Source organism: Oryza brachyantha, chromosome 6 (assembly GCF_000231095.2).
Source record: "Oryza brachyantha chromosome 6, ObraRS2, whole genome shotgun sequence".
In the NCBI taxonomy this organism is placed as follows: Eukaryota; Viridiplantae; Streptophyta; class Magnoliopsida; order Poales; family Poaceae; genus Oryza; species Oryza brachyantha.
In genome coordinates, this window is record NC_023168.2 from 4,407,010 (window position 1) to 4,544,283 (window position 137,274).

Here is a 137,274-nt window from a genome sequence, read left to right on the forward strand (position 1 = left end):
GTTCCCTGCGAAACTATGAAAACCATCCACAGGAAACTTCGATGATGGCTCTGGAAATTTGAACAGGAATGCTACAATGGCCTAGCTTGATCTACAACAGAATAAACATGGTCTGAAGAATAACACTTCGACGAGGATCCACTTCTGATGGCAGTCCAACCCCAACAAAAATAACAGCTACAAAATTTTCACAAATGGCGGTGCATCATTTCTTGGCCCTGCTAGTGACCGATAAAGGTACAACTTATCAATAACCTCAGTTTCACCGCCATCATCAGATTGGTCACCCATTACTTCAACAACCAAATTAGGCATCTGTTGTGCAACTTCTCTACAACCCCTCATGGTTAGCCTGCATGAGTTCATCCACAGAAACCTCATATTGTAAAAATAATCCAGTCCTGATAGCAATCCCTTATCACTGAAAGGGCTATCCCTGACCTCAAGCTTATTCAAACTAGTGCATCCCTCGAACAAATACTTAAGTGACAAGTCACTGTCCCCAGAGAAGGCAAGTGACAAAGTCTTTATTAGTTTACCATATTTCCCTATGTATTCAAATGCCTTATCTGTGAGCAAACCAGAAACAGAAAGCCTAGTGAGCTTTGTGCAGTTCATCACTATTGCCCCAAAACCATCATCCATTGGCTCCCCAGTGATCCGATCAGGGCGGTGGCGGCCCATGATGCAAAGACGGAACACCACAAGGTCAGGGCAGTTCTTGGACATAGCTATAACTGCAGCGTTGGTCATTCGCTGGCAAAAGTAAAGTATAGATTCAAGCTTCCGACAGCCTTCTGAAATTGCCTGAAGACCAACATCTGACACTGAACCCTCAGAGTCCTCGGTAGCATCCAAAGGAAATACTCGCAGCTCACGGAGATCTGAGCATGTCTCAGCCACGGCATGGAGGCCTTCATCACCCACTGTATCAAGAACCTATAACAGGAAGCAGACCAGCAATTACAATTAGATGAGAGAAAGAACAGCACCTAATTACCAGGGAGACACAAAAGGGGGATGTTCCTACCCAGAATGTACGAAGCTTGTGGCACTGGCGAATGACTGGAAGGAGTTCCTCAGCAGTTACATTTGCGAAGCTAAAGTTAAGGGATGTGAGATTGGCACAAACAGGGTAGATTCCAGGAAGGTATTCCGGATTGACCTCCCGGAAACCAGAGAGACTGGCAATAGACCTTGAGGCCGCAAAAGAGGCTGAAAGTTCCGACACAGATATGCCCCCACCACCTGCTGCAGTCTCAGGCCGGAAGGCCCCAGTGCCGAGGTGTGTGAGCTGAGGCGCCCTCGCCATGAGACGCCGGAGCTGCTCCACTGAAACATGGTGGTTCACACACAAACGGCGAAGAGAGGGCGAACGTGCAACAAGTGCCTCCAGGGCCTCAAAGTTGAAGGGAACACCAACACAGTCGAACACAAGTGACTCCAGTGATGTGTTTGACTGTGGGAACTTGGAGATCCAATCTACCAGTTCGTCTTCCTCATCCTCTACATAGTCCTCAATCAGATCCAGAACCCGCAAATGCCTACAAAGCAAAGTGCATCAATAAATGAGATGTCACACTCAAATCCCCACATATGTTTGCATTCAGGGGAAGCAAGAATAGCAAGTACATTTGGAGACGTCCCAATTTGGGACTTACTAAAGTAGATAAAGCCATAGCAAGAGGTAACAAACATAACGAGTTATCAACCTGTCTAGTGTCTACCATAAACGGAAGGTTAAGGTCAACCTTTAGCTCAACAAACTAAAATGTTCCCTGCCCAAGAGTAGAATTTGGTTCAGAGAAGGTACTCTCTATTGCCGTCAACGCTCAAATGTGACTAAATCTAGCAACATAACGCAGCGACAATTAGTTTAAATTCATCCGTTGGAGCCACCAAGACTATTTACTAGGACCCTAATAGAGGGAACTGCGATACTCAATACCAGCAGGTGTAAGATGTTTCAGATCCACTCCAAACTACTCACACCAAACCAGCCCAAATGCGTCAGCAGCAGCCCATGGCGAAACCAATAGAAGACGAATAAGCACTGAAACATACCGGCATCGCTCAGCGATGACGGCGAGACCCAGGGTGCTGAAGCCGTCGCAGCACACCATCGAGAGCTCCTTGAACTGCGGGAAGGACAGCGCGATGAGGCCGAGGTCGTCGTCGCTGACAGTCATCCGCTTCAGGCAGATACGCTCGAGGCGTGGGTAGGCGGGGCCGAGCGCGGTCACCCAGGGCGACACGTAGGCGCCCCAGCCGTAGGGGACGAGGCTGAAGTCCGCGAAGCGGGGCTTCCCCTTGAGCACGACGGCGCGCACGCCGCCGAAGCGCTCCACGGCGCGGCGCGGCGACACCGCGTAGCAGTTCCCGATGAACAGCTCCCGCCGCGTCTGCGCCTCGGCGCGGTACCACGAGCGGCACACCAGCGACGCCGCGTTCCGGTCCCGCGCCGCCGTCAGGAACTCGAGCACGCTCTCCAGCACGTTCTCCAGCACCTGGTCCGGCGGCGCCGCCGGGCACCTCCCCGCGCCCCCGTTCCCTCCCCTTAGATCCGCCGTCCACCTCCCCCCGCCCCCGGCGGCCTCGTCCTCCGACATCTCCGACGGCGGCGAGTCCGCCTCCTCCGCCGCCGCCCCGCTCATCCCGGAGGCGGGCGGAGGAGGAGGGTGGTGGCGACGATGGTGGTGGGATCGGAGGTGGTGGTGGTGGTTGGGGGATCGGAGGGGGAGAGTGGGGGTGGGGGTGAAGTGCTCATGCGAGACTGGAAAAAGGATTAAATAATGATTAGATCGGAGAAACGGGGCAGTAGACGGGGGAAGGACAAATTTTTTTTTTCCTTTCTCTCATTCACGAGCGTTGTAATCAGTAAATGCTACGGCTACCATTCACCGAGTACCAACAACTGCTGTTGCTTACGTCAAGAACAAAATCTTGCGGTAAAAAGACAACTTGCATGGCGTTCATGGAAAGCACAGGAGAATGGTGCTCTGCAGGATCACTTGTGTCACAAGCTATTACCAGAAGTCCAGAACAGATGGTGGAAAATCCTGATGAGAAAGTTTGCGTTTTATGGATACTAAAAAAGAGAGATTTCGTTGGATTAGTCACAGTTTATGGCGCATTAGGGCATGTATATTTTTATAGTAAGTGCTAAGGATGGATATGTCATGAGGTGTTAGCTTGGTCAAGTATGCTCTAATGTTTAGACTTATGTAGCTTAGACTAATGTGGGACCCACTAAGATAAAAAGATGTTATTCTTCTCACCTTTATCCACCATGCAACATTAAATATTTAGCTAAAATATTTTTTTAATCTTATCATTAGTTACCTAAATAAGCAATGGGTGCTTAGAAAATTTAGCTTAGCACCCTCGCTCCAATGTATAGCATCCATCCCATACATTTCTTTCTCGTCTATACACCTTCTTAGTCTATACATTTAGGGCTGCTCTTATCACGATGAAAACAAGTGATTCCGATGTTCTCTATCTATTTAGAGAGGTTTAATAAATTAGATAAAATTTTAACTCTCTTTTTCATTCGTATTTAACATATTTTATGGGAGGTTTTCGTGGGGCTTTCATGGCTTTATATTGGCCATCTACGTGTGCCGCAATTTAACTTTTGATGGTTGCTCCACACATTTCGTTGAGTAAGCTAGAATCAAAGAATCTGCGATATACATTTGTAGGATCAAACTCTATTTTTCCCCGTATAGCCCTTACAATAAAGGTATAAAGTTTTCCAAATTTTAATAAATACACAAGAATGCCATGATGTATATAAATTTTAAAGGAAAGTTAGCAAGAAAATCCAATATTTTGAAAATATCATTTGGGTCTATCTCTCATCTGATTTCATACATTTTTCGTGTGGTCTATTCAACGATCATTTGTTTATTTCTCATATGTTTTGTGATCCCTTATTTTACACCTGTTAAAATCATGTGTATTTCATATTTCTTTGTTTTTTTCATTCATACGTATATCAGCCATAAAAGGCTTCGATTGTTTTCACTAAAAGATTTTGGATTTTTGCGGAGCGCTTTCTAAGCTATTCAACAGTGTATTTTGGATAAAAATCTACTATATAGAAAACCATCATCAAACCTTTTTAGTACGATTTTTTACTTTGCAGTCATTAATTAATTATTATATGTTTTTAAATAGTTATTATAAAAATCAGACCACCATCCAAACCCTTGACCTCGCTATCTCAGACACCACCTAAATCTAATAACAAAGTTGAAAATTTCACATATATGAACTAGAACCATAAATTCATCCCCAAGCTTAGTTGATTCTTGTTTTCGCACTACTCGACACACTTTGTTTCCGAAATCTTAGCTGCACTTGTATGGCCATTAAATCATTGACCACATTTCATATGGCACACAATACCTCTTAACAATGGTGAAGTTAATCACCACCAATCAAGCATCGCCATATATATTATGACGCAAAGGATCGAAGGCCGTTAATACTTGTATTCCCCACCAGGCGAGTGCAAGACACCCCAGTGAACTCATACCTACACGAAGCACGTACTCCCATTCATTTTATAATATTTTGTATTATAAGATTTTTTAAATTTATCTAGATTAATTCATATATCGATATATATGTTTTTAGATTTATTAGCACGTAAATAAATATATACAAAATCACTTTTATTATTATCAAACGTTTGATTTTTTATTCTTCTATCAAACACGCGCGCATTGTATGTAGGACTGCGACGGAGGTGTGTATGAATTTTTTGACTTGTGTGTATGTCTTCGATTTATCACCTAATGATACTGACGGAATTTGTTCGATGGATTAAAATTTATAAACATGGGAACTGTTGTCTATAGCAGTTGGTTGGCGAGAGCAGCCATCAAGCGTCCCGGCCACCAGACGACACATAACACATCCCACTCAAAAGTCTAAGCATGCTCATCTTCTTTAACTCATCGGTGCCAAGTTCCATTTTGGTTGCTTCCTGGCTGACCCACGGACATGTGACAGACAGAGTACATGCAAATCTAATCTAAAAGATCGACGTCCAAATCCAACAAACAGGGTAGCCATCGGACGCATGGGAGGGAGATAAGCGAGACACATCTATAAACGCACTGTTAAACACCACCACCCCGGACTCCCCCCGGGGGCCCCGTACGCTGCATGCGTCACGCCAGCCGCCGTCTGACCGCGCGGCCGCGCCAGTGCACTGTCGCCTCGACCCAAGTCGGGGCATTCGGTCATTCCAATTTTTTAAAAAACGTCACGTCGAATTTTAGACACGGTTGAAAAAATAAATTTTAGATTTCGTCTGAAAACCGTTTAATGAATTTTTTGAGTTTAATTAATCTATTATTAGCACATATTAGTTACTATAACATTTATGACTAATAATGTTCTAATTAGACTTAAAAAATTCGTCTCACAATTTCTTCATAACTATGTGTAATTAGTTTTAATATTTATGTATATTTAATGTTCTATTTATGTGTTCAAAGATTCAATGTGATGTTTTTGAAAAAAAAATTTCATAACTAAACAAAGACTTAATTCGGTGTTTGAATAAATTTTTAGACCTTAAGGTTTCAAGACAGATCGGTCATTCCCTTTCACGTTGCATGCCTTTGCTTGCGCTTATATTTATAAGCTAAATTTTAAATTTTTATCATAATTTTGAAGTTCATTTTAGATAGTTTTTCATAATATATTATTCAATCTTGTTTTAAATGCTAATAATATATGTGCATATATATTTATATATTTATATTATATTCTAGATTATTTAATTTATAAATATTTCATTTTCGAAGTTAGTAGCTGCGAGTAGTTAAATCAAATCAGGTAAAACATGGAAAACCATTAGTACATAATTAATTACGTATTAACTTTTGCAAATTGGTAGCCAGCTTCTGAGAATCTGGAAAAACTCATAAACCTAGCTTCTCCAACTTTTGAATTCTTAGTTCATTTTTCAGAATCTGTACGTATAGATTCTCAGAAGCTATAAATCATTCGGAGTAGCTTTTGGCAGCAACAGTTTTTTAAAAAAACTACAGGCGAAAGAAGCCGCTAAACATGCCTGTAGTTTGTACTGATCCATTGATCCGAGTCATCTGTCACCTTGGTCACGGATGTAGTCCACGCCCCGTGCCGGTCGACACGTGGCGCTCCCGCTGTGATAACAGTGTAACGGTGGCAGTAGCCACTTTCTAGCCAGTTAGGTCAAGATTTGCATGGCTGGACTCACAGATGCACGGCCAGTAGTATACTAGTACTAGTACTATAGCAGGAGTATTGTTTTTACAAGAGGCTACAGCTACTAGCTAGTAGCTCGTCACTCCGTAGAAAAAAAAACAAACACCGGCAGTGATGGCCGGCCGTTGCTGAAGCTGATCAAAGTCAGAGGCCCTTGCAGTTGCGTCGTTGGTGGGCCGGCCGGCAGGTACGCTTGCCGAAAGCGACGTCGACGTGGCTCCCTGCGTGCGTGCGTGCGTGGCGGAGGCGGGGCCGTGCCACTTGGCCGCCCGGCCGGCGCGCGCGTCGGCCGTTCCCCGGTTCTGCGGCTGCACGTACGTACGTCCGGTGGTGCGCGCGCTCAGAAGCCTCCGACCGCTTGCGCGTACGTGGGGGCGGGGGGCTGAAACGAAATTGTTGTGTTTTGTTTACGTGCGTGCGCTCGATGTGCTCCCGCGACCGACCGACCACCGGAGCCGGAGGAAGAGAACAGTAGGGGGCGGTGGTCGGCAGCCAGCCGGCTGTCGGCGCCGCTGATCGATCCGCACGTCGTGTATCTTGCGTGGAGTCACACACACTATGAAACAAAAAAATAGCACTACTGGTAGTACGCAACTATAGTTTGGAGAGTATATATAGCTTACAGTTACTCTGTTCGCTTTTTACAGTTGCTAAAATACAAGTAAAAACTGTACCCAAACTTATTCTTAAGATTCTAACTTTAAAAATAGTTTCACTATATTCCTTAGCGGAATGGGTCTAACTTATTCTAATTCGAAAATGATCCACAACACATTTCATTTGACGGTAGTTTTTTTTTCTTAATGAGGTTCTTGGACATCAAAAAGCGCACACATATATAGCGTCAACATTTTAGCATTCTATCAAGAGATTGACTTACAGAACTTAGGGTGTGTCCGGGGAGGGATTTAGAAAACTCTCTAACACATAAAACGGGTTGCTCATTGGCATAATGAATTAAGTATTACAATATCCATCCTAAAATATAATGATTTCTAGTTTATTTAGCTAAAATTAATACTGAGAAGAAAAATAATATATTGTCTCTTAATAAATAAGGAATGAATTAATGTAAGATGATAGATAAAGATAAAATGAGAAGAGTATTGTAAATAATATCAGAAATGCTTATATTGTGATAGAAGATCAAGCTTCAGAAATGATTATATTTTGGAATAGAAGAAGCACATATAAAACTTGAAAAATCTATCGATATGATTTTTAAAGTAGTTTTTTCTAAGATTTTTTTTTTTGCACAAACACATTGTTAGATGTTCAGAAAACGATGGAGTAGATGGGAACTAAGAACAAATATAATACTACATGGAGGAGAGATGAAATAAAAAATAAAGAGAGTTGACGCTTACGCAAGAGCCAGCTAAACATATATTCCAAGTATATACGTTAGTGATAGAAAAAGGTAAGAGAAAAAAAATATTGGTGCTAACCTTACAACTAATCTACTGTATATGGTAGCTCTAATATAAACCAATAATCCTGACCGCACACTTATTACTCATGATGACTTGGTGTGAACCTTATGTGGTTTTAGAGGTGGTCCATATGATCACTAGAATATCCTCAATTTTAGCACACAAGGACCTTATCCCCAAATCTACTCTATAGGTATGTCCTATTGAACTGTTTATGTTCTACTTCTGTACTTCTGAACTTAGGCCCTGTTTAATTGGCCAAAGTTTTTGTGGTTTTGCAAAAAAATTTGGAACATGCCTGGTTTTGGCATTTTTGGAACTAAACACCCAAAGAATTTTACCAACAATACCCCTATTAAATACCCAATGTGAACATCATTTAAATCACAAATAGGTGACACATGAGCAATTTTACAGTCATTGAGAATGTATCATAAGATACCAAAATTTTACACTAAAATTTTGGTACTTTTTGGTACCGTACCATGAGATACTAAATTTTACACTAAAATTTTGGTATATCTTAGTATCTATTAAAGAATGTAAAATTGCTCGTAGCACATACATGCATGCAGATTGTAATCAGAATGGGAGGGGCAGCCTGTCCGAAATTAAATCCAGCCATGCACAGTAGTATGAACACCCTCTTTTTTGCCTAGCCCGTTTAGTTGCCGAACTACCAAAAAAACTCAATCCACCGAAAATTTTTGCTACAAACCAAAAATTTTGTCAATCTAAACGGGCACTTAAATGTTGGTTTTAGTGTATGTTTAATACTACGAAACTTTAGAGCATAGAGCAGACAGCAGAGCAACCCAATAAAACAGTTTGTGGAGCCGCCACTGACCGAATCATTTGACTAACCGGATCATCAGCTGCACCGAAAGACGGGGCGGGGGCAGGGAATCAATCCGACAGTCCGACGAGGCTCGAATCAAACGTATGTGACCGGCTCGCACGGCAGCGAGCAACCGGAACTGCGCCTCGACCGCAGTCAGGCCCAGCAGGGAGGGCCCACTTGCAGGATGTAGAAGAAACGGACCTGCATGCTGGACAAATCCCCGAGGCCCACTGCTCCATCAGACAAAATGGCCCAATTCAGTGTAGCCCGGCCTACTCGGCTCGTGTCACGCATCCGTCCATTCGAAGCTGCGGTACGTGCCGCGGTGTCGCCGACGCCGACGCCGACCCGAGCCGAATCCCCTCCCATTTTGGCCGTTGCGACCGCGGAATCGCGTGCGACCCGCGGGGGTTTCCTTCCTTCCTCTCTGGAAGAGGAGAAAAGGTTTGACCCCGACCACCACTAGCCAAGCCAAGCCAAGCCAGCCCTCCCTCTCCGCACCGAAACGCGCACCCCATTTTCTCCCTCGGTTTCCTCGCGCTCCGAGTCGGGGAGAGGAGGAGCCGGAGGGGAGGAGGAGGCCCAGATGCAGACGCCCGCCGAGATGCCGCCGGCCGCCGCCGCTGACGACGCCGCGGCACCCAGATCCGACCCACCGCAGCCGCCCGCCGCCCCCGATCCCTCCCCCCCGCCGCCGCCGCCGCCCGTCGCTGCCGCGGCCGCCACCGCCGCCGATCCACCGCCCCCGCCTCCCCCCGCGCCTGCGCAGCCGCAGCCGCAGCCGCAGGGCAAGACCGTCACGTGGAGCGAGAAGCTGACGTCGGAGTCGCCCACCCACGTGGCGGCCGCGGCCGCCGCGGAGGCCGCCGAGTCCAGCCAGTACGTCTCCCGCGGCCCCGCCGCGGCGTCGTCCAAGGGTAACGCGGGTGTGTGTTCCGACTTGGTGCCGTGTTAGGGGGGTAGATTTTGGGTTCTGATCTTTGCTTTGGTGCTGGGAGACGCAGGCGCGGTGGAGGCCATGAAGGAGACGCTGTCCAGGTGGGGGAAGTCGATGGGGGAGACGACCAAGATGGTCGAGAGCCTCAGCCGCGACACGTGGCAGCACTGTGAGATCTCAGAACCCACTCCAGCTACCCAATTTACCTTGTTTCTAGGGGAACCTAGCCTTTCTTGTTCCATTGTTTGCAAGATTCATTTCTTGAGGTCCACGGATTGCGTCCCATATGCCCTAGGCTCTTTTGGCTTTATAATGATCGAAGAAAAGAATGGGAGGCAGATAAAGTTGGAAAGTGAAAACATAGGTAGATTCCTTCAAGAGTTCGATGATGGTTGTAAAAACTGGTTAGGAAGTACAGCATCTTTGGCCAGTGAAAAAATTGGCCTAGCTTTCTATGTTTTGTACCCTCTGTTTTACGGGCATGCCTTATAGGAGTAAGTTGTTTTTACCTTCTTTAATGCTAGATGCACAGGCTCCCGTAAACCTATTGTTCTTCTAATGTCGTTCTTCATCTTTCTCCAATAGTTGAATATCTATATCTATAGGAAGTTAAGAACTAATAATTATGTAGTAGGCTAAATCATTCCTGGAGAGTTGGTGATGAAGGTGGTTTTGTGTCCCTTCTGTTTGGCTGATTTCCTCGTTGCTTTTTATGTGCTTTACTGCTTTGCACTGATTGAATGATCATGACGGCATTAATAATTTGAGACTTTACTGCATAGTTTTTCTTTAAAAATCAGCTAATGAATAATGAACCTTAGGAAGAATGGTAATAACTTTGCATAATACTGATGATATTAGATACTGTTATACCTGAGGTTCACCCCTTTTGTTCAGCTGGTTAGCTCTAAATAGCTGGCTCCAAGGAACCTGTGCGGCAGGGATAAATTTTGATGCCAACTTGCCCTTGAAGTAGCAAACCTTGTAAATATCAACTCTGCATCTAGATGAAAATTCAAAGAACTCACACATTTGAGTGCACACAGCATATTTTCACAGAACCTACAAACCTTCAACTCACATTTTTTTTTAAAGCAATGATCATGTGCCCCATGAATAATCTTTACAGTTTATTAAGACTCATTTGTTTTGGAGGAAAAGCAAAGGATTGGATCCCTAAGGAATAATTCCTATGAGTATTATTTGGTTTGTAGTAATAAAGTATAGGAAAACCAAAGGAAATTTCCCTTTACTATAAGTTGCACAGAGAAAACAAAGGAAATTTTACGTTCACTCCAACCTCTTGGAAAAATTCCTATTGATTAGTGTGTGTGTGTGCATTCCTATTCCTATGAGTAGAAATTCCTCCAAACTGAATGAGCCCATGTACCTTGGAATAGTTATTGTGGTTGGGCACTCTGCAAATAAATCACTGTTCTTATGCAAAAAGTTGAGAGAGCCAAACGTTACTTTATCATGAGTTAGAAATATATGGCTTCTCCACATGATCAAATTGATGCTGTGCAAGATACTATATTTTTTGCATAGATGCAGAATATCTACTAACTCAATGTCTGACTGCACTTTTACCTCTTAACCAGTCAAGACAGGACCTAGTTTTACTGAAGCGGCTATGGGACGGCTTGCTCAAGGAACTAAAGTCTTAGCAGAAGGTGGCTATGAAAAAATATTCAGGCAAACGTTCGAGGTTCTTCCAGACGAGCAGCTGAAAATATCATATGCATGCTATCTATCAACATCTGCTGGTCCTGTCATGGGAGTCATGTACATTTCTACAGCTAAAATTGCATTCTGCAGTGACAATCCTCTCTCTTACAAAGCTGGAAATAAAACTGAATGGAGCTACTACAAGGCAAGAATTATGCATTTTCTTGTAGCATCTATGTGCTGCTTATAAAATCATCCATCTTATCTTTTCATTTATTTTAGTTGCCTAGTTTTTTTCCTAAGTCTCAAGTTGTATGGTTGGTTATTCCTTTATTTTGTGAACTGTGAAGTGTAGCTTACTGCTGGAATAGTTAGCATGACAAGAATATGTATCAACTGTTAATTTTGCACTTTGGAAGGATGAGACAAAATTAGAAAAATCTGAGTTTTATTAGTTTTCAAGGATGACTCATTCATGACCATTTCTACACTTAGTGGACAACATAATTTTTTTGCTTAGATAGCTACAAGTGGAATCTGGCATGCTCATAATGCTTATTGTTATTCCTGTGCCTTGGAGATGTTTTCTGTTACCTACTAATGCTTAGTAGTTCATAAATTGCCTAGTGGCAGCTTGACCCAATCTGAACCTTTTAGGTGCATTATCCATATTCAACTGATGTGTGCTTTTTGATGAACAGGTGGTCATTCCTCTGCATCAACTGAGAGCAGCAAATCCTTCAGTGAGCAAAGTAAATCCTGCTGAAAAGTATATTCAGGTTGTCTCAGTTGAGGGCCACGAGTTCTGGTTCATGGGTTTTCTGATGTATGACAAAGCCGTATCTAGTCTTCAAGAAGCCATGGATAGTGCTCGTGACATGCAACCGTAGATAACCAAAACAGAAGTTTCAGTCGAGTTGTCCTGTGTAGCATCCTGAGGGGTACCTCCATTTCTACGATCGATTTCTTTGCTTCTGAGTGGCTCCTGTTTCAAATCCTTCGCAGCTATGTGCTCCGGATCCTATTGAGACGATACACTCACTAGCAGACTAGCTTTGCATACGTGTTCGAAATGTCTTTTTTGTTGTGGCCTTCCGCGTGTTGTAATGATGGGTTGTATGGGAAAACACTGGAGCTGTCCTTTTTGAATGCTTTTGTTATCAACACTTAAAAATGTGGCAGCATCGGATGTTTACGGGAACAAATCTCTCTTCCAAGAGAACATTTTGTATACAACCAAAATTTTCGTCTCCCTCATACAACAACAAACGTCGATATGGCATTTCCGTCCTGCGATCCACCGGACGTCTGGACCGACGACGACGATCCACCGGGCGGCAGGAGAATTTTTTTGATTTTTAAAACTTTTTAATAGGTAATTTTATTACTAAATCTTGTGGAAAAATATTTTTGAATATTTTGGACATGTTACCAACATTAGTATAGCAAAACAACGTAGCATACTATTGTTAGTGGCATGACATTATTATTTTACCACTCTATTGACACTGACAACGCAGCCATACTATTGTTAGTGGCATGACATTATTATTTTACCACTCCATTGACATTGACGTGGTGCCTGTCGCGCAATAAGGCTGCGTGACAGCGTTATCGCCACCAACATTAGCGTATGAAAATATTTTTATCCGAGGTTTAGTAATAAAATTATTTATTAAAAAAATTAAAAAATAGAAAAAAAATCGCGGCAGGACGGCGGGACAGACGACCAGTTGCTCACGCAGTCGGCAAATGGCGCGGGGCGTGCGGGGTGGGCCGTAGAGCGGGGTGATCAAGCGGGCCGGACGAGCAACAACTTTGGGACTTGATGATCTCATTTGCTCGTGCGACCCTTCTCCGTTGTAGCTCGTCTCCCTTGCCCGTGTCGCAAGGTTACCAATGGTCAAAAAAATATGGTACTGCCAATAGACAATGTTCACAACATCTGCCATAAAAACTTTCTGAAAGACGACAGACTAGACTTTGGCACGCCAAATTCTGATGTTCTAGGGAGCGACTCCCGTCTGCAAATACCGAACGCCGGAACCGGAAATTTGAGGAATTCATAAAAGAAAAGTTGAACAAGAGCATGTGCTTCTGCCCCTATCTTTTCGCCAATACTTTTCAGCATTGTTTTTATATCACTAAAAACGTGTATATAGAATTCTTTTACTTTTAATTGTAATAAACTGTTTATCTTATGCTTATAAAAAGAAAAAAAAGATGAGGCTAAACATTCAAGATCAAACTAGTACGACGCAGCAATCAGCATCAAAACTTTGCGTGCTGATTTTGCAAAAAATCCTCCATAAGTAGGCCACTTTTGGCTGACACCCTCTTCTTTTCATTTTTCTTATATAAGCCAAAATTTAGATTTTTACGAGTTGATTCTAGTGTTTCTTCATCGTAGTTTATTTTTCAGCCTTAACTTTTATATCGCTAAGAATATAAATATAAAAGTTATATTCATAAATTATTTTTCATTTACAAATACATCTGGCTTTTTTCCTAAAAAAGCCAAACAATCACAATCACATCTTTGAGTTCCTAGGCATCCATAGAGATCGACATGATATTAAGGAATATACTAAAAAAATATAGTGCATGAATTTAAACTATATTTGTTGGATGTAGCTATTCTCACTATAAAGCAACCAAATTATGCCGGTAAAAAAAAGTGGCATCCATATTATTCTCCCATTATTGAAGCCCTATAAAACAAAACTCCGTACAGCTTTATGATTCAACTGTGACGGGAACCAAAAAAAATAACTAGCACGAGTACCTCTCCAATGGTAGGAGCAATCTTCTGCCATGCGCCTACAAGATCGCAAATCGGTGTGGTTGAAAACAGTAATGATGGCCGATGTCCAGGTTAATGTCCAGAGAATTTATACCGATTGATGTCCCCTGATGTTCCTAACGAAGTGCAGCTTTAGAGCATTAGCTCACAACCTTCGTCAGTAGAAGGTGCATCAGTACGAGGAAGCCAAGCCCGAGCAAGAAAGTTTGCCCCTTCAAATTTTCAACTAGCTCCCACCTGTAAGTATCAACCAGTAGATAGCTGCTGGTAAAGCCTGTTTGAAATTTCATCTTTATTACTACCAGATGATGCAATTAGTAGTAAATAAAAGAAGTTTAACAATGAAAGCTCAGGTCAGGTGAATCACTTGCATCCAGGGTTCCAGGCGTACCAAGCTAAAAAGGCCAGAATAATACCAAACCGACACATTGACCATTACATTTTTTGTGAGTAAACTGATTGATCAATACATGGATATTAATAAATCATGTTTTCAGCCATTTTCCCTGTGATCCCATTCTGTTCAAATATAGGTTCACATAATGATGTGAGGTACTGAGGATTGCTTACCAGTTTCCAGCTGCAAAGGAATTCTGTTCCTTCGTGGCTTCCTCTACTGCAAATTCTTCCAACAATGCACGTTGACGTTCGTTAACCATTCTGTGGATTAAAGCAAGTTGATAAGAAATCAAACTGAATTACAATGCAATGATAAGCCAAGAAAAATACTAAAAAGTGAAGCTAAGGACCAGTGTAAATCCCCTTAGATGAATCAAAATACCAATTTGAATAGAAAGATGCCGATGACTTGAGCTTTATGAGCAAAGGAGCAAAAAGGTAAGGCCAATAGGTGAAAATTATGTTATCTGTATTAAGTTTCATGCACTGACTAGTTCCTTGTGTTTGGGCTTATCAACAAGGGCAGAAACCCAGTACACCTCTTGGGACTATCCTTTCTAGAGTTCATGACCTCTAGGCCCTAGTACCATATGAGCTCCACATGCCAAGTGCCACGTTTAAAAAGAAAGCCATTCAATCCAACCATGACTCAACACCATGTCATATAAAAGGGGCAACTTTAACTCAGCAATACCAATCCTACCTGACCAGCTTAATCAGTTAGACTGGTCTGACTTCAGGTTACCGAAACCAGTATCTGTTGGTTATTTGAACCCATAGCATTTTTGGCTCTCTACTTGTCACCTTTGTCCCTAGTATTTCTTTATTAAGTAAATTTCAAAAAACACCAGGTTTTGGGGGCTTGCATAACGCAAAACCCTAGGTATTTTTATGAGTAAAATACATGGCCGGTCCTTAAACTTCAGAGTGGATGTCATCTAGGTCCGTAAACTTAAAAATTGCACATCTAGGTTCACCATCTTAGTTTAATGAATCATAGCCAGTCCAAACCTCATTCATTTGACTGAAGTTGACCGCTGACATGACACTCCATGTAGGTACTACATTTGCAAACAACCCCGTCCGCAGTCAACTTCAGTTAAATAAGATTTTGACTGGCTATGATTCATTAAACCAAGATGATAGACTTATATGTTTAATTTTTAAGTTTACAGAACTAAATGACTCCACTCTCAAGTTTAAGGAACTACATATGCAATTTAAAATTTTATGGACCTAATGACATTTGCTTTCAAGTTTAAGGACCTATATATGCAATTTTTTTAAGTTTATGAACCTAGATGGCATCCCCTCCCAAGTGTAAGGATCGGCCATGTATTTTACTCTATTTTTATTTGTTTCAATATTTATGTAAAATACTCATTTCCATTATTATATATAGTATTTTTAATATATATTAACATATAAGTAGACCCAAAATGCACATCCCTCCCACCAAAATTATCTTCTTTCCTCACTCTCACACTGCATGATTGCAATAAATCAACACAATTCTCACTATTAATGATAGATTAACTAGTTATATTTACAAAACAAGGTTATACATTAAAGTACATCTAATGTGTATATATACTTAAAAATATCACACAGTATTTTTTACAACTATTATGCATAAATATATTGGCTAAATAGACATAAGCGTAATGTGGTTTCTTTAATATTTTGCCCTAAATTATGGGGTTCCTTGAAACAAATCACAGTATGTGGAGTTTTGTGTTACGCATGCCCCAAAACCTGGGGTTTTGTGAAATTTACTCTTTTTTTATTTAGTTAGTCTAAGTTTACAGGCTGTATAAATTGCAGTCTGAAAGGGACTCAGACAGTAGGTTTATTCAAAGACAAAAACATATGATAAGAGGTAGTGGAATGCCATCATATCAAATAATTTGATCATAGGGCACATCTACGTGTTGCAAAATAGAAACAGATAACACGAAGAGGACAGGTAACTTACGAGGGAAACTGTATTCGGAATCGGACATATTGGTCCCCGAGGTACCCTGCCTGGTTGGGCAACCCTGACAACAATAATATAGTTAGCACTTTATTAAAAACACTCTGGACTTAAATTTAATTTAATAACATAATTTACCTTTGCCCCTTAAAACTATAACCTGCCCTGGTTGAACTCCTTTGGGTATCTGAAAACAAAATTCAGGGATATAAGTCCCGACTCTTCAAAAACACCCTCTAGAAATGTATAGCAACATGGAAAGATGCTTGATACTTCCCTAAAGTCAGGCCAAGCAATTGCATTTTAAATACGAATGGGTACATTGTCTGAAGCATTCCATGGCTAGGTTTGTAAATACAATCTGTATTGAAGAAAATCCACCTTTGATAACTCAAGGCCTCAATCTTACTTGGGTTTAATTTATACTGAAAGCTTAATCATGTTTAGAAAATGTTTCAGCTATCAAAACCATATCAAGGATGACTTTGGTTTATGTTACGCCACACATGGTGTGTATGGTGAGGTGGCTTTGCGATTTGTGAAGAAAATTATGTAGATTATTTTCCCAAATGGGATGATGTTGATGCTATATGCTAAAAAAACTAATGATGTGCTCTGCCAAAAAAAGGGTATCGATGTGGTAGCCACATAAACCAAAACAACTGAAGAAAACTGCTCTAAATATCTCCTGCATATTCAAAAAAAAAAAAACTGCTTTGAAATTTGCACCTATTGAACATTTGGGGTATGAAAGTAAATGATATTGAAGTTTAGGGTGAAATTACACTCTTATGAGATTATTTCTCATGAAATGCTAATATCTATAAGGAAACTATAATATTTGTATTTGACTATTTGTTATACTGCAGTTAAGTTCTGGTATATAAACCATCAATCATGTCAATTGGTATAAACCAGCCCCACTGAAATATGTGGCTTACTGGTTATATCCTTCTCTCACTCTCTATACACACATCTCCCAATAAGAGTTTGCAACATCTATTTTCTATTTTTAGGGTTTATTATTGGAACTTCAAGCCCTTAAAGTTAAGGAGGTGTTTTTATCCTACTAGTTGTTTATATGTACTCCTATACAGGTTAGGTTAACAAATAGTCAAATTCATATGAAATGTTACTGTGACAGAAGTTCCTAATGTATATGTTAGTAGCAGTATATTTACCCTTTTCCACCGAAGATTGTTAGTTTGTTACCTTAACTTCTGCCATCCCATCTAAAGTTGGTACTTCAACTTTTCCACCAAGCATTGCCTGTTAATCGTTTTAGAAAGAAAACAATAAGCAACAATACCATCACAAGCACCACTAATTAATATCACAAATTCGAAAGACCTCTGCGGAGGCGTAGATATTCATCAAATACAGTTTGCTACAAGAGTAATCTTTATAACTATGGAGTCTTTGACGGTGAATAACCAAAGAAATGTGTTCCCTAAATTTAAATAGACTATCATATCTGATTCTCGATAGGTTCATCAGGACAGCATTATCAACCATTCTATAAAACTATACAAGGCACACTCCCCAATATAGTATACTGGAGCAATAAATGAAAAGAACTTTTATTGCGATAATGGACTAGATTTTTCTTGAATTATAATTAGAATGATGACAGGAACCTTTGTTGGCATAAGTTACAATCTATATTAAGGAGGAAGCAAGTTATGTTAGCAGTAGGAAAATATCCTGAACTGTAGTTCTTTCAAATGATTATTTGTTACTACCTGTGTAAATCGAATCTTTTTCTCCACATGGATATCAGCTCCATCACGAACAAACAGCGGATCACTTGCTACCTACGATATACATGGTTGATGGACGAATAAACAAGCTGGGTTGCTTGATATAAGCTGATAGTGCAATAAAACAATATGGGTTATCACTACTACGAAATACGTATACAGCTAACTAATCAGAATACACAACAGAACGAACTATTTGCAGGGTTATCTAGAATAACAGAGGGTCACAGCCCTATATACCTGTTTGTGACTGAAAGACAATGACACCACATATCCTATGGTGTCAAACATGCATTAAAATGAGGAAGCCCATAGCGCAACAGATTACCATTATATTTTTGGTCATTGTCATAGATCGTTTAACATTCATATGTTTGCAAGAGCCAAAGGAAGAAAGAAGCTAATTCGACATAGCAATGTTGGTGCTGAAGACAAAATACATGGAAACTAAGACCTAGCAAAACTCCCTAGGGAGGGCACTTAGTGCAGATCCCGTATTTTGCAGCAAAATCATGAAAATCATGTTTAGATGTTTACATATAAATGCAAGACTAGCTATACCTATGAATGATCCCAGCTAGTGCATGATGTCATGAATTTGCAGAATATAGAAAAATATTGTTCTTTACCTTCATCATAGTAAAGAACAAACATTGGCATAGGTATAGTCCACAAGCACAATTAATTAAACTGATTATTAAGCAACAAACTTTCAACACCGACAGGTCAAATAAGACATGTCAGCAATAAATAACTAGCTTTTTTATGTACGTGCAACACCATATTTACTGAATGCATAGATTCATATTAAAAAAGAGTCTCTGGTTCATGGAAGTGTATTCTCACTTGAAGCTTAATGTATAAACTTCCAGGTAGGGCTCCACGTCCACCACTATGCCCAGCCTCTGGCACATGAATTGTATCACCAGAATCGACTCCTATGTTGAGTTAAACAAGGCCTAATTAATAGTAAAACACAGTTCACCGTCTAACTAAGTTTAAGTACAAGCAACATGTTATAGCTATAGAGAGCTCCAAAACAACATTAGGAAACTATAGACTTATAGAGCAAAACCCTTCTTACAATTGATGAGTTGAAGTAAAAAAAAAAAAAAAAAAACTAGGAGCTAGGATGGAAGCATAGGGACCAGGTGCCAGATGTTTCTTGTACGAGCCTGTCAATGCAAAGAGATGGAGCAATATATACGCAGGCTAACTTTGATTTTATGTTTTCATGACTCATGAGGCAATAATGCACAACTGCACGTGAAGCATATTTGGATGTGACAAAGTAAGAGAGTTATGTTTCAGCATGTCGTTAGTTTAAAGTGTCTGTAAACACTAAAATGGTTTATAAAAGACTTTTAAGTAGAATCAAAGCAAATATAAATCATTTTGGTGATGGCAGAATTTCAGAGAAAAGATCTGGCTACCAAAGATAATTCAAGGTTAGTTGCACAGCACCTGCTGGAATGGTCACATTTACATACTTCATGCCATCTACCACCCCTGAACCTTTACATGTCAGGCAGTAATCCTGTGAAAATAATCACAAATGAGATTGGTAAAAACTGACAAATTTGCAGGTTACTCACAGTCACAGGACCTTTACCTTGATTACTTTCCCAAAGCCTCTGCAAGAAGTACAAATGGATGTGAATGGGTACATTGTAACCTGCGCAAACCACCAGCGCATTGTTTAGAAAGCATATCCACCATTCATGTTAGAAATTGAACATTGAATATAAAAGCAAATACTTACTCTTCCTGCACCTTTACACGAAGGGCAAACATATGTCTTTGCATTTGCCAAGTATCCCCTCCCAACTAACATCAAACAATACATGAGAGTTTTTCAAAAAGAAAAGGGAATGCATGCCAAATCAGAACTAGTGGACTACCATACATATCAGAGTAAATGCTAAATTATCATAATAACAATCATCTAAAGTCCTAACTATTTCAATTAAAAGAACATTGTTTGCCCATCTTATTTAATACACTCAGCTATTGTTTTTAGAAAAAAAAAATATGAGATGGTTATTGTTTGATATATTGAAGTACTAAGTTTGGCAAAAATACATGGTAGTTTCATAAGAGAGCATGCGTTGGCCTATAATACATTCTTACTACTAGTTTTAACCAATCCTTATTAACTGAAAAAAATGCTTTAGTTGGAAGTGTTGAACTCAGATACAACTGACACCCAGTATGCTTTGGAGTAGTTGGAGGAAAAGAAAATATGTCATCATTGATGCCACATTTGTAACATCATGTAACATGATAACTGAATGGAGATCAGGAAAATCTAATGGAATAGGATTTCCCATTTGCCTAAGCTGCAGAAAACAACTGAGCTAACTAATGGTACCTCTTAAACTGGTGCCTATTCAACAGGAGTTAATGCCCATACAAACTATCCAGAGAGTTACGACACATGCACTACCAGTCAGTTCACATCCCAAGTGTCTTCAAGGCTTCCAGCACAATAACTTAAGCGTTAAGCATTTACTGGAAATATTATTTGCAACAACTTGAAACTTGCTTCATGTAGTAAGATTTAATATAAATAAGAAAAATCTGTTCCAGCACAAATGCGCACCACATGAGCCGCAAAGATTTTTGGCACTGAAGGAGACTTTCTTCGTGCATCCTTTAACAGCTTCTCTAAAGGAAAGATCCACCTCTACCTACTTAAGAAAAGATACAACATTAGTCCAATGACTATAGAAAATGTTGCTTGGTAAAAGAAGTATAAGCAATATAACGGGACAAACCTCAATGTCATTGGCATGTACATCTACATCATTCTCGAAAACCTGAACAAAGAGAAGCATTGCACTCCATAGTGAACTTTTTAAGAAAAAACAGGAGGGGAAAGCGGGAAAAAATATGGAGGTAAAAAGAGGATCACCTCAGAGAATATTTTATAAAATTTACTAGAGAAAGGTCCAGTGTTTTGTCTGTAGAATTCTGCAAAGGGATTATGACCTTGCTTGTGGAATCCTGAAAATGGATCTTGATAAGCCCCATCAAACTCCATTCCACCCTTTGTGGAATTTGTCTCTGACCCTCTATAAAACAGCTGTAGTAGTAGAACAGAACATGAACTTCACAAACATATAACCAGGTATCAAACACTAACATACTATTTAAAGATCAATGGTTTCTGGAATGATGTATTTACAAAGAAGTCACATTCCCTAAGAAAGAAGGAAGATGATACAAGAAATAGATCGCAGCAGGTAGGGATTTGTTACCATATCATACTGCTCTCTCTTCGAAGGGTCCCGCAATGTCTAGATTCCAGCATTATCAACCATGATACTGTTAATTTGGCATAACGATTAAGAAATTAAACAGAAAATTGGATTGTGTTAACTTACTTGCCTCGTATGCATCTCTTATTTCCTGAAATGTCCTTTTTGCGGCAGTATTTCCCCTGTTTGTGTCTGGATGGTACTTTTTGGCAAGCTACATATAATTTTTGTTTGGGGTTTAGAAAACTGTAAACAATTGAGGTAGGACATCATTAAAATCTAACAATTTCAATTCATTATTCTGAAGTACAATGATTTCATTTTGAACTATAAACGTCATATAAAAAAATGGAGGGAGTTTAAAGTATACATGACTCGCAAATTGACTAATCCCAGTCTGATCCCACTTCTCAAAATATCTATGTATGGACACTTTCTGTATAAGAACTTAAAATGGTTTTGGGTTTTGGTTGTTGGACTGATTGTTGGTGTGATAAAAAAGATATATGTCAGAAACAATTCAAGACAATGCTTTGATTCTTCACAGAGACATGAAAATAACATTCTCAATGTGTTTTTCTGTCCAAAATAAACTGAACGCGGATCAAGCTAGAAATGAGAAATATTACCACCTGAGAAAGGATATTAACTTTATGGCATGCTCGTGCAAAACAAATTCTGAGCAAGCTCGCAGATTTAAAGAGAACTATACTGTATACTCACCGAATGAAAAGCCTTCTTGATGTCATCCTGAGAGGCATCCTTGGGAACACCAAGAATCTTGTAATAGTCCTTCTCTGGTGAGCTATGCTGACCTGGCAGATGTAACAGAAAATGTTTGATTGGCCCTTGTGTTTGCAATAACAAGATAATACGATCTGAGATTCATGTAACACGAGGATAGCAACCTGTAGCATGAAAGGACCTGCTTGATGCAAATGATGTCAACAGAAATCGTCCATAGCATTTATCACCAATATAGATGCCACTGGAGCTGCAAGCTGCATTTCCAAATGAAAAAAAGGGGAAATGTTAAGGAGCAGATAATGACAGAAAAACAAAATGCTAGGGCTGGTTTTGATGCATGAATTTCACAGGATTATGTTACAAACAATGTCAACATGATTACATGAAGCACCCTGATTGAAATGGTTCAATTCCCGTGGCCTCAATTTAGCCAATAGACAGATATGTCTGATCTAAATCAGCATGAAACCCCAGCAGATATAAACAATTCTTAATTTTTTTTTTCTGGAGAACGACTCATGAAGTACTCCTTATTAGGGTATCAAAATTGTTTCTAATCCCATCTACATTAACTTCCAGTTGTAGTCAATATCACCAATGTATTTTCTTATAAAGTACTGTACAGAAGCTATAATTCTGCAATTGTGGAGCCATGCAGTCCAATTCACTGTTCACCACAAGTTACAAATAAATATGTCACATTTTCTAACTAGAACCAGAATAATGCAAACCACAACTAAAAATTGTGCATTGTTGTCATCATCCTACGGATTCATAAGATTGTACTAGTCAAACAATGTTTGCAAGGAAAGACTAAAAATAATATGCTAATTATTGACAGATACATCGGTGAAGAGCAGAAAATTGCACCTGGATTATGCCAAGTGTTTAAACAAGAAACGACCAGTCCTCCCTGAATATAAATTTATTTTTACCTTAATTATCATTGACCAAAGTTCTACTAGCAGCTACTCAAAAGACAGCAATTGATGTTTTCCTTTTCTTATCTTGAACAGAAATCCTAACTGCTAACAATATCTGTGAACCGAAGTAGTAAAAATGTGAAATTACAGAATGCAACACAAGACTATTGTTGGAAAATCCCTCGCGCTCTTATATTCATAACAGGAAATGCATATGAATTTATAGTATCGTTCTTATTCTATCCAAAAGGGAAATGGAAAGCGTGAGCGTGCAAATGCAATTTGAATACGAAAATTAACAGAACCATGGGAGCATCGACTGCCTTATCCAACAAAAGCCTGTTCCCAAACAAACAAAACCAGGAAAAATGCACCCTATCAAATGAGCAATTCCTGGCAGCTAGTCGTTCTCGGAATTTATCATTTCCAGTACAAACCGAAACAGCATTCCGCAAAACCAAATCAAGGCGGTATCAAACAAAGCCTATTAGATGGGAGGAAATTACGTGTGGAGGGCCGAATCCATTTGCTCCCATGCGCAGGCACCTGCAGGTACAAACTCCAAGCAAAGTAAACAACTAGTACAACTTCCCAAAAATCCCCCAATACCAAATCGGGGAAATGGAGACAGGCATCGAACTGGACAAAATCGCTTCACCTCGCCGGAGTGTAGCGTGAGAGACCTCGACGCGAGCCGCAGCCACCCCAGCCGGTCCATCCGCGGCGGCGCGCGCGCCAAACGGGCGCCCCCACCTTCACGCGAAAAAGAGAAAAAAAACAGCCTGGTATGGCGGTGGCCCGTGGAGACTCCTAGAAGCGCGAGGGGCAGAGGTCCCGAGCCGAGGGTGGGAGGAAGAAGAAGACTGCGGAAGAGCAGAGTGTTCTAGAAGATTCCAGAAGCAGCTCGAGCTGGCTCGCTCGCTAGTCGCCCCAGGATGGGAGGGGATCGTGGATTGGGGGAGAAGAAAGGGTTTTGGGTTTTCATCCGAGATGGGCTCATGGGCTCACGCTCCACTGCTGAAAGGCCGTGTATATATTGACACGATGCCTCGTAGGCCGCATTCATTTGGTAGTTAGATATTTTGCACGAAAAACGGATTGTTAATTATTATTTATAAAAATTTAAAAAAGATTCATACAATTTTTAAAGAAACTTTTCTGTAGAGAATTTTAAAAACACACTGTTAAACAATTAATAATGTGCGTGCGAAAAAGAACGAATCAAGTAAGAGGGGAGAACTAGGGTACAGGGTCATAGTACTTTGGATTGAAGCAGTGGTACTTCCTTTGAATTTTTATGTTCAGACGACCTTTTTAACTTTTGTTTAATTAAAATATAAAAATTACTAGTAAATTGTCTGTGTGTTGCAACAGGATTTTATATTTTAAAAATATCATTAATATTTTAAAAAATAGAGTACAAATAAAAAGAGGAGGTATTATAAACTTTAAAACTGATATGACTCAGTAAAAATAAAAACCCATGTGACCTAAAAAGCCCAAAACCATATTTAAAAAACCTAACCCTACCCTATGTGGCCAAAAGATTCATACGATGCAAATATTTTTCTCCAAAGTTTAGTAATAAAATTATTTATTAAAAATATTTTAAAAATAAAAAATTCTTCACCTAGCCAGCGTGCACGTCCTCGGCATCATCGTGCTCCTCCTCCTAAGCCTCAAGTATGTTGCCTTGGCTCGTCACCAACAGCAGTGTTGTCGTATTTCTAGAAATTATATGCTTGGAATCGCGTGACTAGGCGGGCGTAAATTTTTCTCACGAGAGAATTCCCTGTATGCCACTAAATTTATACCATGTTCCTTCTATGCCATGCAAAAAATCAAATTTCCATCTGTATCATTTACTTAATTTTTTCTTTCTTACGTGTCACTGCGGTTAAGTTTTCCATCCAACTCCGTTAACTTATTTTGCTTACATTCCTTCTATGCCACTATATGTCCCAAATGACCCGAAACATAGAATTAAAAGTTGGTATTTTTGAATAAAATTTGAAATTAAGACATCAGAATTGAAAATTGATATTTTTGAATAAAATTTGAAAATTGAGATTTTTGGATAAATTTGAAATGACCCGCAACGTAGAATTAAAAATTTGAAAAATATCAATTTTTCTACTTAGAATTTTTTCAAAGGTTTTCTGTCACTTTTTTTACTCGTTTAATTTTTTTAGAGATTTAAAACCATTTTAGTTTTTGAAATTTTTCAAAAGGTTTAAAAAAGATACTCAGGCTATGATAGTTAGAGACTGAGATCAAATATTGCTCTTTAGTACTCTTCAAAGTAGGGAAATTGATATTTTTCAAATTTTTAATTCTATGTTATGGGTCCTTTCAAATTTATCTGAAAATATCAATTTTCAAATTTTATTCAAAAATATCAATTTTCAATTTTGTTGTCTTAATTTTAAATTTTATTCAAAAATATCAATTTTCAATGATATGTTTCGAGTCATTTGGCATGTAATGGCATAGAAGAAACATAAGCAAAATAAGTTAACGGAGATGGATAGAAAAGTTAACGGCAATGGCATGTAAGGAAGAAAAAATTAAGTAAATGACATAGAGGGAAGTTTGATTTTTTGCATGATATAAAAGAAACTGGGTATAATTTCAGTAGCATACTGAGAATTCTCTCAACGGATGTTGACTTCGCCGTGCTTCACCAGGCTTCTCAATGGTTTCGAGTACCATTAATTTGTGAGAAAATCAATCCCACTGTGTAATATTGGATTTGTGACTTGCTAATTGCTAATAATAAATTGATTATTGCTAGTTGTTAGCTTGCTATTTGTGGAGTAAATTAAGAGCCATATCTTGACTTTTTTTTACAATGCCATGCCAAATTAAGTTGCATCTTAGATTCTTATGTGATCCTGCTAGTGGCATATATTTTCACACAGGAGTATTTCTAGCTTTCCATTTCATTTGGGAACTAATCTCAGGTTTAGAATAAGCCCTTTAACACTGTGCTTACAACAATTAAAACATCCAACCAAAGCTAAAGGAAAATCCCCTTCACTCATTCTTCCTCACTCTCTCTGTCCTCCCCTCTTTTTTTCCTGGGATCCTAACACCTCATTTTTCAACAACATTCCTGTGTTTCAATTCCTTGTTTTTACACTTTATGTTCTTTACTATTTATGTGTTTTTTTTTCCTATTCACGTGTTTCAATTCCTTTGTCCAAACATGCCCCAAGGTCTAAGGTGTTAAATATCCCGATTTCATAATTTAGCATTGATTTTGCTACAAGTATACAACTGCAGGTGCTTAAGGTCGCAAAAATTGGACCTTTCCCTATCCATGTACTAAGAGAGAGTCACCTTGCTAGTCTGTGAAGCTTAAAATCACAAAAGACCAAGCTTTTGGGAATAGAAACTTTGTGGAAAAATGCTTGCGCCCCATCTTTTCCCTTCTACTTATATTTATAAACCAAAATTTAAAATTTTTAACCTTAAATATGGAGTACATTTTATATTTTTAATCATAGTTTACTTTTCTGTTTTGTTTTTAGATCACTAAGAACCTATATATAAAAGCTTTATTCATAATTTTTATTTGTAAATATTTTATTTGATTTTTTTCTTAAAAAACAAACAATCACCCCTTTAATATTACTCAAATGGAAGAAAAATGACAATAATTTGCGCATAGAAGCCAACTACCCAACTGACCATATGCCGGGTATATTTCTAATTTACTCAGTTCACACCATCAGTATCTAGAAGGATATGGACTCTGAGAGTCTAGGGTCCATAGTTGTTTAATTGGAGACTTGGAGGAGCTAATCCGATGCCACTCGGTCGTTCTCTCACGGCGCTGCCGTCTAGAACATCGAGGTCAACATCTCCACCGGTCGTAGTATATTATAATAGAACCAACATGTTCAGTACTGTACTGCACTGTGAGGATTGGTCAAGCGGCACATCACGAAACGTTGTGATAAGATCACAATTGTGCACGATTGGTTTCCTTTTTTTTTTTTTTCGGTAGCACTCGGAACTGCGTTAGCCTATTACACGAACGACACAAAATTTTTTTAGAGTAATATTTTTTTCTCGAACGCGCAAAAGGTTTACGTGTTAATATATTAAAAGAAAAGAGTATTGCTACAAATACAAACTAGCCTCACGCAGGGCCCTTAAGGCACAACGCTAAAATAACTTAGACTAAAGGACTAAACACGACACTAGAGGGGAGGGGAGGGAGGGGAAAGAGACAGACCGAGATACTCTCCTAAAAGGGTGCCAAGGATCACTACGACATCGCTACTCTCCTCAAAACCGTCAAAGACCGCTACACCGGCGGCAGACCATAACTGGTCCCCTGAGCGGATGGTCTTCAGAGTGGTATGACTCAGTGGAAACAAAAAGGAGAACACCATCCAATCACACGATTCCGAGCCATCGAAGAGAAACGTATACCTCATCTTTTTTGCTTATCCTTATGCTTATATATCAAATTTTTAATTTTTAATCTTAAATTTGAAGCTACTTTTAGGTTTTTTTTAATCAAAGTTTATTTTTTTACATTAGTTTTTAGATCGCTAATAATACGTATATAAAAATTTTATTTCCAAGTTATTTTTCGTTTACAATTATATCGTTCGTCCTTTTCTGTTGATCACAATTGAAAACGAACAAACACAAAACGAACAAACACAGTTGACATGTAAGCTGAGAGGATTCAGTTGGGATTTCAATTGCAGGATGGTGAACACTACTGGAGTACTGGTACAGGTACGGCGTTGAGAATTCAGTTGGGAAGTGCAGCATTTGACCGGCGACACGCTCCATTTGCATTGGTCCGAGCCGATGCAGAGTTGCAGACCATGTCACTGCATGCGTATATCTTTCAGTTTTTGTTATTGGTTAGTCTCTTCTACAACTTGGCCATTAATCATGGTCCTCCCAACTGACTCAAGATGAGAAGAACGAATCCCCATTTGGAGGGAAAAAGTGCTAAAGAATTAGAATTTCTATTTGGAGGGAAGACATGCTAGTATCAGTCAGTGTATCACGTATGCATGATTGAGCTGATTGTTAAGTTTAGCAACCTAAGCTCATGTGAAAAAAATTATAAATAATCACAGGAATCTTTGAATACAGTGCCGGTACAACTCCGCTCCAGTTTTTCAACAAAGAAGAAGGAAAAAAATGGATCTTGAAGGTTTCTACGCCACTTCTCTAGCCAAAGAAGCAATGAAGAGAAAATGTAACAGTCTACTGACTTAGTAGTAGTATTTTTCAACTGAAGTGGGCAATCTTTCTAAGTTTCTAGTGGTCTGTGTGTGTTCGTCCGTGTACGAGCTGATTGATCATCGAAGCTCAAGCCATGGCGGATCGCTGCGAAGATTTATGATCAGATGATGCGCTGATGGCGCCGGAAGAAGTGAACGAACGTCGACGGTCGACATGGCGCGAGCCTCACTTACCGCGCTCAAACTTGCCGGGCGATTGGCTTCTCGTCGTCGTCCTCCACGTCGTCGTTGGCGAAGGCGACGACTCTTGTGCTCGGGCCGCCGCCGCCGCCGAGGCAGTCGAAGCGGACGCTGCCCTTAGCTGAGCTCACTGAGCCATCGGTGGCGGTGGTCTTGTCACGCTTGGTCCTCGCCGTCGTTGACGTCGGCGTCGTGGCGGTGCCGGTGTAGACGTCAGCTCCGGCCTCCGTGTCGAGTGCTCTCCTCGACGCAGACCAGAACGGCACCCTCGATGAGAACGTCCTCGCGATGAACGACGGCCACCGGTCGGACCGCCCGATCCGCGCGCTCCGTGCTCCACGGCTTTCCCGGACGGCGGTGCGGCGCATGCTCTCCTCGCCGGCGGCGGCAACCATCTCCCTGCGCACGTGCTCCGGCAGCCGCAGCGTGAACCGCTCGAGGTCGCCGTCGAGCCGCGTCGCGGCGAGGGAGTGGCCTGTCGAGTGCGACCGTGGCAGCGGCCGCCCCGACCGCGACCGCACGGCGCGGCGCTGGCTCCCGATCCTCTCCAGCTCCATCGCCTCCCTCTGCCTCTCCTCGTCCTCCCCGCCCTCGCGGTCCACGTTGATAGCCACCTCCTGCTGCTCCCCGGCCACCTCGCTGGAGACGACGTTCGCCTCCGCCGCGGCGGCGGGGTCCTCGGGCGCAAGGTTGCACCGGCAAACAGGGCACGTGACGTGGCCGGCGAGCCACTCCCCGATGCAGTCCGGGTGGAAGGCGTGGCTGCACTTGGGCAGCAGCCGGAGCTCCTCCGCGTCGTCGAACTCGCTGAGGCAGACGGCACACTCGAGCACGGCGTCCTTGCCGCCGTCCCGGAGCTCCCTCGCCTCGGCGTACTTCATGGTCGGGAACGACTCGACCACGTCGGGGTCGAGCCCGCGCTGCCGGTTCCGCTGCTCCTGCCTCGACAGCGCCGCCAGCGCCGCGGCCGGGATGATCGGGCCCGTGGAGCCGGCGCCGCCGCCGCACCGCCGGATATAGATGGAGAAGAACCCGATGAAGAAGAAGGCCGCGATGAGCGCCACGAGGAGCACCACCATGGGCGCGCTGAAGCTTGGCGACTGGTTCATGCCGCCGCCGCCGCCGCTGCCAGGCACCATGAACCCCCCGCCGCCGTTGCTCTTGTCCCTCGGCTCGTTCGGCTGCGCGTCCGCCGCCGCCGCCAGCAGCAGCAGCGCGGCGAGCGCGAGCGGCAGCGCATGGCGAGGCGTCGGCATACGGATCGTGCTGCGTTTCTTTCTTTGGACGGGGTCGACGCGGGCGCGCTGTGGTATATGACTTCGGGCAGGCGGGGCGTGGCGCGACTGGCGCGAGCGAGTCGTGGTTCGCGGCCGTCAGATTTGATGGGTTTGGAAGGAGGGGGAGTTGGACGAGACGGGATGGCGTCCGCGACCGGGTAAATGGCGCCCCGCTTCTCGACCGTCCAGGTTTTATGTCACGGAGGCGGAGGCAACGGGAGAACAAGGCCGCCAGGAGGACGTGCCGGACGAGCTGCAGTCACACGGGCGAGCGCCAAGAATGGTCAAAGTCAACACTCGATTCGTTGGGCCGGAGTGGGTGCGTTGAGTGGGCTGGTTGGGCCTTGTTAACTTCATGTATCAAAAGAGGAGAGGGCGATACAGACAAGGTGGCTAGAAACACGATGGCGTTGGTGGCGGCATGTCGATCCGGTTGGATCGACGTGTGTGTTCTTCCTTGTATCGCAAACCTTGTATCGTGAATCTCGAGTTGAGTTGCCTACTCCTTCTCCCATTCTCCAATCTCTGTGGTTTCTAACAACTTGGTATCAGAGTGCCTTACTCCATACACTCTCGGTTTGATTGTAAAATTCCGACGGTGAGATTGGTGGTGATCGTTAATCGCCACCGTGAAAAGGAAACTTGCTCACCGTTGGTTGATCGAACTTGGAGCGCGAGTGAGTCGGTCCGGGTGGAAAGCTAGAGAAACCACGTTACATTACCAAGCAGGCGGCGCAGATCATGGCTCAGGAGGAGAAGCTTGATCAGCTGATGCGCATGGTTGAGGAAAACGAGAAGAAGCGGGTGGAAGCGGAAACATGAAGCCGATCTGATTTCTCCAATCTCCGTCAAGTTCTGGAGGTGAAGATCCCGGAGGTGGAGAAGGTGGATGAGTTGGGAGCGGCTCTAGAAGTTTTGAACGACAAGGTGGAGCAGCTGGAAATTGATGCTGCGAATCACACTCCCTCGGCACAGCGAGCGCCGGTATTTCCTTCATCTAATTCTCCTGGGTTTGATTCGGGTTTTGCGCAAATGGGGGTGGTAGGGCATGTTCCTCCCATGCAGTGTCCACAATTTGTGGGGGAAAACCCGCAGATGTGGAGGGTGAACTGTGAGAAGTATTTCGACGTATATGGCGTTCATCCTAACAACTGGGTAAAAGTGGCCATGCTGAATTTTGGGGGTATTGCTGCTTTTTGGTTGCAATCTGTTCACCATGATTTGGAGGGAATTTCTTGGTCGGATTTGTGTGATCGTGTTTGTTACAAGTTTACCAAGGATGGTCATGAAGCGTTAATCAGGCAGTGGTTTCATATCAAGCAGCTCACTACTGTGTCAGCTTATGTGGAGCAGTTTGATAGTATCATGCATCAACTACTTGCTTATGACCGTAAATTTGAGCCTGTGTATTTTGTGACTAGGTTTGTGGATGGTTTGAGGAAGGATATTCATACAGTCGTGATGGTGCAACGTCCATCTGACATGGATGTAGCGTGTGCCATGGCACTGCTACAGGAAGAAGCAATGGAGGGGGCTATAGTGTCATTTTACAGGAAACATGAGAACAGTTCATACATTAAGCAAAACGATCGTGCTGTAATACCACATCCTTCTTTCAGTGGCAGAAATTCTGGAACTTCTAGTCCTGAAGATAAACAATCAACTGAGTCATCCCGTGCCCGAGATGATAAATTGGTTGCCTTAAAAGCATATCGTAGAGCAAAGGGTTTGTGTTTCGTTTGTGGTGAAAGGTGGGACAAGAAGCATAAGTGTGCTAACACCATTCAACTTCATGTAGTTGAAGAATTAATGGGAGCTGTTATGTCTGACAATGAAGATGGCCCGATATATGATCAAGGGGAGGATGGAGACGGTACTTGTCTAATGGCTGTCTCGCAACAGGTTGTATCGGGTACTGAGTCATCTAAGTCGATTCGACTGAGGGGGTGGATGCAGGATGTAGAACTGTTGATGTTGGTGGATTCAGGAAGTACTCATTCCTTTGTGGATGTGGCTATTGGGAATAGGATGCAGGGAGTTCAGAATCTAATGAAACCCATTGTGGTTCAAGTGGCAGATGGTGGTCACCTCACCTGTACTCAAGTCCTACATCAAGCACCATGGTGGCTTGATGGTCATAGCTTCACTACAGATTTCAGAATGCTTCCGTTAGGAACTTATGATGTTATATTGGGCATGGATTGGTTAGAAGAACACAGTCCTATGCAAATTGACTGGGTATCCAAGTGGATGGAATTTCAGTATAATAATCAAATGGTGAGGTTCCAGGGTATTTCAGCTCAAGTGAATCAATGCAAACATGTTTCATCGGATCAACTGCAAGACATGAATAAGGCCGGTTCTATTATTTTTGAGACTGTACACAATTGACACTGTGGAGACTCCTTCGATTCTAGCTGAAGTGGTCCCCATAATTTAGCGATTCCAAGATATTTTTGAGGAACCAGATGGTTTACCACCTAAAAGGTCTTGTGATCACTCCATACCACTGATTCCTGGTGCTACTCCAGTTAACATGAGACCTTATCGTTATAGTCCTGAATTGAAGAATGAAATTGAAAAACAAGTTGTTGAGATGCTATAGTCAGAAGTGATTCAACCCAGTAAAAGTGCTTACTCGTCTCCTGCACTCTCGGTTAAGAAGAAAGATGGTACTTGGAGATTATGCATTGACTATCGCAAGCTGAATGATCAAACTATGAAAAGTAAATACCCAGTTCCGGTGTTGGAAGAAATTCTTGATGAGCTGTCTGGATCCAAATGGTTTTCCAAGTTAGATTTACGTTCAGGCTATCACCAAATTCGAATGGCTGAAGGTGAAGAATTCAAGACTGCGTTTTAGACGCATTCGGGCCATTATGAATACAAGGTGATGTCATTCGGCTTAACAGGCTCCAGCCACATTCTTGGGTGCAATGAATGACACTTTAGCTCCAATGTTGAGGAAAGGAGTGATGGTTTTCTTTGATGACATTTTAGTATATAGCACTGATTTGGCGACACACTTGATTCAGTTGCAACAGGTTCTGCAATTACTCCAAGAGCATCAATGGAAGGTGAAGCTCAGCAAGTGTGCATTTGCCCAACAAAGTATTGGTTATTTGGGACACATTATCAGCGTGGAGGGGGTTTCCACTTATCCTAAGAAAATTCAAGATGTGTTGCAGTGGCCTATACCAACTACTGTTAAGAAGTTGAGGGGTTTCCTTGCGCTAGCTGGTTATTACAGACGATTTGTCCGGAATTTTGGTTGTATCAGCAGGCCGCTAACTCAGCTTCTCAAGAAGGATACGGAACTTAAGTGGACTCTTGAAACCGATGATGCTTTCAATGCTCTAAAACAAGCTTTGGTGTCGGCTCTGGTGTTGGCATTGCCGGATTTCTCTAAACCTTTCACAGTGGAGACTGATGCTAGTGAGGCAGGTATTGGTGCTGTGTTGTCACAAGACAAACTTCCAATTGCTTATTTGAGCAGAGCTTTGGGTCCAAAGAACAAGGGCTTATCAACCTATGAAAAGGAATATATGGCGATTTTGCTAGCAGTAGAACATTGGCGGCCCTATTTGCAATCTAGCGAATTCATTATATTGACTGATCTACACAGTCTTATGCATTTGACTGAGCAACGGTTGCATACGGTGTGGCAACAAAAGGCTTTTACCAAACTTTTGGGTTTGCAATATAGGATTTGCTACAGGACTGGATCTTCTAATGCAGCAGCTGATGCATTGTCTCGAATGGATGCCAGGGAGGTTACTGACCATGTTTTAGCCATTTCTACTTCTTGTCCTTTATGACTACAGGAAGTTCTCAAGGGCAAGGGCTATGACACTTATCCTGACAGTACTGCTTTATTGGCTGAATTGGCAGTAAACAAAGACACTCGACCACATTTTTCCTTGATGGATGGTGTTATTCGTTACAAAGGCAGGATTTGGGTGGGTAACAATCCTCAAATGCAAACCAAATTGATTGATGGAATGCATGCGTGTCCTCTGGGCGGTCACTCGGGATTTCCTGTTACTTACAGTAGAATTCGGAAGTTGTTTGCTTGGTCAGGCATGAAATCGATGGTTAAAAACCAGCTGCACAATTGCCAGGTCTGTCTCTAGGCTAAACCTGATCGATCCAAGTACCTAGGGTTGTTGCAACCGTTACCAGTACCTTCTGGAGCTTGGCAAGTTATCTCCATGGATTTTATTGAGGGCCTCCCCCGATCTGATCGATTCGACTGCATTTTGGTCATTGTTGATAAGTTTTCCAAATATTCCCACTTCTTACCTTTAGCCCATCCATTTACTGCAAGTGGTGTGGCTAAGTTGTTTATGCAAAATGTTTATAAACTCCATGGGCTACCCCAAGCTATTATCTCTAACCGAGATCGTGTTTTCATCGGTCAGTTCTAGGGACAGTTGTTTGCTAGATCGGGGACCAAGTTAAATATGAGCTCGGCGTATCATCCTCAGTCTGACGATCAAACTGAACGTGTCAATCAATGCTTGGAAATTTACCTCCGTTGTTTTGTACATGCTACACCATCTAAATGGTCTTACTGACTATATTTGGCTGAATTCTGGTACAACACTTCTTATCATTCCGCTCTTGATAAAACTCCTTTTGAAGTACTTTATGGTTCTTCCCCAGTTCACTTCAGCATTACACCAACTGATTGTGTTGTCTCCGATTTACAAACCTGGTTATCTGAACGTAACTTGATCCAGCAGCTGTTGCAACAGCATCTTCACGTGCAGCATCTTCAACGTGCACAGCAACAGATGAAGTCTTATGCTGATAAACACCGCAGTTTTCGAGTGTTCAGTGAAGGCGATTGGGTGTATGTCAAGCTGCAGCCGTATGTTCAGTCTTCTGTGGCACCCCGAGCAAATCACAAACTGGCTTTCCGGTATTTTGGTCCTTTTCAAGTGGTGGCTAAAGTGGGAACGGTGGCTTACAGACTTCAGCTTCCGGCTTCCAGCCAGATTCACCCGGTATTCCATGTTTCTTAGCTTCGCTCGACTAGGGGATTCTCACCGCAGATTCAACACCAACTTCCATCCCCTACGGCGTCGTTCCAAGTGCTGGACAGACGTGTGGTTCGCCAAGGTAATCACACGGTGACTCAAGCTTTGATTCGCTGGACAGATACTCCGGCAGCAGATTCTACGTGGGAGAATTTGGAGGAACTACGGATGCGCTTTCCAGGTGCACCGCCTTGGGGACAAGCCGGTTCTCAAGAGGAAGGGCTTGTCAGGGAGGCGGAGGCAACGGGAGAACAAGGCCGCAAGGAGGACGTGCCGGACGAGCTGCAGTCACACGGGCGAGCGCCAAGAATGGTCAAAGTCAACACTCGATTCGTTGGGCTGGAGTGGGTGCGTTGAGTGGGCTGGTTGGGCCTTGTTAACTTCATGTATAAAAAGAGGAGAGAGCGATACAGACAAGGTGGCTAGAAACACGACGGTGTTGGCGGCAGCAGGTCGATCCGGTTGGATCGACGTGTGTGTTCTTCCTTGTATCGCAAACCTTGTATCGTGAATCTCGAGTTGAGTTGCCTACTCCTTCTCCTATTCTCCAATCTATGTGGTTTCTAACATTTTAGCACACGTGTGCTTACATGTCATTTAAGTAGTCATTAAAAATATAAAAAAATTGATAAGATATATTAATATGATTTATATCACTCCACAAACATATATGTTTAAATTCAACTTCTACAAGTTATAGCAAAAAAAAATAAAACTGAAACTAAGTATACACATATTCATAATTGTTTTTGTTATTTTTGCTACAACTTATAGAAATTGAATTTAAACTTGCATGTTGACGGAGTGATATAACTCATGTTAAACTATCTTGTTAAATTTTTATATAATTTTTATAACTATTTAGATAGCATGCAAACAACGGATGTTCATACACCCGTGTGTAAAAAAACTGCTTCCCGTCCAGGTGTTTCGAGTAGGTCGGGCCGGTGCGTGGGTTGGACTTGCGACTTCTGTGCGTGGCTGTGGGTGCACGACTGCACGCAGCTGGTGGCTTTGACAGGGCCGTGCGCACGCGTCGCGTGGGCGTGTCCGTCGGTACCCCACTCCCGACGAATTCGACTGTCTGCGAATTGCGTGAGCTACGGAGCATGGAGTATTCGCGCCGTACCGGTACCTGAACCTCGCAATGGGTGGTCGCGGTTGGAAACGCTTCATGTTTCATGCAAAATTAAATGTCTTAAAAGGACGTATAGAGCATCCCTAACAGTTTATCCATCTCATCTTCTGTCCTATAAATAGAGAATAAAGAGTAAAAATTGAGTTCCAGCAGAGCATCTATCTCATCATCTATTTTTAGATGTCATCCATATTAGGAGAAAAACTCTATATTTAGATGTTCTCTCCAATACTTCAAATAGATATAGAGGATGCTATATATAGATGATCTGCTAGAGTATAAAGAGATATGAAGGATAAAAGTGTTTTAGATGATTATTCAAATGAAGATATGGATGAACAAATTTAGATTAGCTGTTGAGATGCCCTTAGTTAGGTATCTTGTAAAAAAAGAAAGGATTAGATACGCTAGTAGGCTATAAATTATTCTACCGGGCAGATGGACTTTGGACGGTTTGTCAAGACTCAGGACTACTGCATTTTTGTGAAGATCACATTCACCAAGCAGATCACGGTTCGTGCAATGTCCTCAAGTCAAGAACATGGCACACTTGTCTGCAAATGATCTTCGCAAGTGGCTCGCTCTTCCAGTGTGTAGCGTAATAATCGAACACAGTATATATATCCGCTTCGAGAAGAACCGTGCGATACAACCAAAGCGGTCCGTTCCCTGCGCACCGGTCACCGATGTGCACCGCGTGTATCCACGGACCTAAAAGCTCAAGCCTCAAGGGAAACAGTTTTTAACATACGAGGTAGGTGCACCCGTATATTTGTATGTCATCTAAATAGTCATAAAAATATAAAAAAAATTAATAAGATAGATTAATATGAGTTATATTACTATATAAACATGCAAGTTTAAACTTGTAGAAGATGAATTTAAACTTGCATATTGGTGGAGTAATATAACTCATATTAAACTATCATGTTAAATTTTTCTATATTTTTATGGCTATTTAGATGTCATGCAATCAACGGATATATATACACCGTGTGCTTAAAAATCTGCTTCCCCAGTCTCGAGTCTTTGACTTCGTTTGCGCAGCAGCTGCCAATGCCAAATCCACTTGTCCAGTACTGTCTCACCGTGACACCCCCTCCTCCCTCCCAGCCCAGTAGCCCACCAACCGATCGGGCTCCTGCGCCCCGCGCGCGCGCGTGTACGCGACGTAACGTACGAGCGAGTGAGGCCGCCATCTGCGAACGATCGCAACGCCGCGACGGCTATGGCGTGCCGAGACCGGGGGACCGGGCCGGCCGCACCGGGTCTGAACCGCTGCGTCTTTCGTCCAGCAGCCGGCCGTCCGCCTCACGCGAAGCGGGAAAGTCTTCCCGCTCCACGTGGATCTCGTGCGGCCGGTAGGCGCGGCACGTTGTCCGTCTTTTGGCCGTGTTTTACTGACCGGTGCGAAAAAAAAGTATCGGTGTATTAATATATGATTAATTAATTATTATGTATATAAAATTTAAAAAATGTTTTGGTATGATCTTTTAAGATTTTTTTTAAAAAAATACATCTCGTTTATCAGTTTATTGATGTAAAATTTATACTCCAGTTTAGGACAGAAAGCTTGTGACTCGTTAGCGCATTCGACTCATGACAAACTCGGCTCGACTCGGCTCGACTTGTTTTATTTTCCTAATAAGTCAAGCTATCATTTAAGCTCGTTAGGCTAACAAGGCAACTCGCGCTAGCTCGCGAGCCTTAACGAGCTAGATTAATCGACATGCCACGAGCCAGTAACCTACAACGCGCTGAGTATTTTTGGTGGAAGACCTACTAGCCCAATAGTGCATCACCCCAAAACCCTAGTGTCCTTCCCATACGCGGTCGTGCCATTGTCTCCGTCTGTCCGCCACCACCCAGACGTGCGATTCACCGCCGTTCGTTGATTCCGCCTCGGAATACATGTGTTCGGTGCTTCACGGGTTCACCCTATTATTTGTTGGTTCAAACTTCGATATTTAGATACGTACAATTGCATATGATTTACATATTTGAACTAAAACTTTGCTTGTATAGCCTATTGAAAATTGTTTGAGTCAGCTTTTCATGCATTGGCTCACGAGTCTAACAAGCCAGCTCGAGATTTACAACGAGTCTAGCCAAGCTGAGATTTTAGCTCGTTGCTATAACGAACCGAACCGAACCGAACCAGCTTATTATCTTAATGTTAATGAGCTAGACCGAGACCACTATCCACTCCTACTCACTTGTCTACCCAAGAATACCAATCCTCACCTCGGAGTGCACGCATTTACCTCTTTTTTAGGGAATGAATGGCATGGTGGGATGTGGACAGGCAGATGGGCCATATTGTCTGAATGGCGTCTCTGTTTTCTTTCTTTCTTTCTTTCTTTTTTGTTTTGTTTTGTTGGGGGTGGACAGAGCATGTCTGTTGAGAACCATATTTCTTGAATGATACACATGAAAATTGCCTACTTCGTTAAAAGGAGCATAATGTTCAAACAATATATTTATATCACCGTTGTTATATGTCCGATCCATCATCCGTTCGGCTTGTCGATCAAATTTGAGCTAGATTTCAAAAAGATCACAACATTCATACAAAGGATGGCATGGCTGTCCGAATCCAATTTAGTTCTTTCTCATGTTCTCTTGATTGGGTCTCTAGTTTTTTTTTTTTAGTCCTAACGTATCGATACGCCTAATGGGACCGTGAAAAGGACTATATTCCATGTTAGAATAATTACTTCATATGGATTACGGCCGATTCAATTGAGACTTCACAATGAAATCTAAAATGAAATATTATATTCTTTTTACCTTTTACTGTACATAGGAGTAGTTTAGTAACTTAGACGTTGTCGGCTTGCGGTTGTAACCCACCGTGCTTCGCTACAAGAGTGCAAAATCCTTTGTAGATTTCTACCAAAATTCATTGGGGCAATTACAAACTTGTCACTGGTTTAAAATGTTATTGCGAAACTGCCACTAAAAAATTATAAAAACACCCCTAGAACTAATGAACTATCGTTCTAGTGGCATTCTTGCAATTTAGAAAAAACTAGTGGCAAATTTGCAAAAGTCTTAAATTCTTTCGATTCACCCATAGAACGGGTGCTTATTCCCAAATTGATATTGGCATTGCTAACTGATTTATCATATTTTCGCCTAGGTCAAGGCCTATCGAAGATCACCATGAATACTTAGATGCGTTTTTTGATACTGGAGGCTAAGTGCACGTTTTGCCCACAAAATGAAGTCAACACTCCATTAAGAAAACAATGAGAGAAATGACATCATTAGTTTGGCATTAGCCTGAACACCCCTCTGGCCTGGGCCTATTCGGATTGCTGGAAAAACAAAAGAGTTGGATTCCTAAGGAATAATTTCAATGAAAACAAAATAGACTGGTTATAATTGACCAAGTCGTGGTATGTGAAAATTTCTTGCCAATCACTAATATTCACCCAACCAAAGGTTATAATTGACTGGATATGACAAACAAAATATGCTCTTTGAAAGGAGAGGGATGGAAATAATACATGCCACACTGTGCCAGATAGAATTCACCCGGTGTTTCAATGTATGGTATGCTTAAATCAAGAAATATGAGGAGGCACAAGTAGCCAACTAATGCAAGATGCTACAAACAATAGACGTGCCCTTAGCCCTTTAATTACTACTCACAAAGTACAATACCACCTTGGGCTAGCTTCATTGCTTGGATCCAATATTCTGTGCTGCAAACTGAATGTTGCTCTTATGATCTTATTTATTATGGTTCATGAGGATCCATCGTGGTAATCTCGAGTCTGTGCTCATCCTCAGTTGTTCTGCATAATGAATTCATTGAAAACGAGGGAGTAACTGAAGGCTGAAGCTTCCTGTCTGAGAGGGATTCCGAGAACATATGTTACTTAATTCGTTGGTGGATGATCTATTTTATGCGATAGTTATTCAAGTGTAAAACAATCACATTCATCTTTTCGCTTTTGCTTTTGCTTACTATAAGCCAAAATCTGAATTTTCAACTATTTTTGTGTCTTTCCATCGTAGTTTATTTTACAACATTTTCTTTTGAGTCTTTTTATCATCCTTAAAAAATACGTTGAGATAATGTTTTAGTATAAAAATTTAGTAACTTGAGATAAGATATACCTTAAGATACTAAAATTTTGCATTAAAATTTTTGATACATCAAGATACTTTTCAAAGATGATAAAAAAATCTTTCATTTTAGATCGCTGAGAACATGTATAGAAGTTTATTATAAATTATTTTTGTTTACAAATATACCACCAAGCAATCATCCCCAATGAATTAACTCCTACAAAGTCGACGATTTGCTCTAGGAAAGTATTTCAAGAAAATTTTATATAGATTTTTCAATGAAATGTGCGCAAATGGAAATGATAGCTATTTTCTGTAGAATCTTTTTTCATAGCTCTTCTTGTTTGTAAGTATGCAGATGAATAAGGCAAAAATTCAAAATCAGGAGGGAAAAAAAACAGGCCTTTGACAAACGAAACAAGATTAACAAACAACAGAACTGTCATCTACCAAACCCTAAAGCGAAACTAATCTTTTTATGTTAGGTACGTGATCACCATACACCAACCGGATTAGAGATTGACCTCCGGGCACTGATAGCTAGCTTGTTCCCTAATCTTTTGGACCTCATGCAGATGAATCTTGCCCACAGGCCACAACCACCAAAACTCTCCGTTTGCCTTGGGTTTAGGATCAGCGAGATCACGCAACCTAGAGCATTTCCATCAGCTCATCTATCTCATCCTTCATCCAAAAATAAAGGATGAAGACTACAATTGAGCTTCAACAAAACGGACATTCTATTATCTATTTTTGGATCCAAAGAGATATAGAGGATATCATATATGGATGATCTGGTGGAGTACAAAGAGATATAAAGAATAAAATTGTTTTAGATGATTATCCAAATGAAAATATATATGACTAAATTTAGATGAACCGTTGGGATACTCTTATCTGAAAATTTCAGGTTGCATGTCGCTCTTGCACATAAATGACTCAAGAACTACTGGATTAGCAAATAAGATTGCTTTCAGCAAATGACTATAGAAGCCAGCTTGTTTCACCGATAACTAGAAGCCGTTGCAACCTCTCATCAAATGGGAAAGGGAAAGTGCTTTTAGCAGTCCGGTGAATATCATTCGTTTCTTGTGCTAAAAAAGTTGTTCCCCTCGTCGAATCTCTTGGCAAAATCCTTGCCCAAATGCATGATCGGCGCATTGACCCATATGACGGCATAGATGCCACTCACCAAACATAGATTGCTATTCACTATTTAGGCCCGGTTTACTTCTCAGAAACTTTTACAAAATGCATCACATCAAATCTTTGAATACTTTAATGAAGCATTAAATATATATGAATATTAAAACTAATTACATGGTTATAAGGGAAATCGTGGGACGAATCTTTGGTCTAATTAGGACGTGATTAGCCATAAGTGATACAGTAACCAACCTGTGCTAAGGACGGATTAATTAGACTCAAAAGATTCGTCTCGCGGTTTCCAGGCGAAATCTGAAATTTGTTTTATAATTAGACTACGTTTAATACTTTAAATATATATCAAAAAGTAAGATGGGATGTTTTTGGAATTTTTTTTTAAACTAAAGGCCTTAATTAGGTACAGGCGTCCAGCTGCTACGGCTATAGATCACCCTCTTACTTTGCCCCAAAGCTGATCAGCAGATTACCAATTATTTGCATGGTCTTTTCATTGCTACTAATTAGGATTAGGCAGTATTATGCTACTCCTACTTTAATAGGAAAATAATGTCCTTCAGGGACCTGAAAGGCAGGCAGAACAAATTAATGGCCAGTCTGGTGACATCGCCAAGCTACCCGTTACGTTAATGTGCCCATCGGCTTTCTTCTCCTTCGTTGCAAGAACATCATGCGACGCGTATGTATCATGAGAAAGATGTTGCAACTGAAAAAGGCATCATAGCAGCGAGCTTCAGCCGCAAACAAGAGGGCTTTGTCAAGAAAAACGGTACCTTTTCCAAAAGGTATTTGGCAAAATGAAAATGAACAGCACAGCTAGAGTAGAGTAGAGTCATTTCTAAGGCATTTCGTGCCTATAACACACCGAAGATATCGAGGGCTTTGGGAGAAGTACCTGTCGAAAGCAATGCGTTTTCGCAGAAAGGCATAGGTTCCTGCCCCCAACAAACTCACCGAAAGCCACTTCACCAACTGCAGAGCTGCTGCGACGTTGTATCACTCGGGTCTCATCAGCTCGTCAGTTTCATCTTTATATAAGGGCCCTAACTTGCAATAATCTCTGCATCTCAATAGAGCAACCAACACAGACATACTCACACATTGTCAACTTCTCTCTTCTTGGTTGCTGCAAGCTGCAATGGCTTCGTCGCTCGCACTGGTAGCTCTCCTCCTCGCCAGCTGCGCCGCGGCGGCGTCGGCGACCAAGTACACCGTCGGCGACACGTCCGGCTGGGCGATGGGGGCTGATTACACCACCTGGGCCAGCGACAAGAAACTCAAAGTCGGCGACATCCTGGGTTAGCGCCATGTAACCAAGCCTCTGCGTTACTTAACCTTCTCGTGTTCTAGTCCTCACCTGTTTGTCAAGTGCTGCACATTGCTTTAGATCATGTACTTACCAGGAGAGATTTAGGTCGCTCTAATAGATTTCTCGCCAAACAGTAGTGACAAACACAGTTACTAATATGTGCACTGGCATCATGCTAGAAAGGAAGTACAATATGTGTTTTTTTAGAATTGTTTTAAGGTGCTCCATCTTACCACTATAGAGATAGGAGAACTACTTTTAATCCTGGCCATTCGTTATTTATGATTTATTGTATTGAAAAAAAATATGGGCTCCTTCATTAATACATCACATCCAAAAAAGAAGCAATTATGGCCGGTATAATTATCCTACCAAAAAGTGCATTCCAATACGTACAATGCTATAAAATAGTCAGCCACCGTTAAAAAAAGAGCCCTACTAGATGTTAACAGAAAAAATAAATATTTAAAATTTGGATATTTAATATATTGGAGCATTGAATTTTGTATGGAATATACTCAAAGTACATAAAACTAACCAAATAATTTTATAGTTCAGATGAAAATATATAATTGCATTTCTGAACCTCAAATTAGATATCAACATTTCAAACACCAATAAGAAACTCCATTATAAACTAAAAAAAATCTAATCACTGTCAATTTCAATCCACTACCGCAATATATTTCAAAAAAGAAATTGAAACTTTACCAGGATACATTTTATTATATATGGATTTTCCTATTAATAGCTTAAGTAAACTCGGTGACTTTCCTTGTTATAATTCACTAATTATCATTCAAGGAATTGAATGATAATAAATGACTCTTACCAACTATGAGGTAAGAGATAACATCCACCCTTGATCAAACCATGATGGATGGTTCATAAAAGTTTTGGTGCACCTAAAAAAGTATGTTTTTTTTTATCATTCTTAAAAAGTAATTTGAGATACCAAAAACTTTAGTGCAAAATTATGGTAACTCAAGGTACCAAAATTTTATATTGAAAAATATAGGCAAAATTTGCTACAAGCCATTGAAGAAATATGTAATTAGTCGGTGGACACTGCAAGATCACGAATTTACTGTAGGGCACCACAAAAGTATGGTAATTAGCTATAGGGCACTCTAGCCAATTTTTTATTATTTTTGGAGTCAAAAATTCTAAAAATGATGAGATTGCCCTTGATGGCAAACCCGTTATGTCGATTGGGTCCAGTCGAACCAGACCATATTGGTCTAGACGCCGCACCACACCCAAACCCTAGCCTACAGGGCGAGTGAGCAGTCAGCGACGGCGATGACCCAGCGGCGATGAGGACGCATGACGGGTTGGCCACCGAGGGCAATCTCGTCATTTTTAAAATTTTTGACTCCGAAAATAATAAAAAATTGGTCGGAGTGCTCGGTAGCTAATTACCATATTTTTATGGTGCCCTGCAGCAAATTAATTCGTGATCTTACGGTGTCCACCAGCTAATTACGTGTTTTTTCGATGCCCTGTAGCAAATTTTGCCAAAAATATAATAGCTTGGGATATTTTTTTAAAGACATTGAAAAAGCTATTTTCTACATGATTTGCATCAGAAACTGAACAAGAGGCAGAATAGTGCATTCATGATAATGATTCCTACCAAAAAAAATGCATGATCATAACAGCTGTAAAAACTTGCTACAGTTCACCTGCTGTGTTGCCTGACAAATGCATTTCTAAGCAACGTTTGTTTTTCTCCAGTGTTCAACTACGCCGGTGGGTCGCACACGGTGGATGAGGTGAGCGCGGCGGACTACGCGTCGTGCTCCGCCAGCAACGCGCTCGCCAGCGACGGCAGCGGCGCGACCACCGTCACCCTCAAGACTGCCGGCAAGCACTACTTCATCTGCGGCGTCGCCGGCCACTGCAGCAACGGCATGAAGCTCGTCGTGGATGTCGCTGCAGCGTCTCCGGCCCCGGAAGCCCCATCCACCACGCCGACGACTCCATCGACCACACCAGCGACACCGGCGTCCCCTGGCTCGAGCTCCGGCGTGACGCCTCAGACCCCGGCGACGGTGCTCGCGCCGCCGGTCAAGCAGTCCGCCGGCGCAGCCGGGCTCAGGGCCGGGGCATGGGCTATCCTGGGCTTGGCCGGGCTGGCCGCCGTGCAACTGGGCCTCTTCTAGGTCCGAAGCCAGGGTGGAGGCAGTGCTGTTAGGTTGCTTGTCATCTAGACATCGACAGACACGCATCGTGTCAAGCTGTTTGTTCAGGAAGTGAGTTGAGATTTCTTTCCACGGAGGGAACTGGTGCTTTTGTTGTGGTGGGCTGGCGGTAGGTGGATGCTGTGTTTAAATTGATTTCCTGTTAATTTGTTGCCCTATCTATGTCATGGATTTTTAGCCTCACCTCTGTATGTTGTGACTCATTCCAATCTGGTTATGATCTAGGTACATGTGTAGAAATAGGTTCGGGTTCGTTGTTGGTTCTAGTTCAACTAAATAAGCTAAGTTTTAGATTTCAAAAATAAAACTTAAGATCATTTAGTTAAACTAGAGCAAGTCACGGATTGCCCGCGGCTGACCCATACCCATCCCTACATGTAGTGTAGTGCATGAACACACTAATATTAAAGATATAGATATATACGGTTAAAGATAACAGTTTAATAGAAACTCTAAAAACAAAGATTAAATCCTTAAGAGATACAGTAAGTTTTTACTCTAAGTTTCTATATCTCCCATATACGCTATATATACCTCATGAGGGTTAGGCAATGCATAATAGATCTTAGAATTTCTTCCTATATAATATTTTTCATAGTATGATATCAGAGCCTAGATCCAATAAAAGTCATCAATTCTAAGTTAACGCCGCCAGCGGCAGCTCGCCGCCGACGAGCCCATCCAACCGATCTGTAAACAAACGATAGCAATTGAGCCTCCGCCCGGCAAGATCGTTCCAACTGACTGTTCAACACGAAGATGACAAGGATGCCAGTTACCCATCTTCAATTTTCATCGCACATTGGAGTGCATGCATTTAATTTCTTTTTCATTAAGCTACCTGACCTCCCAATATTATCCATAGATTAGATATTTTTCAATAATTAACATTACATCAATTTTAGCCATTCTAAATCATCTATAGAATATATTATATTTCTATCGATATCTAGCATTAGATTAGTTTCTTCTATCTACAAAACCCCTAGCGGCAGAAGTAGAGGAGCGGTGATGGTATCGATGAGTCTGAGGAATAGCAACATGCAGATTGTTGAAGTCGATAAGGCAAACATGCATTGATCAACTAACAGGCAAGCATTGTATCAAACGACCACTGTCTTCACTGAGCATCTACGTCCGCCAACAACATACATTAAAGTAACACTAATGTACACAACTGATGGTCTTCATCAACATGGTAATACATCACCACCGCTTCGTCCACAAGAATAGACATCTTGCATCCTTTGACAGGAGTAACTGCAAGATGCTTTATTGACGGTGGCAACGACCGCATCATCTACGACAGATAAAGCTGCATCAATCTAGCATCACTATAATGATAACCTATACGACATATAGAGTTCAACCAAAACTTGGTGACCTAACGTCAACAACGTTCTTTGACATCAACCAGATGACCCAAGAGCATCCTTTGACATATGCAAAGATGTTTCCAACAACATCCTCTGACATCTGTAAGGTGCCTCATCTATAATCGCAACTCCGTTTGTATTTTTTTTGCCTTCAGCTATATGCAGATACATCAACTACCATGTCTACAACGACCACGGCTACCTCAACGGACATTACAGTGAAACATACTTGACAACTCCAGTCAAAACCGTCTATGTCATTATTATTATCCATGACACTCCACTATGGCTGCGAAAGGGAATAGAGGAGAAAGATCAAGACAACACAGAAAGGGACATAATCACCAAGGTGGAGAACCGTCCATCAGAGATACAATTGATGATGGTAAAATAGAGAATAGAAGATGATGCAAACACAAGACTTCAAATCCAGTCACAATCGTTTGCTTTGCTCCCGTTACGACTAAGGATGAATGTTAGAGATATAAATATATACGGTTAGAGATAACAGAGTCAATAAAAGCTCTAGAGTTAAAGATTAAATCCTAGATAGATACGGTATAATATTTGGCTTGTACACCAAGTTTCTATCTCCTATTTATGCTATATATACACCCACAAGAATCAGTATAATATACAATAGATTATAGAATTTCTCTCTATTTAATATTTTTCACGGATGAACTGCAAATGTCCTCACTGTGGTGACAAAAAAGTAGCTACAGAAAAATAGACCTGGTTGGCTTACCTTCCAACTAAAAAGAAAAGTGCCACGATTCGAGAGACAGTGAAAAGCCACCAACACAAACAAGAAAACCTTTTTAGTTGCTATTTCAGATTTGCAGGTCCCGGTGCATTGATCTAAAACAATAGGTTACAATTCCAATACCGTTACCTGGTAGAGCCAGACAGATCGTAGTAATCTAGTGCACAACACATGTTTCCTGCAATGTTTACAACATTACTACTCAATTACAATTATTAGAAAACATAACCATAATAGTTAAATGTCCCAAAGCAAGAGTAGTTAACACCTTGTTATATCACTTGATTCATTGTTGTTTTACAACAACGGGGAGTTTTCGATTACTCCTAGTTGCGTAAGAATTTTCTTCTCCTGCTTGATATCTATAACATGTTAAGACGAACAAAGGAATGGGGAAAACTGCTTATCAGTTTACAGAATCTATACTTTCAAAGGTGCGCTTCCATAAGGAAATAATTCACGTCAGAATGAGCCAATCAGCAGCATTAAGTGGAAAGCACAGTAGTATTAACATTTATAGGAAGAACAGATCACCTTTGCTTGCCCAGAACCAAAAGGTCATACCTGAGAAATAGGCAAGAATATCCATAGATAAGGTGCCCCAGTAAAAAAAAAATCAGTTAAAGTATGTGATATTCTCAGATAAGTAAGCTCTAGAATCACATCTCAGGATACATTCCTGGTCAGGGTTCTCTGTAAAATTTGATTGCAGAGCATTCCCGGCAGTATCTACTATTGCAGATGTTGTCATGGAGGATTCGATGCATAATATGGCAGCGATAGCATCAAGTTTCGTGACCTCATTTCTGAACATTAGTCTTGCATGTGCTACAACAGACAAGATAAGCTGTAAGGAGGCGAGATGGGCATCAGAATTAACATATATGGAAGGTGTGCAATTCAGTGTAGATTTCAGAACATGCCTTGTGCTAGCCTTATCAAACTCTCAAGCATGCGCACAGTTGTCCTTGCTGCAGAAGCAGAAAACCTATTTTTGAGAGGCTGCAAAAAACTTCAGGAAACAAAAATAAGACGGCTAACCTGCATTCCGAGCTCCTGATTGCCGCTGATGCTGATAATAACTAGAGATAACTATTTCTGCCTCCTTTGTTAGCACAGGTTTGAACTGCTGCTTCACATAGTGAATATACCTGGCATTAAAAAATTGCTAAGCATCATTGTTTAGCATTGACAAGGAAATATAATGAGAATTTTCAAAGCTATTCGGCCAAATACAATTGGAACTTTTATTATGTTATGATCTGCCAAAGTAGCATTTGTGTGTGTGTGTGGTGGGGGGGGAGGGGTCACTTTGATTGTCTCGCCTTCTCAACATGGACAGCGTCCACATTACTTCCGCATCACCTGTCTTGCCTTTCTTTTCTTCAGTGTTCTGCACAATTTTAAATTTATATGCTTGCAAGTTTCTTTTAGAATGCCAGTATGCTATTCTTTGCACACCCACAGGGACAGCTTATTCAAGAAACCAAGCAATAGAACAAGTCAAACATCAAAAACAATAAAATGTACCTCAGCTAATATATGAGATGAAACTATTTCATCCCAGTCTCTGTCCTTTTTATCCAAGAGAACAAGAACTATATCAAATCTACTCAATAATGGTCCTGACAACGTTGTATTCACAGATAAGGCTGAAAAGAAAAGGCAGAAATATCATGGTCAGAATGGATAAGACCACTGAAAATGATATGAGAACATCTTAGAGGCATATAATGGCACCATTATAGTATTGGTATAGTGAAATACTGGAATGTACAAGTAAATGTGCCTGGAAGGCTGGAACACTGTTATGTGGTCTGGCACAGTTTTAGTTAAGTATTCAAGCTAAATAAGAGCTTGATGTGCAAGGGCAGTACATTCATTTGGATCGTATTGTCCTTTTGGATTAGTGGCACCAAACACCGTAGTCCTTGTGCTGAGTGTTGTCACTAGTCCTGCCTGCACAAAAAATGTAATAACGCTGACTCAAAATACAGTAATTAATGGGTCCCACAGTTCACTAGATGGTAATTTTTTTAAAAAAAGATCAAAGATGCCAGATACCTTTGCAATGCTTATTGTTTGTTGCTCCATGGCTTCATGTATTGTTGTCCTGTCATGCTCTCGCATACTATTAATGACAATTGTTAAACTCAGGTGTTATAGATCCCTAAAATAATGTGTTTCACAACAATTTATGCATTGATCTTAGGATGGTGAAAAGCTACATGTAACAAAATAACAAATCATGGTTTTCAAAAAAGTTAAAGATGAACTATCATTTATTATGGAAAATATATCATATAAACAAATTTAGGTGTATGAGCATATTATCTGGAGACGATTGTTGTGTTTGTAGCAACATAAGGTACATCAAAGGATTATGGTGTTCTAACAATCAGAGCTAGGCGCCGGGTAGCAGCCGCAAGTTGGTATTTGGTGGTGCATTGGGCAGATGTCCTGCCTTAGATGTTCTAGTGATGCTGTATTAATGTTATATTGTCTTTGTTTTATGTGATACGCTTGCTTATTGCTTGGAGGCCCATGGTCAAGTTGGTCCTAGTCGCCCCTAGGCACTAGGTGCTAGCACTGCCAACCATCTGCCATTCTACAGTCTAGTACCTTCTTCAACACTTGCATCATTGAATAAAGATTTTAGATAGCAAATTGGTCATTGGGTGTTTGACAAAGTTGAACAAACCTATCAAATTCATCAATGCAGCAGAGACCACCATCAGCAAGAACAAGAGCACCAGCCTCAAGCATCCATTCTCCTATCATCAAAAATGAAAATGAGCATTTGAGTCATAATGTAAGAAAGATGTTATTAAAAAATCATTGCTAACTCCAGATTTTCAAATCAAGGAAACATAAAAGACTAAGTATAATGGTGACTGAAAATGGCGATGTCAAACATAGGTACCTCCATCCTTGACTGCTGTGACAGTTAAACCAGCACTGGTGCTTCCAAGACCAGTTGTAATCACCGAACGGTTGCTCAGTTTAGCAGCAAACTTCAGAAACTGAGATTTGCCAGTGCCTAAGATTCAATAGAACACAATATAGTTACATAAAATATATATTTCATGTAGTCTGGTTTGTAGCATCTCTATTAGGGGCATAAAAAGCACGTCATGAAGCTTGTGAACCACAAGGATGGATATCTATGCTCTCCACATTTCCACTTGACCCAAAGCCCAGTTGTTGTAGCCTTTGCTATATACAAGTGACAGTGTTGGATTTGTGCGGCTCAGGGGTAACATTTTGGCATACAGGAAATCATTTTGGATGCACTTTTTCACGCAGTGACAAAGGTACTTAAGCAATCAGAGTCCAGCAATGGGACAAGCTAGTTTTCCAGAAGCTTTGAGAAGGTCAGGGTGAAGATATGGACTAAGCTAGTCAAGTGGTAGTTGCCTAGTTGGTAGAAGTAACTACTGCAGTGCATGTTGAATATGTTGTTTTCTGGGAAAAAGTAGTTCAACTTATATAAAGAAGGATGGTTATGATATAAGCACATAACAAATGCTATGGATATTAGTACCTGGATCACCAACAAGAAGCATATGTGGTTCTCCACGAACCTTTGTTCCTGAAGCATCAACACGCTGCACCCCTCCAATCAATGTAAGAGCAACTGAAATTTAAATTGATCATGGAACATTATAAATATAGCTGTATGACTTACGAATACTCCAAAAGAGGGTTAAGTAACTTTTTAGAAACAATCTCCAAGTGGATGCCCAGAGAAAGCTAAACACCAGTGAATATTGTTGGAAATGATTTAGAGTACTGCAAATAGTTTTGTACCTGCAAGCTTCACTGTGAATAACCCAAAAATTTGAGGACAGATGCCTTTCAAAATAGAATTTCTACCTGTGCACCCAAAAGAACAAAAGAATGCATAATTTATAATACAATAACTCAAAAAAAAAAGGAAGAATATTCCTAATTTTAGATTTAGGAACAATATCAAGGTCCATGGTTCAAACTTCAAAAGTAAGTGAAAAAGAAAGTGCAGTACATTGTCTATTGCTTCAATATTAGATGACATGATTCAGGCCAAGATCTAGACAGCAGCAAAGGGAAAATGAACTAGCATTGGAACATAAGTACCTTTTAGTGGTGTAGCTCTGGAAGCTGCCCAGAATTCCTCAAACGTGTTGATAATTTCAACAGGTATGTCCAGATCAGACTTCAGCTCATTGGTTCTCCTGTAGAACGCAAGGCATAAACATTCATAAACACAAACCACAGAAGGCAAGACTAACTGATATGTTTGAACTTCAAAACGAAGGAACAAGAAAGGCACTAAAATTTAATACTGAAGTGCTAAAGATATGCCGAACTACGGTGACATGACTAACATCAACTACCTTCGCAGACAATAAAATAAAAATATAAAAAACAAGTGTACAACATAATAAATCATATTGAAATTACAGCGTATGAGGGAAGCTTTTCCTTCATACAAGACCATACTGTTCTGATGTCACCAAACTGCCTGTTTCCTAAAATGTTTTCAGTTTTTCATCATACAACTAATATAACAGAAGAACATAACATCAAAGTACATTTCACATATTTTCTGGATCAGCAATGAAGTGCGTAAGCTATTGCTGGTATTACTGTGAATCTGTGACAGATCTGCATAAGCATAAATAAGCCTGAAGGTTCGTAAAAAGAACACTACTATGTAATATGCTAAGAAGAAAGCAATATACCTGGTTCACTGCATATGCTAAATTTATTAAAAGAGTCCTAATGTGGCAGATTTAAAGTAGAGAACTAACATTTGGAGAAGAACCTCAGTGTAAGTTATCTATTACCTCACAAAGTTGGCAATCAGCATAGGATCAAGGTTTGAACGGACATCCTTAATGTCGGGAGACCATTTTGCGGATAATCTGCCCGTAACAACAACATCATCTGAAGAAAAAATAAGGTGACTACCATAGCAAAGTATGCTAAACCAACTGATGATTACACAAAAGAAACACAACAAAATTCACTTTTCCGACTGGCATGAGATCAAGCTGGCCTAAATGCTATGCATTACAGCCTAGTTCACCAGGATCAACTGGTTTGGTGTACCAGGACTCCAGGCTCAGGCCATGGTGGTTCAGATTTCAGCCTGAGAGGAATTGGACCAAACACAGCATGCTCTGGTTGGTAATTTGCTCATGTCTACTCCCATTTATCCAGTTAAGCTACTCATAGAAAACCATGTGATTTTGAAATTTTTAAGCTCACTAGAAGTCTAGAACTCAGTCTATGAATCAAGATGTAAAAAGAGTCTAGACTGCTACCTCTAAGACATGAAAGAAGAAAAACAGACAACTGTTACCTCCGCGGAATTCTGGAAATGTATGAGTATGTAAAGGTTGCTTACCACCAGCTTTCACAATATCAACAAGATCATCCATCAGAATTACAGGCATTGAACGGGGTATAGACCCAACGCCCAAAAGTTGTATATTTTCTTGGATTTTTATTTCTTGATAATCATGACAGATTATGGTATCTTGTATGAATTGGAAAGTGCCACCTCCACAACCTTTTGAACTCTGGATCAATAGCAAAATTAGCAAGAGCAACTTCACAACAGTAGCAGAAGTTCAAGCAATTACAAATGTGGCAAACTCTCAATACCAATGTATAGAATGTGATAGCCAGGACATAATAATAGGAGCTCTAATAATAGTGTTCACCACAGGTGAACAGTTATATGTAGAGCTAGAAAAGTAATGCTAAGGAAGTGAAATACCTTGGACTTGCAAGATGCAGGAAGAGTTATACGATTCCCAGCCTCAAGCTCAGGGTGAACTGTGAACCTATTCAGGATACCAAAAAAATCAAGGTTCGGTACATCCAGAGTCTAGCACATTAATATATGATCATGACAATCAACAGTTCAACACACACCTTGTAAAGGTAATGATGACTTAATGGACTCATCATGTCTTAAGGAAGCTCAAAGTGTTCTATTGAATTGTTCATATTAAGGCAATCAACAAATTGCCTTTATCTTTTAATCCTCACCCAATTCCACAAAAACTGTCCTACTGTTTTTAAGAAGGTAAACTATCATCATGCATGTTTTTCCAAATACTTGCAAGATAATATTAACCCTCTGATTGCGTAGATACTCAATTTTACTCCACAGCTTGACTTACAGGCTCAAGGAAGCCAAATAATGTGTAACACGATGACAATCCTGGCACTTTGCCGGCACACTAGAAGTAGCAAGAGCAACCCAGCAACTTTTGTTTTAGAAAATCCAACTTTGAATATTTGCCCCAGAAAAGCTTCTACCTAACCAGCTCAATCAGTAGACCACCGTCTAAATAAACTAATACACATAACAGGGTTATACGATGGTGGAGACAAGATGGGGCAATCAGGGCTTGAGCCCTAAGCTTGGCTCCACAATCCCATTGAAATCTAATCAAATTTTTTAAAGATTTTTGAAGATATAAAGTGCTTAGCCAATGATACATTAATTCAAACCTAGTGCAGCCTATTTCTGGGGTCACCCCTGGTTATACTTCACAAGCCTATTGAGACTCACAGATGAAGCAAAAAACTTCAGTTCAGTCTTCAACCAATACGGTCAAACCTGTACTTGCACTTTCTGCACTCGTACGTCCTTTCGCCTTCGATCATCTTCACACTACCAGATCTGATCACAGTTCCCTTCAAAGTGAGCAGAGTCCCTCTGTGCTTCACCCTCACCTTCCCAATGCTCGGGCACGCTTCTGCAAGACACCACCGTCGCCAGCGAATCACGATACCCAGCATAAGCAACTGCCCGAAAACCCAACCAACTAAACCAGCATGCAAGCATTACGCCGAACACGAACGCTGCATGCGTGCGCTCACGGCTCACCAGGGCATTCGAGTGGCGACCCAGAGGTGTTGACGCGCACGTGCACGAACTTCTTCTCAATTGGCTCGTCGCCCGGCTTGCTCTGAGAATCAAAACTAATGCTCTGAGAAAAAAAATGGAGAAAATCAACAGACGCAAATCGTACGGCCGGCTGGACTACTCACCTTGTCTCGTCGAGCGGCGGCATCGAATTTGTCGAGGGCGCGTTGCGCGGCGGCGTCGAACAACTCGAGCACGTCTTTGGGGTAGTCGTAGAGTATGTGGGCGACCTCGGGGTCGAAATCCAGGAGCTCCGCAAAGCTGCGGGATGAGACGGGGTTAGGGTCTGGAGGAGGAAGAGAAGGGGAAGGGGAGGAGAGGGGGAGGAGGAACTCACTCGATGACGAGGGGGAAATGGAGCTTGCCGTCGGGGTCGGGGAGCAGGATGCGGCGGAGGTCGTCGGAGTGGAAGCGCTTAAGGAAATTGTCGATGCGACTCTCGAGCTCTTCAAGGTCGTCGACGGCGAACTCCATCGGCGGCGGCATTTGGGGCCGTACGGGCGGGGGCGGGAAAGCTGGCCGCGGCGGAGAGAGGAGGAGCCGGTGACGGTCATAGTGGTGACCACAATTTAGGGGAAAACAGTTTGATGGGCTTTCTCTTTTTCTCAATACAAGCTCGGCCTTTCGGCCTGTGGTCTACCAGTTTGATGGGCTTTTGGGTGGAAATTTTGCGTAGGCCTTCCTTTCAACGTAAGGACTCGTAGTCTAGAAAGCTGGAGCCTACTAGATTGAGCCTATCCGTCCTCTCCATTGAGCCGGTAAACAATTTCCTTCTTTTCGTTCGGATAAAGCGCACTTCAGGTCCCTCATCCTGTCTCAAGGTTTAAACAACATCCCACAAACTTGAAACCAGATATACATTATCTCTAATCTTGCAAAACCAGGTTAACTAGGTCCAAAGACAGTATCGCTCTCGGTATTGGCTCACATGTCGTCCATGAGGCACTCCAGTAAAAAGAATAAGATGGATCAGGCATGTCAGCAAAACATTTGTTATTTATGTCCGATTATTATGAATATTTTTTATTTTAAAAATATATTAGTATATTTTTACTAAACCTTCGACAAATATTTTCATTATCTAAATCTTTTTGCCATACCTGATGTGGCAAGACAACGCTATCATATTGAGTAGTTGGCGTGGCAGCGTATTCATATCACGCCGGTGGTGGTGTGACAGACTTCACAGCCAACTTGGTGTGACATTCCTTTTTGCTACGCTAAGGAGGAACGGTGTTGCTAAAAGGTTTAAAAAAATAAACAAATATTATATGTGGTGCATTGTATATGGAAGTGGATACCAACAAATATTACATACTTAGGGCTTGTTTGGGGAGCTTTATATTATGAGAAGCGGTTGTTTGATAGCCAGCTTCTGAGAATCTGGAAAAGCTCTGAAACTCATGTTCTCCCGCTTCTGGCTTCTTATTTCATTTTTCCATAATCTATAACTACATATTCTTAGAAATTATGGACTGTTTGGGATAGCCTATGACAGAAGCAGTTTGGAAAAAAAAACTACAACTGGGAGAAGCTCTCGCAAACAGGCTCCTAATGTTATACAGAAAACAACTGCTAGATTTATGAATATGACTAAGGGAAAGGATAGAAGGTAGTCTTGGTAAGGAAGTTTATATCTGGATTAATCTTAGATACAACTAGGATTGTCCTGCCCATATAGGTAGGATATCCTAGGTTTTACTTGAAGTAGGGATAATCCAAGAAATAAATTCAATGCCTCCTTTGAGAGAAGAGGATCCAATCAATACTTAGACAATATAAGTCGCATCAAGTAAAGTCATCATGAGATATAGTTTTAGTCGTTAACTACGGTCATTGATTACCACTTCTGCCTCATCGATGAGACTAGTTTCTCATTTCTCAACTAGGTAGACACTCTCCCAAATATTGTACTCGGCATGTTTTTTCTAGAATATGGTTCATATAAAAGGGAGTTAGGGTTATTACTCACTTTTGGAGGCCAACCGATATAAATCTCTATGTCCCAAGTTATTTCTAGTTGTATCTGTATGACTATTCTATGTACCACATAATTCTACATCCTCAAAATACTATATCAGAATCTCGCTACTTAACATTTGGCGAAGCAAGTAGAGGACTAGTGTTTTCGAAGGTTTTTGCCAAGATTAAGAGATGATTTCTCATTTGAAGGCTTCTACAGCTGATTTAGATCAGAAGTACAAAACCAATCAACGGGCATGCTCTTCAGATTGGGACAATCACCTTTTCCCGCATGATCGACACTGCTCTAGTTGTCGATTTTCTTCTCATGACCGAGATTTGTTATCGGAAAACCTACGTACAATCGTAACCATGAGTCTTGTTGAAAATATAAGCATGTGTATATTTAGTCATTCATATTAAAAGACTACATCTCCAAATTAAGAGCATCTGCAACAGACAACCCAAATTAAACTCTTCAAATATCTATTTGGTCACTCTCCATTCGTTTGGCCACCCCAATTCGTTTTTTACTCCAACAGTCTCTCCATCCACCCTCTCTATCCCAAGTCTATGACAACTGGACCTGAGGATGGCAATAGGTCGGGTCGGGTACGGGTACGTACCTGACCCGTATCCAAAATGACTCGCAGGCAAAAAACCATACTTGAACCCACACTCGACGGGCATTGGGTACCCACCGACTGCCCGCTTCTACGCCACCGGCCGTCGGCGTGGACAACCCGCCGCCACTGGGATTCCCTCAAGGACGCCGCCGGTCCCGTGCTCCCCCGCCGATGCTGCCATCAACATGCTTCCCCACGAACGTCGTTGGCCGCCGTCCGCGTGCTCCCCTGCTGACGCCAACATCGGTAAGTTAACTAAACTCTCTTGTTTTCCATGGACATGTTTCTCGAACTGCTAAACGGTGTATTTTTTTAAAAAAAATCTATAGAAAAGTTGTTTTAAAAACCATATTAATTTATTTTATATTTTTTAATAACTACTAATTAATTAATATATATTGATCTATTACTAAGTTTTTAACTATGAGTAAGTTAACTTACCATCTCGCTTGCCGAACGGGCCTATTCCGGTTGGCAGACAGTTGAACCAACGTGATCGACGAGGTGCGTACGTGCTAGTATGAAACACAAACCCGTAAAGATTCTCGAAACAAAAATGCGCGGACAATCTAACAACCTCCGCTCTGGCACTCTCTACTAATCAGCGATTACATGCACGCATGTACTACTGTCGTTTGCAAAGCACCCCATGATCAGTGTACGCCTCGTCATTTCCCCTACCTGCTGCAGAAGTCCAGGCGCGGTCACTCACGCGCGCAGAGGCAGCACAGGCACCAGCTCATCACAAGAAAGCAGCAACCGACGCCGCTCAGCGAGACGGCGAGCGAGCGAGCGAAAGCGCGAGCAGTTGCCGTTGCGCAGCCTAGCCCAGACCCTGCACGCACACCGGAGGACAGGGGGACAAGAAAGCGATGGGAAAGCGCCCGTGGGCGTGGCAGCGAGGGTTGCCGGCTCCTGCCCATGTCGCGCAGCGCAGCGCAGAGTGCTGCCGCGGTCGTCGACGACACGACTGGTACAGTAGCACTCGGGCGTGCGGACTGCGCAGCCGATGGACCGGCGGACGCGAGGCGGGGGCCGCGCGTGGGAGCTGACGCGAGCGCGGGGTGCCGGGGCGACGGTCTCGGCGCGAGGGGACAACGTACGCTAGAGGGCGCGGCGTCGCTTGGTCTCCCGAGGCCGCACGCACCGCTGCGGCGTGGCGTGCACGGCGGCGTCCGTGCGGGCGTGCGTGCGGCTGCGGTGCACGGCACGCACACGTTCATCGGACTTGACAATGATAGGTGGTATTTATACTGAGAAATTTTTAGAAGAAGTGTCACGTTAAATGTTTGATCGGACGTTGAAAGGGGTTTTTGACACGAATAAAAAAACGAATTTCACGACTAGCCTAAAAATTACGAGACGAATCTTTTGAGCCTAATTAATCTGTCATTAGCACATATTGGTTACTGTAGCACTTATGACTAATCATGGACTAATTAGACTTAAAAGATTTGTCTCAAGATTTTTTCCGTAACTGTACAATTAGTTTTTTAGTTCATCTATATTTAATGCTTTATTTAGATGTCTAAAATTTAATGTGATATTTTTTTTAAAAAAAATTTAGAAACTAAACGATACCTTAACCGGCTTTCAGCTGAATTTCGAGCTACTAGTACTGTTCGAATGACGAGTTGGCACGTTCCTCTTCCGTACTATGGTCTTCGAGTTCTTTTTTTTTTTTTTTCTAGGTGGTCTTCGAGTTCAGCAAGCATGTGAGCCTCGTCTTGAATACGGGGCAGATTGCAGAGTTGTACACTGTACAAGGTCCTTCTTTTCTCGCTTAGTTTCCAAAAAATTTCTCCAACAACATCACTGAATTTTTGGACATCTAAATAAATCATTAAATATATATAAACATTAAAACTAATTATACAGTTATGGAGAAAATAGTGAGACGAATATTTTGAGTCTAATTAGAACATGATTAGCCATAAGTTAGGGAGGAAACCGCGAGACGAATTTTTGAGCCTAATTAAACCGTCATTAGTACATGTTGGTTACCATAGCACTTATAGCTAATCATGGACTAATTAGGTTCATGCTCTATTTAAATATCTAAAAATGTAATGTGATGTTTTTTTTAAAAAAAAATAGGAACTAAACGAGACCTAAACCGTGGCAGTAGTAGTATATGGACACCGTAAAAACACCTCCAACAGAAGCTAAACAGCGAGGTGTGCTGGTGTGGCGTAACACGCTGATAAGTGCACCGACTAGTTAACCCATTGGGCCACGTTCGTTACCCCTCTAAATTAACTTATCCGCTTGTTTCCACGCGCACGCTTCATAAACTGCTAAACGGTGTTTAGTTACCGGTTACACTTTACCATAATTTAACGCGTCTAAGCTTAAAACAACTTTCAGTAGTAATAGGGTGGTTGTCTCTTGGCTGTTTACATAAAAAACGAGATGATATATTTTTAAATGAAAAATAATTAATAAATAAAACTTTATATATGTTCTTAACGATTTAAAAGCAAAAACTGAAAAATAAACCACGATAAAGAAAACAAAACCAACTCTAAATCTAAAATCTAAATTTAAGGTTGAAAAATCAAATTTATCTTATAAGCGTAATGAGAAGCGAAAAGATAATGTTATAGATATTTAGTTGCAACGACAATTATTGCGAGATTTCCTTAATGCAAATTAAGGCCCACATGTTAATGACTCAAAAAATTATGGTAGGATTGTTTCAGTGTCTATTCGGTTTGGAGGAGAATCAAAATATTGGATTACATAGGATTAAAACCATTTGATTTGTATAGATGAAACTAGTAGGGTGGTCCGCGTATTTTGCACGGCTAGCATCGTTATAAGTAATATCTATATGGTCTCTTATCTATATAATAATTACGTTTTAATAGTTTAATTCAAATTTAAATTATCTAAATTTTATTTTTACATGGAACCCCATACCTATACATAAACTCCTTTTGCATAATATTTAATTTATAATTCAAAATATAGATACTCCTAAATTATATTTATAAATGGACACTTTCTCTTAATTTTTTCAATTTTTAGCCAAAATTTTAGATCTTTTCGAATTGTATTTATAGATGGACTTTTCCCTTAATATCAATTATTTTAAAATTTTTAATCAGGGATTTGAATTTTTCTAAGTTGCATTTACACATGGACTCTTTTTATTATTTTTCTTTATTTTTTATTCCAAAATTATATTTCTAGTATGTTTCTTTTTAACCGGAATTTTAGATGCTTTCAAATTATATTTATAGATGGACTCTTCTCTCAATATCAATTACTATAAAAAATTGTTATCCGTGATTTAGATTTTTGTAAACTTTATTACACATGGACTATTTTTATTATTTTTATTTATTTTTAATTGATCTTTTAATAACATTATCTGTCTTTGATTTTCATTATCCGATTCAAAAGAAGCCGTTCTTTTCTCCTTTTTCTTCTCTTATAGAAACCTATAACTGTTGTCTGATATAAAAAATAACATTAACTTTCTTTGATTTTCATTGCCCGATTCAAAAGAAACCATTCTTTTCTCCTTTTTTTCTCTTATGGAAACCTAAAACCTAATCGTTGTCCGATTCAAAAAAGAATCTCTTTTCTAAAACCTGATCGTTCTCCACGGCCTTGTAACGCTCCACCCAAGCGTTAAATATTGCAAAAACTAACCTTTTTTTTTCCTTTCGTTGTCCGATTCCAAAAAAATATTATCTTGTATTTTTCCCTCTTATCTTCCTTTGATGATTTTTTTTCCTTTCATTTTGATTCCTATTCATTTTTCTAACAAAATTGAATAGTTGTTTTTTATTCTTTCTATATTCTTTAATACATAAAGTGACTATTTTCTATATACTTACATATGAACATAATCTACATTTTATTATTAAAATATATGTCTACTGCAAACCGATGGTTAACGTTTTTCTTTTTAACTTCAATTAACTTGGTAATTGCTAGGGGATTTTCTTTGCAATTTTGCATGGATCTATATAACTATTTCTATGGAATTTATGTACAACTATCCATTATATATATAACTCTTAATTTATTTTCGATTTTGATAATACGGTTATAATTTGGATAGAACATATATTAAAATAGGAATTATATGGCTATAATTTGAGTTGAGATCAAAATATTTCCATTCAGGTATCCCTCAATTTTTTGTCATGCTTTTTTTTCACCCAATTACTTTTTTTTCACCCAATCCTAGTCTATTACGGTTTAATTAAGAGAACATATATGATTCCGTTCTCTAGCCAAATAGATATAATTTAATTGGTTGTGCTATTAGAAATATAATATTTGCAATTTCTAAACACAATTGTACTTCTCATATAACTATAACTATCAATCTACATTGTTAATCTAGATCCACCATGATCTAACGGTGTATATTTTTATAGCAAATCTAGACCTTACTATGTAAATATACTTTTGAATCTATTATACATCAAATCATGTCTATATGAGGAAGTACTATTTGGACTTTTCTTAAATCTAGACAAAGATAAACGTAATCAGAGTTTTATTTTGGCTCTAGCTTCTAGGTCTTCAATCGGACAACAAAACAACACCCGGATAAATTGGTAATCAGGTTTGATTATGGCTGATCTTCAACCGGACAAATTGGTAATCAAAGTTTGATTATGGCTGGTCTGCAATCGGACAACAAAGGAACGCCCGGACAAATTATCTACTCTGACATGGAGATATAATCACTAAATATCAGCCGTTAAAATTTAAACATAATCCGATAGTCCAAATATTTTCTTTTTTCTACTATTAACAAGCCCAGAACGAACGTGGAGCCTCCTTTCAAACTCCTTTCAAACCTGTCTTTATATTATAATAGATAGATAGATAGATAGATATAGAAAAATCAAAGTAAAATTTTCTTTTCTTGCAAAGTTATAGAGAGAAAATATAGAAATTTTTTTATTTATTTAAACCTCTTGAAAAAAATACTATAGATTAACATGAGCATACATTTCTATTTCTCTACTTTTTCTACCTAGTAATGTTAAAATTCCTTTAAACTGAATAGACCCTACGCTTGTCATGATGTGACCAAAAAATACATAACCTCAACTCCAACAAGCGTGACAAATTATGTTGGCTCATCGTGTTAAATTGTGGCTCACAAGCGAACACACCCTTAATTCTCTGTCAAGGCTATTAAAGAAACAACACAAACAATCGTTTATGGACATATATTTATCAACCGGTATATAACCAGTGGTAGACATAATTGAATTGTAAGCTCCATTTGAGAACACATAAAAACACATAGTACTAAAACAAACCACAACTTACATTTTTTTTTTTTTGCAAACGCTCTAAAGCTCCGTTTGGAATCAGTGCATCTGTGCATACAATACGAACAAGGGGAAACACCTCAAAACACGACTGAACCCCTGTACCTATCGTGCAAATGGCGAAAAATGTATAATGTAAATTACCAAACTCCGTACGAAGCAGCCCAAATCAATCAGCCACACCACGTACCGCATGCCTCCCAGTGCGTCGTTTTCTCGACCGGTTTAAATCATGCAACCACTCTCGCTCATCACAGCGCCTGCCTGCCCGGCCCCATCACCCACCCGATGATGATCCAACCGAACCAACACCAACCACGCCTCTCCCAAAGCCACGAGGCCGCTTATCCGATCCGACCGACTCACTCCACCACCTCCGACGCGCGCTAGTAGGCTAATCCGACGCGCGCACTCTGTCACGGCAGCATCCGCGAAACTTCCACCGCGCCCGCGCACGCCGCGCACCTGAGCAGAGCCTGCCGCGAGCGATATATATACACTGTACGTAGCACCCGCACGGCCGCGCACACGCAGCACGCATGCACGCCCGCCCGTTTCTTTCAGCTCTACGTGCCACTACTAGCAGGCCATGCCCATGGCGGGCGCCGTGGGCAAGTCGAAGGAGGCGGACGCGGCGCGGTGCAGGAGGCATCCGAAGCACCGGCACTCGGCGGGGGTGTGCCCCTTCTGCCTGCGCGACCGCCTCTCGCGCCTCTCCGTGGAGGTCGCCAACGCTGCCTCCTCGCCGTCGCCGCCGTCGTCGTCAGTGGCCTCCTCGCCGTGCTCGTCGTCGACGACCACCGGGAGTGCCGCGTCGGCCCAGGCGCCGCCCTTCCGCCGGGCGAGGCTCGGGATGCTGATGCGGCAGGAGGAGCAAAGGGAGACGACGACGACAACGGCGGCGGCGGTCGGCGCTGGTCGTGACAAGGAGGACGCGGCGGCAGAGGAGAAGAAGACGAAGGCGGCGGCGGCGGCGGCGAGGAGGAACGGCTTCTGGGCGAGGCTGCAGCAGCAGCTCCAGCACGGGAGCTGGCACCGGAAGGACGGGTGCTCGATGGCGCACTCCAAGGCTGTCGGTGGGAAGTGCTCCACGGCGGCGGCGCCGGCCGCCAAGAGGCCGCCGGCGTTGGCGTGACGCACCCGCTCGCCGCGCGCGCGCAGGCCGAGACCAGTAGACCGCCATGCAGTAACGTGCAGCGTGAGCCAGCGGCGCGGCGTGATCGTTATTTGGTTGGTAGCTACTCCCGCGTGCGCTGTTTGTTCGCGGGTGATCGCCTGGCTGGCATGTTTCGTTACCTTTCGGTGCCCTTTTTTTGGTCGTGGCTGGTGGTGCGCGCTGGTGCCTGAAAGGACGACCTAATGGCACGCCCATTTTGTACAGATCTAAGATCTGAGAAAGAACCAAAGCAGCTCAGCCCGGCTCGGTTGCGTTATTTGCGTGTCATGATTCACGATCAAATCATCAGCTCGTGATGTTCTTTGGCCTTTTGCCATGCCTGCGAATTACTAGCCACACCAATTGTAGAAACAAGCTCGTAACTACTGGTTAATATTTTCCCTATTTCATATAGCAGTATATCAATATATAATCAAATGACTAAAATACCGTCGGCCTTTTCAAATTCCAATGTGTTTGCCCCCACTTTCAAACTTCAACGAAATATCCCCTTCTTTTCAAATTTCAATGTAATAATTATTCATTTTAAAAAATTTGTCTCATTCTTTTTAAACTTCAATACAATGATTAATCTAAAAATAAAATCATTATGGGACCAGTGAAGTAATCAATGATGAAATCCTTTTGGTACAGAGGGAATATCTTGTTAGCTCCTAGCGAATGCAATTAGATGATGCAAGTGGGGTAAAGAAATTAGAAATCAAATTTGTGGTTAGGGAGAGAGAAAAAAAAAGCTATAAATTTGTGGGATCTCAACAAGTTAAGAGAGAGATATGTGTGCTATGCTTTAGTAGTAGTATACTATTGGATTTGTTCTAAATAATATGTTTGTAATATTTATAGCCAGATGTGATATACTATTGATACAGGTTTTTCTGGATAAGCAATACATCAATTTTGCAATTAGGTAGAATTCCTTTCCTAACACGTGGAAAAATTATTTTTTTTTGCCATTTTTACGGCTGAGTGGCTATAGATTACGTTGGGAAAGTTAAAAGCCCTAGGGACATATTGGCCTCTTGGGAGCTTTTAGAGCTGTCTATTTCCAGTCAGCACTTGGATGTTTTAACTAGATTTATTTAAACACTTAGCAAAACACATGCGAACAACTCCTATAAGGCCACCTCCAACAATATAGATAACATACTATCTCTAACCATCGTAAAACATAATATCTCTAAGCATTCTAAAAGACAACTTCTTCAATGTTCTAGCTCTTAGCAAATAACTCATTGCATAAATAACTCTATAATTTATTCTCACTTGATATTAAAATATGTGTAGTGACTATCTCTTGATTAAGAGATAGCTTTTATCTCCATTCTATTAAAAAATTGTATAGTATACCTTATAAATAGCTTATAGATACAATGGAGGTGACTTTAACAAGTTCAATATCATAGCCAACTACTAGCTCAATTCATCTATATTCAATCTAATAGTTAATTCATACAATATTACCTACAAAACATTAATGCATGGTCCTACATGTCATACACATATCCTGTCTTGAAGCTCGTGTACAGCTGGCTATAAATTAGTAGTCCACGTCTCTTCTCTCTCCTCTCTTATTTCTTTAAAATGTGTTTATAGCAGCCTCATAGCCTGCTATTGTACCTGCTCTAACCTGCGATGCGTCGTAGGAGTACAAAATACCCTACTACCTCCGTCCCATAATAACTTTATTTTTCGTTTTTCTGTGTCTAACGTTTGATCATTCGTCTTATTTAAAATTTTTTTACGATTAATATTTTTATTATTAGTAGATAAATAGTACTTTATACATGACTAATTTTTTTAGTTTTTTGCACAAATTTTTTAAATAGGACAAATGGTCAAATGTTGGAAAAAAAAATAAAAAATAAGATTATTATGGGACAGAGACAGTACAAAATATGAACAGAGTAGCCGGTCAATATTCATTGCTTCTCGAATCTAGTACTACTGCAGTTTTACTCCCTTCGCGGCGAACCTGTGACCTTGCATGCACAGGACTGCTCAATGCTCGTCGCGTCAGACTCGAATGTTTACATTTTCCCAAATCAACCACAGTAATTTGGCTCCTCGGCATGACTGCTTAAACATCTGTACTCCGTACTTTGTATCCTATCTTCCTTTCCTTTTTTCTTTTTTTGGGCGGGTAAGCCTCAATCGGATTACCAGATTTCATTAAGATTTTTGAGAAGAAAAGAAGTTACAAAGAGCATATGAGTATCCTACCGATACTCCTCCTCTCTTTTCATAGGAAAGGGAGGACGCCTGCAAACTTTGTATACATTCTATGCCATTTTTTGAAGAGCTGCTGTACATTCTGCTTCTCCATTCTGTATATACTAATGAACTATTAGGAGTTGGGGCTTCTCAACCTATGTCACCGTTCTTTGAATCTTTGATTCATGTCACTGAACGCTGTCATCATCGTCGAGGTAATCCACACTTGCATTGCTTGAGTGGCGCTTTAGCCCCTGGAAGATCTCATCAAGCGACCCTGAACTAGATGATTGTGTACATGATAGGCTCAAAGGAAGAAACTTCTTGGAACCCAAGTTTGCTTTGAAATTCTGAAATCCCGTCTTCACTGAGGTCCATGTCGATGCGACTCCAGCTGACGAATCTTGTTCTTTACTGACAGAAGAGGGTATTTCAGAGTTTACCGTTTCAAGCAGAACAGAGGTCGACTGGGTTTCCTTCTGCGCTTGCTTAACTGTCTGGTTACTGATGTTTTGTTCTCGAATAGAGGAATATTTATGGGCAACTTTACTAGCATATTCCGACTGGAACGCTCGTTCCGTTTTTGATGTATATGTTTTTGCTTTCACACCTGCAGTTTCTTCATCCTGCGGAAAGCATATGGAACAATGAAAAAGAGAGACAACTAGAGAAACATGAATAACAAGAACAACAAAATCATAAAGATTTAGAGGCTCATATTTTGGCTTTTATGTAGAAAAAGTTAAACAACATATTTACAAATAAAAAATTATGAATAAAACTTTTATATATGTATTCTTAGCGGTCTAAAAGCAAACACTAAAAAACAAACTACGATTAAAAAACTCCAAAATCAACTATAAATTTAAAGTTGAAAATTCAAATTTTGGCTTATAAGCAAAAACAAAAGCAAAAAACTGATACTGTTATCATGCAGGCAAATCCATTCACACCTGTTTTACGTCTCCATATTCAAGGTCATTGCTTATACCACTGAAATTTCTTGCTAATGGAGCAACCAGCTCACCGACTTCGTGTCCTTGTTCAATCCAAGATCTCTCTGAAGAAGAAACAAAATAACCTGAAATCTGTTACAACAAGCTAAAAAATAAAAACACGAAATTACTAAAAAAAAATAAATAAAACAACGGTTTTCTGCAAACTAGTATTTTGACTAGGTGATATGCCAGCAGTTGAGTACTGCTTGTTCACGAGAATGTCAATCATAAATAAAAAGTTAATTTGGGAAAAAACTGGTAAGTTAGATGCAGGATCATATATATGTTGTTGTCAGTTGAGTTCTTAACAAAACTGAAATCCTATAAGAGTAAACAGGAAAAGCAATGCGTGGAGTACAAACAAAATGGGGAAATTCCCCACATGCCTCTAAGAATTTGCTCAATCCCTTACATATCACTGAATTTTCATTTTGATCTCCTCTATTTCCATTTCGTTAATTGACCATCAGTTGATCATTAGATTTTTCTAAATAACTATATCATCTCTCTCTAATGCTTACGTGCTACATACTTCATAAATTGCAAGGTGATAAATTATAAAAATAAAATTTAGAATTTCAGATTAAATCCATATATTAGTTTTAACAACAGGAAATTAGAAAAAAAATTGTTTTTATTGGGTTTAAATTATGATGAAAATGTTATACGTATTTAATCACATTTGATTTTATATTTATTTAAAGTTTGAAATACCATTTTTCAAATGTTTGATCAAATAATTTCATCCTATTTAAGTTTTGCAAATTGATCCTTTTCCCCCGCACACTCATTCAAAAGGTACTTTTAAAATTGTTTTTTTTTTGAAATTTTAATGAAATTACCTTTCAAAATTTTGAAACTCAAACCTGCATATTCAGTTTTTTATCCCTTACTGTATTTTCACAGCCCAAATAATTCCTACGTGGGACATTTCTACTTCTAGTAATATGGCAGGACAATAAGGTCATTTCTTAATAGAAATAACAGTCAACTAATAGTTGACTAACAGCATGGGTTTTCAAGAAATTCAAACAAAAACTTACAGGTATACGAGAGATCAAGAAAATCTCAAAGGATGTAGAAAGGATCATGTGAAATTTCAGGGGCACGTAGGAAATTGACTCAAAACAAATGTCTGGGGAAATACATCATAATTGCTACCTTTCTGCAGAATAATCACTCCAGATGGATCGAACCCATCGGTATCTTCTTGCTCAGTCCAGAATTTGAACCTTTTCCAGCTTCCAAGAAAATCAAGCACATACCCAAAGAAATTACCAGCGACTAGTAGAGTATAAACAACCATAATGAGTGGGTAAATTCTATTGAAGCTTCTCCCAAAGAAGGGAACAATGTCATCAATATTCCCCATCCTCTGTATAATAGAACAACAAATGATTATATCTGCAGTTAGATGGGAGTTACTTATCCAAGATAGCAAGCTTAGAAATGAAGCGCCAGAACATTTGCATTTCAAATGTTAACAATTAACATTCAGCTCCTTGATAGAAGAATAAAAAACTAATTTGTTCTGCATATATCCTCTAGAGTTCATGTCCAGTACCTATGATTCCTTTTGTTTATTCCACAAATTGAGAAAAAAAGATTCAAAACGAGCATCAACAGAATCCACATATTTGGACATTAAACAAAAATGTAGTTAAAAAATACGATGAAAGGCATAAAGAATTATTACCTTCTCAAAGGTAGTTTTAGAATTACCACCAAGGTGAATGAGATTCAGGAGGTTGTAAGAAATAGGAGCTGCATATCTTGCGACCATTCTGAAAAAGGACATTTGACGTAAAGGTTACCTAGAGCGTAAAAAATGCATTTTATGATTGATGCGCTGCACTTGTAGTGCCAGATGGTGGGAAATTGGAAAACTTACGAACAAATCATAAGCAAGCTGACTGAACTAGTTTGCCTCGGGGTCAGTGAATATACCACCATCATCCCTATCTTAAAGAGAGAATAGTATGTGCAAATGCACATATACATCAATGGAATAAATGCAACGACCTGTTAAGTTAAATGGTAGTTCTAATTAGAAAAGGTTGGAAAGGATGTACAGCTGAAGATAGCATCCGATCTCTAAAAAAGTAGTTCTGTTTTAAAGAAAGCTTAATAGACGGTTTCAACAAGCCTACAGGAAACGCTGCCTGTATATTCCGTGCAAAGAAGTTACGTTTGCATAAAAGCAAACTTACACATGAAACTGTGATCATTGTGCAATATTTTCCTTCTAAGTTCTAACTAATACCTTGCACTACTAATATAGATCAGATTATTCGTTTGCATTGGTATGTCTGGGTATAAAATATTTTTTTGCCGGGTTTTTAAAATATTTTTTTGCCAGGTTTTGCATTGGTATGTCCAAAATAACAATGAGAAGCTGGTGGCTATATAAAAAAAACTTTGATGTATTTTGGCTTCAAGGTGGAGGGAGCATTTTTTATTTACTTCAAAGATAACAAGTCAAAGCTATGAACTTAAATAATACTGCTACTTACCTGGACTAGAACTTCTTGCTTTCCTACAGCATTTGCAAGAACAGAGAAAAGCGACAAATCAACATCACTGGGCAGTAAAGTGGCCTCGGCCAACAGTATGGCAGCTGAGATGCAACCAAGGATGATAGCAAGAACCTTCAGGAGTTGCTTTCTCAGTATACAACGCCAAATAAACTCTGATAATGAGAAAAACAAAATGTCTGCAAGTCAGTTTCATGAATTAAGGACTGGCCAAAGAGTAACTCAAAACTATTTGTCTCTGAAACTAATTAAACAGATGTACATCAAAATGCAACTTTATTCTTTATTACCAAAATTTGTCAAGATCCATTGACATGGAAGCCCACCAATAATCCACACGTATAGTTTTAAGCTAAGGAGATACATAGCAAATTTGGATGCATATGCATCAGCACTTGATGAACAGACGCAAGTTTACGAGTATGGTCTCAATCACACGCACATAGCTTCTTGTGAGGCCTTTTCAATTGGTACATGAATAAAGATATATGACTAGACACTTCCAGTCTAGATTGGAGGAAAATACCTATGAAGTCAAGGAACGATCCGAGCGTGCCAGATCTATTTTCCCTTAAACCTGAAGCATATTTCCTGAAAAAACAAACATAAGTTCAGCAGTGATTGAAAATGCTTTCATCAAATATTGTACATAACTTAACCAGTTTGTAACATGTAGATGAAGCTGGTTGGGTAAAATTGTCATGTATCTAATATTGCTAGAGATAGCAGAGTGACCTGAAATGCCCAGAAGTAAATATATAATAAAAAATCCCCTCAAAAGGAATCCACGCAAAATATTCTTATTAGGGTTATTTAGGGAATTACATAAATAGAGTAGTTATTTTGACAATGTCGATTTGTATCCATATTTATGCTATTAACTGCTTTCATCCATCCAAATGTTTCTAAGGTCAATCATGAACTTTGCATCAACACATTAATTTCCATTACAAAACTAACGGCATCTTTTTTATCATGAAATTATCCTTCTGCGTGGAAAATGAAATCATGAACTGAGATAACAGTTCCCTTGTAAAACAATAAAGTCAATTATTCACCATTCATTTTCATCACGTTGCTCATAGTTTTTAATGGTGTCTTCCAATTCAAGGGCTTCCATGACGTAACTTGTATATTTTCTGCAAAAGCACAAAAAGACACAGTAAATAGAAGAAGTTAAATAAACATCCAATTTTTCAAAATATACGAGAATGTGAAATATTGTTTTAATACTGCAGTCGCAGCATGTTCGGTACTATCAACTTGTAATAGTTTAGCCTATAATACCTTTTACACCTATAATATTCCTCATTGGCCCTCCTAAGTTGACGTCGAAGTGTGGCCATTGTATTTTCATCAGTATCATAATCCATATCATCTTCTCCTAATTTTCCACCAGAAGGCTTGAACAGTGGATCATCTCTCAGCTGATTGAATAGATATGAGATTGTGAGTTGTTATATATGCAACCACAGTATTTGAATGTCAGCTTCAAATTGTACCTGAGCATCCATACCATTTGAGCAAGCATATTATCAATTATATCCATAAAAGGCCTTAGTGGGTCACGCTTGGACATTTGTTTCGAGGTGGCTTGGACAACCTTTAGTAAGGAAAAGAACAAGCCTTTTAGCATAAATGCTATGATCATGAGATGATATTTAAATATAATGCATAAAAGTACATACAGCGATTGCATGGCAATATTCTTGGTGAGCATTATCAAATTTTCCAGCTGTGTTTGCAATTCTATGAGAGAGGAATTTTTGGCGATGGGTCCAATCAGAAGTTTTCCATAAATCCTTTGGAATTTCGCTCAGGCCAAAGCCAAGAAGAAAGGCACCCGTCACTAATCCAAAGGTATTTGAGCACGCCATAGCAAACCCCATGATACCACCAGCCCTGCATAGCATTAATGCCATGTTATGTCAATAAAGCAAAAATTAAAATGATCCCATTCTATAAAATTGCAAAAGATACAGAAGATAGGGGGGAAATGGGGAGAAGGATTAAAGGAAGCATTTGAAATGGATAAAATTCAGATTGCCAAGCTAACAAAAGTTATCATGGAGTAAGTATTCCTTCCAGTGGAGTGCACCTAAGCAGATTAAAAGAGGAGCTGCATTTTTTTTCAATGAAGAGAAGAGCTGCAATTGGGCATGAACTCAATTCATATTAGATGGCCCATGTAACTGCACTATCTCAGTAGACATTTGAAACTTACCAATCATGACGCATGATTATAATCAGAATTATCCCAACGAGACCAATGGAGCCCATGATTCTATAATAGACCAAGTTCTTATGGATACTAGTCTTCAGCCTTTCTTTAACTGTGAAATCCCCAGCATCTTCATAGCCCTGAAGTGTAGGTACGATAGCCCTGCACAGAGACATTAACAAACTCTAAAATGCCAACTGTGTAAATTTGTGGGCTACACAAACAACCTAAGAGCGTTGCAATGAAACTTAGAAGGAAAAGTGGTCCCAGTAGAAAAAGAAACTGCAATTAGCAAAGCCAACCTTACATACTTTTGACAGTAATTGCAGAACTATATGCTATCTTATGAAGAAAACAGTGACAGCAATCAAAAACTAAAGGAGCTTCTCATGCTGTCTACATCATAAAATTTTGGGAGTCACGATAAAATATGCAATCATGTTAAAATAAGGTCTAATTTATTTAATATTTGAAAAAATGTTTGGTCAAATAATTGAGTTGTTTAATCTGATATGCTGTGTGCGATCAAGAAGATAAGTATCTGCAACATGGACTAAATTCTCAGTGAAAATCAAGGCAGCAATTTCAGACTACATCCATGTTATGAAAAGGACATTACACTTAGCTCACCGTGACTATACTTCGAAGAAGAACAGAACTGTAATAGATACTACCATTAAAAGTTCACAAATAGCGTGACTACTGGATTGGGAATGAAACACATGTAATCATGACTATGAATATACCATGATAGGAAAAATGTGCTCCAATACGTCCAGCTCCAAAAGAATCCTACGTCACCCTCCTGACTGCCGGTAATTGTCTGCATGTCATATAACGGGATACCATGTCATAACAGAAGAATAAGAACAACTGACCCACTGACCAGTATGGATGATTACAGATGTAATGTAACACCAGCACGACTTGTCTACCTTCACATTTACAGTTCTACCAAACATCTGTACCAACTGTAAAAACCAAATCTTACTCAAATTTTCAAAACACGATTATTTGGATCAATTCTTAAGATCCAGGAAGCCACCAGGCACGAGCAAACTCTTCTATGCACACAAGCCATAGAGTACTCCCACCATGAAAACTTTCCATTACCGCTATTAATGTGATCATGTATTTCACTTTTGAACCATGATTGACTTGGTGTCAACATTACAAGCACGGACATGAACTACCATTCTACCCCCATTTCACTTTTATCCTGCAACTCAGACACTATTCGCATAGACGACTCGTCAAATTGAAAAAAAAAAGAGGAAAGAATATTAATATCTCCAATAGTCCAATTGCATGTTGCTTCCTGAACTCCAAATTAAACACCAATCTGTATATGGATAAACAACCTAGTTTTATCTCACGCCCAAATATGACCAATTCCACGCAGCGCTTTAAGCCTGTAAGCAGAGTAGGCAACAAAGCTAGCTCGAGACAGTAATCGGCGTGGGAGGGAAAATGGCGCGGCGGGGATCGTACCGTGGAGATGTCAGCGGGGACGAGGATGATGAAGGAGAGCGAGCAGAGCCAGGCGTAGCCGACGGTGGCGAGGACGTAGAGCGGCACGGCGGGGCCGGCGAAGTAGCGCAGCGTCGCGACCACCATCCCCACCGTCAGCGGCAGCGACACCAGGTAGAACGCCCACATCTCGCCCGCCCGCTTCGCTCCCCCGCCGCGGCCGCCGTTGCCGTCGCCACGGCCCGTGCCGCGCCGCGTCGCGTCGTCGACAGAGCGGAGAGAGAGCGGTGGCTCCGCGGGGAGGAGAGGCGAAGGTGGTTAAGAAGCAGGGGGCAGTGGGGCCCGATGGATTCGACGGGCCGGCTTACGTGGCCGAGAGTGGGCCCACTGACAGGAGCTCGTTTTCTTTCGCCGTTGACGTGCGTATTCAATTTTTTTTTTACTCGGATAAAATGGTGTAGCATGAGTCCATGACACATGTATATCCTCGTGAATATACCAGTTTAACACACACTCAAGAAATAAAAGGCATTAAAAAATTATGTGGAGTTTTTATACTCTAGTGAAATCGTATACTGTGGACATGATCGCACTAGGATTTCAATCTTTGCATATTGCGAATTTGAGATACATATTCGACTCCATATACAACTTCTGGTACAGGATATAAATCGTTTTACTACGACTGTGTTCAGCAATGGCTTAGATTAGTAAATTATTAATTAGTTATTAGTTATAAAAAGTTATAATAGATTAATACGATTTGTAAAGCAACTAAATTTTCGTAAAAAATATATTGTTTAGCAGGTTGAGAAACGTGAAAACGAGAAAATCATTAAACTTTTCAGAAGTACACTTTTAACTTGCTCTATTTGTTAGACCCAATTTAAATTAGAAAATGCTATATATACAATTTATATGTATAATCTCAATACGATCGAACCCTGAAGGAGGATGTCATGAGTATATAACATGAAGTACATGTATACTGTAATAGAAGTGTTTATAGAATAGAAGTATAGAACAGAGCCATTTCGTAAAAAAAACGTCGTATGTATAGCTATCCTCGTTTAAATTGCATGAGGGCGATATAAACGTACACTACGAGTACTCGTACATTCACGATCACGAGAGCACAGTTTAATACGAACACTAAAAAAATTCTGATGTGTTCTATAAAAAATATACTAACTTACAGTACTCGTGTGTCTGTAGATATGGTACGGTACGTGATTGGTTACCAACTTACCACAATTCGTCAATTCGATGAAAGGTCCAACTCTAATACACATACGTAAGTGTTTTGGTCTTTTTCGGGATGTGCATACACACTTTTGATATGTTTTAATTTGATATTTTGACTCAAACAGAGTCACCCAGATCTTTTGATTGGTTACCACATACCACTTGCCCGTCTGTTGCATGCATTCGCAAAGAAACGGGGTTGGACTTGACCGCTTCTAAGCTCTGCCGTTCCACGGCTGATCACATGGACAGTTCGTGCCAGATCGAGGTCTAATAGCTCTAAACATGAACAAATCATTTATCACCAACTTAATAATCCTCTCGTATATATATGTTCTCCGGTTTTTTATTTGACGTCATTGACTATTTAATCAAGTTTGACTGTTCATCTTATTTAAAAAAGTTTAAACAAATATACAAAATTATAAGTTATTCTTAAAGTTATTTTAGTCATAAATTAAATCATCACAAAATAATTTATAATTATATAATTTTTTAAAACAAAATGATCAAATATCGATCTCAAAGTCAATGATGACAAATAGAAAGGCAGGATGGAGTAATAATTAGCAGGATGTATATATATTATACCATATTTTTATGGGTTAATTATATCCATGCCATTATAAATTTGCTGTTTTGAAATATATCATTACAATTCGACTAATTATAAGGGTGTCATTATAAATTCAGAACTATTAGAAATATGCCACTTCATACCCTTTCTGTGTATTTTTCAAAAAAATTGGACCATATTGTCCATATGCCTTTTACTACGCCCTTGACATGTGCAAAGGACAAGTTGGTCCAAAAATAGCACATATGAAATAGTTCTAAAATTATAGTAGCATCTTTATAATTAGTCGAATTATAATGATATATTTCAAAACCAGCAAATTTATAATGGCATGAATCTAATTAACCCTTTTTTATTCTCAACTCTTATTTTTCCTTTATCTATGCATAATTCTAATGTGATACTCTCCTCTCTTTTATTTGACGTTTTGACTTTTAACTCTATGTTTGACTATTCATTTTATTTAAAAAATATAATTATTAATAATTTTATTGTAATTTGATTTATTACTAAAAATACTTTAAACATAACCTATAATTTTTATATTTACACAAAAGTTATAAATAAGACAAATGGTTAAACATAAATCTAATAAATAATGGCACTAAATAAAAAACAAAGGCAATCTTTTTTATAAGCTGATTATGTCATACTGTTGTACTCTCCAGCGGTAGAGCTACGTGTGCCTGGGGGTTCCGGACTTCCGGTCACCCGGTTCAAAAAAAGTTTTAACTAAAATTTATCTATTTTCACCTTATATGTATCCTCTTAATTTAAATTTAAACATTTGTACTAGTCAAATTTAATCTGGTTTAAAACACTAAAAATAAACTCTTTCTGTATTTTATTTTATTCTACCTCCGCTCCGGTGAATGCTTTGATATAAGTTAGCCGCCGCTGGGACAGGGTACAAATAAAATGTTTTAGCCGCTCCGCAAGTCATCGTTTCGCGTGGACGCATCACGCATGGTGCAAGTAGATATGAATTTTTCGGTTAATGCAGGACTGCGTCAAGAACGCATATGGTCTGAACTGGATGCAAGCACGCGCGCGCGCATTTTGGCGACTCGGTTGCAGATTGCACCTAATCCGTAAGGAGGAAAAAAAAAAGAGCTACAAATGAAAAGAACTTGACTGTTTCTTCAGCTGGGAAACGAGACGACTTTGCTCGTCAACTCTTGGTTACCCCATGCATGTTGCTTCTTTTGTTTTGTTTTCTCTGATTTGATGCGTGATGTTGCCTGTGTTGCTTGCTTCCGTGATGCTGCTGGGACGAATTGACAGCATCAGCTTCTGATCAGTTCTCTCGGTTCATGTACCGAATTGACGGGGATGCGATTGCTCGTCTGATGAGTATTCATCCGCGAGAGTCCGACAGCCGAATCAGCAAGCGTCTGCATGATCTGTTGAGACAAAGCTGAAAGAGAAAGGTCAGTTGGCCTCGCTTAACTATATGGTGTGGTCGATTTTTATTCCTCCATCGTAAAATCAGGTACAACACATCCCTCGTCTCTTAAAACTGATGCAAATAAAATTTCAAGACAGTATTGAGTCTGGTATTTAATAATGTGACGCTGACGTTGAATTATTGAGAAAATTAAAAGACTAAAAGTCAAAGTAAAATAGGCAGGGCCAATGTGCTACTCACAAAAAGAGAAGAAAAATTGTGGAGCCTGCATTGCCAGTGGGTCCCACCTCCTCTAATTCACCATTTCCCTCCTCTCTCTCTCCCCTCATCTTCTCTCTCCCTTTACGTACTGTTCTTCTTCCTCCTCTCAACAGCACGAGCAATACAACTGGGAGTATTTGAGGCGTCTTTCCGGCGAGGAAACCACAATGAGACGTGTCCCACGATGCAGCTCGACGCTTGGTGGCAGAGACTCGCGCGGGAGACAAAAGAAACACCCAGAACGCGAGCGGTTAGTCTTTTACCCTAGCAGAGAGAGAAAGATAGTATGAGAGCTCCGGTGGTGAACGTGGCTGGCTTAGCGCGTCAAAATGCGTTCCCGGTGACATAGAACCTATTTTTGTAGTTGGTGGAGGTGTAGGAGTAGTGGAGAGGGCTATCAACGTCGAGGTGGATCTCAGCGGTGCTGCAGCCATGGCGAGCTTCACGGATGCAGAGACAGAGAGGGGAAAGATCAGGAAGGATACTCCCCACGTTGGGGTGGTGCATCAGGAAAAGATCAGAGGTGATGGAACAACTGCCAACCTTAGAGAGTTAGAGGCCGGGAGAGGGTGAGGGTGAGGGCGTGGGCTATGTTCCGGTCGCCGTCGATCAGCTGTCGCGCTTGCCGTGGCAAGCCAGCAGGATGTCGTCGCCATTTCAGTGCCACGTGGAAGGATAATCAAGTCAAACACAAAAACCGGACTCAATTGACTTTGTTTGTATTGTTTCTGAGAGACGAGCGATGGTATATATCCGGTTTTATGCTTGAGAGATGAAAATCAAACTCATCGTACAGTTAAAGGAGACAAAATGACCTTTTCTCAAGCCGAAATGATTCCAAACAGGCCTGCCTGGATGACCGTTCCGGGCTTACACTGAAATCTCAGCTCGTGCGAATAAGGTCTCCCAGAAATTTTTTCCAAAAAGATGAGATTGAATTTTTGAACACCTACGTAAATTATTAAATATACATGAACATTAAAACTAATGACATAGTTACAAAGAAAATCGTGAGACGAATCTTTTGAGTCTAATTAGTACATGATTAGCCATAAGTGTTACAGTAACCAACATGTGCTAATGACGGATTAATTAGACTAAAAAATGTCTCATGGTTTTCAGGCGAAATCTAAAATTTATTTTGTAATTAGACTATATTTAATATTTTGAATAGAGGATTGTATACGTTGATGTAACTTTTCTCCCAAAAAATTTCACCATCTAAACGCTGCCTAAATGGCCCGTCCTCAGGCCCATATACAAGAGGCCTGATTCCAGAGGTTCCGTTTAGGATGCTGGGATTTCTGTACAAGGAGTAGTTTATTTCTGGAAGAGCATGAAAGGGAAACCATTTTTCGGGCGAGCCAATATTTTTCCTTTTTTTCATCAGAACACTGCAGTGCCGGTGCGTGGCTGCGAGCCTGCGAGCCACTTTTCATCTTAAAGGCCTGGTTTAGTTTTTAATTTTTTTTCCAAAAACATCACATTAAATTTTTAGACACCTAAATAAAACATTAAACATAGATAAATCAAAAAACTAATTACACAGTTACGGAAGAAATGTTGAGACAAATCTTTTGAGCCTAATTAGTTCATGATTAGCCATAAGTGCTACAGTAACCACCATATACTAATGACGGATTAATTAAGATTAAAAGATTCGTCTCCCAGCTTCTAGGCTAGGCGTGAAATTCGTTTTTTTATTTGTGTCTGAAAACCCCTTCCGATATTCGGTCAAACACTTACGTAATACTTCTGATAAAAATTTTATCAATCTAAACACCCCAAATTTGTTGGTCATCGCTACCAAACCATGGCTATATCCGCCTTTTCGCAGAGAATCCACCGCCTTTCCTGATCACTGCCGGACCGCGCCCGCCAGTACACAGCGACAAAAGCACAAACTTCCGCATTCTTGCTGATCTCTCCTCTTGGCACAGCTCATAAAGCGACGCAGGGAACAAGCAAAGAATGTCCATGATCATGGCGGCCTTTTGGCCAATGTCCACTCCACTCCTGTGGCTCCAGCTATCAAGTCCTCTGAACCAGGGTTCGCAAAACCAAGGTTACCGTGATGGTAACCTGGTTTTCGCAGGGTCTGCAGGGAGACGGGATCAGTAAACTACGGTAACCGAGTTTAAATTTAAGAAGAATTTAAAAAATCTGAGAAAATTTAATAAAAAATATATGTTGTATATGTTGATATATAATGTAGTTTTGTCAAAGAAGTTCATGAAAAAAATGTATTTGTGGCGTAATTAAAAATTATAAACGAGAATTTCGGGAAACAAAATTAAAAAAATAGCCTATTGCAAATAATATTTCACAGGAAGATGGTTAAGAATATTTTGTTATTAAGTCATTATTAATTTACAGTAGACACTAGGGTACGTAATGTTAAAATACAAATATACAACGATGAATATATGGAAAATATGTATGGAGAAAAATTATACGTACACTTTAGTAATAATTGGTAGTAGGTATAGTTGTGATGTATCAATTAAAATAAAGTTGTTACTTGTTATTGGTGTGAGTTATTTGGTGAAGGACGATATGAGTCATACGACGGTGTATGTTTGTATGTTGCAATATCAAGAATTTAGAAAATGTTATGTGAAAATTTTCTTGTTTTCCCTAAAACATGTTCTATTTTCCTATTTTTTCAATGTCACAACTCACAAATATAGTCATAAAATATTTTCCTATTTTTTATGTATTTTTTAAGATTTTTTAAATGTTTTTTCATTTGACATCAACACCCGCGGTTTTCTCGTGGTAACCGCGGTTTCGGCTAAAAAACCGCGCGGGAAATCACGGTTTCTGCCATTCTCATGCGCTGTTTCAGCACGTACTCACCACGGTTACCGTACGAAACCGCACGGTAACCGTGCAAAACCGCGCGGTTTTGAATTCAAATTTTTTGCTTTTAAGTTCGTTGCGGTTTTTACGGTTCCCGCAAGAACGCGATACCGCGGTTTTCGCGGTAAAAAGGCAAGGGAAACCCTGCTCTGAACGCATACCAGTATAGGTCCACAGTGCACATCAATTTTACTTTATCCAATAAGGACGAGTATGGGAGCATCACTTTAGTTGTCTATACTAGTCGGTCTGATGGATTCGGTCTTGAACCATAAGAATCGACGCGTGCTGTTTGGGAGGATTTTTTGGGTGTTTTATGCAAAAGTCAAACGTTATATTTGTAAAAAAAATTAATTTATAAATAAAAATTTTATGTACGTATTCTTAACTATCTAAAAGTCAACGCTGGAAAATAAAATTTGGTGAAAAAACTAAAATTAACTTCAAATTTAAAGTTAAAATTTAAAATTTTGAATTATATGTATAAATATAAGTGAAAAAGATGGGTACTTTGAGTTCTCGTCAAGCAAGTGGACTGCTGTTGTGTGATCATAATGTCCAATCTTATTTTTTCTGGCGGTTGACGTAGCAGGGGTCGGAGAGTGAGTGGATTGACCGATTTCTGGATGATCCTTTGATTTTTTTATAATGATATATTTGTAAATAAAAAATAATTTGTTAATAAAATATTTATATACATATTTTTAGCGATATAGTAGAAGGCAAGGTTGAAAGATAAAATTAGGTGAGAAAATCTTAAAATCAACTTTAAATTTAAATTTTAGGTTATAAATATAAGCAAAAGTAAAAAGATAGATATGCTATTTACTCACTGCGATATTGTCTTTCTTTTAAAATATGACAACTTAGTATTACAATAGATACATACTATAAATTTAGACTACTAGATATATTGTCTAATTCATACTATTATAAACGCAGAGCTATAAGTTAGTACATAACTTCTTGACAAAGCAGTGTTCATCTCTAAGCACAATTATATCGTTTAATGAAGCTGACTACGTGGTATTTTTGGCTGGCTTTGTCAGTGTAGTATTAAGATGTATAAAATTTATTACTTTTTTGTTTTATATTTTACAATAGGATAAGTACCTAGCATCTAGAGTAGAATTCACTCATGTGTTGGGCGACTTCGGTCTCGTGCAACGTACTACGAGTGGCGTGGGGAGTGGGGGGGCCGGGGGTTGTCACCTGCAGTCCAGATCCATCATTGACAAGCGTGAACTCCGGATCAAAATACACCGTCAGATGCTCAGCGGTATATTTTGATGCCAGGGCATAGTAGATTAAACATATCGAGACCACGAACAGATGCCAATGCAAAATAAAATAAGTCAATCAAATATAGCAGTAAATGATAAGGATATGTAGTTTACAAGCACAAGAGAAACCGCTTATTAACCATTAAGATATAATTTATGGATAAATTTTTGATATACGTATTCATAGCGTTTTAAATGCAAATGTTGAAAAATAAGCTACAATAAAAAATCTCAAAAGCTACACTAAATTTAAATATTAAAATTCAAATTTATTTTATAAGTATAAGCATTAAAAAAATGCTCATAGTACTTCTTATTACGAACCTTTGCTTGTACTTCTTATGGCGAACCTTTGGATCCACAAAATAAACTATGTGACTTGAATAATACCATCTTGGAAATGTACACAGAATCATATCCTATTTTACCCGAAAGTCAAGTTCAAGGTTTCTCCTCCGGACACCAGTAACGACATAATTCATCCTCTCGCTTTGAAGATAGGTAAGGTTAAATTTTTAAAACTGTGATCATTGATAACTTTTAAAATATTTAGTTTGAAAACACTAGGTAACATATATAGATATGTCATATAGATATTTTAATAAAAATAAACATTTATATATTTTAACAGAAAATAGTAGGAAAAATATATTTAGAAGATTGTAATGGTGTTTAAATCGGCAATAATTATTAAACCAGAGGTAATAATTAGTTTACGTTGACACAGCGTTGCGAGGCCACCAATCAGCAAGAATGCAAATAATTCAGGAAAAATTACAAGGATGTCATTATAATTTTGTAAAATTATAGATATGTCATACTGACCCTATATATCATTGACTCATGCGAACCTTACGTATCATTGACATACCAATGATATATCTCTAACTTTATAAAATTATAATGACACGTTTGAAAATTTCTCAATTATTTCTTACGGCCTTGTCTCACCTGAGCACCTGACTGAGCTCGGGGCCAGACGACAGTTGTGCCGACGAGATGGGCTCGGCACGGCACGGCGATCCGTCGCGTTAATGCATGTGCAACCCACATATCGGTCGTGCACCTGCCGACCTGCGAGTGGCTTAAAAGGAGATTAATGCCTCTGTACTCATATGATCGTATCTGCGTCAGGATTAGGGGCGATAGTTTTTTTTTACAAAACAGTATATTTATAAATGATAAAATAATTTATGAATAAAATTTCTATATACGTATTCTTCGTAATTTAAAGCCATGCTAAAAAATAAACTTCGGTGAAAAAGAATCCCAAAATCAACTCCAGATAAATTTAAGATTATAAGATTAAAAATTTAAATTTTGGCTTAAAAACGAAAAGATAAGGTTTCATATTTAGTGGCTGGCTGGGGTGTTTTACCGCGTTCTTCGCTTTGCTTTGAGTGTGCTACAGATAATAGACATGTATGTTTAGAGACAACATTCGAATAAACATTATAGAGTTAAAGGTATAATTCTATAGAGATAGGATACAATATTTGTCTTATATTCTAAATCTCTATCTTTATATTATTTTATATTATATGTACACTAGTTAAATACCCATGCTTTGCTAGGGATTTTATGATGTGTTATCATATTTATATGAAATAGTCACCTTAATTTAAATTTATATGTAGATCTCAATCTATATTTAACTGGTTTATAATATCAAGAAATTTAAGGACTAAATTAAAACTGTAGTGAGGGTAGATAGTGCCACCACCTCTACTCCTTTTTATAGCTGTATAGATATAAAAGAATTGATTATATATACATATAAAAGAATTGATATAATACACGATAGAATATAGAATTTTGTTTTTTATAGAGCGGGCTAAAGCCTCGAAGCAATCGCATCTCAAGAAGAGTTGCTTCTGCTTCTGAACGCAAACGAGAATTTCAGCTGCTCTTACTACCCGTCCCATAATAACTCTATTTTATATTTTTTCGTGTCCTTGACCATTTGTCTTATTTGAAAAATTTATACAAAAGCTTTAAAAATTTAGTCATGTATAAAATATTATTTATATTTTATCATCTAGTTATAATAAAAATATTAATCGAAAAAATCTTAAATAAGACGAATAGTCAGATGTTGGACGCAGAAAAATAAAAAATAAAGTTATTACGGTACGTACGTACGTACTAGCACCTAAGCAAGAACAAAGAAATTCCAGTAGCTGGAGCCCGAACCTGGAACCTGGATGAGTGTCCGTACAGTTCACGGGCATGCAAGAAACATGGTAAAAACATTCTCAACCTATAATACTAAATGTAGTTTTCATAAACTTCACATCATCAAACTAGACACTACTATTTCAATGCAAACACTACTATTCCATACTTCAATTTAATGCTACTTATCTCACATGATATCTTGAATGTTGTGTAGAATTCATATCTCATGCAAGATATGGTTTTATTTTCTTTCCTCATTTATTCACTTGCCACATCATCTTTTATCCTATGTGACAATTTAATTAATATTATAAACACCATCGTAGTCATTGGATTGGAAATGCATAATAAAATACGCATGATTTGCGCTCTGTAGCTCGCTCAAGCCGTTTCCCCGTGACGGTGACGCCACGGCCATCGTCGATGATTGATGGGCGCGAAATATGGTAGAAGCAATGAAGCAGGGAGACAGGGCCACAGGACACACGTTGCGCGATCTCGCCACCCAAATCATTCCGTGAACTGGCCCCCACCCCCCCCCCCCCCCCCCCCCCCCCTCCCCCAACCAAGACGAGCCCTCCTCGGTGTCGGACCCCAGCCAGGCGCGAGAAAGCGAAGCTCGTGTCAACGCGGAGGCGACAGGGCCTGCGCCGGTACGCGCGCCGTTCGGTCGTGAGCGATACTGAGTTACTGACAACGCCGAACCCGTGGTTGCACGGTGCATCGGTATGATTTGCCTCCGCGTCCACCGACTCGCTCCCCGGTTGACATTGGATGACATATTTTTAAATAAAAAATTTTATATACGTATTTTTACTAATTTATTTGATAAGTCTGAAAAATAAAATTTGTTAAATACTAAAATTAACTTTAAATATAAGATTAAAAATATAAATTTAGATTTATAAGTATAAGAACATTTTTCTCATTTCTCATTCTTGGGAAGTAACATTATTTTCTATACAAAATTTGATATCTTATAGTATCAAGGTAGTAAGAGATACCAAATTTTATATAAAAATAGTGGTATCTCCTGTTACCTTCTCAAGAATGATAAAATTGCTCTCAGTATAAACGATTATTGGCTTGTTGCCAGTGCCAAGTGCACATGTGAGCATGCTCAACGTGCAGCTGTTAGGGGCAATTCCGTCGGACAAACACCGGGTACGAACTCGCAACATGTAACTATTAATGATCAAAGTAGGTATTAGGCAGCGGACCACATGGTTCTAGAACGAATTACGGTTCAGGAGAACGAACCCTTTGGTGTTGTCCATGAATTTGGATGCTTTGGGGGTTAGCAGACGTGCACATAAACTGAACTCTGAAGTGCACACATGGACTACGCTGGATGCATGTGCCGATGGCAGACGTGCTGTAAACTTTGGCAACGAGATGAAGCCCCAGTATTTTTTATTATTGGTGTACATTGGCAGCAATTTGGCATACCACGTACTTCTCCTCCACACGGCATGACTGCAGGACATGTTCGCTAAGGTCACAGGGATTTTCAAAGTTGCACAGTACTAATCATTGGAAAATGGCCATCCAAACAGTCTCGTAGAGCAATGCGAAGTTCCATCCGCAAGCCAACGAGAAAAGCAACCCACCCATTCCACACGGGTGGTCCGGTCCAAAACTCCAAATGGAATAAAGAGAGAGGACGCGAGAAGGGGCGCACCGTTTCGCCGCACGCCTCGCGTTTCGGTGGGCTACTAGCGCCTCTGTCCTGTTGAGCCGCCCGCGGTGTGGCCGGCTGCTGCGGTTGATTGAGTTTGCGGCCGCCACCCGACGCCGGAGGCCCGGAGCAGCACAACGGCTACATTTCGAAGGTGCCGTCACCGCGCGCATAATACCGAGATAACGGGTTGGTGCCGCTTGAACACGGCGAATTCACGATCAGATTGGAATTGTAATTTCGGAACCTGTATATCATTATATGACCTGTCTGGCTGTTTGTATTAGGTTTACTTATCACTAAGTAAAAAAGAAAGGGTTTTACATGTCATGAAGTAAAAAAATTCACCCACTTTATGTATTTTAATTTTTAGTGAAAGAACATATAGCCTAGTGGTTTTGCAGTATGTTTACGTCCTATATCGGACTCACTATGTTTTATGGGGCATTTAACTTTTTGCCACTTTTAGAAATGTCACATAACATATTTGTCACCCGATGTCTATAACATGTGGGCCCTCATGTGTCTATGACATGTGGGCACTCATATGTCTATGATATGTGGACCAGTGACAAATATATTAGCACTATTTCTAAGAGCGGCAAAAAGTTAATTATTACATGTTTTATAACATAAGTGATATTTTTAGCTTTATTATATTTTAAAGACATTAATGAATCTATAGACATAATGTTATAAAATCTTAAAATATGAAACATAGCGAGTTGAGGCTAAGCGCAGTAATATGGACGAGAGATAAGGTATGGTTGGACATAGGTGCTACAGCCGAGTTACACACATACGAGGACTTATTGTTATAACTGCAGATGATTATTCGAATGCCACACAATTTTGAAATATTGGTACTGAACAATTGCTATTCCATAACAGAATGTGAAAGAAATTTTATTACCCTTAATCTGATAAGCAATAAATTTTATTGCTATCTTTTTCGACATGACCAAATATCATTGGAGTTCACCTATTATATTAGCCTCATTCGCATTATTCCTATAGTTCCTCTTTATATGGTACCGCGATACTGAAATTCTAGCTCTCACGGTGTATATAAGGGTGGTTGCACCACCCAAAAAATTTTAACATGGCACATGCTAGTGCTAGCCATGCTAATTCCATCACTATTCATATGTGCCCGGTCGACATGATGACCCTCCTACTTGGCGATGTCTAAGGAAGGGTAATGTCATCATTCCTTCTCTATTTGTTCAAGTCTTGTAGAAAAAAATAAGCACATAAGTTTTTCGTATGAGTAGGCAAAGGAAGGAGAAGTAGCGCCACCAAGCTAGTCGCCTAGTTGGTGGAGGCACATATACTACCCTCACGTGATTAGTGATTAGTAGAAGTCTATAATTTATAATCTTTTCTTGTCTAATGTATGTTAAAATTAAAGTCATACTTCGTAAAAAAGAGTGGCGGGAGATTGTAAATGTGCCACCCTCCCTACCAGACCACCACCCGCTCTTTCATTCTTTACGAAGGAAAAATATTTATGGATTAGATGACCCACATATCTACCACTTATATCAACTCTATTTTCTAAAAAGAATAACTTTATGGTTAATTCGACCCATAGGACAGCAACCAACTTAGGCAGTAATTAAAAAATAATGTACTAACAATAGGTTAATAATAATTTTTTAATTAAAATCCCACCGCAACACAGAGCATAATCACCAAATATATGGAGATCTCCCCGCCGGATAAAACCCCCTCTCCCTCCTCTTCTTCCCCATCGCTGACATTGACGGCACGACACGCAAACACGCACGGAAGAGTAAAGCGGCCCCCACATCCCCTCGCGGCGCAAACCAAACCACGTGCACCGCCGCCGTCGACATCGCGGGGTGGAGGAGAGGGCGGCGGGGCAGTTTTGTTTTGGGGGGAGGCCGATGCGATGCCACTGCGGCGCAAGGTGAGGGGGCCCGCGGGGCGGCGGGCGGCGGCGCCGCTTCGGTGGTGGCTGCTCTCCCTCGCCGCGGCCGGCGCCACCGTCACCGCCGCCGCCGCGCTGCTGGCCGTCGCCCTCCACGTCTCCTCCCCCGTCTCCGGCCCCGCTTCCTATGGCGTGCCCTACCGCCTCTCCAAGGTATGTGCAGTGCTACATTAATGTGCGCGCACGGCCGCTTAGATTGATCTCTCGGGCGTGCTGCTGACGGGTTTCCTTCTCCTCCTCGACGCCGCAGCAGCCGCGGGAGGCCGGGGAGCTGCGGTGGGAGCAGGAGTTCGCGCCGCCGCAACTCGCTTCGCCGCAGTCGCGAAAGGTGATTCGCTGGTCTCTCCGCCGGCGCCGAATCTATTAAACTCAGTTGCCTTCTTTTGGAATTCATGGGAGTCCATGACATGGAATTAATCTCTAGATTTAACAGCTGGACGGCGCGGCCGAGGAGACGGCGGAGAAGAGGTGGTGGCTGCCGGCGCCATCTCGCGGGTTCGCCCCCTGCGTCGCGACGTCGCCGGAGTACAAGAGTATCCCCATTGGAGCTCCATCTAACTGTCCTACCTTGACGTTTTGACTCCAATTTCGTTCCGCATTTTGAGTTCGATCTTACTATTTCAGGTCCTGGGCCATCGAGGGGGTACCTGCTGGTGCACACGAACGGCGGGCTCAACCAGATGCGCGCTGGGGTAAGATGGATCGCTGATCCCTTCTCCCTAGTCTAAATTTCTCCGGTTGTGGCGATGTGCTGGTGTTTTGAGATACGGGGAATACGAATTATTTAGTTTGCAGTAGATATGTTGACTTGCTTGGTGGAACCTGGCGTGCGTGCATGTGGGGTGTTTTATCAGAGTTGACGGTTTTAAGCATCCATTATCGGCTTTTGTAGGCAGCATGTTGGTTCTTTAACCAATTAGTGTGGGTGTTCGGGTGTTAACGTGTCTGCACTCCTTTTCTGTGGGCTTCATTTTGTACTCTAATCACCTGCTATGTGGGGCTCTGGTGACTACATATCAGACTAAGGCTTAGATAACCTACTCTAGAAAAAGGCTTTCCATAAGATGGAAATGCTGGTTATGAAATTATTGCTCTGCTGTGTGGTTATTGCTTAACCGAGTATTTAGTTATGTTGAGTGGATGGCTGAACTGCATTCAGGATAAAATCCTGAGTATGGTTGGTTGGTTGGTGCTGGTCTCGGTACAGTTCAAATTTTCTTGCCCTAGTGTTTCATAGGTGTCACTCTGCCTATTTCCTTTGTCATATTTGTTGGTATGTGCTGTTACCATGTTTGTGCCATCACTTCAAGTTTCTTTCATTTATGGCATAACATATGCTTGTTTTGTTATGTGAGTCCCAAAAATAGCTTTATTCTATTTAGGTAGGCAGATTGTGAGATGCTAACTGACACTAATGCCTGAGTTTTCTTGAGATCAAAATACTTCAACGTGTGAGTTGAATTTTCTGTTTTTGTTTAGGCAACCTTAAAAGCATCTTTCAGTTGATAGGTTTTCATTTTCTTAGAAATCTAATAACAAGAGTGATTTGACTTAAAAGATATATTCACTGTCTGAGATGGATGCTCTGTGTTAAACCTACCAGATGCAAACTTCTGTGCTATAATCAATCATCAATGAACCATGTGTTTATTCAGTTTATATGCAAAATCCTACATGACTGTTACACTCACCAGTTCTATTCTTATGGCAGATCAGTGATATGGTAGCAGTTGCACGTATGCTCAATGCTACTCTCATAATTCCAGAGCTTGATAAGAAATCATTTTGGCATGACAAAAGGTAAATACCATGTAGTTTCTTTTGATTTAGCCTTCCCTCTGTCTGATCTGAAATAACATGGCCACCTTTCAACACCAGCAACTTCTCAGATGTCTTTGATGAGGAATATTTTATTCATTCTTTGGTAAATGATGTGAAAGTTGAGAAGAAATTGCCCAAGGAATTGGTGAAAGCTCCAAAGTTTGTTAGATACTTCAAGAGCTGGTCTGGAATAGATTATTACCAGGATGAGATTTATCCACTGTGGGAACACCGTCAGGTTTGGATTCAACTGCTATATTTCACTCGCGTACTAATAATTTGAAAACAGTAGATTCTAGACGTGATAATTTTGAGCTGTTATCCTGATCAAAGACATCCATCAGGTTATTCGTGTTGCTAAATCAGATTCTCGCCTTGCAAACAACTACCTTCCTCCTGATATTCAGAAGCTTCGCTGCCGAGCCTTTTTCCAGTCCCTAAGATTTGCTCCTCCAATTGAAGCTTTAGGCAATGTATATCTTTCACTAATTTGTTTTCCACGATAATTCCATCAAAATATAAGACTATAGTTCCAAGAGTTGTGCGTGTGACGAGTAAAGACTAACTGATTTTGCAGCTGTTGGTGGAGAGGATGAGATCGTTTGGACCATACATTGCTTTGCATTTACGTTATGAGAAAGATATGCTTGCTTTTAGTGGGTGCACACATGGTCTGTCACAGACCGAATCAGAGGAACTTGCAATGATCAGGTAATGCCTTCAAATTTGTTTCTTGCTTATTGCACATCATGTCTTCTTACCAATGGCTATATAACATTTGCATGCAATTGGTTTTTCTCGTATTCCTACAGAGAAAACACAAGTTACTGGAAAGTAAAAGATATTGATCCATTGGAACAAAGATCCCACGGTTATTGTCCCTTGACACCAAAGGAAGTTGGTATGTTTCTTTCCGCCCTTGGATATCCATCGAGCACTCCAGTTTACATAGCGGCAGGGGAAATATATGGTGGTGAATCTCATATGGTTGATTTGCTGTCACGCTTTCCAATTATAATGAACAAGGTATGGGCACTTCCAATTCTTTTAATCTAACTCTTGCTACACAACTTAATTTGACTTGTGTTCCTTCTATGTCTGCAGGAAAAACTTGCCTCAGCTGAAGAACTGCGACCATTCAGGCAATATGCTTCTCAAATGGCAGCTCTGGACTACATTGTTTCAGTGGAGAGTGATGTATTCATTCCGTCATATTCGGGGAACATGGCACGGGCCGTCGGTGGTCATCGACGATTTCTCGGCCACAGGAAAACCATAATTCCTGATAGGTGACAAATCATGAAACAAGTACTTTCAACATTATAGAATTGGCAAATTCTTTGCTTCTGCATCTCATTATGTTCTTTCTTCAATTAAGGAAAGCATTAGTTCGCTTGTTTGATAAAGTTGACGGTGGATTACTGAACGAAGGGGAGAGACTATCGCAAAGGATACTAGACATCCACCGGAAAAGGTATCAAACTAATAAGCATGGGCATTAAACTGCTTTTGTTTCCATCTTTTTTTTCCCCTCATGTTGCTCCTTTTCTGTTCTTCAGACAAGGATCTCCGAGGAAAAGAAAAGGTCCTGTACCAGGAACAAAAGGCAGCGATAGGTTTCGGTCGGAAGAGGCATTTTATGAGAACCCTCTTCCCGACTGCCTGTGCCAACCGAAGTCCCCCGCCGGCGATGCTTCTTTGGTTAGCATCTAGCCAGGGAGACGGTCATCCTTAACACCGTGAATCACCACTCCCAAGTATATAAACCAACTCACAAACAGAGAGGAAGATTCTTATACTGAAAATCTCCACGGCATCAACATTCTTACAGAGGTTTTGCTTACACGCTCCAACGACTCGTCGGTGCATCGTAGTCTACAGCAGGGGAAGCTGCCAATCATCAAAGATGGCAGCATGACCATGTTCGGAAGAGGTGAAGGGAGAAGGACTGGGCAATAGCTATATAGAGCTTTTCTATGTAGTTACATCTGTACAGGACCTCACATTAGTTATAGTTTTAACTTGGTAATCAAGCACCATTTGTAAGTAGACGGGTGCTAACGAAGAGGAATAATTGAAGCGGCTCATATTTACCACGAGTGTAGTTTCTCTAGCAATTCTTTCTTTCGTGGCATCAATCTGCACTCACGCCTCACTTGTTAACGTTCATATTTTGGTTTTTTAACGTAAAATGTGAAACCGTATATTAACAAATAAAAATGATTTATAAATAAACTTTATATATATATTTTTATTTATATATGGATGAAAAATAAATTATGACAACAATCTTAAAATCAATTAAAAATTTAAATTTTAGCTTATAAATATAAACATGAAAAGATGAAAAGACGAGGATGGATAACATCATGCTGACATAGGGGATGGTAGAACTGCGACTCTTGTCAGTGCATATTACTGCATTTTTTGTTTGTCACCACAGCAGCAATCAGGTTTACCTTGCCACTTCTGTTAGCGGGGCCTGTTTAGTCTTAAAATTTTTTCCCAACAACATTATATCGAAATTTTGAAACCTAAATAAAACATTATACATATAAATATAAAAACTAAAGCAAAACTAAAGCATTAAATATATATAAATATTAAAACTAATTACATAGTTATGGGGGAAATCGTGAGATGAATCTTTTGCGTCTAATTAGGATATGATTAGTCATAAGTACTATAGTAACCAATATGTGCTAATACCGGATTAATTAGACTTAAAAATTCGTCTTGCGGTTTTCAGGCAGAATCTAAAATTTGTTTTGTAATTAAATCACATTTAATACAAATGTATGAATGTATGCGTCGACCTAATCTTTTTACAAAATTATTTTACAAACTGAACACACCTTAAAAATTCATAAAAAAACAGTATAGTTTTCATCCGTGTGCTCAGTGCTCAATCACGCGGTAGAAACGTGACAGTATTGTTCTTAGATGGTGTTTTAGAGTGAAAAAATTTTTAGGAAAAATATCACGTCAAACGTTTGACCGAATGTCGGAAGGGGTTTTCAGACACTAATGAAAAAATGAATTTCACGGCTAGCCTGGAAACCGCGAGATGAATCTTTTGAGCCTAATTAATCCATCATTAGCACGTGTTGGTTACTGTAGCACTTATGACTAATCATGGAAAGCTCAAAAGATTCGTCCCGAGATTTCTTCCGTAACTATGCAATTACAATTAGTTTTTTGGTTCATCTATATTTAATGCTTTATTTAGGTGTCCAAAAATTCGATGCGATATTTTTGGAAAAAAATTAGGAACTAAACAAATCCTTAGAAGAATAAAACACACAAGATAATCACACAAATTGACAGTATCATGAACAATCAGCAGAGCACAACCAGATAATGAATGCGATAGAGGCACATAGCTCAGATAACTCGGATTGCTTATTTACCATTGGAACTTGAGGGTAACTTGCACTGTTACGTACTGTGTTCACCACTATCAGAAACTCCACAGGACGAACGAACAAAACGCAAGCAAGGATCAGGACACAGAGCCAACAACACCCATCACAAAAAGGGGCCTCTTCGATCTAGTCTCAGCATTGCTACTACTTTCTCCTAGTCTCGCTATCCATTAGCACTACTACGTACTTGGTTGGTTGGATTTGGACCTCCTACTCGACCTTGATCTGGAAGACGTCCTTGCGCTCCTCCTCCTTGAGCTTGGGCACGGTCACCCTGAGCACGCCGTTCTTCATCTCAGCCTTGATCTTGTCCATCTTGAACGCGTCGGCGGGCAGGTTGATGCGGCAGATGTAGCGCAGCGGCGCGGCGTCTTCCTCCGGGTCCTTCTCCCCCTCGCCCTTGACCACCAGGATGTTCTGCTCCGCGCACACCTTCACGTGCTCCTTCCCCAGCCCGGGCATCGACACCTTGATGTGCACCGCGCCGTCGTCCTCCTTCGTCACCCACCACCCGCGGCGCGGCGCCGTGGTGGAGAAGCCGGTGGTGCCCGGCGCCGCCTTGTCCTCCATCAGGGGCGCCAGCAGCCGTCCCATGCTCGTCGGCGCGCCGAACGGGTCGACCACGTCTGCGGGAGAACGGACAATACCGATCAGCACTGCGGCCCGCTTAAAACAAGGCGCAAACGAACGGGAAAAAAAAGGGGAGGAGAACGGAACGCGCGAGGCGATGAGGAGGAACCCTACCGGAGGAGGAGAAGTAGTAGGGGGCGGTGACGTCGCGGGCGCGGGCGCGTGCGCGGCGACGGGTGTCTGCGGGGGCGACGTGCTCGTACTCGTCGTCATCGTCGTCGCTGTCGGAGGACTCGTTGCCGTCCCGCCGGAGCGGCCCCGCGCCCTGGACCTTGTACGTGCGGCGGGCGGTGGTGGAGGCTGGAGCAGCGGCGGCGGCGGTGACGGCGACGGGCCCTTCGGAGGCGGCCGGCGAGTCGGTGAGGAGCTGCCTGAGGAGGGTGGCCAGCGGCCGCCCCCTGACAGCGACGGTGGAAGCCATGGATCCCACTCTCTCTCTCTCTCTCTCTCTCTCTCTCTCTCTCTCCTGTTTGATTCTTGCGGTGGAAGCTGAGGACGTTGCAGTGGAGAATGGAGGGGGAGGGAGCCGTGCTTTTTGTAGGCCACGGTTTCTTGTGGAGGTGGAGAAGGTTCCGGACTCCGGAGAGGCTGGGAGAAGCCCGTGAGTGCTGCCAGGTGGGGTCAGGGCGTCAGGCGGAGAAAGCCCGTGACCTGGGGTATGCTCTCATGGCCTCAGTCTTCAGAGCAAGGTGGTGGGGCGGAGGACGCATGCTTTATGATTCGTGCCAGCCGTGTACGATCAGGCTGGCTTTGTTGCAACTCTATAACTTTGACGCTAAAGAGCCCAAAATCCAGAAAAATATTACAAATTCTATCCTAAAACCTCCCTCTGCCACTTTTCCCTTTCTTCTCAACTTTTATCTCTCCCGAAGAGCAAGCATTCACAATCGTGGAGAAGATCCCACATGCGAGATCACCAACCTCCCGCAAGCATAGACTTGTTGGCACCACGTAGACAAACTGCGCGGAGGAGCTCAATGACATGACGGTTAGGGAGGCGAACGGTGCGGAGGAGTTCACGACTTTCTAAGCTCGACGAGAAGACGATGACACATGCAGCTTCCCGAGCTCAGCAAGGAGGAGACAATGCATACAGACAAGTTCGTCGGATCTGGCCTTGAGCTCTAAGCGGCAATATGGTCGACGAACTCCTAGTGGCAGGCATAGATGGGGGCAGGGGAACACTGAGTGACTCCACGACCGCCACCTGTCTCCTCCCTCTCCCCTCTGGTGTCGGAGCCTAGCGTCGGTGGCTCCTCCAAATCTAGCTCCCTTCTCACCTCTTTTCTTCTTAGTTTTTGGCATTTTACGTATGGCTTGTAGAGGCGCAGGGAGCTCATCGAGGGTATGTGTGCCTTGGTAGAGCTATTGGTCCCTATCTTCTCTTATCCAAACAAGCATTTTGCCTATATAGCAAGTTGAGACCACTCGTCATATAAGTGTACTATGAATGGTGGTCACTACAAGCGGGAGAGTGGCAACGTGAGCTAGGTTAATGTGCTGACACTCATGCTACTTCCCATTTCAAAATACTATAAGTATTAATTTTAGTAAATTATTCGTGCATCCTTAAAATTTCATGTGGTCTCTTTTATGACCTTGAGATTTACTCAGGCCACGTTCGGCAATAGTGCTACTAATCCAGATTCTCCTCTTTTTTCATGTGCACGCTTTCCGAACTACTATACGATATGTTTTTTACAAAAAATTTCTTGTTTTACAAAATCATATTAATCTATTTTATATTTATAATAATTAATAATTAATTAATCATGTAGTAATCTATTGCTACATTTTCTGCGCGGATAAGTAAACATCACACTGAACACGGTCTCAATCCCTTATATACTTGTGAGTTCTTATTTAAATCCCTTACATACCCATTCCATTAGTTTGACCATTAGTTCTGAAATAACCTTGTTGACCTTGGTATAGTGCTAAACGTTAGAAATGTTTTCAAATGCACTATTTGGGCTATGAAAAACAATAAGGGATAAACTGTAGAATATTTTTTATGAATTTAAAATCTGAAACATAATTTCATTGAAATTTCAAAAGATAATAATCAAACTCCGTATCAAATTTGAAAAACATTTTTGAAACGAATATGTAGTAAAAAAATATTCATGGTAAAAACAAAGGTGATGAAATTATTCGCTCACAAATATGAGAAAATATATTTTAAAATTTTATATAAATTTTGAATCAAATATGATGAATTTTGTACAATATATTCCCAAGAATTTAAACCCAAATACCAATTATTTTTTGTTCTCAATTTCCTGTTGAAACTAATGTATGCATTTAATCACATTTTTTAATTTTTTTCAGAAATTAACTATCACTTATAAAAATAGCATTAAATGATTATATCTCATTTATTTTATTATAAGTTAATTTTTCCTCATATGAGTATTATTGGGTAGGCAACACATAAACACGAGAACGTTCAACTAAAATAAAGATGACAAAACTCCGAGGAGAGTAAGAAATGAGATAAAATTCAGGAAGTTACTGGGCAAGTTCTCAGTGGTGCATGGATATTTTTCCCCTAAAGTTTGGACTCATGTATAAATCACTAAACAACAAGAGCTGAAATATAAAAGAAGAGGGTTGATATGCTAAGTTTGGACCACCCCTGAAGCTACCTACACTATCGGAAAGGAAATTTGTTTAGTGATTTCATCTACGTGGCATGCTAGAGGTCCTTCACTAGACACTCACGCCGTCCATGCCCTTACCTAATCGACACTGATCGCATGCCTGCAACAATTCGCCTGTACCTTCTTGGTGCTCGGAATGTATGTTCTTCACCACCCCATTGTGCCTTGCCTATGTCACCCTAATGCCACACCCCAACCCTGTCTATGACTGGGTCCGTGTTATCATGATTATCGTCGCAATAATTGCTTGAGCCGCTAGGGCGAGGCTTTCGGTAAGCCACATTACGTATAGAAGTTTCACGAGATTTTAATTTTTTTTAAAAAAATAATAAACAATTCATGACGATATGTTGCTATATCCAAGAAATTATATCGAATAGTTTTCACACCCAACCCGTGACTATCAACAAATATATCACAATTATCAATATTGTGAAAAATATCATGATTATCACTAAGAATACCACGATAAATCGTTGGATACAATGAATTTTCCTACCAAAAACGATAAATCGTTGGATACAATGCAATTTTCCTTCTAAAAACCACGACGGTTTAATTCAAAATTTTAAAATTGTAACTTACGTTGTTTTTAGGGGATAATCACGGTGTATCATCGTCTTGCCGTTTTGGCCCAAAAAAGATATACTGGTCTACGGCACATGAATACCGTCGTGCCAACGTTGGTTAGCCATCACTACACTTGTACCGTCATCATACATTTGTACCTTACTAGAGGTTGACATTGGGTTTTTGGGATAGAGTGGCCGGGAAAGATGGATGTGCGATTTTGTTTTATTTTGCTGATAAGGCAACTCACGCTCCACGTAGAAGTAACGTATGTGATAATTTATACTTAAACCACTTGGAAAAGTATTTGGGGTGTTAATTGTCTAAATTCAATAGTCAAGGATGCTATTTGTCTGATTTTGTAGTTAAAGAGGCGGTTCATACTTTTGTAATAATTGAGGAGGGTAAATCCAGCTCAACCCTAAAAATAGCACATAGTGCAATATCTATAAGCTAACAAAGTTGTTAGCATCCAAATCGCAAGAGAAGAAGACTTGCCAAACAGAAAGGGAAAATAAGAACACAAGAACACGAGAGGGATTTCGAGATCACGGCCAATTCCAACGAATTGCCTTAGCCAATCTTCCGATTATTTCCAAGCCAAGTTCGAAATGTGTTCTGCCAGCTCTTACATAGCTCACCCCCCTTGCGATGTCAACTGGCATGCGCCACACGATACCCCTTACACGGCCCAGTCCGGCCCACACACATGAGAGTTTACCCTTCGGTTCCTCTTGCCGCGGCCCAGCTGCTCGCTTGACGTCGAGACACTGATCACGTCATTTGCCGGGTTATTGTCAGCGCTAACAAAAGTTTTTGTTAAAAAGACATGCTAACGTAAACTGATGGTTGTCTGGTGTTGAGCATGTTGACTTCTATCCTATACGTGCTCACTACGCAAAAAAGAACGGGTAGGTGCATCCGTGCATGCATGCATGGGCCCCTTTTGTAAGTTAGAGGGGCAATGGATTAGGACAAGTTGGCGCACATAAGTAATGTTGTTGTCGTCTTCCAAATTCATATGTGATGACGATGAAAAAAATAACTATAGGATCAAGGAAAAAAGACCATGGGTTAATTTGGTTAGAGCTTCTACCATACGTATAATGACTTCCCCTCTTTTTCGCTACTAAATCAACGGCGAGTAGGGATGGCAATGGGGCACCGAACCCCGATCCCCGACGGGTAAAAACTCTATTAGGGTATAAAAAGGGGTGAAATCGATACCTGTGGGGCTAATATTGGCTAAAAACTGGCCCCATCGGGTAAGGCGGGGACAGGTACGGTCCCCGGCTCCCCGTCCCCGTGTACCGCGGGTACCCGTATAATTTTCGAATATATACGTAACTCAGTAATTCAGCCCATTAGGTCTAGATAGAAACCCTAGCCCATCACGCGTAGACGCAATCACCACCGAGCGACGTCCAAGCCACACGCAGCGCCGCCATTCTTCTCTCCTCCTCTATCGTTCTCGGTTTCTCCCTTTCTCCCTCGTTCTCTTCTCACCACCGAGGGACGGCCGGAGCGGAGGAGCGAGGTCGCCAGGGCGCCAGCCGTTGGCTGCGCCGCCGGCGGGAGCAGCCGGTCGCCGCGCTGCTGCCCTTAGCCTGCATCGCCGCGCGTTATGCCCGCGCAGCTCGCCGCGCCCGTGCCGCTCGTCGCGCTGCTGCCCTAGACCTAGGTCGCCGCACCGCCGTCCTAGCCGCGCAGATCGTCGCTCCACCATGTAGCTCGCCGAGCGCGTTCCCTCGCCGCTCGTCGCGCCGCCGCCCTAGCCGTAGATCGCCGCGCCACCGCGTAGCTCGCCACACGCGTGCCCGCGAAGCTCGTCGCGCCGCCGCCCTAGCCGTGCTGCTCGTCGCGCCACCGCATAGCTCGCCACGCAGCTCACCGCGCCGCTCGTCGGGTCTGGGTTGTACTATGATTGGTTGCCGGGTCTGGGCACCCATCGGGTTACCCGTACCCGCCTGGGGACGGGGACAGGGAGAAATCCTTCCCCGTTTACGGGGATGGGGATGGGGATATTTTCTGTCTATGGGGACAGGGACGGGATGATAAAACCCGACGGATGCAGTCCCGTTGCCATCCCTAGCGGCTAGGGACGTTCGGCCTTGTTCCGGCAAAGCTTGCGTTGGTGGAACGGTGAAGTACCAAGCAACTCCTCTTGCACACTTGCACGTACAGAAGAAGACCTTGCCCAACTACACAGCGCACGGCCCATGAGCGGGGACGGTGGGCAAGCCCAACCTGCATCCATCCGCCTATTTATCGAGGGGAATCCGCGAGTCAGGCCGGCGCCGCGACAGGATTGGCTAAGGTCCCGTCTCATTTGGGGAACTCGCACTCTTCTGTACCAGTACTACCCTAGCTTGCGGCGGCCGGCCATGGCGGACGAGGAGCACGAGGTGTACGGCCAGGAGATCCCCCTCGACGGGGAGGACGTCGACATGGGCGCCCCCGGCGACGAGGCCGCCAAGGTACCGGAGGCGTTGGATGCCCTTCTAGCTCTCTCTCTCTCTCTCTCTCCCGGGACCCCAAACCCTAGCTTTTGGACCTGACTCCTCCCCCTGCCTGCGCAGATGCAGGAGCTCGACGAGATGAAGCGGAGGCTCAAGGAGATGGAGGAGGAGGCCAACGCCCTCCGCGAGATGCAGGCCAAGGTCGCCAAGGAGATGCAAGGTTAGTGTCGTCCCCGTGTAAGCTATGCTCCTGTACATGGTACGGCGGTTTAGGAAAATTTGAGATCTGGGACGATACTAGGGGTTGCCTGTGTTTGACCGGTTATTTAGGATGTAGTTTATGCTTACCAGCGGTTTGAATCAAGCTGATTGTGTAGATGTGCTATATGGTGGTGTGTGCTACATAAGTATGTCGTGTGTTTTCTGCTACTGAAATTTATATATAGGAAAATGTTTTTAAAAATCAGTAAGCAGAGCGAGCAGTCAGCCCACCTTGTAGAGCTTATGCGGGAAGTGGTCATGCAAGCGGTTCTAAGGTTTTCTTATTTGACACATGAAGTATAATAGTATATATATAGTTATATGTGGTTGAACATGCTTTATATTATCAAAAGTGCTATGCATACGACTCTGCATGCGGACGGCGCAGAGGGCAAGTGGCAGCATGCGTGGAGGGCGGCGGTGCATGCCGACGGAGTCGTACGTGGGTCGTACGACTCCGTCGGATGTATAGCAGCGTTGTTATATTATTGTACCAGTATGACGCAACATATTAAGATGTAGATGGAGGTGCACGGTTGGGCTGGGGTTATGTGGGCCAGAGAAGTTATATTCTAGAATCTAGAGTATATGAATATGTGATACCAATACCTTTTAAGCAGCCTTGTACATTCTAAGCGGGCGGCATATCTGGATATGTGGCCTGCTTATCCTTGTGGACCAAGTGCTTAGTTATACTCAGCAAGTCCAATGGACCTGGCACACATATGTGCCCACTTTGTCCGAAGGGTGGCTTTTTAAAACATTGATATGGTATTTAATTTTGTGATACTAGCATATTACCCATACGTTGCAACGGGATCTTATTAAAAAATATCATTAGCATTTTATTAAAATATAGTTAATAAAATTGGTTTAACATATAGGTCTCAACTTTTTTTCTTTTAAAAAATAGAAGGGAGTTGGTGGTGGGGTAGGTGGCAGATTCACCACCACCCACCACCACCACTACTCCCTTTTATAGTAGTAGTAGATACTGATACGGAATTTAATTTTGCTTCAAGATTTGCAGTTGTTATATTAATTTAATAGCTGAGGTAGTTCTATTGTGTTAGGAACCAGAGTATAATTTAATTCGGAAAGTACTTTGGAGCTCATAGAGTACTCTTGTCAATGTTCTCAAAAGCGTCCGACCTTGTAAGTGTGCAAATATGTGTACCATGTCCATGGGCCTTTTTGATATTGCTGAGCGGTTAGTCTAGAATGTTTACAAGTCTAAGTATATTCGGAGACTCGGAGTAGCTGCCTGTTTACCGTGCACAAAACCATTCAGAAGGCTATCCATGACACTATTCATGTATGGTGCTAGCCTGTACATTCTATTTTGGCCCACAGTCTAGCTAATTGTTCAGTAAATAAATATGGATTAATTGTTCATAAATAAGGATGGAGAAGTTGGCAAATTAGCAACGCTGAATATGGGTGTGCCTGTACTGGTGAATGAAAAAATACATGTATGCCCAGGACATGCCCACGTACAAGGCCAGGAGCGCTACAAGGTAGAGTGACCACACCGCACCACTTACTGCTTCTTAGAACATTGACTCGTGTAATTAACGGAACTTATTATAAAGTAATGTTTTGGGGGTATCCATTGCTGTGTTTGGGAAGAGATCTTTGAATTTAGTAACTTGACATTTATGATTGCCACAAAATTTTCTTGCATGTTTTGTCACACATCTGATAATTCTACTTCTGTAGGTTTGGATCCTAATGCAACCCCATCCGAATCAAAAGAGGAGATGGATGCTCGGTCGGTGTATGTTGGAAATGTAAGATTTTCATATCCTTTAATCTAAATCTATGTGATTGATCTGTGATTAATTGCCCAGGTTTTATCATTAAAATTTATATTTTGCATAATGATTCCTTTTAAAACTACAGATAAAGTTTCTGCGCTAGTTATCTGATTGGCTCAAGAAGTTATTAAAGTGCACTGTGTTTGATCTTTAAAGCTTTCACAGAATATCCTATCTTGATCTTGATTTTTCAATACATGCATTCCTCTAGCTCATTAAATTTATTGAGTTCTTCCATAGTTTTAATAAACACACATCATTACCCTATAATATAAGAACTATAGAATGCCTTTATTTTCAGTTAATGATAACTTTGAAAAAACAAGCTCTCTTCTATCGTTATTTATCTTTTTAATTCTCTGGTGCATTGATTGAGCAATGACAATGCTCGCAGGGTAGTCTGCTGTCATCAAGTCTTTGAAATCAAAATTTTGGCGTCTGGTTGAATCTCAGCACAAGTTATAGTGTTAGCTTAATGGGGGAAGAAAAAAATCCTCAAAAAAAGGAAAAAAGAAAAAATATTTTGAAAAATAAAAAGAAAAGAAAAGAAAAGAAAAGAAAGAAAAAAAGAGAAAAAAAGTGATAGGATGTCATCCCCCAAAAGTTATGGCACTTGAGAATCACTGGCAGAGTGCATAGGCATGACATGTAAGTGCATCTTCACATTTATGCTGTTGACTCTAAGTCTGTATTGAAAGAATGACATGTATTGTATCTAATGATGTTTCTCCTGTTGGGAATTTCTTTCTTAGTCTATGGTTTTCAGCTTAATGTTTGCTATTTGAATCAGTTGTGTTCGGTATCTTTGTCTTGTTCAGTTTCTTTTGTTTAATATATCAATGTAATATTTTTCCATCAGTCCGTAGAATCCTTCAACAAAGGATATCCCACTGAGTTCTTAGCATACCTTAGTGATTGCATAGAGAGTGAAATGTATGCATAATGGTGATTTCAGTGGCATTAAATTTTTTGGTTTTCTGATTTTCTCCATTGCATATCTATATTGAATAATATCTTATACATTTGGAAAATTTATCGATGGACATTCCTATTTTCTAGCACATTATCTGCAGCGGTGGATCATAGAAATTTATTTTGTCAACTTCCATTGAGTCCCATCCTCTGCTATGAAATGCATGTGTGATCACTGATCAGTACATTAGACGTGTTTTGCAGATTTCTGGTTCTGTCAGTAGCACATCCATGTGTGCAATATTTCATTTCCACCATTTTGTGCACATGTCAGTATGCTTTCAGCTTATATAGTATGTGCGGCAAATATGCTATTCCTTTTTTTTATATGACTGGCAGCTTGCCAGCTTATATAGTACGTGTGACAAATATTCCATTCTTTTTTAATATGACTTTGAGTCTCTCTTTTATTTTGTATACTTATGAATTTGACTTATATTAGTTTTTCTTTGTATTGGTATTAAGAAAGTTGGTGGAATTAAAGGGAGGCTGTGATTGGTTGAAAGAGAATGTAAGTATAGAAGATGTTATATTTTGGGATGAAGGGAATAGGTTATAAATAGGAATAACCTTTGCGAAGTTGCTGACTTCCACTTGTATCCATTTTATCTATCTGTTCATATTTTGTATTGCATGTGTCTGCCTGCTGCATAAGGTTTGTTGTACAAAATCTGAACTTGTACTATCTCTTAATGTTTGGTTCTGCCTGTTGATCTTTCTTGTCCACATTACCTAGCAATATAAACAATATGTGCCCCCCTCACAATTTTGTTCTTGATGCTGTATGATCACTGCAGGTTGACTATGCATGCACCCCAGAAGAAGTCCAGCAGCATTTTAATTCCTGCGGAACTGTCAACAGAGTGACAATCCTGACTGACAAGTTCGGGCAACCTAAAGGTTTTGCTTATGTTGAATTCCTTGAAGTAGAAGCTGTTCAAGAAGCTGTTAAGTTGAATGAATCAGAACTGCATGGTCGCCAAATCAAGGTGAGATGTAAACTCATTGTGATCAAGCTTAATTGCTCCCTTGTTTGCAGCCACCTACTTGGCACACTGACAACTTAGATGTACTTCATATCAGGTGGCGCCTAAGAGGACTAACGTCCCTGGGATGAAGCAGCCCCGGGGAGGCAGAGGATTTGGTGGCCATCCCTATATGAGGCCATATGGAGCACCGTTTTACAATCCCTATGGCTATGGGTGAGTGTGAATTGGTATTTGCTTGGCAAATGGCAACTTCGCCATCATTGTTCTCTTAGATGATTCTAATGCTCAGTTTGCTCTCCTTGTGTAACAGATATCCCAGATTCCGCCGCCCACGCAGGCCATACTTTTGAAGCTGTCTTTGTGGAGTCTTCAGCACATGACATAGTCTTAAAATATAGCCAAAGAACCGTCGTTGTTGCTGTATTTCGTCACTTCATAGTTAGCACAACTATAAGTTTGCTTAACTTCTTCACAGGGTGTTCTTTTTGTTGTTTAACGATGCATTATTGCAAATTCAGTCAGCAGCGTTATGTACTGTTAACTAAGTATATGTGAAAGTGCGCACACTGTATTGGCTGCATTTTTCGTATCCATCTTTTCAATTCAAATATCTTACTGCTTGTGTTGCCGTGGCCTGTAGTAGGATTAACCTGTTTGCTTCTCTATCTATCTTTGAGATACAATATCGTACTTCAAATTGCAAGCTATGGTGATCATTGCATGTGACCATGATTTCAATTCATGGTCTAAAACTGTAGAGATTCACAGCTCAAGAAATGGAATGTAGGGAGACCATGAGCATAACTGCATACTTGTTCATTCTCGTTTTTGTATGAATAGGTTCGTTTGTGTAGGCGTTGTGAGCAAGTTGATGGAGATAATAACCTCTTAGGATCAATGAGGGAAACTGAGCTAAAGCACCTAATCAGGTTTCACAAAACTTACACCTCTTTCATGCTCGAAGCTATACGACAGGAGGAATTAGATAATGTGTCAAACGTGTTTTCTGTTTCATGAGGCGACTCCAGGTGCGAAGAAAAAAAAAATCCCCATCATCCTGGCCGCTTCCCTTCCATCTCCAGTGACCTCTTCTTCTGGCTCAACAAAGAGAAGGTTGCATCGGCCATTCAGTTCTCCGACGAGCTTCTCGCACTTGGTATCGGTCATCATCTTCGTCTCTAGCGAAGGATCCATAAGATCTGGTAGCACTGGCTATCTCGACTCTTCCCGGCATGCAACAACCATTGCCGTAGGGGTGCTCTTCAACTTATTGGCGACGCTTATTTGTCAAGCATTAAGTTAAAAAGGGTTACGCCAATAAAGCTTTAACCTACACCTTTTGAAAAACCCAACTATGGCCTAGTTCCTGGGCCGATCGGGGCACTGGCGCATCATTTAGCCCTCCCATTCTATTAATCTTTGCTATAAAATTTTAGGGGGTCTTCGTGGAGACTTTAATAGCTTTAACGGAGATATCGGGGCTCGAGCCGCGTGTTAAATCCACCACTGGATCGGGGCATGCGCGGTTTCTATTGTAGCTGCTGGTGTTTCTTCTCCGTCGCTCGTGAGATCGATTCGGCCGCCAGCGATGCTTTCAGCTGCAGCCAACTGAGACCCTGGTGTGTCCACTGCTGCCGGCAAGCGAGTCGAACAAGCGGTTGCCATGGCGTGCAGAGACAAATGAAGGGCCTGATTTGTTTTTCCGATTTGTGTGAAGTATTTATTTGCTTATTTCTGGCCTCATGTATAATTTGCTCATGGTCAAGCGGCTCTCTTATAAAACTGGATGGCTTAAGAAAACCCGAGGTTGTTGCCTCGGGATATACACACTGCACCTATACGGTGAGTGTCGATTGGTCTCAACTTGCCATTGCTCAGCTCACCGCTCACGTGAGAGAGAGAGAATGGGGACCGATTGCTTCGTAAGGGGTGTGGAGCTTTTGTGAGTCACACCATCAAATACAGAGAAGAAAAAAGCATAGAACACGTTCTAGGGTGAGTGTTGAGTGATCATGCCCATGCAACCATTTGCGCTGTCCTCTTCCATGGTCTTCTCCACCATCATCGACCAGCAGGAAGGCATCGTCGTTGAGACCCATTGTTTTCTCCACCACCATCACGAGCAGATGCACGAGCTTGCTGAGAGAGAGACTACGACTTCAATGGAGATGGGGCGAGTGCGTTGCCATGGAGGTGGTCGTCGGATCCAACGAGCTATCTGGTGAGCTCGATGCCATATCTATTGTCTGAGGAGATCCGTCACTGGGAATGCTGCTAAGAGCGAAGAGGAAGAGGATGGCCATGGGCACCGGTGAGGAAGGATCCTAGCAATATCGATGTCCATCTGCGCTCCACCCTGACCTCGATTTATCTCATAATGTGGTGTTCGGCAACCTCATCGACAGAGAGGGCGCATGAGCGTAGCCGGTGGCCAAAGAAGAGGAGATTGTAGGATCGAACAAGATCAAACAAACCTACTAGAGGGGGGTGAATGGTAGGGAAAAACAAAACCCAAAAATCTTTCGCGGAATAAAGGATTACCTCTGTCGAAGAAATTGACGAAGACTTGCTACCTTGATCACGTCGCTCCTGTGTCGCCGCTACCTTGATCGCGCCGCTCATGTGCCGCCGAGCAGATCATCGAATCGCGCCACTCCTATGACGTCGATCGGATCGTCGGAATCCAAAAAAATCACCAGTAGATGAAAGTCGAAAACGTAGATTGAATAATCTTGACTTTATTGCATCAACTGGTATTTACAAAGTGCACCAACAGCACTCCTATCAAAATCGTCGATCTAGAATCAACAACTAAGTCTCACAAAAGCACACCGGGGGCATACCCCTCGATCTCTATTTATATCGAAAAGTCTATCACCAAATAGGAGTAGGACTCCTTATACTAATATGGCTCATCTCTTAGTTTTCCTAATCAAATTTAACTTATCCAAATCAAACGAACTCAAAGTCTATCTATTCCAGCGCGTGGACACGCGGACAGCCGGACGGTCGTATCCGACTTGCACTCTGCCGGCCTGCTATGCACGGACGACCGAACCAATGTACAGCTGCCTGACATACATGCATGCTACAGTACCGCGCGTACCGTAGCATGTATTTTCTCTCTCCTCTTTTTCTTTATTCTTTCTTCAGTTTTCATCCGATTTACTTCACGATTTTTCCGGCGCTTACACATGTAACATGTGAAGCCCGTTACGATTTCATCCCACACGGTGTTGCTCCACCATGTGCCAACTCATATTCAATATCGTCACTTGGCATTCTCGATCGTCCGGACGTTAGCTCCTCCCTGAGCCTAGTCACGATCCCACCGCCATTGACCGATATTGACCTCAAGTCACCTGCACAACTAGAGACAAACCAACCGTTTTCGAGCACAGATATCGCAACCTGACTCACATTAGTTACACACATTCGCACCAACACCTTAATTGTTTCCAAACCAAATTCAATTTATAAACCAAATCGCAAGCCAATTGTTCATCAGAAAATATTAATCATGCTTATGATCTTACAATCTCCCCCTTAATGAACACATTGGCAAACACTTCAAAATTTGTTTTGTTGTTTTTGTGTAGAAACTCCAAAAAGCATGCAATGCAAAAATCTCTCACTTTTGAAAAGAAAGAAAATCCTTTGAGTATGACAATTATGCACAAATTTTTTTTGTTACCTTGTTCTCCCCCTTTTGACAATGAATTCATCAATGAAGGTTTTTTTTATTTTCATTTTTTTTCTCGGAGAGCTTTGCAATGTACCAATAGTAACTCATGAACTTGTATTGCAATAACAAGGTAGAAAAAGACTAACAAGCATGCACTAAAGTAAAACCATGAACTTGAGATATGGCAATTAAGATCAAGTCAACATTAAGAATTCATGATTTCAAAGAGTTATAATGCAACATCGGTACAAGCACATAGATTGAAAAATAAATACTGTACATATATACCCATTGTATTTATCACTCTTTCTCAAATTAGCTCTAGCACAAAATTACCAAGAGAATTTTTAACCTTTTTACTTGAGCCTTTTTGCTCAATTTTTTTCTCTCAATTATTCCGGGTACGTCCTTGTCGTCAAGACTGTCCAAGGATTCGGCACCCATTATTTTTGCTCACATCGAATACGTCCTTGTCGTCAAGACTGTCCAAGGATTCGGTATTCATTTTTTTCTCTCATAGATTTTTTTTATTCTCTTGAGCAATTTAAAAAGCTATTGAGGAATAACAAATCAATAAAGCATATATATAAGCATTTAAAAACAACCCATATGCTAGCATCAATATTGCATATTTACTTAATTCAAGTATAGAATTTAAGTGTCATGCATCATCTCCCTTAAAAGCAATATCAAAAGCTCATGTATAAACCAAAAATGCAGACAAGCTAGATTACTAATCATATTCTCTAACAAGTATTGCAAGCAAGTACTACAATAGACTAAAGGCACGAAACAAAGGTCTTCTTTTTTTTTTGATTTTCTTTTTCTTAAAACACACCATGCATTAATTAAAACATGTATGCAAAATCAAAAGAGGAAAATGCAACACGGAGCCAAAAACTCCCCCTTAATTGATGCCAAAAGGATGAATAACTCCCAATTCTCCCCGAAGAAAAGCAAATCGAGAAGAATCCAAAGGTTTCGTGAAAATATCAGCCAATTGCAATGTAGTATCAATAAATTTTAATTCCACATTTCCCTTTTCAACATGATCCCTCAAAAAGTGAAAACGAATATCAATGTGCTTAGTGCGTGAGTGTTGAACAGGATTCTTAGCAATATTAATAGCACTTGTATTATCACAAAAGAGAGAAACTTTCTCAAAAGTAAGACCATAATCTCTCAAGGTTGAAATAAGCCACAAAATTTGGGAGCAACAACTAGCAGCAGCAACATATTCAGATTCAGCAGTTGATTGAGCAACATTAGATTGTTTTCGAGAAGACCATGCAATCAATGAAGTACCAAGAAAATGGCATGTACCACTGGTACTCTTCCTATCAATTCTACAGCCTCCAAAATCCGCATCCGAATAACCACTCAAGCATATAGAAGATGAAGTAGAATACCAAATTCCAAATTCAAGAGTGTGTTGTAAGTACCTCATGATGCGTTTAACCGCTTGGTGATGTGAAGCTCTCGGAGAAGCTTGAAATCGAGCGCACAAACACACAGCAAATTGTATATCCGGTCTTGAAGCAGTGAGATAAAGTAATGATCCTATCATACTTCTGTATTCCTTTTGATCAACCGCTTCACCATCTTCATCAGGATCCAACACAGTAGCAGATCCTATAGGTGTAGTCATCGGCTTGCAATTGTCCATCTTGAAACGTCGTAAAAGATCCTTGGTGTATTTTGTTTGATGCACAAACGTACCTTGAGGTGTTTGTTTAATTTGCAATCCCAAAAAATAAGTCAACTCGCCCATCATACTCATTTCAAATTCCCTGTGCATCGTTTCAGCAAACTCCACAACCAAAGGGTGAGATGAACAACCAAAGATGATAGCATCCACATAAATCTGAACGAACAGTTGATCATCACCATGCTTAAGAACAAAGAGAGTTTTATCAATTTTTCCCATTATAAAACCTTTAGCAAGTAAAAAGTTTTTAAGCCTATCATACCATGCTCTAGGTGCTTGTTTCAAGCCATACAAGGCTTTAGACAAACGAAAAACATGGTTGGGAAAATCAGGATTTTCAAAATCAGGTGGTTGTTTCACATAAACTTTCTCCTGTATATAGCCATTTAGAAAAGCACTTTTAACATCCATTTGAAATAATTTAAAACCTTTTGAAGCAGCAAAAGCCAACAAAAGTCTAATTGCTTCAATTCTAGCAACAGGAGCAAAAGTTTCATCATAATCCAACCCTTCCATTTGAGTAAAACCCTGAGCCACAAGTCTAGCCTTGTTTCTAACAATTAAACCATCCTGATTTTGTTTATTTTTGAAAACCCATTTAGTTCCAATAATATTATGACCAACAGGAGGTTCAACTAAGTACCAAACTTTATTTCTTTCAAAATTCTCAAGTTCTTCATGCATGGCATTAATCCACGATTCATCAGTTAAGGCATGAGTAACATCTTTGGGCTCAAAATTAGCAACAAAAGCAGAGTTCACATGAAAATCACGAGTGATTACCTTCGACCTTGTAGTACGTTCATCCAAGTTACCTATTATTTGTTCCGGAGGATGTCGTTGTTGAATATGAAGTGGAGCAGTGGCTTCAGATGAATTTTCATGTTCTGTACCCTGTTCTAACGAACTAGAGGTTTCTGGAGGTCCACCACCATCCGCACCTGAAGCACATGAGGAAGATCCTCCGGGCCTGTTTGACCGCTCTTCTGCCTGCGGTCTGACTGACATTGTGCCACCGGTCTGACCAGCTGACAATTCGTCGTCGTCCTCGTCATCACTTTCCTCCACAAATATATCCTCCCCCTGAACCTGTGATATTGTACCTGAAATTTCGGGTCTAGTACCTGGACTAGCCTCATCAAAAGTGACTTCACAAGTCTCAACAATTTTGTTAGTTTCTAAAACAAGTACACGGTAACCTCGAGAATGGGCAGCATATCCTAACATAAGTCCATCACGAGAGCGTGATTCAAATTTATCTAAAAACCCATACTTTAACACAAAGCACTTACACCCAAAAACACGTAAATGAGAAATCTTAGGTGTATGTCCAAAACGAAGCTCATAAGAAGTCTTTCTAAGTTTTGATCTCAAGAAAACACGATTGGAAATATAGCATGCAGTATTAACCGCTTCAGCCCAAAATTTCCTAGGTGTACTGTACTCATCAAGCATAGTCCTAGCCATCTCAACCAAAGAACGATTTTTTCTTTCAACCACACCATTTTGTTGAGGAACCCGGGGAGACGAAAATTGATGTTCAAGACCTTTTTCATTGCAAAACCTCTCAAAAGAAGCGTTTTTAAACTCTCCACCATTATCGCTTCGGATGGTTCTTAAAGATCCAGGAAATTGAATGGCCAACCGAAGATACAAACTTTTAAAGTGTTCAAAAGCCTCATCTTTGGTAACCATAAAGAAAACCCAAGAATAACGAGAGAAATCGTCAACTATAACCAACACATACCACTTTCCTCCAACAGATTGTACTCTAGCCGGACCGACAGTGTCCATGTGTAAGAGCTGTCCTGGTGCATCCGTCATCACAGAAAATGTAGGAGTATGCGAGCATACAACCATTTTAGCATGACGACATGGCGAGCAAACCAAATCAACATCTTTTTTAAGTTTAGGCAAACCACGAATAAGATCTGAACCACTAATCCTAGTTAGATGATCAAAGCCAATATGTCCAAGTCTGCGATGCCAGAACATCACATCTTTAGAAAACTTTGCAACAAAACATATAACTTCAGAAGAAATACTACTTTCAAAGTCAGCTTTAAAAACTCTTCCATATCGAGAAATATTAAGCACAACATCTCCAGAAAAATCAAAAATTTTACTTCCACTTTTCTTAAATAGAACATCAAAATTCTCATCCACAATTTGAGAAACGGAGAGCAAATTGTACTTTAGATTTTCAACCAAAGCGACATCATTCAATGTAAATTTGTCACTTACCTTGACAGATCCAGTTACAGTGATCGTACTAGTAGAAGCATCACCGAAGATGATTGAATCCTTCCTTGATGCCCTCACGAGAGAGGAGAACCAACTTTTATCACCGGTCATATGTCGCGAACAACCGTAGTCCACAATCCACACGTTCTCCTTCCTCGCCAAAAATGCCTATGCATAAGCAGATGCCGAAGTCTCAGTACTGGGGTTAGATAATAAACATTTAGGAATCCAGTACTGAGACACACGACCAGATCTAACAGGAACATAACCAGTAGAAAATTCAATATGTTTCCTTTTAGAAAAATGCTCCCAAGGCTGGTTTAACTGCTTAGGAACCTGCGGTCTGACCAAAGCTTTACCACCGTTCTGACGGGGGTTATAACACCGGTTTGACTGCTGGTACTGCTGCAGTCTAACCGCCTGTCTCGAGGTAAAAGCCAATTTTTGCCATCTTTGTTTTGCAAAAGCAATTTTCTGTTCCTTTTTCTGCTTTCTAGCAAGTCTAAAACAGAAACCAACAATATGGCCATCTTTGCCACAAAAGGAACATGTATACTTATCACGATGAGTTGAAGCACAAGTTGATATAGCAGGTTTAGCATTAACAACCGATGTAGTACTAAAGACAGGTTTGGCATTTACAACAGATTTAGTGTTAAAAGCAGGTTTAGCATTCACAACATGTTTAGCACTCACAACTTTTGATGAAGAAGCACTCAAGGAAGACATGATGCCAGCAGATTTAAATACAGTGGTCTTAGGTTCAGGTTCAGTCAAAATTTCACCATTCTGAACAATACTTAAAACAGTAGGAGGATGTCTAGAAAAGTGAACATGAGGATCAAAACCTAAACCACGATTGTGTGTGCTAACTTTAGATTGATCAAGAATCATGTTGAGGTTCCTTTTTCCATCAGAAAATCTTTGCAAAGAACTTTTTAAATAAGAAACCTCTTGAGTTAAACTAGCACAATTTTTGCAAGAAATCACTTCATCTCTTTTAACAACTTCCTCCATTTGTTTAACACATTCCAAAGCATGTTTAAGTTTCATCTCATTAGCAGGACATGTCAAGCAAGGTTTAGCACTAGATTGCTTGATTCTTTTAGAGCTAATCAAGTTAAACATAGAACTAGCAAACACAGCAACTCGACATTTGTTTAAAGCTCTCTTAGCCAAGAACAATTCATCAACCAATCTAGTATTCATTGTAAAGCTAAGAGCAAGACAGGATTCAAGTTTTCTAGATTTCTTGGTTACAACATCAAGTTTTTTGCAATTATTCTGATTAACTTCTCTTACAGCATTCACTTCAGCAAATAAAACATCACACGATTTGCATTCATCATCATTAGAAGCAAGAGATTTTAATTTACTATTTTCAATATTAAGGGAATCAATAGTAACTTCTTGTTGACTAATTTTTTTCTCAAATTTAGAAATCTTGTAACCAAGTCTAGCAATCACTTCTTGAAAATATTCAACACTAGAAGGACCAGTTACCTCGTTGTCATCGTCAGAATCTTCAAAACTTTTAGCCATGAGACAAACACCAGCAATGTTCATACTCTTGTCTTCTTCTTCATCATCTTCAAACTCAACGTCACTGTTTTCTTGAACAGCTGCAAAAGCTTCATCCAACGCCTTTTGATAATACTTCTTCATCTTCATATTCTTGATTTGTTTCTTATTCTGCTTGGCATCTTTGGATGCATCTTGAGGTTTAGCTTCTTCCTGTTTACCTCTTCCAAGCTTGGGGCACTGAGAACGGATGTGATTCGGTTGACCACATCCAAAGCATCGAATTGGTCCTCCTCTTCTCCTGATCCTGATATTACTCACAGCTCGAGAAATTCTGTTAGCGGCCAAAACCAAGTCCTCCTCACTGATCTCTTCCAGTTGATCATCGGACAAGGCGGTAAAAGCAGCAAAGGCTGCCAAAGAAATATACTCAGAAGAAGATCCAGATGAGGATATTAAAGCAGTAGATTTCAAATCAGTCCTTTTTGAAAGAATATTCATCTCATATGTTTTCAATTTAGTATAAAGAATATCCAAAGTTAAAGCATTCATATCAACAGACTCTTGAATTGAAGTAACTTTAACATCCCAAACTTTCATATCAAGGCCATTCATAAAGTGACGAGCAATCTCAGATTGAGAATAGTTAACATCATAAGAAGCATCAACAGATCTAAGATCACTCAAGATTTTATTGAAACGAGCCAAATAGTCATTTAAGGATTCTCCAAGTTTCATCTCAAATTTTATGTACTCCTTTTTGAAAACATCCTTTCGCAACTCTTTGATATTTGAAGTTCCAGTATGAAAATCATTTAAAGCTTTCCAAATCTTATTAGCAGTTGCAAGATGCGAAACACGATCAAAATCGGAGCGAGAAATCCCATTCAGAATAATATTGCGCGCTTTGCAATTATTTTCAAATTCTAATTTTAGAGCTGGAGTATCAATGCGTTCAGGAATCTCATAAGGTTGATTAACTTTAAGCCAAATATCATAACCCTGAGATGTAATATAAGATTCCATCTTTTTCTTCCAATAGTCAAAATCAGATCCATTAAATATGTGAGGTTTGTTTGAAAACTTTTCAGCCATGGCAAACAAATCTAAAGATCGGTGAAGATCAAATAGAAAACGAGGCTCTGATACCACTTGTAGTATCGAACAAGATCAAACAAACCTACCAGAGGGGGGGTGAATGGTAGGGAAAAACAAAACCCAAAAATCTTTCGCGGAATAAAGGATTACCTCTGTCGAAGAAATTGACGAAGACTTGCTACCTTGATCACGTCGCTCCTGTGTCGCCGCTACCTTGATCGCGCCGCTCATGTGCCGCCGAGCAGATCATCGAATCGCGCCACTCCTATGACGTCGATCGGATCGTCGGAATCCAAAAAAATCACCAGTAGATGAAAGTCAAAAACGTAGATTGAATGATCTTGACTTTATTGCATCAACTGGTATTTACAAAGTGCACCAACAGCACTCCTATCAAAATCGTCGATCTAGAATCAACAACTAAGTCTCACAAAAGCACACCGGGGGCATACCCCTCGGTCTCTATTTATATCGAAAAGTCTATCACCAAATAGGAGTAGGACTCCTTATACTAATATGGCTCATCTCTTAGTTTTCCTAATCAAATTTAACTTATCCAAATCAAACGAACTCAAAGTCTATCTATTCCAGCGCGTGGACACGCGGACAGCCGGACGGTCGTATCCGACTTGCACTCTGCCGGCCTGCTATGCACGGACGACCGAACCAATGTACAGCTGCCTGACATACATGCATGCTACAGTACCGCGCGTACTGTAGCATGTATTTTCTCTCTCCTCTTTTTCTTTATTGTTTCTTCAGTTTTCATCCGATTTACTTCACGATTTTTCCGGCGCTTACACATGTAACATGTGAAGCCCGTTACGATTCCATCCCACACGGTGTTGCTCCACCATGTGCCAACTCGTATTCAATATCGTCACTTGGCATTCTCGATCGTTCGGACCTTAGCTCCTCCCTGAGCCTAGTCACGATCACACCGCCATTGACCGATATTGACCTCAAGTCACCTGCACAACTAGAGACAAACCAACCTTTTCCGAGCACAGATATCGCAACCTGACTCACATTAGTTACACACACTCGCACCAACACCTTAATTGTTTCCAAACCAAATTCAATTTATAAACCAAATCGCAAGCCAATTGTTCATCAGAAAATATTAATCATGCTTATGATCTTACAGAGATAGTAGAGGCGCCATTAGAGAGATGGGAGAGGCCGGGCATGCGACAATGATAGAGCTCGTTCATCGGGTGGGTGAAAGGGAATACGCAAACAACCGGAGTGGTAGAAAGGGGAAAAGTCGCTGCTGGCGACGAGCTCTAGAAGCTCTGTTTACGACGTCGACTGGATTATAGGAAAGATTTTCGCCGCTATCTTTTTGCTTTTGCTCGTACTTATAAGCCAAAACTTGAATTTTTAAACTTAAATTTAAAGTTGATTTAGAGGTTTTTCGCTGAAGTTACTTTTTCAGCCGTGACTTTTAGATCACCAAGAATACATATATAAAATATTTATTTACAAATTATTTTTTGTTTACTAGTATGTCATCTGGCTTTTTTCATGAAAGATCCAAACAAATCACTCATCTATAGTATTCTTTGAATTTTAGGGTGCTTGTTGTAAAATTTTGGACTTATAACATGTAAGGGCTCGTTTAGTTCCTAAATTTTTTTTCCGAAAACATAACATTGAATATTTGGACACATTAAATGAAGCATTAAACATAGATGATAAAAAACTAATTGCATAGTTAAGGGAAGAATCGTGAGACAAATTTTTTGAGCCTAATTAGTCCATGATTAGTCATAAACGATACAGTAACCCACATGTGCTATTGACGAATTAATTAGACTCAAATAATTTGTCTCGCAGTTTCCAGACGAACTATGAAATTCTTTTTTCATTCGCGTCCAAAAACCTCTTTGGACATCTAATCAAATGTCCTACGTGACGTCGAAAAGTTTTTCTTTTCGCAAACTAAACATGACCTAAATTGCAAAATTACCAGGACTGGAATGAAAAATGCTAGGGCTGACTTAGAAAATTAAAGCCACATTTGAAACCATTCTGAACTGTGAGAAATCTACTGGTAGATATTTAACTATGACCCCGGTCTATTTGGCACTTCGAGACGATCCGGTCATTGTTCATGCCCTCAGCATGTTCTATAAAAAAAGGGATCATGTGCCATTGTCCAATACATTCGCTATTCAGACCTGGCAAAACACCAAACGAACATATCGATAGCTGCTCCCATTGGAGTGCCCAGTAGTTAGTGGCGTGCATTGCCAAAATTGCAGAGCCAGAAAGAGACAGCCCCATGGAAGCAGTGATGCATGGCAATGTCAGGTGTAACTTGCCTTGCAAGAGACAGCTGACATGCCATGAAAGTGATTCCAATCCATCTGACAAGAAAACACTGCTTCATCACAAGATTTTAGGACAATTCTAGGATCTGGCACCAGTGGCCATCACCATTGTCTGCCCTAATGCATGGGGGCATCTCATCTCGCTGTACGTTCTTGGAATTGCTAGGGCATGCACATCAGAACAGGTACACTTTCTATACTGTAGTAGTTTCTGGCACACCAGGCCACATCTTTTCTACCACACATCTTGTCCAATAGGAAGGGAGACAGGAGTACTAGAACCGCAGGAGTCAGTTCATCAATATAAAACAGAGTTACAGGTTCATGGAGAACCTCTAAAAACACCAGACCATGTTGCTGTGTTTTTATGTATAAACACCAAACATTTTATATCCAGATAGATGGTTTCAAATATCTGCAAGCTAGGGGATGATACAAATACAAACACACTACTAAGGAAGTTGATGTTCACTAGGTTGAAGCATATGAGAGGAAGCAGAAGGGATACACAGACGCTTTTCTGAAGAACTTGATGCAGCTTTCATGGAGATGGCGGCCAATCAAAACCAGCATGGCTTTCACTAAATCCACCACCATAAAACCTTACTTCTAAGCCCTCAAGACCTTGACCATCATCCCATATGCCCTCATCATCACTCCCGGCTGCATAATAATCATCATCCATGAGTTCCCAGTAGATGGAATCATCCGAGTCATCCGAACATTCCTCCCAGAAGCTGTTTTCATAGCAGTCGTCCACATAGGGGCCAACGACTTTCAGCCCAGGATATCTCTCTTGCAAGAATTTGTCATCAACATTCCAGCAGCCACGCAGATCTAAAAATTTGAGATCATGACAGTGAGAGGCAATCTCAACAACAGCCTTCGTTGCAATGAGCATGTACCCTATCTCAAGATGACGGAGCTTTGGCATATTGCAAGCGATAGCACGAGCCTCATCATGTTGACTGGCCCTACCAACAACATCTGTAGGGTGCATGACTCGCCGAAGCCCAACCAGGGATCTACAATGCTTGCCAAATGCCTCTAGAGCACGAGCACCAATCTTAGTACAGCTGCTTACGTCCAAGAATGTAACATTGGACAATCTTGGTGCAACATTTTCCACTAAGGAGTCGCTGATCTCACTCCGTGGAAGCTCCAAGGTTTTAAGGGACCGTGCCCTTGCAAAAGCAAATATAGCATAATGGGGTTAATTGGAAGTTTCTTGGCATATATCAAAATGGATACTTTTTTTAGATAAAGGAAGCTTTATTGAACTCAGAAAATCATGTAAAAATGTATATGACTTAAACAGATAAAATTTTCCAATTTAGAATATGTACTAAATTACTTCATGGTACACACAATGAAGTTGAGCAATTTAGGATCAGACACTATTACTTGGTAATATCATTTTAAACATGCTTGTTTGCACTCGTGTGCAGGGTATTGTATCTCTGCTTAAGCATACAACATATTCCATGCACAGAAAAAGCAAGGTAAGGATCACTACTACCTCTATTTCATATTGCAAGACCTTCTAGCCTTGTCTAAATTCATCAATTGATGAATATATATAATTTATATATATGTCTAGATTCATTAGTATCTATATGAATCTAGACAAGACTAGAAAGTCTTACATTGTGAAACGGAGAGAGTACTATTTTAGCAACTGGTTGCCCCAAATTAATTGCAGTGGTTATTTTCTGTTTTGTGCTTGTGATGTTTGGATGGACAGAACTCGACAGCATTAATCCCCAAAACATACGTAGGGCACAGTTGTTAGAAAATGGCCATATCTAGCACATATAAACTGAAGTTTGATGTGCAAAGAGCCAAAGACAGATAAATAAAAGGAAATGCCTAGCATATGTCTTATCTAAATCAAGATGATCTAGACCAAATGCTGGCCTTTGTTAACACAGAGGATACTGTATCCCTGTGATCCAGTTCATATCATGCGGCTTCCCAGATCCAGTTATCACCTACTTATGCATCTGATGCCAAACTAGGCCATCTTTTGAGCAAGCGACCCCAGTGCATTATGCAACAAAGAGATGTGAATTAACTGACAAGTTATCTAGCAAACGTATGTTTCCATGTACTGTACGATGCTCCGGTTTTAAGGTATCCTACCATCATAAAATGATTTTGATGAACTCTACTTACTGGTCCCCAATGAAGGCGAACAACGAATCGCCGGGCAGGCCGGACACACTAATGCGGTGGAACGAGCCTCCGCTTCGGGCGATGAGCATATGAACCATGCGCCTGAGATGGTCCGGCTTACTCTGCTGCTGACTCCACTCCTGAATGTCGATGTCCTGCCAGCAGTAAGGTCCTGCAACCACCCGGCCCCAGGATTTGCAAACCCGCGGCACCACGGTGAGCACATCCTTGAGGGAGAGGTTGCGAAAGATGAGGCCCAGGGCGTCCGGCAACAGCTCGTCCCAACATCTGTGCTCACTGCACTCTCCCATGCCTCAAGACTGACCTTGGAAGCGATGCTGTCAACCTGTAGCAAGCTCAAGGATTGAGTACTTCTATGGTAAGTTTAACCTTAAAATTCACACAATTTAAGCTGACTTAATAGGTTACATGGTGCGTCATATTAAAGTGATTTACCCAGAATTTCATGGTGTCTCAGATTATAACAATTGAACTGCTTCTCCCTAAAGAATCGTTTGCTTCCTTCCCCTCCACACATGTGAAAATTATAGTTTCTTTTCATAATTTTCTTTGATGAAATACATGGCAATACGCAATATACATGGAACGAAATGTCAAGAGAGAAAAAGACAAAGAATAAGGATCAGGAAAAAAAACAATAAAAAAGATTCTGAAATTACAAGCATCCCCTCGCCCAAATTTTTTTCTTCGGAAGCGCATGCTGCTGCGAATACCAACTACACAACGCATCAAGAACTGGATGGGTTAATCGAAGGGAAAGACCCAAGTCCGGATGGCTCATCAAGTTGGCGCGAAGGAGGAGGAAGAGGAAAAACCAATACCTTCAGTTCGATTCCAGGCGAGGTGGAGGCAGGTGGGAGGAGGTCTGGTCGGGTCAGCAGCGCCACCACTCGCTGGGAAACCTTATCGCCGGCCGTGCCTCCCCGCCGGCGGGGCGCGAGAGGATAGGGCGGGAGCTAGGAAGGAGAGGAGGCCGTCCCCGCCGCGCCTTGCTGCCTGCCTGCCTGCGGGCCTTCCCGCCGCCGGCCACGCGCGCGCGCGCGAGGGAGGGAGGGAGGGAGGAGGCGACCTACGGCTCGCCCTGCAGGGACAGGGAGTCTTGTCCTGAGAGAGAAGGGTGGAGGTGCGGTGAAGAGAAAAAGGATGGAGGGGAGGAGGTGGCATCTCGGTCATTCGTCGTCTTATCGTTTTTTTTTCTCTCTTTCATGTAGAATTAGAATTAAAATTGAGATGGAGATGTGCTAAGTCAAGGCTGGAAATGTGTTTAATGACTTTAATGTAGTGTCAAATAAGCGTGGGTGTAAGAGTGAGGGATTAAATAAATTAAATATGAGTCATTTAACCTGATTATTAAAGCAACTTATATATAGAACTTCTCCTTTTTTGAAAAACGGTTCAAAAATATGTTCATAGAAAATACAACAGAGTTTCTTTTCTTTTCTTTCACTTACCAACAAAAAAGGTCAGGTACCAATGAAAATTCTCTCAACAAATATAGTTAGTAGACTTACTTAAAAACTTTGCAATAAAATAACACGATATTTGTTGGGACATTATACTTTATTTACTTGTCCTTGCTAAATGTTTTACACTAATTTTGTTCTATAGCTTTCTCTTCTCCACATCTTGTATAATTGTATGTAGAACTAGAGGTGCCTTTAGGTGAACAAGGCTAGACCAACCTCCTCACACCGCATCACTGTCATTCTCAAGTACAAAGTGATCTCCTTGAGGCTAAAATTCCTGAAGTTAGATCTACATACGACGACAATTGCAGAAATGAAAATTGTTAAGGCATCGCTATTTAGTGGATGGATTTTTCATGACATATGAAACGAGATGAGCTATTAGCGTATTATTAATTAAGCATTAATTTTTGCAAACATAGAAGACAAATTTATTTGATTTTTAAAGAACACGTACATATTTTTTTGCAAAAAAAAAACCATTGACCGTTTGAAAAACATGCTAACGAAAAACGAGGAAACATTCATCCATATGAAAAAATGGTACCTAAGGGTAGTCTACTAAAGGTTGTTTGGTTCATGGACACAATTATCTTATCATGTCATAACTCAAGTTAGACAATTTTGATTGAGTTAATTATGTGTCTGATTGGTTCGTAATACACTTGTGGTATTAATCTTTCATCATGATAATGATCTCACGTATCATTGACTAAAGTATTGCAATCTTTCATCATTAAGTATGTCACCCAAAAGAGTCCCTTGGTGCCCTCCTTCCTATTGGGGAGGTGCAGCCTGGCTCATGGTACAAAGGACAAAAGGTGAAGACTGAATAGAGAAAAAGGATGAAGGGGAAGGTGCATGTTATTGGCCTTTTTTCATATAAAATTAGAATCAAAGTGTCATCGAGACTGGGTTTTTATTTAATAAGCAATGAACTTCATAATAATAAACAATTTAAAACTTTTTAAAGGAACACATAAAATATCCATCTAATTAATAGAGAAATATATAAAGGCTTTTTTACATATGTTGTGACTCAGACAACGCCAAGTCTATATTTCACCTTATACTAATTATCTTTGTAAAATGACTCTTACTTTACATCATATTATTCTTCTATCACATTTCTTCTATATCCCCTACACATTTCATGTAAAGCTAGAGATTACTTAGGTGAACAAGGCCTGGCTTGCTACCACCTCACACAACATCTATCAATGTTATGTTTATACAAGGCAAAGTGATCTCTTTGAGTTAGTATATAACCTCCCCAATGGCAAACTCAAGCACAATGTTGTCGTAGAATGGAACTTTTCAATTTCAAGGTTGGTCTATTAGCGTCCCCATTTCTAACACTATTGTTTTTTTGATAGATATATCCAAATTTCAGTGACCGCTGCTGGAGACGCGTGTACACTATATATTATTGTATAGTAGGGTCATGACTATTAGTGCCTCTCGATATAACTTGTTTCGTCGAGCACTTACTAGCTAGAAGTAACTCCTATGAAATGTTGTCTGCTTTGGTCAATTGTGTTACCATGGAGGCCAACAATATGCTTTGGTCAATAGCAAAGGTAACGTCTATTAGTCGGCGAATGACAAAAAGAATTCTTGGCAACAAGTTTTATGGACAGCAAAGTACAATTTCTATGTTGCTAATGAATCCATTCAAGTTTGGTTTTCTTTCTCACACTCATAACATAAATATGGAGATGAATTTTCCTCAAATGGTTGTACATCCACTTATTTCTTACATGTCATCTAAATACAATTTATTTTTACTGAATTGCATTATGAGATCTATTGCGACAATTTTGGTTTAAAGATGCTCGAATCTAATATCTTCAAAGGCCATGTCTGACCGTCTTTCTTACTCGTCAGGACAATTTATAGCAAAAGGTAGTTTTGCTCGATTCAAATTCACAAAATTTATCCATATATATTCATCAATTTACATTTAGAAAGTACGCATAACTAATAAATGTCAAAACACTTATAGACACTTCAAACCAGATACCAAAACAAACCACGCATCCACACCCACAAATATCTCACAAATACACACCTTACCCAAATGCACACATACCGGTTGCACATCTCAATCGTGCTGCGTACATGCATGCGTGCCGCTAATCATTGTCCTCTCCACGGAAGAAACAACCACTGTGCTGCTATGCTAGCAAGCTTCCAAGCAAACAGTGCAGATTCCGGAGAAGCATCCATCGACGGAGACATTTCTCCTCCTCCTCCTCCTCTCCTTTTCGCTCGTCCACCGACCGGCCGCCATGAGGAGAGGGGCATTGCATGCGATGCGATGCGAGCTTGGTGGCCGGATGCACGGCCACTCGCGCTCAATCGAAACCGATTCCGAGTGCGTGATGGTTTGATGGGCTCCTCGATCTGACTGACCTACCTGTCGCCGCTATCTCTCGTTGATTAGCTGCATATGCTTTGCTGTTGCTAGCTCGCCCCTCTACCTGCGTGCCCCATGCATCGTCGATCCGTCGTCGTCGTCGTCGTCCCAACACATGCGAAACTGCAGCCTTTGTCCGATCGAACGCCATGCTGCCCACCCACCGATGAGATGATCGACCGACGCGTCCAGGTGGGCCGGCCGGAGCGAGTGCTACCTTGTGAAGAAACAGAAAGGTGGCGATCATTCCCGACCAAATTAGATCTGGCCGGGTGTCCTTTATACTGTAGTAGATATTTAGAAGGAAATTGGAGGTTTCAAATTGTATGGAATTTGGTGCTATTCACCTTCTTTAGGTTGGAAGTCTAAAGCAGAGGAAATTTGGAGAAAAATATCCTTTTTTTTTCCCTTTGATTTCATATGAATTCCATATCAATTTGAACGTCCATTATGACTTTTTTTTTTATTTTCCCTAGAAGTCGAAGACAAATAAATGCACGTGGTACCAAATGACCACAATTTAAACTTATGATTATGGGGTGGTAATAAGCACCCTGTTTTTTGTCTACAAAATTAAGTGATGGGTTAAAGAAGAGGTGGGATGGAATTTTGTAGATTTTTGAACTAAATGTATACAAGGGCTAAATAGAGTTGTGAAGATATCCTTATGTCTTTAGTTTACCACCCCTCTCAAACTCCTATGTTCCAAATAATATACATCATGGTTTTTTCTAGCTTCTCGATCTTATGTTTTATACATGCATTTGTATCATATTCATACTTTTTTTAATTTAGAAGATGCATAATTGAGAACAGAAAAGGTTTGCATAAATTTTGGAGGAAAAGAGCATAAGTTTGCGTAAATTTCATACTCCATTAGTCCAAAAATAGTTACCTCTAGCTAGGGAGTACATTCTAAAATAGTCATAAGTGTTATGAATAATTAATTAACTTGCTTTGGAAATTAGCGGTAAAAGTTTGACATCCTAAAGCCTGATACATATGCTATACCATTGAATAAGAGTTTTTTTTCCATCCTTGAAGAGGTACCACCCTTTTCTACGTAAAATTTGATACTTTCTAAGTATCTAAGGTACCAAGAGATATCAAATTTTATATAGAAAACAGTGATATCTCTTGGTATCTTCTCAAGGATGATAAAATTGCTCATTGAATAAACCTTAGCTAGCTAGGTCAACAAAATCATTCACCTTCATTGGTCAACAAAGTCATTCACCTCCATTTGACAAACTTGCTCATTTGTGAAAGGAAGAAAGTGTTGTGCACATAAAACCAGTCTTTTGAAAACCAGGACAGTCTAAAATGTTTAGATGCTACTACTCGCTAGAATCAATCATTCAAAAATGCATGCATTATGCATGTGCCACTGCTTATCCGGTCAGTACCCAGTTGGGACCCCCTTCTGAATTCTGAAATATATCTATATATATATATAAGACCAAAAGTTATATTTGCAAATGAAAAATAATTTATAAATAAAACTTTTGTATACGTATTCTCAGTGATCTAAAAGACAAGTTGGAAAATAAATTTCGATAAAAAAATCCCAAAATTAACTCTAAATTTTAGATTACAATTTCAAATTTTAGCTAATAAATGTAAGCAGAAGCAAAAGGACAGGGTGAATGGGTGATCTCCGTTGTTTGCCTGTCCAGTCTGCTTCATTTCGAGTTAACACTTTACTTTGTTGTGTCGTAGAAGTCTTTGACATGTATTCCCTCCATTTTCTTTTAACATTTGTAGCTGGAGGAACTAGTCAATTTTATAGGAGAGAGATTCATGTGAAATTCATATAATCCCAAGGAGGCCTGATAAACAATTCAGAAGTAAACTCAAAGAGAGCATACCATACCACAGCAATACCTGCAGCAGTAGTACATGCAAGTATGTACAATGCGTACATCAACAGGGCTCTCGCTTCTGTTCATCACTTATAGCATGCCTTCTCCACCGACCACAGAGACCTCGCTTCAAACAAAAACTACCAAGATCAAGAACACACAGGCACACGGCTAGATCCACGTGATTTGTATCCAAAAGACAGAAAGAAAGAGAGATAGATTGTGTTTGGATTAAAGGATTATTTGTTTTTTGTTATAGCTAATTGAGAGTATAAATGAATGAATAAACTACTACAGAATGGAAATCTTGCTTTAGAAATATCATATAATGATTTTTATACAGAAAATATTTGCACAAAACATGTTGTTTAAGAGATTGGAAGCATACCAGCAAAAAATTCCAAAATCCCCGGTGAAAACGAACCGGGACATACTGCAAGGTTATGAAAATAAATGTGCATTGAACTTCCAGCCAACCAAGCGGTTTGAAAAGTTTTCAGGCCATAAGTTTGGGAGTATTGCTTTCTTGGGCAGAGAATTAAACGTTTTCTCAGCAAGGTCTCAGAGATGAAAACCATCAAGTTCACAGCTCGCTTTTGGGCCCATGCAATTATCTACTCCAGTAAGCTACTCAATGCTGCTTGCAGGCTCATCACATGCAAAAGGAATCAAATCGTCGCCGGCCGGCCTTGCTGAGCTGCCCCCATGCTTCCAAATGAGACAAAACGGGTAGTTGGCTGCTAGGAAATTTCACCTCTGCAATTCACTGCAAGCACTAGATTAACAGCTTTGTAAACACAATTACACAGCTTGGTTACCTTGGCAGGAGGGAATTTATTGATCAAACGGCACCAAACAGAAACTGTTTCACCCCAATCATCTGCATCAAAAGCCTCAATACATGGTGTTATTAATACTACCAAGCTGTCCTCAGGGGAATCCCCAAAGCAATGTGAGCTGAGCAAGAACAGACAAGGGTCCAGAATTTATGCTCCACAACGGTGTGATGCAGAACTACGCTACAGCAGAACGAATGATGAAAGGATATGCTATCCATCGTGCAGAAACCGAGCACAATCCCTAAGCCGGAGCCCATAACGCTAGAGGGTAAAGTGAGCTTCTATAGGTACAGACATTGAACAGCATCGCTGTACAGCAGTCTTTTGCATCAAGGCGGAGTACTTGCAGAACATGGTATGTGTTCTGGACATTTGCCCGTTTGCCTCACGTTTGCCTCGAAGCTGTGTTCTGGACATTTGCCTCGAAGCAGAGGGGTTTTGGAGATTGCTTCAGTCCTCCCTGAAAAAAAAATATATCCAATGTCAAATCACATCGAATGACCCAAAATGTTGACGACACATTAATTTATGATGCAGTAAGGAGGGTACAGCTCCATTGATAAAGTAGAAGTAACAAACTTACTGTTCACGTATACTGATGGCCTTTACAGCTTTAACAGGTTGTTCCAACAATTTTTTGTGACTGACATTTACTGACTTATAAAATAACACACGTGCAATCTAGTAGTTAGATTTTATTTCAAATTTAAGATAGACCTTCCAGTTTTCTTCAAAAAGAAAAAGATAAACCTTCCAATTCAATTCAGGCTCCATTTAACCTGAGATAAATTATGGTAAACTTCTTTAGCGTGATTGGTTTTGGAACTGCTGTTTGGCTCTATTTTTCTCTAATCTAAGTTGCAAAGTAGGATATAAAAAAGAGCATTCAGCTGAAAGGATAATAAAGATCAATGGACACACACAATTACTGAAATAGATCAATTTCAGACTCAAACCAGCACACGAAATACCTGAAGTTTTTGCGGCAAGTGTCTTTGATTTGAGTAAAAGGAACAAGCTACCACATTATGAATAACGGGAAGCATATTAAAGAATTGCAAAACCTAACATGACAAGGTCAATCTCCAACAGCACAACACAACGATATTATGGTAGGCATATAAAAAATTAAATGGCCAGTTTCCTGTAATCCTGTGTGCTGCATGCCAACAGAGAACCGTCATTCCAAGTCCATTCATACAATCTTGTATTAAAAATGTCCATTCTGTTTTCATACGGAATGGTTCTACGGTCCTTACAGGCTTACAGCTAGCAGATTGATGAACAACACCTTATTTTCAATTTGTGACTAAAATTCACAACATAGATAACCAACAGCATGAACCTGACAACTTCAGAGACATTGACGAGAAAAGGGCTCAGAGGATCAAAATAAAAGAATTAACAATGTTTCAATCATCATTTCTGCACAACGGAATGGTTCTACGGTCCTTACAGGCTTACAGCTAGTAGATTGATGAACAACACCTTATTTTCAATTTGAGACTAAAATTCACAACATAGATAACCAACAGCATGAACCTGACAACTTCAGAGACATTGACGAGAAAAGGGCTCAGAGGATCAAAATAAAAGAATTAACAATGTTTCAATCATCACTTCTGCACAACATAGTCCACGACTCTATCACCATGGACTAGAGAAGTCCATTGAATCCGAAATGAATATTACAGAGTTACCACATAGCAGTTAGGCTTATATTAAATTAATTTGCAGAATAAGTGAATAACACAGCCCTGCTTCCATCAGTACAATCCTAGATTCATGCGAATAATCAAGAAGTCTCTGCTGGGCTAACAAAAAAAAAAGCTAAAAGAACTGTTGCATGTTTTGAGTTGATAAAGCATGAAACTAACGTTCATTTTCCTTCTTAAAAAGGAATATAGGTTTGCATAACTCCTGACTTCATATATTATCATTAAGAATCCTACAACTAATCTATTTTAGAGTAGAAATTGATGGCTTGTGTTTTTTGTTTATTAAGGAAAAGTCAACAGGATAAGCATCTTAGAATTCATACAAGTACATCATTCCTTTAGTTTTTTGTGGACTATAACCTACAAGTTGTAAAATAAATACAGCTCTATTCAGAAAAAAGAAATACATATGGATTGCAGTATATAGTTTGTCAAATAACCCATAATACGCATCAGAAAAAGAATTGGATTATCCAAAATCGTTTAATTTGTATTACTGAACACTATACTCGTTTGATAATAACCAAACATCTGTCTTTTTATCTAACATAAACCTTACAGCAATTCTGCACAAAACTTTCCATCACAAATCCAAATAGAGAGATTGAAACCATAGGCTCAATTGTGTTTTCTTTGTGTTCATTTTTTCTCTTTAAATTAAATTGTACTAAACTCTTGATTTTCTCATTTGATTAGAAATGTCCATACTTTAGCTAAGGACCCCTACGTCCTTAAGTTCTAGCTGTGCTGAATATAGTAGGATGGTGGCGCATAAGGTCATGGTATCACATATGGCCAGAGAACACATCTTGCATTGTATCTAGTGGGTAGTGTTCACATTATTTTCTACTAGCACCAGTTCCTCCACTGTCAAAACTCAAAACCGTCATGCTAACTTCAAGCCATATTAGGATGAAGAACTGAATCGCTCCCTGTGCAATTTACTTATTTCTTAGCTGTTTACTATACTAGCAGGCAGCATCTTTGCATAGCTTTGTCTAATCAACAAGATTCAACAAATGCCACATAGTATAACACAAGATAAATTAAATAAATAAAAGAGTGGTCATGATCCATACCATTTGATTAGTGAACCAAAGAGGAAATGCTGCATTATCGGCACCTTCTCAAGCACCTCAGCCTTGTACATCTTAAGCAGCCCGCTGTTCACCTTCTTCCAATGTGGCACACCACTGATATCATCCAACATTGGCGAGTGCTCTGCGAAGGGCCCCTTCTTCACCTTCTTAACATAGGCGACACATGCCAGGTACATATACTCCTTTGAGAAATTCTCCAAGATGTCTGGGTTGTGAATCGACTTGGGCTTCATGTACTTGTGATCAATCAACTGAGCCGCCCCAAATATGAATGGGAGGAAGTGGTAATCATCGAGCCCCCACACGCCATGTGAACCAGCAGGCTCCAGCAAGTAGGTATCCTGAAGCGTGCGCATTAGGTCGAGGTAAGCAGCGAAGACACGCAGCACAACCGCAGGGTAATCGGCCTCGCTGATGAGCCCAAGTCGCGCCAGGCAGTAGAGGAAGGCGGCGAAGTTAGTCTCATGCCCCGTGCCGTAGTCGATGCGGGTGGCGTTGCCGAATGAATCGAGAAGGTATGGCGCGAGCTCGACCTCGGCGCCGGCGAGGTCCGGGGACCCGGCAGTGGCTGTGATCGGAGCGATCAGCTGGTTGGCCGAGTCGGAGAGCTTCTCGTGCCACAAGCGGAAGGCGGGGTTTCCGTAGCGGGAGTTGTGTGGGAGCGGTGGGGTGGACTCGACGATGGCGCAGAGCGCGGAGATGAGGTCGAGGAGCGCGAAGACGGCTGGGGAGGGCGGGGACGGGAGCGGTTCGGAGAGCTTCCGGCCATGGACGGAGGCGGACAGCGCGGCGACGAAGCCGAGGAAGTGGCGGCCGTGGACGGAGGCGTGGAAGCGGGCGATGTCTTCGGGGGAGGTGATGCGCTTGGCAGGGACCTGGAAGGCGAACGGCGGGGACGCGGGTGGCACCGGGAGCGGCTGCGGCACCGGGGAGAGGACTATGGCGGCGGTGTTGGTGGGCGCGTTGATGGCCGGCATGCGGATGGGGCGGTACGCCGGCGGTGGGGAGTCGGAGGACGACGACCAGGGGGGCGGCGCGGGCGCCGTCGTGGGCGCACCGCAGGAGCGACAGAGCGGGGCGTGGCCCGCGTGGGCGGCAGAACCGGGCGGCGGACAGGAGGTGGTGGGCTGTGGGTTCGATTCGGGGTTGGACATGGCTGCCGGTGTCGTCGTCGGCGCGGCGGCGGCGGATCGGAGACGGGAGTGGTCGACGAGGGCTGGTACTGGAAGGCTCTACGGCGGCTGGTCGCTCTGGAGGAGAGGAGACGAAGTTGCGTCTCGCCAAAATGGTTGGGCCGGATGGGCTACGTGGGCCCAATTTCACCTTTGGGCTGAACTGGAGCGCCCAGCTTTTCTTTCGTCGGACAAACTTGAGATTTTGGAACAACAAATTTAATTTAAACGTTAACTTCGACGCCGTTTTGAACAACGTCATTCAAACATAAAAAACAGAAGAAATAACTCCAAAATTTTCATGAATTTAGCATTGGCTTTGACAAGTTGCACTCAATTTACATGGAGAGTTGTATTTGTCCACGCGATTGGTGTGGTTTCAACTTTAAGGCATCTTGACAACCAGAGGCGGATCCAGGCTAGGGCAGCTTGGGCTCTAAGCCCTAGGCCTGGAATCCAAATTGCATATAAATCTTATAGAAATTTCAGAAAAATGTTAAATTTATAAAGATGTAGAATTAGGTAATTAATTTGAGCCCTATGCGTGGCTCGTGGTTGGTTCCGTGGTTGGTTCCGCCCTGCTGACAACAACTAAACCATGTTGCTGGCCGTTATATTGACCCTCGTTTTTGGAAAACCACAGATGTTATCAAGCTTCGTCTTTCTCATGGCTACGTCAAACTAGGTGGACATTTCTGTTCTTGTTGACACCCTCGAATTGTTTACTTCGGTTATGATTACATCTTGCGGTTGCACACAACAATGACAGCTTGCCGCTGCTCTCTTACAATTTGCCCAAATCATCTAATCATCAATCACATTCGTAGACACGAAGTGTACGAATTCATTAGCACATCAGTACATCACACATGCGACAATCCTTAAGCTCAAATGCATCGATCATAAGTTCATACATCAATCCAAGCTCTCCTTCTCAAGATCAGGGAGCAAGCTACGAGAAGCACACGCAAGAATATATGCAACAACTGAACACAAGGAATTTAAAAAATAAATGAGGCATTTATTTTTTTTCTCCTCGATCGCATGCAGCTCCCGCGAGCGCCGTTCCCGCCAGGTCTACACAAGTGTCTTGCACTGCGACGTCGTGGGATCCCACACCGCCGGCAGGAGGAACTTCCGGCCGCCGAGCCCGACGGCGTTGTAGCTGGCGCCGGTGACCGGGTCCTTGAGTAGCTTCCCGGGGTAGCCGGGGAAGGCTCCGCTTCCGAAGACGCCGGCGCACGCCGTGGCGGCCTCCAGCCCGGCGCCGGCGTCGCCCTGGTAGTACCCGTCGCCGTAGGGGTTGGTCACCGTGCCGGCGAGCAACGCGGCGAGGCTGATGACCATGCCGTCCGCGCCGACGTCGCCGCTGGGTGGCACGAGCGGCGGGGCCTGGGGCCCGTGCACGGGCTGGTGGAACGGCCACGCGCACTGGCCGGGGCACTGCTTCGCCGGGTTGCCCGCCCACAGGTAGGTGTACCGCGCCTTGCCGTGCGCGCCGACGCCGCCGGCGTGCGCATGGATGCCGCAGCGGGACATGCAGAAGGGCGCCACGAGGACGTCGGGCGCCGTGAGCACCGCGGTGATGGCGCCGCGGTGGTGCCCCGCAGCCCTCGCCAGCGCCGTGACGTTGTCCAGCGAGAGCGACCGGCCGAGCGACATCCGCTCGTCCAGGACCTGCACCCCGAGCCGCAGCCGCGCGCCGCCGCCCCGGTACAGCGACGTGGTGCTCCACCACGCCGCCACGGACGGGACGCGCTGGTCCGGGGGCGGCGCCGAGGCGGCCGACCGGACGAAGTCAGCGACGACGGCGCGCTGCGCCGGCGTGAACCGGCCGTAGTAGAGCACGTTGACCGTGACGTTCCCGGTGAGCACCACCCCGTGGTGATCCTTCAGCACGATCGGGTCGGGCTTCACCAGGAACAGCAACCGCGGGTTGAACGCCGCGCATCCCGGCGCCGCGACGACGAAGGCGACGACGACGAGAAGGCAACACGCCAATGGCCGCATCGACGCCTTCGTCACGCGTTCCTCCATTGCTAGACCAAACATGCAAGGAGATGAGATCAACGAGACGAGCTCAGGTCAGGTGCTGTAACTTGCAAGTGAGAGAAGTGTTTTTTGTGAGTCAGGGTCGCGCGTCGGATTTAAATAGCGCGCGGCCGGCGTGGTGGAGCGCGCCATGCGTAATGGCGACGACGTGAGGGAGGAGGTGGCGCGCGCGCGCGCGTGTGGGATTTTGGCGCGTCGCGTGGAGTTACGGCGCCCATGGCCCCGCGCGTGCACGCACCCGGCTCCGGCTGGATCCACTACGAAACCCGCGGGTTCGGACTGGACGCGAGGCGGATTTCGTCGGGGAGATGGGGGCGAAATCGCGGGAGAGACGGAAGAGAATGTCGCCGCGCCGCTGCCACTTTGGTCAGGGCAACAACGTGGCAGCGACATTCTCTCGGCAGGGCGAGAGTTTTTTATTTTTGGGCTTATTCTGTCAGCGTTTGAAGATTGACCGATGTTTAGACCCTCCACCGACGTGGTTTTGTTTCCAGTAGAGAAGCTGCTAGTTTTGTTGGCATCGGCAACAGTTTTATACTTTTATTTGTTTGTACTCCATACTATTCTCTTTTATTTCTTTGAGAAAAGAAATGAACAGGAGGAAGTCTGCCGCCAAGAGATAATGAGATATATAGACGAGTAGATTTTGATTTTATAAATTCCAAGAAAAAAAATGTATGGAATGGATGACCATTGACGCACGAGGGACTCCCCTGGCTTATCGACAAATCCAAGCGTGAGCCCGGTGGCCCAGCCAGAACAATTAGATACGATGGCCTATTGGGCCCATCAGAGAAACGGCCTGGTCCATCACAGCGAAGTCCGGAGTCCCCATCCGGTCGTCCCCACGTGGCACGCCCCCCACACGTCATCACAAGAGTACACACAACCCGCACGCGTGGCGCTGCGCCGTGGAAACCATCCGACAAGGTTCCAAAGTCCCCAAATCCCGAAAAGAAAAACTTAGAATACCTTAAAGAGATTTACACAGCATTTGCACTTGAATTACAAATTCTAAACTTCTTATTTAGCGTAACAGCGTCACTACTAACCAGCAGGCAGCCAAACGTAACCGAGTTGACGTGAACTTATTATGTACACATAGACTCGCATAGTATCAGCACTGCAGCATCATGTACACAGTACACTACACAATACAAGACACGACACGTGGACCGGTTCGGTGGTGCTACACGAGCGTGGAGCAGGCGGACGTGTCGGGGTCGAAGAGCGCGGGGAGGAGATACTTCCGGCCGCGCGCGCCGTGGGCGTTGTAGCTGGCGCCGGTCGCCCTGTCGACGAGCAGCTCGCCGGCGTAGCCTGGGTACGCGCCCTTGCCGTACACGCCCGTGCACGCCGTCGCGGCCTCCAGGGCCGCGCCGCGCTCCCCCTGGTAGAACCCGTCGCCGAACGGGTTGGTCACCGCGCCGGCCACCATGCTGGCGACGTTGATCACCATCCCGTCCATGCCCACGTCGCCGCTCGGCGGCACCAGCGGCGGCGCCTGGGGCCCGTACACCGGCTGGTGGAACGGCCACGCGCACTGGCCCGGGCACTGCGTCTCCGAGTTGCCCACCCACGCGTACGCGGCGCCGGCGGCGGCGCCGTGAGCCACGGGCCCGTGCGTCCCGCACCGGCTCATGCAGAACCCCTCCACCGCCACGTCCTGCGCCGTCAGCACCAGCGCGACGCCGCCCTTCGCCGGCCTCGCCTTCGCCGCTAGCGCCGGGAGCTGGGACAGCTTCAGGCTCTTCCCCAGCGAGCACCCCTCGTCGGAGACCTGCCCGGACAGGACCACCCGCGCGTTCTTGGAGGCACCGCCGCCGCCATGAGCTCCCCCGTTCTTGCCAACGGCCACCGCCTTGGAGAGGTACAGCCGGTGGATGCTGCCCCACCACTGCGACACCGACGGTGCCGGCGCCGCTTGAAGCGGGGCGGCCAGCGAGAGGACGAAGTCGGTGACGACGGCCTTCTGCGCCGGCGTGAACCGGCCGTACCAAAGAATCGACACGGGGATGTCACCGCTCAGGACGGCGCCATTGTGATACTTCAGTTGGTCCGGCTGGGGCTTGTATAAAGACATCAGCTTCCTCTCCGCCATCGCCGACACAGCCACGCCGGCGACGAGCACCATTAGCAGCAGGAAGCTCTGCTTCTTCACCATCTTGCCAAGAAGAGAGCTCACAATCTGGGAGAAGATCAAAAGAGTGGATGTGTTCGTGGCAGTTTGAGAAGCAAAGCCAAAGCTGGGAGCTGCTTATATAGCCGAGCTGAACGGCATCAAAATGAGAATCATCTGGATATGCATGTGTAAAACGAATTCATTTCAACTTTTTTTTCTTCTTCTGTCCTTGGAGAAGCTGCAGCTACGATCCAAACTCTCCAAAGGCGTGCAGATAAACAACCACCACTAGTCCCTCTCCGTGGCATTCATCACTGCACAGTGCGCAAAAATAAATCGTACGAGAACAGATACTTTGAATTAGAAAAGCTGGCATGATTGAATGGATTAGGATTGCCTGGAAGCAGCATCCAATTCATAATCACAACCCGGCGTAGTAGTACACTAGTATACCACTGTGCTACATTCTACGTGGAGCGGCGAAGTCAACAGAATGCAGCAAGGATCGGACCACACATAATTGGAGGGACCTCATCAGAACATCATGACAGGTTTTTCTTAATCATTTTCAGCGCATAAACTGGCTTTAGGAGGCCACTCTGAACTTTCGATCGGATGGACGGGGGTTTAATTTTGGTGCCGGAATTTGACGGATATGTCGACCACAATCCATGCACTTGCAGTCTGCGTCCACAGCAATCATGGCTCCAGCTGGATGCATGGTTCATTGCACGCTCTCATGGGGTCATGGCCCATTGCTTGTTCAGCTGCTTCAGCAATTCAGCACCTGTCCAAGCAAGCAGATATGTTGGCCCTCTGTCTGGAGGCTTGTTTTTCTTTCTTCAAGACTTGACATGGTTTAGATAACCTGAAGGATGTTTTAGTGAAAAGGAAGATGGTCTTAATCTTCAGAGAATCCTGCTGCTAGCTGCTAGGAGTACTTTTTTAAAAGAAATATTTGTATGGGAGGTGTTTTATGATGTATTCTATTGGCATTAGAATTTAATCGTTATTGTTGATTTAATTTTATTGAATGACTATGATTAAATTATAGCATCAATAATATTAGGTGTAGTAGAAATTTAAAGATGGTTGTTGTGCTTTTTATTGCAAAAAATAAAATTACAAAATACTACTAATCAATTAATAAATAAAGTAATAGTAATTTTTAATAAACGGTTAAGATTATTTATATACTACCAAAAGAATGAGATTGTATGATTGAGAACCCGGTTGCCTACAAGTATTAGCAACTTCGCATCATGCTAATGACCAACCTAGCTAGCTAACTAAAAGCCCAGTGGCGTCGTCGACAAAAATTATCGACAAAGCAAGCACTCAACCAAAGAGACCATTATATATACGCCGGCCCAGCTGGCGCGCATGCAATTGTAGGAGTAGAGCCGAAGGATCGGAGGACGTGTCGATGGGAAGCATCGGCAGCAAGCAGCAGGCTCTCCTGCATGCCTCCCCCGGCAGCTGCAGTTGACAACAAAAATGATGCGTCTGCAGTTGCAGGGACGCAGGGTTTGCAGGCGCCTGTTTACCATTGAAATCGCGTGCTCCAGTCTGCAGCCGTTCAGAGAATCGTCAGTCATCGGGCCAAGAGCCGCAAGCAGAATTGCGCACGGAGAATTGTTTGTTCGCAAATCATCGGAGAATTGTTTGTTCGCAAATCGTTCTGGACCTGTGTGGGACTGTGGTTTACTCCTCTCCGGCTCCAATCGTTTCGTGCTTTTTATCTAAAAAATCAAAAAGGTTTATTTAAAAAAAATTAATAGATAAAAGTTTCATATACGTGTTTGTAGAATTTAAAAGCAGATATTGTGAAAAAAATCAGAATAAAAAACCATAAACTTAACTATAAAATTAAGTTTTCAAATTTAAAATTTGGTATATAAATAATTGCTATAAATACGTATATAGAATTTATTTATAATTTTTTTTTTGCAAATATGTTGTTTGTTTTTTCGTTAAAAATGAAAAGATGACCCTATGTCTTTAGCGGTTTGAAGTAATTGTTATATAATAAAATACAACAATTTTTTTCCGAAATTAACACCTAATTAAATTTTAAATTTTAAATTTTAATTTATAAATATAAATAAAAGTGAAATGACGGACCGATAACAATGAGAGTGGTAATACAGTCAACCGTCAAGTTTTTATGAGAGAAAATTTGCCGTGCAGTGACGCACAGAGTTCTTCCCTTCCATTCTCATCAACAATTGCTTACGAAATCTCGAGTTACCAAAAGCACAAGCAGAAATACAAGAGAACTCGATCCAATCAGGCAGCTGAGAGTGAGATGTGCGTGACACGAGAGACATACTAGCTTGACGAGATGGATGAAATGAAGCGTTCAAGTCCTGCAGCGTCCTGGAGTCCTACAGTAGTTGAGAGCAAGTTCAATAGTACAGCAAACTAGGTTCAATTAATCTATAGTCAATCTAATAGCTAATTTATATATTATTTACTTATAAAACTTTAATATATGGTCTACATGTCATACACACATTTTGTCTTAGAGCCTATATACAAATTAGTAGCCCAACTCTTTTCTCCTCCTTTATATTTTTTTAAAATATGTTTATAGCTTGCTTATAGCCTGTTATTATACCTGTTCTCCGAACAAGGACGGAGAAGACAAGAGGGGTTGAGCGGTCTATTGCGAGCAGCTGCTGCTGGCTGCCGCCTTGTATAGCCGCGCCGCGCCGGCCGCCGGTACAGTACTCAACTATGCTACTACTAGAACTAGGAGCTGTGGCAATGTAGCCTTTCACCATCCAGGACCAGGAGCGGAGGGCGACGGCGCCCGGGCCCGTGCATGAACGCCGACGTGCGTGCGCACGCCGGGCTTTCCGTCGCCGACGATCGAGCGCGCGCGGCGGCACGCGGCGGGTACGGAAGAAAATATCAATTGTCGTCTTTAACTATAGGGAAAATTTCACGGTGCTCCAAATTATTTCAGTTCGTCCAATGCAGTTCAATCCAATGGACCACATCCATCTTACCTCCTTGGAGGTAATATATCAGAAAATGGAAGGAAACAAATTCTTGGATCTACCATGCAAAACGTTATTGCCTATAAAGAAAGTAATTAATATGGTAATATCCCTTGCCAAATTTCGTATTTGATTTTAAACCATGAACCTGCCTCATGCAAAACTAACTTTAAATCTTTAACACGTTGAATGAGAACTTCATATTTAATCTATAAATAATATCATAAGAATTGAAAATAATATATAATGTAAATACAAAAAATAAGATAAGAAAATATTTAATTATATTTTGCATATTAGGAATTCTATAATTAAATCAAACTTTTGTTTAGCGTATGATATTTCATGAATCGATAGATTTAAAATAAACAAACAATTTTTTCATTGACCTATGGCCTACATGTCGATTCTAATATGATGGAATTAGTTGTTTTTTTCACCTCTAATTTATTGCATGCATAATTAAAATTGGAAAGCATAATATATGGTATCAACCATTAATGTTGATCTCTGCAATCATTACTCACACATGAGAAATACATTTTAATTTTAAGTCACATAATTCAAATAAACATTATCAATGTTCAGGTTTTATTGTTAAGTCTTATTCCCTAGAGATAAGGTGGAGCACTGTAAAACAGCTCTAACTATATATTGCGATGTTACAAATTACTCTTGAAATTGTAAAATTAAAATGTAGTAATTTAACTTTTTAACCTGGATAAATTATCGCATAAGCACCGTTTGGAGTGGTTTTGACAAATGATTATATACGTGATGCCAACGTGACAATCCTTAAAAAAAATATTAGCTGGATCATGTATCATATCCCCACACATTTCTCTACCTCTCTACGGCACGACAGGGATGGTGAGAAGGTATGACACGTGTACTCAACTAATCTTTTTATTTATTATTGATAACTAGATTGTCAAGTTGGAATCACTCGTGCAGTCTTGTACTAAAACCATTCTAACAAATGCTATGGTTAATTTATCCGGATTGAAAAATTGAGGATGCTAAATACTATTTTTTTGTCTGGTCTAAATTTATCTACTGATTCATATGTATGATTTGTATACATGTTAGATACATTAGCATCCATATAAATTAAATTAAACTAAAAAGTCTTACATTTTGAGAAACGGAAGGAGTCTCTGATTTTGTAGTTTAAGATTGTGATTCGTATTGCCGTAATAGTTTAGAGGTGATTCCTACTTTTCCGAATACGTACAGTGCTTACGCCGACACGATCAGATCGATCCTTGGCCCCGGCGTGTTGCACGCCGCTAGAAATTTTGTCACCGATTCGATGTACGTGTGTGCGTGCGTAGCTTCACGATTGCAGCTAGCGATCAATCGCGAGGGAGAGGACCACCAAATCTGTAATCATGTCGCAGCTAGCGCAGGACTCGTACGTGTCGCGGTCGTCGCGGGCAGATGGAGGAGATGCCCGTGAACGCAGTGCAGTGCAGTGCAGCTAGCTGTGCGATGATTGTTTTGTTTGGCTGCATGGCCGGACGCATCTGCAGGTAGCTAGCTAGCTTAGCTATAACCTTGGTTGATGCGGGTAGTTCCAAGCCGTATCGAATGAAATCTCCATGGTGGGCAGTGAATCGGTTGATGGCGATCTTTTTTCCGCCTAACCAAGAGATATAGGAGATGGTTGTGATTGTGCCATATCCATGGTACAAACTAAACTTCGGTGAAAATCTAAGGACATATTTAATGGTAGAGCCTATTATGAGCTCTATCTCAAGCCATGTCACCAGAAAAAACTTCTCATATAAATGAGAGTCTTTTAAACTAACTCTTCATAATTACAGGCTAACTAATTCTCCGTTCATATTCCATCTGATCAATGCCTCTAATTAGAGTCAGTACACGTGCAAAACATATTTTTTTAGTTGTCTCCTCGTTTTATGCGCCAAGAGTCGATGTTTTCTGACTCTATGCAAAACAACCACTTTTCTCTCTCCTATCCTCTATTTCTTCCATGTCAGCGAGCGATAGAGACGATAATGAGAGCCCTTTGTACATGCCCTAAGTGTAGCTTAGTAGGATAAGCTACTTTAGCCTACTTGTGATGGAGCTTGCCAAATTTTAAGTACTGATAAGCAACATATCTGTTAATAGCATCAATAGCAAGATATCCGTAATATTTTTGGAGATGCTCATGTGGTAAGGTGTGCATGGGTTTATAGGCACGAATATATGTGGGTTACAGACGTATACGTTTGTATTGTACATCAACATAAAAAAAGACTAGTGATAATAGTATATATATAATATTATATATATATATATATAATATTACATATATATACTATTCATTTCACAATATAAGACTCTGTCATTATCTAGATTTATATAAATGCTAATAAATTTAGATACCTATATAAATTATATCCATTGACCAGTGGATGAATATAAACAGTACTAAAAAGCATTACAATATAAGACAATGGAAGTGGTCTAAAACGGCCAGACTTTTAATTCTGTAAAATGCACACTCGAATCGTTTGCTCAGCTGGAAACTTCACTGATAGAGTAGCTAGAATTCAGAAAAGCCTTTTTGTTTCACTACTACTCGAACACAAGCTTCGATCTTTCCTTCTTTTCCCAATAAGATGGCGATAGCTTAGATCATGACCAACGCTAATTCCTTTCTAGTGGCTACAGAGTGTCCGCTTGGAGCTGAACCAACGTGGTGGCTAGGCTAGTGGTTTAAACGAACTTTTCGTGCGTGTGAGCTCTGTTTGCCACTAATGTTTGTGTGCACTTCGTAGGCAAGGCCATAGCTTGTTGGCGGCTTGGAGCCACATGTTGGGCGAGCCGTGGTCTCGCGAGTGGGGCTCTAGCCTCTAGGTAGGAAAAAAAAAAAATCCTCTTCTAGCTCCTCCGCTCCATCCAACCTCATTCCTGCTACCTCGACTGTTGTATGTGGCGGCTTCTCCCTCGCTGTCATCCGCGTCTAGCCATCAACGTACGTTGGTGTCTATCATCGGAGATTAGAGCTCGGATCAACAGCACAATGTGTTTAGAAACTCAAGTGAGTGCAAACTATCGCCGCCGTCTTGGTTGCAGTGGGCTTATGTGGCGTTTGGCTTCGTCCTGCCACGACGGAGAGAGAAAGCGAGTTTGCGCTTTTCGCCCGCCCTGCAGAGGCGCCCCGTGCATGGTCCCTAGGGGGGAGAGAGAGAGGAGCTTCGGACTTCCACCGCGCTCCGACGCCCGCTTGAGGCCGACGCATCTGCCGTCGTCACGCCGCGCTCCGCATGTGGCCGCTGCCGCCGCCCCGTGCTCCGCCTGCGGCCAACGCATCCGCTGCCACCGCCCCACGCTCCGCCTACGGCCGCCGTCGCCGCTGCCAAGCATAAATTTATATAATTAATAATTACTTTGTTATTA

The 137,274-nt window shown here is 41.3% G+C and overlaps 15 protein-coding genes across 21 annotated transcripts in view; 5 read left to right on the plus strand and 10 right to left on the minus strand.

Annotated features, from left to right (window-relative positions):
- LOC102721090 (F-box protein FBX14-like) overlaps nt 1-2,654 on the minus strand; it is a 3,191-nt gene extending 537 nt beyond the window's left edge. The window contains exons 1-3 of the mRNA XM_006656715.3: nt 2,065-2,654; nt 1,031-1,544; nt 1-939 (exon numbers count right to left, since the gene is read on the minus strand). The exon at nt 1-939 is cut by the window's left edge and continues 537 nt beyond it. Of these exons, the coding sequence (XP_006656778.2) occupies nt 178-939; nt 1,031-1,544; nt 2,065-2,654 (1,866 nt within the window). The 3' untranslated portion in view covers nt 1-177. The remainder of the gene's footprint in view (nt 940-1,030; nt 1,545-2,064) is intronic.
- A 6,359-nt stretch (nt 2,655-9,013) lies between these two features.
- Nucleotides 9,014-12,400, plus strand: LOC102717717 (GEM-like protein 1). The gene is made up of 4 exons (XM_006655852.3): nt 9,014-9,461; nt 9,549-9,650; nt 11,083-11,354; nt 11,851-12,400. Exons 1-4 carry the CDS (start codon nt 9,131-9,133, stop codon nt 12,037-12,039), a joined length of 894 nt encoding a protein of 297 aa, XP_006655915.2. The 5' UTR covers nt 9,014-9,130; the 3' UTR covers nt 12,040-12,400.
- Nucleotides 12,401-13,674: 1,274 nt separating this feature from the next.
- On the minus strand, nt 13,675-24,006 carry LOC102721374 (chaperone protein dnaJ 1, mitochondrial). Of its 3 annotated transcripts, XM_015838268.2 has the most exons (20): nt 23,675-24,006; nt 23,523-23,562; nt 22,255-22,347; nt 22,070-22,161; nt 21,477-21,560; nt 21,347-21,385; nt 21,001-21,171; nt 20,864-20,905; nt 20,689-20,776; nt 19,849-19,913; nt 19,699-19,761; nt 19,551-19,623; nt 18,933-19,024; nt 18,069-18,140; nt 17,539-17,595; nt 16,465-16,513; nt 16,327-16,390; nt 14,523-14,612; nt 14,047-14,189; nt 13,675-13,969 (listed from the first exon to the last, which is right to left on the minus strand). In XM_015838268.2, the coding sequence occupies exons 1-19, from the start codon at nt 23,732-23,734 to the stop codon at nt 14,093-14,095; spliced, it is 1,431 nt and encodes a 476-aa protein (XP_015693754.1). In that variant the 5' UTR covers nt 23,735-24,006; the 3' UTR covers nt 13,675-13,969; nt 14,047-14,092. The 3 variants fall into 3 exon arrangements, with proteins under 3 accessions (XP_015693754.1, XP_015693753.1, XP_015693755.1); XM_015838267.2 differs by having other exon boundaries at nt 13,675-14,189; XM_015838269.2 differs by having other exon boundaries at nt 13,675-14,226.
- A 4,050-nt stretch (nt 24,007-28,056) lies between these two features.
- Nucleotides 28,057-29,740, minus strand: LOC121054780 (E3 ubiquitin-protein ligase ATL31-like). The gene has a single exon (XM_040525447.1). The coding sequence runs from the start codon at nt 29,729-29,731 to the stop codon at nt 28,475-28,477; it is 1,257 nt and encodes a 418-aa protein (XP_040381381.1). The 5' UTR covers nt 29,732-29,740; the 3' UTR covers nt 28,057-28,474.
- Nucleotides 29,741-42,223: 12,483 nt separating this feature from the next.
- Nucleotides 42,224-44,916, plus strand: LOC102717998 (blue copper protein-like). The gene is made up of 2 exons (XM_006655853.2): nt 42,224-42,474; nt 44,223-44,916. The coding sequence occupies exons 1-2, from the start codon at nt 42,315-42,317 to the stop codon at nt 44,648-44,650; spliced, it is 588 nt and encodes a 195-aa protein (XP_006655916.1). The 5' UTR covers nt 42,224-42,314; the 3' UTR covers nt 44,651-44,916.
- Nucleotides 44,917-46,629: 1,713 nt separating this feature from the next.
- On the minus strand, nt 46,630-54,245 carry LOC102718278 (probable DNA helicase MCM9). Of its 4 annotated transcripts, XR_001550560.1 has the most exons (22): nt 54,097-54,245; nt 53,885-54,020; nt 53,721-53,802; nt 53,451-53,589; nt 52,599-52,665; nt 52,224-52,398; nt 51,661-51,760; nt 50,948-51,045; nt 50,642-50,707; nt 50,376-50,468; nt 49,755-49,871; nt 49,533-49,605; nt 48,896-48,962; nt 48,709-48,790; nt 48,362-48,483; nt 48,157-48,224; nt 47,873-47,982; nt 47,755-47,802; nt 47,507-47,659; nt 47,100-47,193; nt 46,961-47,009; nt 46,630-46,820 (listed from the first exon to the last, which is right to left on the minus strand). XR_001550560.1 is itself a non-coding variant. In XM_006655854.2 (21 exons), exons 1-20 carry the CDS (start codon nt 54,243-54,245, stop codon nt 47,129-47,131), a joined length of 2,010 nt encoding a protein of 669 aa, XP_006655917.1. In that variant the 3' UTR covers nt 46,630-47,009; nt 47,100-47,128. The 4 variants fall into 4 exon arrangements, 3 of the variants coding, with proteins under 3 accessions (XP_006655917.1, XP_040380758.1, XP_040380757.1); XM_006655854.2 differs by having other exon boundaries at nt 46,630-47,009; XM_040524824.1 differs by lacking the exons at nt 46,630-46,820; nt 46,961-47,009; nt 47,100-47,193; nt 47,507-47,659; nt 48,157-48,224.
- Nucleotides 54,246-62,198: 7,953 nt separating this feature from the next.
- Nucleotides 62,199-63,259, plus strand: LOC121054793. Its single transcript, XM_040525515.1, has one exon. The coding sequence runs from the start codon at nt 62,246-62,248 to the stop codon at nt 62,789-62,791; it is 546 nt and encodes a 181-aa protein (XP_040381449.1). The 5' UTR covers nt 62,199-62,245; the 3' UTR covers nt 62,792-63,259.
- A 1,453-nt stretch (nt 63,260-64,712) lies between these two features.
- On the minus strand, nt 64,713-72,456 carry LOC102718559 (LMBR1 domain-containing protein 2 homolog A-like). Its single transcript, XM_006655855.2, has 14 exons — nt 72,289-72,456; nt 71,544-71,620; nt 70,801-70,959; nt 70,265-70,478; nt 70,093-70,179; nt 69,864-70,003; nt 69,635-69,715; nt 69,103-69,167; nt 68,556-68,731; nt 67,934-68,064; nt 67,739-67,826; nt 67,204-67,417; nt 65,998-66,104; nt 64,713-65,670 (listed from the first exon to the last, which is right to left on the minus strand). Exons 1-14 carry the CDS (start codon nt 72,454-72,456, stop codon nt 65,233-65,235), a joined length of 2,145 nt encoding a protein of 714 aa, XP_006655918.1. The 3' UTR covers nt 64,713-65,232.
- Nucleotides 72,457-85,526: 13,070 nt separating this feature from the next.
- LOC102722224 (O-fucosyltransferase 7-like) lies at nt 85,527-89,680 on the plus strand. Its single transcript, XM_015838019.2, has 12 exons — nt 85,527-85,866; nt 85,964-86,041; nt 86,147-86,246; nt 86,338-86,405; nt 87,425-87,513; nt 87,592-87,772; nt 87,879-88,007; nt 88,112-88,245; nt 88,347-88,560; nt 88,639-88,823; nt 88,913-89,008; nt 89,094-89,680. The coding sequence occupies exons 1-12, from the start codon at nt 85,675-85,677 to the stop codon at nt 89,245-89,247; spliced, it is 1,620 nt and encodes a 539-aa protein (XP_015693505.2). The 5' UTR covers nt 85,527-85,674; the 3' UTR covers nt 89,248-89,680.
- Nucleotides 89,681-90,918: 1,238 nt separating this feature from the next.
- Nucleotides 90,919-92,112, minus strand: LOC102722503 (26.2 kDa heat shock protein, mitochondrial-like). The gene is made up of 2 exons (XM_015838020.2): nt 91,704-92,112; nt 90,919-91,585 (listed from the first exon to the last, which is right to left on the minus strand). Exons 1-2 carry the CDS (start codon nt 92,008-92,010, stop codon nt 91,170-91,172), a joined length of 723 nt encoding a protein of 240 aa, XP_015693506.2. The 5' UTR covers nt 92,011-92,112; the 3' UTR covers nt 90,919-91,169.
- A 4,991-nt stretch (nt 92,113-97,103) lies between these two features.
- On the plus strand, nt 97,104-101,909 carry LOC102718843 (polyadenylate-binding protein 2-like). Its single transcript, XM_006655856.3, has 6 exons — nt 97,104-97,299; nt 97,402-97,501; nt 99,262-99,332; nt 101,129-101,320; nt 101,415-101,533; nt 101,631-101,909. Exons 1-6 carry the CDS (start codon nt 97,207-97,209, stop codon nt 101,668-101,670), a joined length of 615 nt encoding a protein of 204 aa, XP_006655919.1. The 5' UTR covers nt 97,104-97,206; the 3' UTR covers nt 101,671-101,909.
- Nucleotides 101,910-114,280: 12,371 nt separating this feature from the next.
- Nucleotides 114,281-117,229, minus strand: LOC102719121 (F-box protein FBW2-like). 2 transcript variants are annotated; one of them, XM_006655857.3, is made up of 3 exons: nt 116,930-117,229; nt 116,088-116,433; nt 114,281-115,096 (listed from the first exon to the last, which is right to left on the minus strand). In XM_006655857.3, exons 2-3 carry the CDS (start codon nt 116,396-116,398, stop codon nt 114,454-114,456), a joined length of 954 nt encoding a protein of 317 aa, XP_006655920.1. In that variant the 5' UTR covers nt 116,399-116,433; nt 116,930-117,229; the 3' UTR covers nt 114,281-114,453. The 2 variants fall into 2 exon arrangements, with proteins under 2 accessions (XP_006655920.1, XP_015693772.1); XM_015838286.2 differs by lacking the exon at nt 116,930-117,229 and adding an exon at nt 116,544-116,645.
- Nucleotides 117,230-122,669: 5,440 nt separating this feature from the next.
- Nucleotides 122,670-126,737, minus strand: LOC102722778 (serine/threonine-protein phosphatase 2A activator). The gene is made up of 2 exons (XM_040525288.1): nt 125,492-126,737; nt 122,670-123,154 (listed from the first exon to the last, which is right to left on the minus strand). Exons 1-2 carry the CDS (start codon nt 126,664-126,666, stop codon nt 123,145-123,147), a joined length of 1,185 nt encoding a protein of 394 aa, XP_040381222.1. The 5' UTR covers nt 126,667-126,737; the 3' UTR covers nt 122,670-123,144.
- A 952-nt stretch (nt 126,738-127,689) lies between these two features.
- Nucleotides 127,690-128,788, minus strand: LOC102723064 (protein EXORDIUM-like 2). The gene has a single exon (XM_040525289.1). It carries the CDS (start codon nt 128,734-128,736, stop codon nt 127,762-127,764), a length of 975 nt encoding a protein of 324 aa, XP_040381223.1. The 5' UTR covers nt 128,737-128,788; the 3' UTR covers nt 127,690-127,761.
- A 900-nt stretch (nt 128,789-129,688) lies between these two features.
- LOC102699515 (protein PHOSPHATE-INDUCED 1 homolog) lies at nt 129,689-131,123 on the minus strand. Its single transcript, XM_040525362.1, has one exon. The coding sequence runs from the start codon at nt 130,898-130,900 to the stop codon at nt 129,926-129,928; it is 975 nt and encodes a 324-aa protein (XP_040381296.1). The 5' UTR covers nt 130,901-131,123; the 3' UTR covers nt 129,689-129,925.
- Between the last annotated feature and the right edge of the window lie 6,151 nt (nt 131,124-137,274).

Coding starts and splice junctions, on each gene's coding strand:
- LOC102717717 (XM_006655852.3), top strand. CDS start 9,131: ATGCAGACGCCCGCCGAGATGCCGCCGGCCGCCGCCGCTGACGACGCC. Junction 9,462..9,548: donor CGCCGCGGCGTCGTCCAAGG/GTAACGCGGGTG, acceptor TGGGAGACGCAG/GCGCGGTGGAGGCCATGAAG. Junction 11,355..11,850: donor CTGAATGGAGCTACTACAAG/GCAAGAATTATG, acceptor TTTGATGAACAG/GTGGTCATTCCTCTGCATCA.
- LOC102721374 (XM_015838268.2), bottom strand. CDS start 23,734: ATGGACCGGCTGGGGTGGCTGCGGCTCGCGTCGAGGTCTCTCACGCTA. Junction 23,563..23,674: donor TCACGCTACACTCCGGCGAG/GTGAAGCGATTT, acceptor TTGTACCTGCAG/GTGCCTGCGCATGGGAGCAA. Junction 19,025..19,550: donor AAATGTGACCATTCCAGCAG/GTGCTGTGCAAC, acceptor AACTCAACATAG/GAGTCGATTCTGGTGATACA.
- LOC121054780 (XM_040525447.1), bottom strand. CDS start 29,731: ATGCCGACGCCTCGCCATGCGCTGCCGCTCGCGCTCGCCGCGCTGCTG.
- LOC102717998 (XM_006655853.2), top strand. CDS start 42,315: ATGGCTTCGTCGCTCGCACTGGTAGCTCTCCTCCTCGCCAGCTGCGCC. Junction 42,475..44,222: donor CAAAGTCGGCGACATCCTGG/GTTAGCGCCATG, acceptor GTTTTTCTCCAG/TGTTCAACTACGCCGGTGGG.
- LOC102718278 (XM_006655854.2), bottom strand. CDS start 54,245: ATGCCGCCGCCGATGGAGTTCGCCGTCGACGACCTTGAAGAGCTCGAG. Junction 53,803..53,884: donor CCGCCGCTCGACGAGACAAG/GTGAGTAGTCCA, acceptor TTTGATTCTCAG/AGCAAGCCGGGCGACGAGCC. Junction 50,469..50,641: donor ATTCACAGTGAAGCTTGCAG/GTACAAAACTAT, acceptor TTTAAATTTCAG/TTGCTCTTACATTGATTGGA.
- LOC121054793 (XM_040525515.1), top strand. CDS start 62,246: ATGCCCATGGCGGGCGCCGTGGGCAAGTCGAAGGAGGCGGACGCGGCG.
- LOC102718559 (XM_006655855.2), bottom strand. CDS start 72,456: ATGTGGGCGTTCTACCTGGTGTCGCTGCCGCTGACGGTGGGGATGGTG. Junction 70,960..71,543: donor AGCACATTTTTCCTATCATG/GTATATTCATAG, acceptor GTCTCTGTGCAG/GGCTATCGTACCTACACTTC. Junction 65,671..65,997: donor AATATGGAGACGTAAAACAG/GTGTGAATGGAT, acceptor TGCTTTCCGCAG/GATGAAGAAACTGCAGGTGT.
- LOC102722224 (XM_015838019.2), top strand. CDS start 85,675: ATGCCACTGCGGCGCAAGGTGAGGGGGCCCGCGGGGCGGCGGGCGGCG. Junction 85,867..85,963: donor TGCCCTACCGCCTCTCCAAG/GTATGTGCAGTG, acceptor TCGACGCCGCAG/CAGCCGCGGGAGGCCGGGGA. Junction 87,514..87,591: donor TCATTTTGGCATGACAAAAG/GTAAATACCATG, acceptor TTTCAACACCAG/CAACTTCTCAGATGTCTTTG.
- LOC102722503 (XM_015838020.2), bottom strand. CDS start 92,010: ATGGCTTCCACCGTCGCTGTCAGGGGGCGGCCGCTGGCCACCCTCCTC. Junction 91,586..91,703: donor CTACTACTTCTCCTCCTCCG/GTAGGGTTCCTC, acceptor GTTCTCCCGCAG/ACGTGGTCGACCCGTTCGGC.
- LOC102718843 (XM_006655856.3), top strand. CDS start 97,207: ATGGCGGACGAGGAGCACGAGGTGTACGGCCAGGAGATCCCCCTCGAC. Junction 99,333..101,128: donor GGTCGGTGTATGTTGGAAAT/GTAAGATTTTCA, acceptor TGATCACTGCAG/GTTGACTATGCATGCACCCC. Junction 101,534..101,630: donor TACAATCCCTATGGCTATGG/GTGAGTGTGAAT, acceptor CTTGTGTAACAG/ATATCCCAGATTCCGCCGCC.
- LOC102719121 (XM_006655857.3), bottom strand. CDS start 116,398: ATGGGAGAGTGCAGTGAGCACAGATGTTGGGACGAGCTGTTGCCGGAC. Junction 115,097..116,087: donor TTCGCCTTCATTGGGGACCA/GTAAGTAGAGTT, acceptor TGCTTTTGCAAG/GGCACGGTCCCTTAAAACCT.
- LOC102722778 (XM_040525288.1), bottom strand. CDS start 126,666: ATGTCCAACCCCGAATCGAACCCACAGCCCACCACCTCCTGTCCGCCG.
- LOC102723064 (XM_040525289.1), bottom strand. CDS start 128,736: ATGTTTGGTCTAGCAATGGAGGAACGCGTGACGAAGGCGTCGATGCGG.
- LOC102699515 (XM_040525362.1), bottom strand. CDS start 130,900: ATGGTGAAGAAGCAGAGCTTCCTGCTGCTAATGGTGCTCGTCGCCGGC.